This window comes from Corvus cornix, chromosome 5, assembly GCF_000738735.6.
Source record: "Corvus cornix cornix isolate S_Up_H32 chromosome 5, ASM73873v5, whole genome shotgun sequence".
In the NCBI taxonomy this organism is placed as follows: Eukaryota; Metazoa; Chordata; class Aves; order Passeriformes; family Corvidae; genus Corvus; species Corvus cornix.
The window spans coordinates 22,086,385-22,229,753 of NC_046335.1; the positions used below are offsets into that span (position 1 = coordinate 22,086,385).

Consider the following 143,369-nt stretch of genomic DNA (forward strand, 5'->3'; position numbering starts at 1 on the left):
CGACTGTCCCAGGACTGCAACCCATCGCCAATGTAGGGATGGTGCCAAGGGCTGTGCCAGTCTGTCTGATGGGACACAGCAAGGTGCTCTTCCACTCTGGAAACTTTGCTGCTTCTGCCCATTTGTTGGAGTTTGTTTTTATGGGGATCATAGTGGGCAGTCTGGAGGTGGGAATGCGTCCAAGCAGTCTCCTTGCCACTGAAGCCTCTGCAGGAGATCCCCAGGCAGGGTCAAATGCAGCCCACAGGTGGGAAAAGGCTCCAGTGGCAAGGGCTCCCCCTATACAGAATCACAGAATCACCAGGTTTGAAGAGACCTTCAAGATCATCATGCCCTAACCTCAACTAAACCATGGCACCGAGTGCCACATCCAATCTTTTTTAAACACATGCAGGGATCGTGACTCCACCACCTCCCTGGGCAGACAATTCCAGTACTTCACCACTCTTTCCGTAAAAAACTTTTTCCTAATATCCAACCTATATTTCCCCTGGCGCAGCTTAAGACTGTGCCCTCTCGTTCTGTCAGTTGCTGCCTGGAGAGAGACCCACCCCCACCTGATTACAACCACCCTTCAGGAAGCTGTAGAGAGTGATAAGGTCACCTCTGAGTCTCCTTTTCTCCAGACTGAACAACCCCAGCTCCCTCAGTCGTTCCTCATAGGGCTTGTGTTCCAAGTGCCAGGAAAGATGCATGGGGTGACAACGCCAGGCAGCAGCTGGGTGAAGTCATTTTATTCAAGGCACGGTCATAGCAATAAATCACAAGAAGGTACAGGCCTCTGGCACATTCCTACAATGGGGCAGCCAAGGGCAATAAGACCAGCAGCCCGAGCTCCCGAGGACACAGTGCCACTAGCAGGCACTTGCTTCTACCCTCAGAGAGGCCACCAGCATCCCCGTGCCCTGCCTGGGGCTGCCTCTGGAGTGGGCAGTGAGGGGAGCAGCTGAGCTGTGGACAGCTGCAGGGCACCTGGGCAGGAAGCCACAAACCCCCCAGAGAACTTTTTGGGATTGGAAAGGAGCGTCTGAGCTCAAGGCTCCCCCGAGCCAACTGCTTTGTGGCTCGTGTGCTGCAGCCACTGCCCCAGCATGCAGGGGTGTGGGTGGGACGGGGGCCATGGGACTGCCAGCCGGCTGAGCTGAGATCCACCAGCCCCACAGAAATGCCCCAAGGGCCCACTTGATGCTCTCACTGCTGGGCTACCTTTCAGCCTCCCCCCAGCCCAGAGCTGGCACACTGTACCCCTCCTCCCAGTGGCACTACTAATGCTAACCAGCGCCACGGCTGAGCATGTGCCTTCGCACAGCAGCACTCCCAGTGCCAGCCAGCTCTGGTGCTGGCAGAGCTGCACTTTCCTCCCTTCCCTCCTGGCACTGCCCTGGGACGGTGGCAACTCCAGTTGCTCTGAAGCTAGCAGGAGAATCAGGGACAGGAAAATCAGCCCTGAGGCCAAAGCAGGGCAGAGTGAGGAGCCAGCATGCCCAGGTGGGCTATGGTGGGAGAGAAGCTGAGCAGGATGAGGATAAACCCTTGTCCCCAGGGGCCACCACAGCTACTCTGGATGAGCTGGAAAACTGCAGGGATGTTGTATGGGCAGGTAATGGCACATTTACACTAACCACAGCAGGACTCACACTCAAGAGGCAGTGTGGCTACTGGGGGAGCAACCCACAGCTGCAGCTTGTGGACAAGGGCAGGCAGGATGTGGTGGACCAGGAGGACCCGGAAACTGGGTCCTGCCAGACTCCACCTGTTCCACCTGTTCTGTTGCATTAGGACAGAACTATGCTGAGTCCCATGGGCAGCCCCAGTGAGAGCATGAGCATGACGGGGTGCCACCAGGGAAGAGGAGTGACAAGGAGCTGTCCTCAAAGCCATTAAACACACTTGTCTCTTGACCTCCTACTTCTCCCCAAGAGCCCAAGGACACAGGCGTAGTGCGGCAAGATGGGGGGATGGGGTGGGAGGTTGAGGAAGAGCTGGGCTTGCATTTGATGTCTGCCTTGGTGCAGGGCTGCTGGTGCTCATGTAGGGGCTCTGGTGGCCAATGTAGGGACACTCACCTCCTCTACCAAAGCACATGCATGTCAGCAGTCCCTGCTAAAATGGACAAAGCGGGGCAGGCAGCAGCCTGCAGGCCAGCAGCAGGGGAGGCAGCAGGACAGCTGCCTGAGCAATGGGTGGATGGGTTGAGATGCAAGGGTTAGGGGTGGCTGTCCCCTGCCTCTGAGGACCCAGAGGACAGCGTGGTGGCAGGCACATTCATCTGGGCTGTCTGGGCTGCTTCCTCCTCTCAGAGGGGCCAGGGCCTTCCTCCTGCCCCCAAAAGCACAGCCTCTCAGAGAGACCCTCTCCCTATACTGCTGCACCCCCTCTCCCGCATTGTGGGCTGGAAGAGGCAGGTGGGGACAGGGGGACACTAAGGGGCTTAGCCAGTGCAGGCAGCGGGAGGTACCACCAGAGCCTCCTGCCACTGCCCATGCAGTGGTGTCTCCCCCTCACATCAGTCCTGTTGTCTCCTGTCCCATTAGCAAGGTGGCCCCCACCAGTGCAGGGAAGGCTCCTTCCTGCCCCACGGCACGTCCTCCGCTCTCAGCACAGTCTGTTCCCAGCTGGTGCCAGGGATGTTCACTGGTAGCGAGCCTGGCTCTCTATCACGGGGCCGCTCCTGTACTCGCCCTCCACTGTCTCCAGCTCTGTCTCGAAGCTCTGCAGCCCCCCATCTTCCCCATCCTCCGCCGGCTCCAGGTGGTTGCCCATGGTGCCATAGGACTGGTGTGCTGGAGAGGCTGCCGGTGTCAGGCTCAGCTCAGGCTCCTGCAGGACAGTGGCCACAAAGAGCTGCCCCGGGGGGCAGTGGGCCATCAGGACCCATGGGAGCCAGAGCAGGTGGCCACATCAGGGCTGGGGAGGGGTACTCACATTGGAGTTAGGGGTGGAGGAAACACTGCTCCGCTCCACGTCATTGAAGGTGCCCTCAGACTGGTCAGACATCTGAGGAGAAGGAGGCCATGAGGAAATCATGGTCTGGGGGCCCAGCTTTGGCTGGGGACAGCCAGGGGCTATGTCAGACTCCCCATGGTAAGTGAGGAGGGGATGCAGTGGGGTGAAGGAACGATGGGGTGGGTGGCTGCATTCACCTGGTAGCTGGAGGGTTTCCGCGGCTGCAGTTTCTTCAGGCAGAGGCCAAAGAAGGAGAAGATGATGCAGGAGAGGAGGACCACAAAGGTGAAGAGGGTGACAGGCCGGGTGGGACCTAGAGCACAGAGACACTGGGGCAGCACATAAGCTTCCAAAAACCTGCTGCATGTTCAGCTGAGCCCCAGGCTGGTGACTGCTTTGGGTTTTACAAGCTCTCAATCCCCTCCCCAAAATACAAGCTGACACCTCCTTCATCTGCCAGGTCTTCCCAACACCATCCCCCTTACCACCCTCCGTGCCATGCCTAACTCAAGGGTGACACCAGTGGCTCGTCACTCCCAAGCATCAACACGACCCTCAGCAGTGGCAGGGTGCAGCCCCAGGCTCTCCCTACCGAGGCGCAGGACGGAGAAGAAGAGCAGCCAGAACATGCAGAGGATGGGGGCCACCACGACCTGGCTGATGGCAGCGACGTGGAGGCGCTGGTTCAGTTTGGTGGGGATGTACACGTAGTAGATGTTGTACCGGTCAACCATGTGCTTGAGCAGCATGTAGAGCAACCCTGGTGGGACAAGAGGAGCCATTTGGGAGGAGGGCAATGGGAACAGCCAGGATACAAGGATGCAGGGCAGGCACTGGGGATGATGCCCAAGGGTGCCCTCCTGTACCATGCAGGAAGCCCGCACTCCCATGCTGCTGCTGGCGGCTGGGACAGGCTGTTCTTGGCATGGCTGGGACCATGGGCATGGGATCATACTCACCAAAGGGGACGATGATGGGGCAGGTGATGCTGTAGGTCATGACAACAGAGAAGATACAGCAGGTCCAGGCGTACTCTAGTCCAAACTGGAACTGGTAAGCTTGGCTCTGGGGCACAACCAACAGTGTCATTGCTGCCTCCATCACTGCAAAGGCTGCACTTGCCTTTGCACACCAGCCCACAGGAGTGCCTCATCCCCACTAGCCCCCAAGGGGCCTGAAGAAGTCCCCACATGCATCCCCACAAAACCACGACAGCCTGAGTTTCCAGTGGGCGCATCCCTGCTGTGCTGGGGGTCACGTAGGCTCACAGGTGACCAGAGCCACATACCCGCTTGACATGGAGCCGCTCGGGCTCGGACTTGGCAAAGCAGAGGCGAGCAGTGTAGACGAGGAGGCCTGGGATGCGCAGCAGCTCCATGGCCGTGCCAATCAGGCTGGAGGTGACTACGTAGTTGACGAAGAAAGCGCCATTGTCTGGGAGGAAAACACACCTGCCCCAGGGACAGAGAGAGGTGAGACAGTGAGAGGATGCTCAGCAAGAGCTGCTGGCGATGGACAACAGGTGCTCCCGCTTGCCTGGGAAGTTTGGGAGCTTCCTGCTACTCACTGGAACTTGACTTCAGCCTCATCCAGAAAGTGGGTGTCGAAGAGCCAGCGGAAAAACAGGTCCAGGCTGGAGGGGAGAGAAGAGGAGCAGCTCAGAAGGAGGGCGAGCTATGTGAGAGACACCCAGAAGGCATGTGCTTTCCCCTGCCCTGATCAGGCAAGACCCTCTGGACCCAACACTGCCAGAGCAGCCCCCTCTGCCACACAAGATCACCGTGGAGTGTGTGCTTGCCTCCTGGATGGCCAGGATTGCTGTAGGTGGGGCTATGCAGACCCCTGACCAGGTCCTTTTAGGGTCTGCTGAACCCAAGCAGCAGCTGATTACTGCCACCAGCCCCGCTGGGTCAGCTGTGGCAGCCTGGTAAACTGCTCTGCTCCACTCCTCTGCAGGGAAGGTTTCTGTCTGTGACCATCTGTGAGTGGCTCAGCACTGCTAAAGAGTGTTCTCCCCCCCAGAGACTGCTGTGTTTCAGTGGCAGTGGGACCTTAGCCCTTTGGGGCTGGATTGCCAGGGTGAGGGGCCTGCATGTGATCCTGGCAGCTCGTGAGCAGGGAGAGCAGCATGGCAGGGTGGTCTGTACCTGCTCAGACCCAGCGAGGGCAGGATGATAACCATGAACACCAGGAAGAAGAAGCACTTGTGCATGGTGATTTGATTTTCACTTGATCTGCAGAGAGGGAAGACAAGAAAAGAACACTGCATTTTTTTGGGAAAGAGCAGCAGGTGGAGTGAGGGGCTGGGCTGAGTCTCTCTTTTCACCAAGGAGTAACTCCCAGCCACACAAAGCTGTGTGCATTTGATCTGAGCATCCCCTGGGGTCTTGCAAAGCCTCTCCCAGGCCAGGGTGTGTAACCATGAGGAATTTGCTGTAGTGAAAGCTCTCGTACTCCCAGCCTCTCACCTCCTTCATCCTTGCCCTCTCCTACCATCCCTTCTGGTATAGACCCAACAAGAGGCAGATGGATGTCTAGTACAAGTTCATGAACTCCCATTTCCCCCAGAAAAAGGAAGGGAGATGGTGAAAAAGCTCCTACAAGGACTTATCAGACCAGGCACAGGGGCTGAGGCTGATGAAGGGTGAAGACAGAGAGAGCACATTGTAGGAGTTGGGCAGTTCCCTCTACTTTAAGCATTCTGAACCCATACCTCTGCCTTGGAGGGCTGGGAGCATGCCTGGGATGGCCCTGCTGCTGCCAGTCCACCATCACACTGTCCCTCTCACAGACTTCTTCAGATCCATCTTAAAACCACCTGACTTTGTCAGTAGCCTGAAAGTGTTCAGGACTATGGGAAGCAAACAGCTTCTTTCTATGGAGAGAAACACCCAGGGGGCCCTGCTCCACAGTGGGGGTCTGCCATTCCACTGCCTGCCTCCCTGCAGGGTGGGTTCCCCTTCCACTGCGGTTCCTCCCATCTCTGGTAGCCCTGGGGGACTGTGGGGGCCTGCCCCATTACCTCGTCCAGTGAGACTCGAAGAATGCTGAGTAGTAGACAAGGAAGGGCAAGAAGACGGAGAAGGCCCAGAGCAGCAGCGTGGGGAAAAACTGGGTGATGATGGGGTTCTGCAGGAAGAGAGATGCCAGACACCCCCTCAGCAACCCACCAGAGCACAGCCATGCTGGAGGTAGTACATGGTGGTGCAGCAGGTGGGCTGGGGCATCACCTCCCTGAGCAGGGGCATTTGTTTCAGGAGATAAGAACTTGAGGCCAGCCAAAGGCACCACAGCCATGTTCTGAGCCCCAGTGCCCACCCAAAAGCTCACAGGTCAATGAGCAAGAAGGAGATGTGCTGCTGGCAGCTCCTAACATCTCCTGAGCTCTTTCCAGACCTTTCTTCTTGAGTGGACAGCAACCTGCCTGCCTCCATGGACACCAGCACCAAAGCTCAGGTTTGCATAGCTGCCCCAGGGCTCTGCCACTGGAAACACAAGCAGAAGGGGATGGATAGCAAGCACAGGACATGACCTCATCAATGACCTTGTTTCTCATCAACGCTCATCCTAGTGATGGCTCATCTTCTTGGGCCAGTGTAGAGCTGGTACCCTCCCCCTGTCACAGACAAGCCTGGAAATGATGACTTTTTAGTACAATTGGCATGGTTTAGGGTCTACCTTGAGGCTCTCCACAGGGTGTGTGACATTGAACATGTCCATAGTGTTGACAATGATGGCTGGCGTAGTGAGGAAGAACAGGAGGACAAACAGGCAGATATTAAGCAGGAAGAATCGCACCCACCAGGATGTGCCACGGACTGATAAATTCTCCCTGTAAGAGGAAAACATGACTTGGACATGATGAAGAGGAAAAGCCACATGTCCTGGGCCTCCCAGCATAGCTTCATGAAGCTCTGCCTCCAGCTATCTGCACCAACCATCCTGGCAGACATTGTTTTGAGCTCGCCCTCTTCCCCTCCCTGCGCTGCTTTCCTGTCACATGCAGAGCCCCCTGGACCAGAGAACAGCCACAGCAGAGGTCCATACCACCAGGAGGTTTTGGAATCAGGCTGGAGAAATCAGAGTCTGGCAATCACCCCCAATCTCAGCTGGCTGAGCCCTGCCACCCTTGGGGTGATCACCCCAATCACCCCTGCTGACTTCTGCTATGGCAACAGGAGGGATTCTTAGCCCCTGTCACCCTGGGAAAGTGTCCTACAGATACAGACACAGGCTCCCTTCAGCTATACGGGCTCCCTATAGCTATGGGCATAGGCTCCTTATAGCTATGGACATGGGCTCCTCATAGGTATGGACATGGGCTTCCCCACATCTGCTTGTTCCCCCTTCCTCCCTCCCGTCTGCCGTGGGGGTTCACCAGATGATATCGCTGGGTGCAGGGGCATAGCGAACACCCCAGTGGTGTGACTTGACCACGGTGGTGACAGACGACTGCTGGGGGTGCTTGCGGCAGTGGATGTGGCTGTAGTCCTTCAAAATCCTGCAGGAAGAGGGAGCCAGGGGTCAGGTCTCACTTCTTGCGAGACCCTTCCCACAGCTCTAACAGGGCAGCCAACTCTGCAAATGGCAGAGGCATAGAGGAGAGCGACCCGTTGCCTGGCTTTGGCTGGAAAATCTGGCAAGGTGTCCCAGTTCCCCAGCAGTGGTGGCCAACAGGCTGGGGAGCATCCCATGGCCGTTGCATGAGGGGCACTCACACAGCTGTCATCCGCTCGTCCTGGAAGGTGACGAAGGCCATGTCAAGCCTCTTGAGCGTGATTCGGTTGCGCTCCGCATTGAACTCATCTGTGAGTTTCTCCTCCAGCTCCCCGTAGTACTGCTCAGCATCCACCTGCAGGAGCAGCCAGGGCTGTGCCGCACACCAGGCTGGGGCAGGGGCAAGCTGCCACACTCTGCCTTGCCCATGGTGCAGGTGTGCTGCCTGCAGCCCTGCCTGCACCTCCTACCTCATCAAAGCCACAGAAGCGGCAGCAGAAGATGCGGGCACAGGGGTGAGTTTTGATCATGATCTTCCCCTCTTTCTGTGCCTTGGTGGTGAAGTAAAGCCGCCCCTTCATTGCTTTGCGCCTGCCAGGAAGCCGATAGGGGTGAAGGTCATTCGGGGAGCCCCAGGTATACAGACAGAAACCCAGACTGGGTGCCTGGATGTGGTAGGCAGGAGCAGTACACCCATGCACAGAGGCAACACAGACGTGCACCCACTCACCTCTCTGCATCCAGCTTCATCAGCTTGCGCACGTCGAAGCAGAACTGGACATTGGTGACGGTGCAGCTGGGATAAGCCTCGCTGCAAGCACAGGGGCATGGTGGCACCAGGAGCCAGGGGATGGGGACAGTTCCTGCCACCTGCCTGCCACTCACCCAGCAAGGCTGTGGCACATGGCTACTCACTGGAAATGCTTGATGATAAGGGAAGGGTCTGTGATCTCCTTGGGGATGTGGGTAACCATCAGTGTCCGGGCAACCTGGGGGATGAGAAGAGGCAGAGGGATCTGCAGGATGGATCTGCAGGATCTGCAAGATGGGCAGGGATCTGCAGGACATATCGCTGCCACCCTGTTCACCCAGAGGGGAGCTGGAGCACCGACTGCCATCCTGGAGGCTAGTCAGCACAGATCTCCTCAATGCCCAATCCCAAACCCTGGGGGCATAGCCAGACAATGCCATACCCCAGACAGATGGATACAGCAGAGCTTCAGTCTCAAGAGACAAGACAGCAAGAGAGAGATTTGCCTCCAGGCTGTCACTTTATCCAGAAGCTGGTGAAAATCAGCCATACCTCTGCCTGCCAGCCCAGTTCCAGGCTGTTCCTAAAGCCCTCTGTACCTACTGGGACCAGCATTTGTGCAAAGCAAAAAGCTATCCATTAGCACCGACCAAGGCAGGGTTGGAGGAGAGGTGGTTGCTCACCTTCTCATTCTCTCTATATTCCAGGTGGACAGAGTGGTGAGCCATGCAAAGGACGGTGAGGATGAAATAGATGAGGGCAAAGATGCTGTGCAGCCACAGGAGACGGTCTCTGGAAGAGAGGAAGAGGGGATCAATGAGCACTGTGATGAGCATGTGGCATGGGAACCAGCATGGCACTCAGTATCTCACCCATAGCCACCCCTTCCACCCAGCAGGACCTCCCCATGCCAGCTGTCAGACACCCACCCCAGGAACTAGAAGAGCAGCACCCACGGTGTTGACTGAGATACTACAGAAATGAGGCCACGCAGCATCCCCGAGAGCGCTTCTGCCAGCACGGGGGTGCAACGAGCAGGGCCACTGTGTTGGCTGCCCTGACTGTGCTCATGCGTAGAACAGAGAGACGCAGAGCTACTGTGAACGGTGTGCCGCTCACACGGAGCTGTGGTGAGTTCTGTGCCTAGGTGCTCCCAGCAGCGCCCACCACAGCGGCCGCACACACAGCCCCCCTGCCTGTGGGAGCACCTACTGAGTTGGGATGTTGGCGATGGTTGTCCGGCCAAAGTGGGTGGGGTTGTGTCCTGCAGAGGAAGAGGAGAAGCAGAAGATTAAGGGAACCCAGCGCAGTGTGCATGTCCCTATTGCAGTTATCGGCTCTGGTCTTTGCTCCCTTCTTTTCCATCCCCCAGGTCCCCACCAAGTCCCCACTGCCCTGAATTTCCCAGCCTCTTATGTTCCTCTGTCCCACAGCTGATGGTGGACTCCTGCTCACATGGGGGCTTCTGAGAGAGGGGTTTTGTTGCCTTCTGCCCCAGAGGCACAGTGCTTGCCCAAAGGCTTGGAAGCTTGCATGGCACTCCTGAGTCATCCTGTGACTAGGGAAGCACCTACCCAGGAGGTCCCCTGAGAAGTTCACAGGCAGGATGACAGCCACGGAGAGCACGCAAACCAGCATCAGCAGGACCAGGAGGTGCCGCTGGAAGGAGAGGTAGGTGGTGGCATCGATCCCACACTTGCTCTGAATCTCCTCGTCCCTGGAGAGAGGCAGGTGGGGGTGAGTGTGGCTGATTCCTCCCCACCATCTCCCGCCATGGGGACACTGGCTTTCTCCAGTCTCTCACAGCCCACACCAACTCATGACATCCTGACTGTGGCACAAAGGATTTGAGCACAGACAGAATGAGGGACCCAAGCAGCCCTCCAGATGCCATCTCATTACAGGACTGGTTCCTATCAGGAGAGGTTGAAGCCCTTTTCTTTGGGATAGCATCTAGGGGCCAGGAGGAAATGCAGGGGTGAGCTCTCTGCTCTCTCCTCAGAATGCATGTTTTAAGAGGGCTCTTCTCTGCTGCTGGTCCCAGCAGCTCCTGGTGATGAGCTCCCCCAGCGGTGCCCAGAGGTGGTGGGGCATGACCATAATGCCAAGGGCACACACTTACTTCATCTGGTAGATAGAAAGGAGCCAGGAACAGAATCCCTAGAAGGAAAGAGAGTCAGGATGAGACAAGGGCAACCATCCCCACCTCCCTGGTGAGGAGCTGGGGACACATGCAGAGGTGGTGCAGGGGGCCAGGGGGCAAATGGAGGTAGTGCCTATGGCAGCTCAGCAATGCTCAGCCCAGTGGGAAAGGCAGCTGCCTCTGGAGAAGCAAGGAAAACACATCCAAAGAGCTGGTGGGAAGCTGAGCAGGACCTCTCTTCTAGGTGGCAAGAGCCCTGAGGGACCATGCAACCTTGAAAGTGGTGATAAGAGAATTCCTGTGAGGGGGAACAAGGAGTCTGCTAGGGCAGGAGTATAAAGGGACAGGGAAGTCTCTCTACAAACATCAACCAACCTGATGGCTGTCAGGTGCATATTTTTGGCCGCAGAAAGATTTGCAGAGGAAGCTGAGGTGAAGCATTAACCTACTGTTTCAGGGGTGACTTGCTGGACCTCAGCTTCCTCTGAATATTTAGGAGGCTCGCTGTAACAGGCTCCTGTTTCCAGAGCTCCCTCCTCTTCCCCTTCCCTGACAGCCCCTAAAATTCAATGCACTTTTTTGACTACTCTCAGGTGCTGAGGTGGCACTGCTGTAGAGTGCTACAGGACAGCCTAAGTTCTTGTGTACTAGCTTATTCCTTGTCACGGTGTACGCACAGGCGTTTTCTCCCCTATGCATTATTTTACATTGTACTAACACCAGAGATCAAGCAAGTTCAAGGTCCCTCTGCAGTTCTCCAGGTCATGGCTGTGCCAAATAGCACTCATCCATTTGGCCTCTTCACTACTTTCTGGAGGTTATATAGAATAATAGAATCATAAGGTTAGAAAAGACCCCTAAAATCATTAACCATTAACTGAGCAGTGCCGAGTCCACCACTAAATCATGTCCCTAAGTGCCACATCTACATATCCTTTAAATACCTCTAGGAATAGTGATTCTACCACTTCCCTGGGCAGCCTGCCTTTCAGTGAAGAACTTTTTCCTAATACCCAATATATTCCAATAACATGCTCTGCTACAAATGAAGCCATTTAGTCCTGCGTCTTGTTACTTGGGAGAATAGACTGACCCCCACCTCACTATGGCCTCCTTTCAGGTAGTTGTACAGAGAAATAAGGTCTTCCCTGAGCCTCCTTTCCCTCTGGCTGAACAACTCCAGCTCCCTCAGCTGCTCCTCGTAAGGCTTGTGCTCCAGAGCCTTCACCAGCTCTGTTTATGCTGACCTTGGATAGGAGGGACACCAAGCATGGGGGATTCCTTTACTCTGCCCTGTGAGAGCTGGCATTTTCTTCCTCCTCTCCATCCCTTGACTTTATTCATGCCTGGACATTCCCTCCTATCCTACAGCTTAGCTTCATCTGATCAAAAGCCACAGGAGGCTTTGGACATGCAGGCATACCCACATCCCCAACAGCTCCAGAGGGGTCAGACACTCCCTTAGCACAGCCCAGCAGGTTCCCCTCCTATGTCCTACTCCAAGGCTCTGCTCCAGACAGCCATGCCTAAGAGGCTCTGCAGACCCCAAGCTCCCTGGGCTGTAATTTCTTGGGTTGTCCAGAAACCCTCTTGAAAAAACAGCATTTATCAGCTGATTCCACATTCTTAAGGATTCCCACACACAGGAGAGAGGTTGCACACTCCAGTCAGTATCCTGGCTTTTCATCTCAGGGTGAGTGAGAAGTTCTGTGCCTGCTCCTTGGAATTTCTGATGGCAGTGGAAATTTGTCAGGCTTTTATTGCAACTCGTCCTCCAACCTCACTGCTGGAGGGGTGTTTTGGTGCATCCCCACAGAGAAGGGCTCGTGGGCATGAACTGGTCAATCTCCTTACTGGATAAAGGCACCCAAACCTCCTTTAGTTGTCTGGCAGCATTTTTGAGTCCTCCAGTGAATAGTTTCTATCTTCAATATCTAACAGCACTATAAACCCTCTGGCATGTTTCCTGTTCCTGATGTGCAAAGAAAAATCCAGTACTTCTTTGGATCAGTCTTCACTGACAAGACCAGTCCTCTGGGATCTGTGACCCAAGAGATCAGGATAAAGGAATGTTAGACTCTCCCCTGGTAAAGGAGCACTGAGTTAGAAAACACCTAGCCAGACTTGACATCCACCAGTTCACGGGGCCTGATGGGATGCATCCATGACTGCTGAGAGAGCTGGCAGACACCACAGCAAGGCAGCTCATGATCATCTTTGAGAAGTCCTGGTGATCAGGAGAGGTGCCTGAGGAGTGGAAGAAAGCACCATGCACTGGAACAGATTGCCCAGAGAGGTTGTAGAGTCTCCTTCACTGGAGATACTCAAGATACAATCCTGTGCCATGTGCTCTAGGATGACTCTGCTTGAGCAAGGAGGTTGGACCAGATGACCCACTGTGGTCCCTTTCAATTCTACCCATTCTGTGATTTTGTGATTCTGAGCTTTTTATGATCTCTACAAATTTTCCCTCATAACTGCTCTTCACTCCTCTTAGTGTATTTTACATCTAACCTGGCAGAGTTGAGATTTTCCTCATTTGTGAACAGTCTGACTTTTTAAAGGATGTCTTCTTGCTTCTAATAATCTCCTTTAATCTGCTCTTTAGTGTGCTGGCTTTCCCTGTAGTCTTTCTCACTTATTTTTTGATGAGCAATATACATTTGCCTAGAGCATCTGGTACAGAGCCTTTAAACTGGCCTCCTGCCACCTGCAAGGATTTTGTCTCTTTTGGTTCTTTCCTGCCTCAATTTTTAAATAAGTCATGACATTTGTTCATAGTCATACCAGTGACTGATGTTTGAGCTTTTTCTGCCAAAAAAGAAAGGGGCAGCAAAATGTGTCCATCTGTGTTTGTTTCCAGCAAAGCCTAGTGTGGTAGAGAGAAACAGAAGACTACTTTAAAGCCCCACGATGCTGGCAGAGGAGGAAATGTGGTGTGGGAGGCATGCAGCAAGGCTCTGGCCATGCATCCAACTAGATTCCCACAGCTGCAAGGACAGCCGTGCAGCTGTGAGACGGTTGCCCTGACAGGGGCATCCCTCCAAACTGCCATTCAAAATAGATGCCTCAAAGAACCCAGGACAAAAAGCCCTGAATTCCCCACTGCTAAAGGATGTTGAGCACGAGATTTAATTTCTCCCATTTAACTTCTGACCCGGGTTTCTGATGAAGAACAGGACAGGCTAGGCCAGGATGAGCCCAGCCCAGGTTCCCACTGCCACAGCCACTGGCACTCACCACATCCTTGTTGTCGGCATCCAGAGGGCTGCTCTCTGATGGGGACTTCTCCTTCTCACTCTGCTCTCCATAGAAAAGCGACGTCAGGCTTTGCAGTGAGGGGACGAGTGGATGGGTGAGGCAGAAGAGAAGCAGCAGACAGGAGAGCATAAGAACCCTTGGAGAAGTCTCTCCTAGGAGAGCAGCCCAGAAAATGCCTCCCCCCTCCCTGCATCCTACACTGGGCCTGGAACAGTGATTACTGCTGGGCTTGGGACAAAGGGATTGCATCTTGCTGCCTTTGCACCAACAAGTCTCCCTGGCTTCTCTGTGGCCCTGACCCATGATGGGCTCATGGAGGTGTAGCCTTAGGTCCATTACAAGAGACTGTTGAACCAGGTATTTCTATTCCATTGTTTTCAGATGTCTCAAATGGTTTTACAGTAAAAAAGGAAAGTAATCATTCCTTTTAAGGAATTGCATTTTAAGTCTTGATTGCCCTTTGATCTCACTGGTAAAGGGAAACATCACATATTCATTGCCAGACAGCTCCAGAGTCAGAGGCCAAGAGGAGCTGGAGAGCGGAGGAGGCAGGAGAAGGACTTAACAGAGCTTGCTCTTGTGGGCTGCCCAGCCTTGCACTGACCCCTCCTGTGTGCACCTGCCTGGGCAATGAAAGATGCTTTGTTGCCCAAGGTGAGCTGTGCTCTGGCAGACAGGCTGTTCTGGGCAGAACAGCCCACCTGGAAATATGGTCTGGGCTCCCTTTTTACCAGAACACTGCTTATTTTTGTGGAATTCTGCACCTAGCCCAAATGATGGGCCAGGCAAGTTGCTGTGGTGACATGAGGAACAGTCTTATTGCTGTGTGTCTCCCTCTGCCCCCTCCACCAGCCAGTCCTGCTCATCCCAAGAGACTGGCAGGAGAAGAGGCAGTGGCGCAGTCCCCACTCAAAAGCAGCTCTCGGGCCTTTGTCCTTCCCAGAACAGTGCCCTCAATGGCACCAAGAGCACTGTCACCAAATGGTAGAGGGGATGAAAGCTGGCCTGGGCTTTCCCTCTCCCTGCCACAGATGGTGGCTGTGTCTCCATGGGAAAAGGGGGCACCAGGCCATTGCCAGTGGGAAGAACGGATAGCAACACCTGCTGAACTTCTCTGTGTGTCACCCCACAGTGTTGGCCTTCCTTCCAGCCCTCTTGAAGAGAATGGAGCCATCACCTGCAGCAGCTTTGCATCCTCCTCACCTATCATTGTCCATCAGCAGTGCCAGGCGTCCGTAGTCCCAAGCTGCTTTCCGAAGACATGAGAAGACTAGAAGGAGAAGCTGGAAGAAGAAGAAAGAGGAGTATTTTGCTGCAAGGTCTCACCCCATGGGATCTTCTCATATCCCTCCTTTCTGCTTTCTCACTCATGAGCCCAAGCTCATGCAAAACTCTTGCTCCAAACTGTTCCTGCTCCGCAATCTCACCACTGCTGCCCAAGTGTCCTTGGCTGCCCACCATGATGAGAGCAAAGCCCTTGGACTTCTGTACTCATCCCTGTTCCCCAGTCAGCCAGGTGCACCAGTGCACAGGCTGCACTTGCGTGTGGCTGTCAGTGCATGTGGGGGCTGCAGAACCCTTAGAAATGGCACCCTCCTGGCCCTCACCAGCCAGAGGGTGAAGTTGATGGCGAGCACGGTGGGCACACCACCAAATGGCAGCCCCTCCAGGACGGTGCTGCGGGAGCGGGCGCTGAAGCACTGCTCCTCCGTGCTGTTCACTGGAGCATCCAGGAAGATGAGCACATCCAGCGAGGTGAGGCCGGCACCATCAGGTGCTGGCTCCATCGAGTATGTGCTCTCCATCAGTGCCGGCGTGGGGTCTCACCCTGCAACACAGAGGCAGGGGTGTGGATGGAGAAGCCATTGCTTGAAAAGAGGCCATGGCTCTTCCAGGTCTCTTCCATCAAGGTCTGAGGAGCTCACTAAGGGTAGGGAGGGGAGAGGACTGGCTGGTGACCTCAGAGCTTCCCCAGTCCCAGTCTCTCTCAGGGAGAGGTTGTTGGACACAGAGGCGTTGCTGAAGAAATCTCACAGCTACTTCCTGCCCTTTCCCCACCCCATTAAACCCCACGCTATTTGGTTGTCTCTGTCATACCTGAGACAGGTCTCTCACCACCTCTGCTCCTCAGTCCTGGAAGCTGGGTTGAGCCATGGCCACTCTGATGTGCTCAGCAGGCAGGAATGAGAAGCTGAAGCATTTGTTTGAATTTCTGAAAAAAACAGCAATGATGATATTGACAACTGGGCTGCTGGGGCTGCACTCGCTTCTCTCCCCACAGCCAGATATCTACTGCCTATGGAATATCCCTAAGCCTGATGTCTTCCTCCAGCATCAAGATCTGTGTGACTCAGGAGTTAGAGGACTTCCCTTTCATCGTTCCACCTGCTTTCCAATTGCTTTCCAAGATATCTTGATCTCTTCAGAAGAGTCAGCTTCTCAAAACCCTAAATGCCAGGCTTCCCACCACCTTCCCCAGGAGCTGATACCATAGGTTACAGTCCCCACTGGCAGGAGACACTTAAAGGCCATTAATGGCCAAGATTGCGGCTTGTTTCCATAACCTTTCCTACCACCATGCTTTAGATAGGAGTGGATCCTCTCCAAGCCTGCAGTGCCTGGGGCACCTGGGAATTACCACTCTACAGCATGGTTTTTACTCATGGGGATGCCACAGGACAGTGCCAAACAGCTGCTGCACTCACCATACAAAGATGAGGAGAGGGAACCAGCACAGCAAACACTAACTAATATGGGGTGGGAACAAGTGGGCCAGAGTCTCTTGTCCTCATGTACCTGTCCTGCCTCTGAGCCTTGGAGTCACCCTCAACACCTTTAGCCAGCTGCTTCTGGTGCCTGGAGAGCTGCATGGCCTTCAGAGAACAGCTATGTCTGTGGTGAGACCACAGTCTTTGGAGGCCTTGAGCAGCCAAATATAATTTTGAAGCTGGCCTGGCCATGAGCAAGGACCTTTATCAGATGACCTCCAAGGGGGCCCTTCCAACCACATTTATTCTATATCTCTATTCTTAGGAACTTGTGCTCCTGACAAGAACATTTTCAGGCCTGCCTGAAGTTTATAAGACATGATGGGCACAGTATATTGTGGTCAGTATATTGTGACCAGTGCAAAGGCTAGGTGAAAACTCAAGAGTGGTTTATAACATGTACTCCTGTGAGCTTTGCATCCAAGCCACTGGGCATTCATTCTTCTCCTTGCTTTTTATCTACATTCCAGCCACAACTGAGACCCTGCTATGGCCCCTGCAGTCACCCAGCACCAGGTGATCCCTGCTGGAGGACACTCAAAGCCCACATGAACAGGACGGAGGAAGAGAAGCAGGACCCATGGTTTAATTAAGCAGTGGAGGAGAATGCAAACAAAGACAGATGGGACCTCCAGGGATGTGGAGATGCAAAGTGTTTATGGCTGTTTTTGCCACCAAGAACAAACAGGATCACCTCTTCTTCAACACCAAAGGAAACCTAATTGAGAGGTCCTTGGGGAGCACAGAGACATCACACAGAAAATGACTTGGCTTAGAAAGAGGATATTCCTAAGCTCTACACAGATTTGCTTTTGTTAGGAAACATTTACTTGTTCTATGTCAGTGTGACAGATGGGGGACTACAGCAGCACCTAATTTTATATGCATGGCTGTGGCCTCAGCCTCTCTCTCTTAGAGCTTGCAGTTTGCTGCTTGAGGAGTCCTGTCCTAAAGTCACGAGGCGCCCAGACACCCCCATCCCACAGCTGACCAGAATGGGCAGGGCAAGAGTGCTGCTGCAGGAGCTGACATACATTACATGCCTGAGAGACTGACTCTCTTTGACCTCCTCATCCAGGGAAAGAATAAGCTGAAGAGGAGGGAGGTTTTCAAACACAAGAGTTGACAAAAAAAAAAAAAAAAGAAAAACAAAGGAAAAAAAAGAAAAAAATATCTGACAGCCTGGACACTGAGGATTCCCAAGGGATTCTCAACTCAGGCTCTCCAGAGTGTTGAAGAATTTAAGAACTACTCTTGGTGCCTGCAGTTTTCAAATTAAATACACAAAAAAAGATGGTGACTTGCTATTTTCATTTCTGAAGCATAAATTCCATCCCAAAGAAAAATCTTCACTGGAAGCCCAGGAGTGGCTCGGATGATTGGACCAAGGCTATGAGCCCAGAAGAGCCTGAGCCTCACCCCACTGCAGTATTAGGCTGGCATCTGACTACCTGCATAGATGCCTTGAAGGGATGTCAGAAGCTGCTGAGCTACAGGCCCCAGGACATGCAGACACATGGCAGTCCCTCTTCCTGTGCACATGGTGCAACGTCAGCTGAGCCATGGGCTTCCGTGTCTGCTACAGACCTGCCCATGCTGCATCTTCAGTTCTCCTTGGAGGTTCCTATCCATATACACTTCCATCTGTCCAGTCTGTGGTGTCTGGAGACATCACTGCCCAAGCTAGGATGGCTGAACATTAGTGAGACTCTCAAAAGAACTGCCAGGTCACTTGAGATATGCTGATACTTCTCCAAAGGGCATCCCAGTAGACTTGGGGCTGATACTTGCACCTGGGTGTGGAGTGATGGATGGGCTGGCAAAGCATCCCTGTAGTGCCCTCAGTCACAGCCTGCCTCCCAGCCATGGCTGGGAGTCCTGTACTTCAAGGGCCAGCATGGTCCCACCAGGATAATGACCCCTGAAAAGGGACCTCCAGAAGAGACCTGTAAGAAGTGAGGGGGCTACTCTGGCAAGCAGCAGCTGTTTGCCCTGGCTTGCCTGCCTCCTGCTTGCCATCAGGCAACCACCCGGGGCCACTAGGACCTCTAGCCGGGGTCTGCTTTTTGCTATGGAAATGCTCTCAATCTGTTCCCCACCATGTGCATGTCTCCCTCTCTCCCCTCCTCCTGTAAGCAGCAGAGCTATTGCCATCTGGCATTTTCAGCTGCTAAATAATTCACTGCCTTTTTGTTAACAAGGAGAGTGTGTCTCTGACCGAGGGAGCTGTTAGACCATCAGCAAATAAACAAGGAGACTCTTAGCAACCTCCAAGTCCCTTCTCAGTCACCACCACTCCACTACCCAGCAGTAAGATCCTGCAGCTTGTTTCTAGGCACCGGCTTCACGCTCGTAGGAGGAACATCCTGTTGGAGGATGGCAGGGTGAGAGGGATTTTCACAGGGATCTGCACAAGTTGTGTTTCTCTATCAAGTGCTTGTTGCTATCCCCTTCTCTCCCGTATCAGATATTTTGCTCCTGGTGGCCAAAAGCAACGGGTTCCTCCTGGAGATGGTGCTAATATCTCCTGCTCCCAGCTCTCCTGCCCAGAAACCTCCCAAAAGCAAGCCTTCACCCTTTCAGCCCATTTCTCTCCACACAGCACTGCTGATACAATGCCGGACTGCACAGAGAAATTTCAGAGTAGAAGATACTTGAAGACCCAGTCCAACTCTGTCCTCTCTCTCTTAAGCACCTCCAACTCCAAAGGAGTCCAAAGGAGCTGTGATATCATGCTCAGGCCTGTAAACACAGCCTTTGCAGCGTATCACAGCTCCTCTGAACCTGATCTCAAGCCACTTTCCTGCCTTTTCGCTGGTCCTTTCATTGCCAGATAGCCACAGAAACTCACCTCCAAATACCCAAATCACTACTTTTCTAGGCCATTTGTTCCAGCTAGTCTCACCTTTTATGGTGCTGCTCTCAGAAAAGCTTATGCAAATTATATAGCTGCAGTGGTACCATTAAAATAACTAATGGGAGCAACCAGCTAAAAGTAAGTCATGTATATGTTCTAGCAACAGCATGCAGCAGAAGCAGTGGAGGAGATTTCTGCTCATGTGCGCCAAGAACAGCTTAAATGCAGACCTCTAGAACATGTTCAAACTCCCTCTGGTTGGAGAGGCAAGTTTTTTGGCATACAGAATGAGAAATCACAGGGACACTGTAGGTCACACTTAAAGTCATTGTTGAAATGCCCAAGCTAAATTTTCACATCATACAAATGAGAAAATTCAGAATTTTGCAATACTCAGCTGATGGCACTCTGCAGTAGTATCTGAAAGGTTCAACAAAACCCACAGCATCACCAACCCAATTCCTGTTCCCAGCTATGCCACTGCCATTGTGCTTTTCCCAATCTTTAGGGGCCAAAGGAACAAATACTGTTGTGAATAACAGAGCTGGATGGGTACCTTCACCTCCAGAAGGTGTCAGGACAGCTACCCATCAGCTGTGTATGAGGCAGGGCCTCTAGATGCCAGCCACAGGCAGATGTTCCTCAGAGCAGCCACTGTCCAGAGAACTGACAGCAATGCACTAGTCAAGAAACACAAGGGTGGACAGGGCTGCAGGTGGGAAAATGAAGCAATAACATAAAGGCAGAAATTTCAATATATGGTCTATCCATCATAGGTCTTACTTAGAGGAAAGATACTAAAATAGGGTTAGAAAAAAGTCAGAAAACATGTAGGGCAATTCTTTCTCCTCTTTGTGGCCTGTGAATGGACAGTGAATGCATGAGATTTTCCATTGAAACTGATTTGCTGGATAATTTCTATGAAGCATTTTCAGTGCATGTAAGGTTTGCCTTGAATATTCACTGCCCTCTGTTTTGTTGATACATCAGCATATGTTTCTTCTCTCCGGTTGGGTGGGCACTAATCCAGAGAATCAGATTTCCAATTAAAGATAAGGCATGTCTTTTATGCGAATGCAATTTTTCATAATTTCTCTTTCCCTTGAAGCATCCTGCCAGCAAACTCATTTGCTAGGGGATTCACGGACAGCTGGAGTAGCAAAACATCAAAACAGTCTTGGGAGCATTGAGATGACTAAGCTGGGTTTCCCAGCATGCCTACATTCATCCAGCCTTAGCATCCCACTCTGGCACAGGTGGGATTACTGACTTTGGCTGGCTAGAGGGCAACCAGGGCATGGGGCTGCTGATGGAGCAGTCTGTGGCCACACAGAACAGCCAGGCTGAGGACCTAGAGTTAGAAAACAAGCATCTATGCTACTTGACTGCTTCAACATCCTTCTTCCATCACAAAGTCATGGCCAGGCTGTGGAAGGGAAAAACAAGGATGCTGTAACAGGGAGATCAGGTTCATGCCCTGGTGGTGTGCACAGGACCAGGCAGGCAGGCAAACCTCCAGCATCCCACCCTGCAGGACTGCAGTGACTGACTTTGCAGGACTGCAGTGACAGGGAGGGAAGGAAACCTGAGCCACTGCCACTTACTCAGCAGGGCTAACCAAGTACCTCAGGATGGGAAAAGGCTCAGCAGCAGCCTGCACTGAGCTCAACACACCCCCCGGCAGTTTTGGCACCACAGGGCATGGTGACCTCTCCATTCCTGTAACTTGGTGCGTGGGAGAACAGGCACACCATGGGCCACATCTATCCCCAAGGGGTATGAGTACAGAGGGGATGGGACCACAGACACAGCCCTCCAAAACCCCACAGAGGTCCAAGGCACTCCTCCCTGGCTCTCCCTTCAACCTTCCCTCTTAAGATTAACGGCCTCCAGGTCCAAAAAGCAAAGAGAGATTCTGGCTGCTCATGGTCGGTGAGGTGAGCACCTGTGGGGCAGCAGCATCCCTGGGCAGGGCTCATTGACACCGGTGTGAATGCTGTGCCCAGACCCTGTCAGGGTGCGAGACAGACAACCCACCAGCAGAAGACCCCATCCTATCACCAGCAGGATATGGGACATGCACCAGCCTGTTCTGTTAGCCTCTTGCAAATCAGATGCATCTTTCAAACAAGGAGGACCATACCACAAGCAGCAACATGTCTTGTGGGCTATGGAGGATGGCATTAGTAAGGGTTGGAGGCAAAGGACCACTCTGCAGCAACAGATGACTCCTAACAGGTACAAAACACCTGCTCAAATACTACTTTTGTCATTGCCAATGAAGATATGATCACTCGGAGAGGTCAGAAGGACTCATATTTCATTGATTCTACTCCATTTCACACCCACACCCACCACTTAATGAGAAAACAAATGTGAGTGCATGACTGCGTAACATAAACCTGCTTAAAAGTGGATAAACTTCATCTTCCCTACCAGTAAGCTCTGGCACTGCTCTCTCGCTGAGGAGTACGAAGCCAGGCTCACTGCCAGCCAGGGCAGGGAGGCTGGGGAAAGAGCCAACCCATGAGCCCACCCAGGCATGCAAACCCCACAGTGAGGTCCTTCCCCTCAGCGGTGAGTTTGCCTTTGGCACTGCTGCTCCTCCCCCAGTGCTTCATCATTCCCAACCTGCCCTGCCACACTGTTCGTCTAAATAATGTAACCCACTAGGAGGCTGAGACTGACCCCGTTTTGGGGAGCTAAGCAAGTTTTTCTGCACTTAGGATTGGCAGGTTGCCACTACCTTCAGGAAACCCTGTGCAGGGTCATGCTGCCCCAGGGACTCACCTGAAACCAGTACAAACCCCTCCCCTGCTATGTGTTCCTGTGGTGGCTGTCACATCACTCACAGCTCTCTGCCCTCCCCTTCTTCCCCAGAACCACCATGCAGGGTGGGTTTTTGGCACTTGGGCAGACTAAGTTCCATGAAGTTTTTGAACGAGAAGGTATCCCAATCCCCAGCCTCTACTGGGACTCTCTGCAGGACAATGGTTGTGGCCTTCCAAACAGCCACCTGCATAGGCCCCTTCTCCTGCAGGGATGCTGTGGACTGAGCAGGCCAACACTGACTTGCTGCAGTGCTCCTTGGCAGAATAAAGCCAAACCCCAGGCAACCAAGAGCAAACAGTGCTTACAGTGAGACCTACAGCCAGGGAGATTTGTTTGGGCCAGTGTGTGTGGGAGATGCTGTGCACAGAGCAGCTCTTCTCCAGCGCCTCCTCCACACATGTGCGAGCCAGCGGCTGCTGAAGCCAGCGCACTGAGATTGGGAAGGAAGAATCGGAGCGGAATTTATTTATTCCACCCCCAGCCATTTTTGCCACATTTGACTAAGCTGCCAGTGCAGGTTGGCTCTAACCCGTATTTGGTTTGCATTTCACTCTCCTGCTGTGCACACAGCCCGCCACAGAACATTTTGTGTGTGCAATGCACCAAGCAAACATGAGCTAATGGGGCTGCAAGCTCCCCAGAGCATCATGCACCCTTGTCCTCTGATAAAACTTAAATCAACATTCTTCAGCACAAAGGATTACCTGGACCAGACGCAGCCCACACAGAGAGCAGGGCACTGCTGGGCTGCTGGTAGGTGATGGCTGGGAGCAGGGAGATGGGAAAGGGGCCTTATAATAAAGATGGGAACAGACTTTTCAATACACCTCGTAGCGACAGGGTTTCAAACTAAAAGAGGATAGATTCAGACTAGATATAAGAAAGAAATTTTCTAAGTTGAGGATGGTGAAACACTGGCACAAGTTGCCCACATAGGCGGCAGATGCCCCATCCCTGGAAACATTCAAGGTCAGGTTGGACAGTGCTGTGGGCAACCTGGTCAGGTTGAAGATGTTCATGCTTACTGCATGAACATAGGCATTGGACTAGAAGACATTTAAAAGTCCTTTTCAACCCAAACTTTTGTATGATACTATGACAAAGCCAGGGTTGACTTCAGGGAATGGGGAGCTCACACATGGGAAAGGGAAAGGGTATCACGCTGGGGTTCTCAGTTAACCTATACACATGCATACACACGTCCATTCAGAAAAGCAGTATTTCAGGAAAACAGTAAAGAGACATCGTGGTACCACCAGATTCCTGCTCCAAGCTGGGCTGATGCATGCTGTTCACAGTCCCAGAGGAACCCCTGCACTTGCAATTAATTAATGATGATACATGCAGATGAGAACAACTCCCAGCCCCTGCTGCCTGTGTGACTGAGGTACATGGCAGCAGTTGGCCCTAGGGAAGGGCTTGAACTTCCCTGCAAAGGGTATCTCCAGGTTCCTTATCAGCTGCCAGCTCCAAGCCAGCTCCAGCATGTGCCCCCATGCACAGCCTACTTTACAGAGGCAGCTCCCATTTGGCATTGAAGAGCGAGGAAGGCACATCTCAGCAAGGCTGCAATAGTGGTGGGATGTCAGGCAGTTACAAGCAGATTTGTTCCTCTGCCACCCAGGTTACAGTGCTCACAGAGAGGAGGATTTTAAGGCCTTTGTGAAGGAAAAGTGCCACCTCCACTGGGAAAAACACTCCCTTGTGGAAACCTGTACAGAAACCAGGAGTAGCTGTGCCTTGGTCAGGGCCCAGACTGAAGCTGTCACCACAAGTCACAGGCATCTTTCACAATGCCACAAGATGCCAGGTGCATTTTGGTTCCTGGAGATAGGGAACAAGACAGGATGGAAATAGGGAAAAGGCAGCTCTTTCCTCCCCAAGTTCCTTCCACTGTTTGGGGAGTAGGGAGCTGTGGGAGGTAGAAAGGAAGAGTGGGACATTTATCTGATGCCTTTTATAAAGCCACTTGCTGCAGAGACTGCCAGCCATGGGAGCAGCCAGCATGGCTGGGGCCATCACCTGAGGGAACTCCACCCGAGGGCAGAGGGAAGGAGACTGGCAAGGAGTTGGGTTGTGCATGAGAAGGATGCAGACTGGGAAGCCCAATATTGCAGTGGCTGGGCCAGGCAATACTGGTGGCTTTGCACCCCGCTGTCCTGCCTGGCCAGGACAGCATGACACACCTGGGGATGGCAGGGACCTCACTGTTGAGTTGGTGAAGAAAGCAGGCACATTTCAAGCCCTTGTGCAGCTGCTCTCAGCTGCTGAGCTCCAGCCAGCCCGCCTCACGGCTGATGCCCATCAGCCTGCTGCACAATGTGTAGGGAGCCCACCTCGGTGGGCACCGAGGGCCTGGCACTTGTGCTGCTGGGCACAGCTCTGCTCCATTCCAGCCTGCTGCTGCCTGACAGGAAGCTGGGAGCACCCTCCCACCAAGCACCCTCATCCCACAGCTTCCTAGGGGCCACTGGGCAGTGTTACGGTTATCCTGTTGATCCCCTTCGCCTGGGTTCAGACATGGTCCTCCACACTGTTCTGGGGTATGCCTTGGTGCCTGGCTGCCACCAGCCTCTCCACCCTTCACTTCTCCCCATCTTCAAGCAGTCACAACATCCTCCACAGCTGACTCTGCTGCAGAAGCAAAGAAACACTCCTGCCCTGCCCAGCTCCCCTCTCTGCAAGCACAGAAACTTCTTCCTGAGAGCAGTGGATTACAACACTACATACACATACATACACACACACACAAAATATGATTTTAGTGCATGTAAAATCTAGAGCAGAGCCAGAACATTTCTATTGCCTGTGGTTGGTGCCAAGGGCAGAGTGAGGTTTGCGCTGCAGCAGGAGCCCATGAGCACAACCGCTCACCAATCCTGGCCTTGACAAGGCTTTCCTCCCACCTCTGCCCAGCTTCTGAGCAGATTTGGGTAACACCATATGACTGGGATGAATCACACTGCCCTGGGAGCACGGGAGCTGGCAGCTCAGTGAAGGCTCTGGCACTAGTGGGTTGCACAAGTGGGGATGGCCCCAGCAGTCACTGTTCAGTCACATCCAGCCATGCTAGTTACATCCAGCAGTGCCAGAGGGATTAGCACTCTGCACACCGGTTTGAGTCAATAGTGCATCAAAGGGAAGGGAAAGCTTTTGATGGTGCACACCATGCAGGGCAATCTTGGCAATGCTATTCACCAGGGAAGTGGAGGGAGCAGGTAGTCACTCTCCCCCGGTCGCTGAGGCACACATCCAGTTGTCTCTGCAGCCCACACAGCTTTTGGGGGGGATGAGAGGAAAGCTGCTGCTTCATCCAGGAAGGAAGATAGCTCTCCCAGGCACATGTGGAGTTGCAGACAAGTGGCTCTGCAAAGCATGACTGTTTCGACCTCCTTCTAGTGAGACAGGTGCACATGTACGGTGACAAGACTTGTCCCCATCGTTTGCATCATCCCCAGGAATTCCCCTGCCCACAACACCTGAGCACAGCTACAGCCATGTACCTGCTGCAGGGCACAGGAGAGCCAAGCAGAGCAGAGCAGGCAGCCCATCACACCCACCAGCCTGCTCTCATCTCCTCCATGGTAAGGATCTGGAGCACCAGAGATAAGAAGGAAATCATAGGACTTTCGGGACAAGAAGTGGGGTTCATGATCCCCCCAATACACACCTATCACAGGCGGGTGGCCCAGCACAGGGGATGAATGGGACACAGATGGTCAGCAAACAGACTCTTGTGCCAGTGCTGCAGGCTGGCACTGCCTGCACCCACTGCGCTGCTGTCCTGCCCTGCTCTGGCTATACCCACTAGCCAGCAGCTGCCCACACCAGCGCAAGGGGTGTTGGGAGTGATGGATGCGATGGAGAAAAACACAAGAAATGTTTTTCTTCCCTTTAGGCAGAGAAGGAAGTGTCACATCTGGACATGTACAGCAGCCAGGCTGGGAAAGGGACAAGGCATTGGGAGAAGAGAAGCCGTGGGCTGGGAGGCACAGCATCGCCCAGAGGATGTGAGACAGATGGCAGATTTGGCAGTGGGGTGGTCACAGAGCGACCTGCAAACTTTTTCTGCTGCAAGAGCACACAACACAACACTGCACAGAGGCTGCCAGCCCAGCCTGGCATGTTTGCTGGGGGGTTGCATCCTTTCAAACATGCTGCATCCAAAAGGCAGCATCAGAGATGCTTCATGCGCAATTCAGCCTTGGAAAAAGGCTGTCTAGGATCAGGGAGAAAATCAGAGGGAAGGCAGAGAGATTGTCCCTGGCTTCTCTTCACAAGCCTACCTTCCCTACATAAAGGGCCACACAGCCAGGCTGGTGCTCAGGGAAGGGCTGGCAGCCCCTGAGCTGATTTGCCCACTCCGCCAGCAGCACAGGGTCCCCAGGCAGCCACCCCCTGTGCTCCACATAAACACTGCTCACATGGAACAGGTAAGAATGGGAAATTAAACATGAGGCACTGCAGGAGATGGCTGCAAAAGGAACCTCCCCAAGTTCATGACTCCTCGTTCTTCCAGGGTGGTTTGGGCATAGTAGAGCCAGCACTAGGAATATAGCTGGCTGAAGAGATTTGGGGACCCAGTGTCAGCAGGATGGTATATCTCTCTCTGATCCTCCTACCTGGCAGTGATCAGTGTCGCAGCAAGAACCACTGCAAGCATCTCCACAGCCCAGCAGCTATTGAGGCCCTGCCACAATTAGCAGGAATCAGACAGGCTCTATGTCCATTTTGGAAGAGATGTTTGGGGATGCGGCATTGATATGGAGTTGTTTGGGGAGTGGCTGGGTATCCTTGCCGAGTCCCAGACAAGGCTCCTGCTTTATCCCTGGCTTTGGATAGGCTGTTCTCCCTGCCTGCATCCCCACCCAGCATATCCCAACTTGCCACCGTGTACTGTGGCTCTGCACTGAGCACCCCAAGAACCTGATCCCATATTTGACCTCTGCAGCACGAGCAAGGCATTTAGTAAATGAGTGAGGGTCTTCACCTCCTCATCCACTATCTGACTGATGTAAGGGGCAGTTTGGTGCTCACTGTGCAGCACAGCTGCCGTCCCTGCTCTGAGAAGCATCTCTCCACCTGGAAACACTGCCAGCCAGTTTGGGAAAATGCAAGGTACGAATGCATGAGACGTCAGCACAGCTGCCACCTCCCAGACTGACTCCCTGGGGCAACCAGCACTGCCAGTAAAGCATGGACACATCCCGCAGCGAAATACCCCTCAGCTTCACTATTGCCAGTAGCACACCTGCACTCACTAGAGACAAAAATCTGTGCAACCACAGATACTATGGAGGTTCTGGCTCATCCCACCATCCTTGTACCAACCACAGCCCTGGGAGGGTGAGCAGAGCTCTGAACAGGCAGCCCAGAGCGGTGGGCATCAACATTTAAGTCGAATTCCCATTCATGAAGCTGAATTCCCACTGTTGCTTCTTCCCTGGGGATACACTGATACCTGCAGGACACACACAGAGCCTCCAAACTCTGCCCAGCTGCTTTCCATGCTTCTCCTGGCAGCACAGCTGTGTCATGGGGCACATGAATGTCATGCTGGAGGGAGGGGACCAAGCAGTAACAAAAGCCAGGTGTGAAGAGCCACAGGAGGACACTGGAAAGGCTCCTCCTAATGCTCACCATGTCATGGAGAAACCCAGTGCTAAATGAGCTGCAGGACCAGACTGAACCCGAGAGCTCCAACAGTGCTGCTGCTGCTGTGCAGAGCACCAGGCTGGCCACGCACAGGGCATGGCCACAAAACCCAGCTCCCCAGCTTAGCTCTGCTCAGTCAGGGGGAGAGATACCTGCTGACGCAAACACTCTCCCTGCTTTCTACCTCTCAAACAAGGTGAGCTGTGAGGAACCGAGAGCTTTCCCCAGCGTGTTCAGGGAGCACACAACCAGCCTGCAGCACTGAGAGCAGGCCTGGAGCCGAGGGTCGGCAGGGTCCCATCAAATGCCTGTGCAGCTCTTCTCCTGCCCCAGGGGATGGGGAGGACACAGCACTGGCATGGAGGGCTCCCGTGGGCACCTGGGGAGTTAAATGGATACCCTGAGTATTGCTCAAAGCTTGGACTTTTTAAGGCTACACATATAACAGAAATTTATGCTGCCTCCAGGATATTTTCCACAAAACAAAACCAAAAATAAACAACCCCAAAACAACAACAACAAAACAACAAAAAAAACCAAAACAAAACCCCCAAAAATCTCCTCAAAACCCCCCAAAACCAAAATAACCCTCCAAAGCCCCCAAAAAACAAAAAAACAAGGCCCAAAGAAATACGGAGTGAAATCTCTTCTCTGCTGAAACAAACTGCAACATGCCTTTTAAGAGGGCTGGAATTCACCTTCTCATTATGGAGGGAAAGAAACCTCCGAAGTTTACCTCTGTGCAGGGACTGACCAAATAAGCAGCTGGTCCTTCAGATGTAGCTGCCGGGATGAAGGAATCCTGAAACCTGGAGCACACACAAAGCTATAGTCATCACAGTGTATGTATGTACCCAAGACAAGACTTAGGGCATGGTCATAGTTTCTCTAAGTTCAGTTACTAAAATTTTCCACAGCTAGCTTTTTCCAGCCCAATGTGTAGGATATCAGAGGACTGTATTTGCAAAGACATCAATCCTCTGACTCCTGAAATGACTGAACAAAACATGAAAGTCTTTAAAATGCACAATTCTCAGGAGGTTACACAGCCACTACCACAATTATTTCCTTTGTTTAGCCTTTCTTTGTTTTTAAAGAAGGAAAAATTTGATGAAACTTCATGAAAGAAAACATAAGAAATTAAAAACTTGGGTAAAAGAAAATTAAGCTTGATGAAAACCTCCCAACAGAAAAATCAAATGAAACTGCTTGATGAGAAGATTAGCAGCAGTAATATGAAAGGAAAAAGCAATAAAGAGGACTTGGAACCAGAACAAATAAAAGAATTATGATTCTTGGAAACATACACCTGACTGAAAAGCAATCAGATTTTGACTGAACTAAAAACTTTTTAAATTAAAGACAGCAAATTTAAAATTAGAAGTTCTTAAAACCTACATGCTAAGACCCCAGATGTCTCTCATCAGTGAAAAGTAAGTCACTGGAAATTCATGCAGTATGTCCTTGCTGCCAGATCCACTCAGTGGTTGAGCACCTGGAGCTAAAGCCTGATGAACTGCAAAAGTGGCTCTGACAGCAGCAACCTTTTTTGAAAGTAGAGGGGAAAAAATGTTTCCATTAACTTAGTACACTGATTAGTTTAGTAAAAGTTCTGAAAAATTACTGCAGGTTAATGCAGGAAAGCCTGGTTCCCTTTCAAAGCCTAATGAAGATGAACTGTGAGAGGATAATCTCTACTAGTTCTGAATTCTTAAATGTCAGAAATAATCAGGTTATATCACTGGCTGTATTTTGTATCTCCTATAATACAATTCTGTTCCTATGATACAGTATTATAGTAATACAATATAGTATAGCAGTATAGCATTGTTAAATTCATTACATATATAAATAATGTCTTCATACATTTTATGCAGTTTTATTTAACCAACTAGAAACCACTTTAAAATGCTCACACTCTGCATTTTCAATTGGACTTCATTTTCCACTGAAATATAGCTGGACCAAATTTATAATAAATAATTAAGTGATATCTAATAAGAAATGCATCACTCACCATTTTTTAATGCAAGAAATATAGACATTGTCTAAAAAACCATATGTTAGCTATAAACTCACTCACTTAGCATAGTGCAGCCTCCTGCTCAGCCCTAAGCCCTACATCATGCTCATCACTGAGAATCAACTTAACTTTAGGAAAAGAGCAGAAGTGTACACGATTAAAAACAGGTACTTAGGTCATGACTTTATGATCATTAATTTAAGTCCTGACTTTAATCCATCCATTCTATTCAGCAGCAGGTCAAGAGCCAAACAAGGCACAGAACAAGTTTACTCTGAAGTCTTTAAAGTTTGGTTCATTTTTCTGTCCTCTTTGCCATTACACTTCCAGGTAGTTGTGCCCTCCCTGAGAAAAGCAGCCCAGAAACACAGTGAACAGGGCACATCCCCAGCCTGGAGCCTGCAAGCCCTGGCAGTCTCCTAGTCTTGTAGAGACCTTCAGAATGCTGCAGACAAAGGGAAGCTAGGCAAACTTCAGCCTGTCGTCATTTCTCTAATGCTGCCTTGGGGATTACCCCACGGTGACTGAATTTGTCAGACAACAGCACAAATAAGCTCAGAAGCATTGAGGCTGAAGGGCCGCCTCCCTTCTCAAAGTAGGGTCAGCTGGAAGAGGTTCCTCAGGACTGTGTCCCAGAAGGTTTTGAATATCTCAAAGTACGAACACTCTGCTCCAAACCACAGCCATGCCAAGAAGACCATCCCAACCAAATCCTCCAGCCAGGTGTGTCCCAAGCCCCATGTTACTAGAGGCTGTCCCAATGCTGGCTGGGATCCTGGCAGCACAGGTGCCTGTGGTCCATGGCCAGCCACTTCCATGCCTCAAGAGTCAGCCCCAGCTTGCCAGCCCTCACACGATCTCAGCACCTCAGCCTGGTGGGGAAGTGTCACCTTAGCGTGGGTCACCTTGCTGCATGGGTAGCGCAGCGAGAGGATTCCTCTGGCAGGGCCACCTTGGCTTGGACAATGCAGAAGCCCCAGACCTTGCCTGAGGATACCACAGGCTCACTTCGGGCAACAGCTGGGAGCCACTCCCCAGCTACATTTCCAGAACTGTTGTTTGCCCTAACTCCTGCACCCCTAGCTCCTCTGAATTTTGGTCTTCCCTTGACCATTCAACACAGCACATTAAGGGGCTCATTGTCTCAATCTCCATCACCTCCTGCCCCAGCTGTCTCCTACCACCAATTCCCAGCTAATAATAAAGTGTTCTTCAGTGAAGCAGGGCCAGAGCCCTTTCCTATCTCTATTAGAGGAACTCAAAATTACATGATGACACATTTTTCCACCTCTCACAAGCTGCCTTTTAGCACTTGGGGGTGCAGCAGAGCCTGTCTTGTTCAGATCCTGCCTTCCTCTCTGTTCACCCACAAATCTGTGGATGACAAGACACAAGACTTTGGTGCTGGGGAGAGGGGAATCAGGTCACCCAAAGTTTTCACGTGCTCCCACTGAACAGGAGCACCGAATCTCTCTGCTCTGGTACTCCATTTTAAACACATCTTTATTTAAGATCAAACTATGACTGCAAGAAGCCCCTCCTTGGTGAAAATGGTAACCCCAGCTTCTCATGGAGACTCTGCTTGGAACTACACAACTGATTCCAGTGTTGAAATGCTTCTATACAGTGGTATTCATTCTCATCAGAGGCTGGACAACATTATGGTAATTTCAATTAGGAAGCCAATTTCTCAGGCAAAGAGGTTTTCTCTGCAGCCCTCAGCATGGCTGCAGTTCTTAAGCCAACACAGCCATCAACCAAGAGAGGGCCATACCAGCTAGGACAGGTAAAGCAGGACAACACTGGGGCTAAGGTAACCATCAAGACAAGTCATAAAAAGCAAACCTGGTGAGGAGGTGTGAGATCAAGCGACAGCTGAACTGCCTGGGAGGTGAGGATGACACAGGGACCACCGCAGCAGGCTGGGAGAGGCAAGCCCATGGCCCCCTCCAAGCTACTCGGCAGAGAGGCCCAGGGGGACCTGCCGTGCCCTTTCTCACCCATTAGCCAGCAACAATAGCGGCCCGGGGGATGGGAAGGGCTGTGCTCCGCTCTCTGTCTGTCCCATTGTTGCTGTAATAGTGTGAGCAAACTGCTGACATTGTCCCCACCTAATAACAATACGTGATCACAGCCTAATTACTAGCCTCAGACACATTTGAAGCAGTAACTTCAAACAAGCTTTCAAAGGATATTTAGGCACCTTCAAGTGCAGGTAGATGCCAAGTGGGATCTTTTAAAGCTCTAAGTCCTCTTGTGTTTGAGTATGATAGCTGGTTAGGGACTGAATGTGTTCAAGCCACAGCCGAAGGAAATTAGGACTGGAGCTGCTTCTCCAGTCCTGAAATAATCTCAAAACAAACTTGCTTTTGCTCTGAGCACAGTGCATCAGCAATGCAATGTTTTCTTCAAACTTAGGGCTAAGTACACAAAATATATTTACAGCAACTAAAGTAAGAAACACAGGAGTGACAACAGTAGAAGGCTTTGGTGTTTGTAGGACTCGTGGAGGAGCCAGCACTTGCACAGCACACTGATGTTTGCCTAGGAGATTAGGTGATTGATTAGTTTAATATCAATTCAATTCACTTGTGGGTGTTAGAAACGTTTCTCCCTCTTCTTGCTGCTTTTGGAAAGTCCTTGAAGTCTCTTAAGATGAGACTATTTCCTGCAAGAAATATTTTAAAGCAGAAACACTCATCCTTTTACAATTCTGCAGATGCAGGCTCTGAAGCTGTGCTGAAATCTGCCTTATGTTCCCGTGGGCCAGAAGTCTCTGCATGGAAGGAAAACAGTATTTACCTGCGAGGGCCTACGCACACCCCTGATCAGCACCCCCAGCAAGCACCGCTATTTCTGTCCTTCACAGGACCACCCTATGCTTACCATTGTCAGCAGCCACCAAACCAGAGATGAAATAGTTAACCTCAGGGAAAGCTTTGAAGAGGAGAGTAGTTACAAAACGATTCAAACGTTATCTTAAAAAAAAAAAAAAAAGAAGACCTGAAAGGCATTGGAATGGAGTTTCAGGAGCCAGGATGGAGCCATGGGAAGAAGGCAGAGGTTTCAGCTCACAGGGTAGCCAGAAAAGCCCATATGTGCTATGGAGTCAGAGGCCGCAGGGGTGCTGGTGGCCTCCCTGTTTTTATTTATTACTTATTTGTTTGCCAGTGGCTGTTTGCCAGGATACTTTAGACAAATCCTTCCTGAAGGAGCTGCTTCTGCTTCCCTCTCCATCTGTTGCCCAGCCTTGACCACCACTTTGCAGGGCAGCAGGGAAGGCAGCGAGGCCAAGGCTCTGGTCTGGTACCAGAATCACTCTTTCTGCTTCCTATTTTTTCCACTTTCTCCCCTCTCCCCGCTGAACAAATACTGCAAACCACTACAACAGCACCTTTTCTCCCAAATGGCATATTTTGTTGTCTCTCTTCTGCTCAGACAGGCAGCCTGACTGGTTATACAGAACTGTAAATCTCCAACATGGGGCAAAGTGCTTTCTCATACCTTGTTTCCCTACCCAGTTTTCCCTCCACACCCTGCTTTCCCCTGAACTCTCTGAAAGGGGAGAAGGCTGGCATGTACATCAGTCCTGGAGATGGTGGCTAAACAGTTAAAAGGAAAAAGATGTTCATGCAGAAACAACATCTGTCAGCCAGACAAAGGTCTCTCTCTCTCTCATTCTCCTGGGTAACCCTCCTGTTCAGGAGGTTTCTGAATAGCAAACCCACTGTGCAGTACTGCTGCTGCTAGTAAGGATGGGGAAGCAAACAAGGGAGAAGGCAGGGCCTTCATCCATGGACAAATCTGGATGAAGTTGTAAACTGAGGGAGAGCAGCTTGGCCAGAGCATTAGATCACCCTGACCTACCAGCCCTCTCAAAATCATCACTATAACGAAACTGGAGGGAGAAATGGGGAGAAGTTCCCCCTCCTCTCCCCTGCCAGCACAAAGCATATCTAACACCGTCAGGTGTAGCTCCCAGAAGGACGATTCTGTGGCCAGGATGACGTGAGGACTGAGCACAAGCCATGACATGACACAGCGGTGGGGTGACATTTTATCTCGCATCACAGGCCAGTGGCGCAGGCCAGTGCATGTGCACTGGGAGATGATACTGAGGGGCTGGGGCTCACTCCCTGCTTCTGCCACCAACTTGTTCCAGCAGCCCAGGGAAGCCCCTGTGCCTTGCTGGGCCTCAGCCGCCCATCAGACAGGCAGACGCAAGCATTACATACAAACACTTTGGTACATGGTCCAAGATGAAGGCGGGCAAACAGTGTCTAAACAGAGCCAAGTAACCCAGAAATCTCCCACAACACCGACCCAAACCCGTCCCTGCCTCCCGGACCCGCGGGACGGCCCTGGCGAGCTGTCCCGGGGCTGCTCGAGGAGATGCCGGCTTACCCGCCCGGTGAGCATCCCCCGCCGCAGTCGCGCCCGGCAGGCGCAGCTCGGCGTGGGCGCGCCGGGGTCAGTCCCACCCACGCTTCCTCCCCATCCCAACCACCGCACCGCCAGGTCGTGGCCCCGGGTCCGTCCTGCACCCCAGGGGCGCCCCAGTCCCCACTCGCTGGAGCCCCGCTGCCCGCCGGGCCCCCAGCCCGCTGCCGCGCCCGCCAAGCCCCACAGCCCGGACCGCGGCTCCCGTCCCGCACTGACCTGCTGGGGGGTCCGCTCGCTCCGGGCCCTGCTCCCGCCGCCTCCCTCCTCCCCTCCCCGCGGTCGCCTCGGGCTGCCCGGCACCGGCCCGGGCCCGGCACCGGCAGGGGAAGGGGCCGGGGCCGCCGCCGCCCCGCCCCCCGCCCGCCCCGCTGCGGCGGAGAGGCCGCGGTCCGCGGGCTGCGGTGCTCGGGCTGCTCCCCCCGCCTCACCGGTGCTGGGCCCCGGGGCCTGCGCCGCCGGAGCTCCGGGCCCCGCGTGGGGAGCCGCAGCCGCCTCCCGGCCCGAGCCGGGGTCGGGCAGCCCCGCCGCTCTGCCTACCGTGCGCCCCGTGGCATCCGTGCGGGGAGGAGGCGGCGAGGCGGCGGCCCCGGCGCTCGGAGCGGGGAGCGGGCGGGGAGCTGCCGGCAGAACGCCTGGGTGCGGGGTCTGCGCGTCTCAGGCTATTTCTGGGTGTGAGGCTGTGCCCGCCTCATCCGCCGCTCCGAGCAGCTTCCGCGGCGCTCGGGCTCCTCGGGATGGCTGCCCGGCGTGTGCCCCGGGGGCGAGCGGAGCGGGCCTCCGGGGCCATCAGCCGCTGCGGTGGGGCGCGCGGGGTAGGGCAGTGGTAGGGGCAGGGTGGTGGGTACATCTGAGACCTCAACACCGTTTGCAAAAGCTCTCCCCTTAATGAAGCATCGCTCAGCTGCTTGGCAGGGGTGGCAGCAGGGGTGGTAGCTAAGAACGTTCCTACGGGTCTTGTTCCTGCAGAGGGTCTCTGCCTTCGTATGGAATGATCAGCAGGACAGACAGGGACCTGACCCACCAAGTGCAAAGGAGCACTGAGAGCCTCGTTTTCCATGAGCATCCCAGTTTGGTCCCCATTTCTCCTATCCGTGATGATGCAGGCAGTGCACTCTGTGCTGGAGAAACCTCCCACAGCACCCTCAGGGCTGCAGTACTGGGTGTTTCGAACGGCCGGCACCCAACACCCAAGTGATGGTCAGAGACTCACCTGCAAGTGGGCTACTAGGGAACAGTCACCAGAATGTGACTGCAGAGAAGTCTCACTGACATGCCAAGTGCTTCATTGCTCCTGCCTCGTATGTTAGACCTGGGGTCCCACATCTGTGGCTTCTCCAGATGCTGAGTAAATAGTATTGTTCTGCAGCATCCTCTGAAGGCTTGTTTTGGCTCATTTCATCACTTTTGGGCTGAAGAAGCACAGTCCAGTGGTTAAACTCCAACCATTTAAGTAAAAGACCTTCCAGTCTTACAAGCACAGCTATGAAAATCGCCAGGAGAAGCATCAGGGAATGAACATAATATAACAGCTTCATTCATACTGCAAGTGGAAATGGCTGGCACAGCTCACAGACCATGAGGAACCAAGAGGTGAAAGCCAGGTGTACCCCTTAGTGTCTTTCCTTTCTTTTTTTAGGCTCCCCAAGGCTGAGGTAGCCCTCAGCTGACTTCGGGTCTGCTGGAGCATGGTGCAGAGAACAGGCTGGCTACATGATGTCTTTTGATAAAACTTCAGTTTCACGTAAATGAGTCTCATATAAATGAGACCTTTATCTCCAACCAGTGACTTCTAGGAGCTACCATAGCCCAAACAACACATGCCCAAGACTTTAGGGAACAATTGAATAAAAAAATGTTTCAAAATCTCTTTCACTGCTATCTTCCTTAGCCATATGTCTGATGTGTAGAAGCCACAGAGTTTGCCTTCTCATTCCAGACAAGCCAGTGGCAGTCCTACAGCATCACCAAGGTTTGGAGACCTTGCCTGCTGCTGTGCATCAGGGGACACTGCCTACCTCAGGAGAGAGCAGAGATGACCATGCCAGCTTAGTGCAACACGTGCTCTGCAAGCAATGAGTAATGGGAGCTTGTGGGAGAAAAAAATCCATGGGGATTTTCTAAAATGCCTCACGACTGTGATCTGCCACTGGGTCCCCAATATTTGATCCCCTACTTCTCAGCAAGTAAAGACTGTTTTTCATAAGCCATGGCTTCTCTGACCGACTGAACTGGAAGCCAACATGTTCGATGACTTAAATTGGCAAACGCTGCTGGGAAATCTTAACTTCTGAGCAGATCTGGCAACCTTGCTGCTGGTGAGCTGCCCCAGTCCCAAAGGTGGGAACACCCTCTCCCCTTACTTTTACCTGCCAAGACATCAGGGATCACACAAAGCTGGACAAACCTAGCTGGCGTGTAAGTCATTCCCTGGAGATACTTGTTTCTCCTGCCTCTGGCACAGATTGTGCCTAGCTGGAATAGAATAGAATAGAATAGAATAGAATAGAATAATAAACCAAAAAGGAAATACAGAGGAACCCTAAAAGGGAGAAAAACTTCTTCATCTTCTGTTACATACTGGGCCTCACTGGCCATGATTTTGGCCCAAGAAGAGCCTTACAGGTGCGGTCTCACAAGGGCTCCGGCATCCCATGGATTTTAAGTCCTCCACATGCCTGAGAAGCATGAGCGGTGTGTGGCTCAGCTCCAGCTCTGGGTGTGAAGGAACACAATACCTCCTTCCTGCATCGCTCATAACCCTGCAGCAGTGTGGGAGAGACATGGAGCTGCGGCCAGAGGCAGCAGGAGGATGAGGCACAGGGAGCTGCTTGGAAGCTGGGACTGTGGCACTGCATCCTGCTGTGTGAATCTCCCAATTGTAATTCCTCTTTTCCATCATTTATGGCCTTAATATTTACGCTGAATTTCTCCAGGCAGATTGAGGGACTCAGGCTGAATTCGTCTAGACATATTTCAAGCAAGATGGTGCAACTGTTCCTGAGAATGACATCTGTAGAAAAAGGCTATTGCAGCTATGTTTTTTAGAAAGGCTGTTGGTTTATCCTTGGGCAGCACCAGTGTCTCTGAGCTTCAGAGGCAAATAATGGCAAAGGTGTGGCCTTTACCTGGAGATGTGCCTTTGAATACCCCTATGGGGCTGATTCGTGTGAAACCGGAAATCTGTGAATTGCCCTGACCAAGGGCAGACTTGAAGGGTCAGGGAATTAGAACACCTTTTAGTCCCTGATCCCTGCCCCTGGAGCCACCTAGACTGTGTTTGAGTCCCTGGCTGACAGCCCAGCTTGGCATGGCATGGCACTGCCGGGATATCCCCATGTTGGCTGCTCCCCACCAGGATGAGTGGGCCAGCTGGAGTGTGCTGAGCACGGCATGCAAGCCCTTGGCAAATGGTTGCCTGTAGGCAACCATCCCAGAGAGCCCTGACCTCCCTAGTGCAGGGGTGGGAGCTAATGCAGGGCTCCATGGGACTCTGCAGTGTGGGCAGACCTGGATACAGAACCTGAGAAGGGAAGCTTGAAATGGGCAAAAGCACAAAATGGTATAGCACAGCCCTGGATGTGATCCCAGACTTTCTTACCTGCAAACTGCTTCTAGGACAAAATTACTTGTTTCCTTGGAGGGCTGATAGAATCATTGCACTATTTTCATGCTGCAAAAGCAGGAATGAATTTCTTCTCATCCCTGGGCAAGTGGGAGATTAACCCCTGGGAAGAGATGGAAGCTCACGCCTGCGGAGGTCGGAGCTACGCTCACCCCGCGGTGTGGGCGGATTTTCCCTGGCACGGAACTGCAGCCCTTCTGTGCCGACTCCAGTCCCGGCCATGGGCGCCCGGCATTCCTTCGATCTGGGCTCCGGGAAACGGAGCCCGGGCAGTTCAGACACGGTGTACGGGGCTGGTGAAGCCCGGGCACCGCGGAGCTTTCTTTCCCCAGACCTGCCGGCCTTTCCTAGCGCTGCCTGCCTCCTTCCCGAAATATCTCCGGCCTGCCGTAACTAAGGAAACGGAGCTCCTGTCGGCAGCAGCTCCTTGCAGTGCGCACATCGGAGCGCGGGGAGCTGCGGGCACCACCCCGCGCTAAGGCAGCGTCAGCCCCAGCCGCAGCCCGGCCAGGGAACTCCGGGCTGCCCCACAGCCCGCTCCCAGAGCCCGAATGCGGGGCAGTACCTCCCGCACAACCCCCCTGACATCCGGCAGAGACGGCTGCCTCAGAACCGCAGCCCCCTGCACTGGGGAGGGCTCTGTGCCCTCCACTGGGGGCTCCTGGCGGGGACCCCCGGCCCAGGCAAGGTGCTTCTCCCTTCCCACAGGAGACATGGCACTTATGCCGTGCAAAAGGAGAGGCTGGAAGAGCTGCACCAGAGGCTGAGCCACCATCACACCAGCCACCTGTGTTCCGTTAATTAAAAAAGTTAATTTCTTAATTTTCAAGTGCTCACCCCGGATCTTCTCAGGGCTCTTTGAAGGCAGCTTGCCATTGGGAATAGCTGAGAAACTGGGGCCGCAGCTGCTATGCTGGGAAATTGTCTCTCCCCCATGCCGGCTCCCTTGTGGTTTGGCGTCTGCATGCTTATAATTTCAAATCTGCTCCAAAAATCACCCACCACCCAGGCTGCGTGACCACGCACTAATCAGTTGCATTAATATATGCTAATTGGCTCTTCCCAATTGCCAGTCAGGTGGGGCAATGTGGCTCAGTACTTGCAGGCACAAGATTTCTCTGTGACTCTATATCTCTGTTCTTTGGGTAAGCAAGATATTCCCATGGTGCTGCCCAGACACCACCAGCCCTGCTCCAAAAGACACCATAGCTGGGCCCTCAATGCAGGCAGCCCAAGTTGTCCAAGTCCCCAATGCAGCCTAAACCCAACATGTTCATCTTCACAAATACCATCCCCAGCCCTCCTGGCTGTCAGCCACTACTGCCTGCAGCAGTGTCTCTGTAGATGCTCCCATCAGGTCCTGTATCACCACAAGCAAATGGTGCAACCTCTTGCTTGGTGCTTTCCTCTCTTCAGCCCAACTAATCAAATGTTCCTCCACTTTTCCCTACCCTGATACTGCCTTAGCAACATGGAACACTTCACTCACCTCCTTGAAGAAGGACCCAGTGGAGAGCTAGACAGTCAGGCTTGCACTTGATAGCACCAATTGAGCTTTTGTGCATCAAACATCCTTGCATTATTCTGCAAATAGGTAGTGTGCACTTCCCCAGAGGTCAGGCCTGCTGCTCACCTACCCTGTCAATACCAGACATTCTGACCTGGCCCGCTGTGTCTGCTCTCAAAGCCTAGGATGTGCCATGTCACTTCCTTGTGGAGATGGATGCAGAAAGGAACATGGGTTCATTTACTCTGTGTAAAATACATCTCCCCCTCTTAAGCAAATGTGTGTGAGAAAGAAACAAAATAAAAACATGGTTATACGGAACTTGAAATGGAGGTCATGGATCAGAGTGAATTATTTTCTGGAAGTCTCAGGGAAATGATCCCTTGGCTTCAAGAGGTGCAACTGGTAATTCCTGACATAGGAGAAGAAGATTCAGGCTGAGCACTTGACCTTCTGAAGCAGAAAATGGCATTTTTGATGATGTCTAGAGCCATGAAAGACTGATTGCAGATAGACCAGGGAAAAGTGATGGTAGTTTTAATGAGAATGTCAGTGGATTATAGGGAAAAGATGTAAGCTAACAGGCTGAGCCGGGAGAGGCAGTGAGGAAGATGCACATCATGTAATGAACCATAATGTTCCGGCCAAATGCAGGGCTCTGCATGCAGGCTGTGTCTCTGCCCACATGCCAGCCTTCCTGGGAGCAAACGCTCAATGCACTGATGCTCTCCCTGGCTCGAACAGTTGCCAGCAGCGCAGCTAGCTAATGCACAGTGGCGCAGTCCCTTGTGAAAGTCATTAACTCTAAATAGGCTGTCTCATAAACAAAATATTCAACAAAAACTTATTTTCTAAGTAGCTCATTGGCCCTTTTTTATGTAGAGAAAAGCAACAGAATAAAAAAAATACAAAATGGAAAGAAAAAGGAAGGGCTGTTCTAGGTCAGAAAAGAGGTTTGTGTAGGCTATCATTCTGTTTCTGGAAGTGGCTGGCAGCAAACCTCTTGAGAAGAAATTAAGAACAGAGCAGGTGGATGCTGCTCCTTTAGTGTCCTCTCCCATTCACCAGCAAACACATTGCTCTTGAAGGAGATTCAGAAGCATATAAATTGTGGACATCCACAGCACTTTGCAGCAAGATGTTCCCTGGTGAAGCCACACATTGTATGAAGGACACAATGTCTCCTTGTGTCTCTTCTGACCCACTGACAATCTACTTTCATCCATTTCTCTGCCTGGAAGATGTGGTCAACGTTTGAGCCTAATTGACAACAAATAATTATTTATTAACTTCCCTGCTCATGCTGCTGGCTTTACCTATGGTTTTACTGTGTGTATAATTTATCACCTTCAACTTCATTCATCTTCTATGAAGATGGGCTGAGAGAGTTAGGGTTGTTCAGACTGGAGCAGAAAAGGTGCTCCAGGGAGAGCTTATAGCACCTTCCAGTACCTAAACGCAGCCTACAAGAGAGCTGGAGAGGGACACCTACAGGGGCATGTAGTGATAGGACAAGGGGCAGTGGCTTCAAACTGAAAGAGGGTAGGTTTAGATTAGATATTAGGAAGAAATTCTTTACTGTGAGAGTGATGAGGCACCAGACCAAGTTGCTCAGAGAAATTGTGGCTGCCCCTCTCTGAAAATGTTCAAGCCCAAGGCTGGATGGGGCTTTGACCAACCTGTTCTAGTGGAAGGTATCATGGCTAATGGCAGGACATTGGGACTAGATGAGCTAGAAGGTTCCTTCCAACCCAAACCACTCTATGAGTCTATGGTTCTATTTTTTGCACCTCTTTTATCCCTCCCTTCCTTCTCACATGCACTGAAATGAAGGCACCACTCAGATGGAGATAATATGGAGTTTATCAGGCTGGAGTTACACCTGGGAGAATCTGGGAATGCTCAACTGAACTGAAACCAGAAGGGAAATGTGAGTGAATGACAAACAATTTATGGCTAATAATGCCATCCCATGACAAGCAGACTCCTAAAACACTGGTGGTCACTGCTGATCACAGCCCTACATCTGGTCCCTCATCCACCTTCCTGGGTAGCTCTGCAACTGGCAGCTCTGCCACTGCTTCAGCAGACCTCCCAGAGCTGCAGGGAGAGCTCCACCATGCTGAGACAAGGCAGATGCGGCAGCTCTTTTGCTCCCTGTTGGTGACCAATGTAATATGTGGCATAACGAACAAGGAGAAAGCACTACATCTCCCAAGCAAAAGCTTGGAGGACTCCTGGACCATATTTAGCCACGTTGCAAAAGAGCATCCTACTGCAGCGGGTAAAAGACACATCACATCTGATGTATCTTTTATCCTCCTGTACTGAGGACTGCAGTCCTCACCAGGGGCAGTTTGGGGAGCTCTCGGTGGGGGATGCTGCTCTGCAGGTGGGTCCTGCTCGGGAAGAAAGCACTGCCCCCAAAGATTGATCACAGCTGCAGGGCTGGGGGCTCCCCGGCGGAGCTGGAGAGGGAGACAGGGCAGAGACTTCTCTTGGGTAGGGATGGTTGGCTCCCATCCCACGTCCACAAATGTCCCCGCCCTGTGAGACCGCGGGCAGGCCACGCGCTCCTCCCCGGCTCCGCTCACCTCCTTCCTCCGCCCCCTCCTCCCGCAGCTCCCGGCGCGTTCCCAGCGCCACCTGCCGGCCTGGCCCGGCATCCCTGCCACGCCCAGGGCCGTGCCGGGCCGTGCCGTGCCGGGGGGCTGTGTCCCTCCCTGTGCCAGCCTATCCCCAGCACCCCGCTGGTCATTCCTCAGGAGGTGAGAGACTCACCTGTCACGCGTGGACCTGCAGCCCTCCCTTGGTTGCAAACGTGTCTCGGAGAGGGGCCAGCAGCAGCAGCAGCTGGAAAACCGGGCAGGGGGCGGGTGTCCCGGGAGGTTCGACGGGGAGGGTCGGCGCCGGAAGGGTGCCTGGGAAGCCAGTGCCGCCTGACCCTCTCATCCCGGCGAGCACCCCAGCCTCTCTGCTGGCTCTTTCTGACCCCGACCACCCTTGTTCTTTCCAGCTTTCATATCACACTGAAATCCCCTCCATCCCTGCATCTTCATCTCTTCCACTCTTGTTTCCCACCTCCTTTACGTCCTGTCCTCCACATCATGCCAGGATTCCTTCTGCCTGAGCTCTCCACAAGGCTCTTCTTGGCCCTGGTCCCCTTGAACCCCCGAAAGTGACCTTGTCCTTGCTGTCCACTGTGCAGCCGCTGCTCCCTCTGCTCCCAGAGTGGAAGGTGCCTGCTACCCCCGCCAGTTCTATGGGACAGCTCCCTTTCCCAAGCTGTGAGTGAAGCAGATTCTGGCTTCTGCTTCTGGAAGGCATTTTGGAACCCAGCTACTGGCTGTGCTTACCCCAAATCCACCAGACACGAGTCTGAGAGAAGCAAGTGAAGACAAGTCTGGAGAAAGTCCAGTCTCACTGCTATGGAACTTCTCCCTTGTATTTATTCCTCATTTTTCTGTTTCCTTCCCTAGCTCCTCAGTGGGTCTTCAGATGGGTATAATTCCCCTTTCTTCTTGCTGTTTACACTGTGGTCCTCAGTAGTTACCCCCTACAGTCCTCCCCTGAGGAGAACCACTGCTTCTCCAGTGCAGTCCTCTGGTTTTCCTCACTCGGTCACTATCCCTGTAAGGAGGGAGAAATGACTGAAGGTGTTGTCCCCACGGCAGACACTACAGTGGCTCTGTAGTCCCTGGACTATCACTGGCCTTTGGAGGTGCCCAGAAGCTTGGGGATGAGGGAAATTACCATCTGACAGATGCATGCTCTTTCTTCTGGCAGACTCACGTGTAGTTGACCTTGATGAAGTGCCATCAGCTTAACCTTACTCAAAGCAGTGCTAAGATCTTGATTTTTTTGATACCAAATACATCAGGTGGTTCCTGGAAACTGGCAAACAGCTATCCATTATCAAATCGTGTCTTTTTTTTCATACAGCTGAGAAAAGAAAGTAGCATCTCAATTATTTTTCCTTGGCTCATCTAGGGAGACGATATTCCTAGAGCAAGGTTTACCCTTCAGCCTTGCCTAGCCCAGAGGTGGTATTGGCCTCAGGGGCCTGGGATTTGCCCCCAGCATTTGTAGGAATAACTTGCCCAGTCCCACCCGCACCCCCATCCTTATGGCACAAAGAAAGAGTTGCCTCCCCTGAAAGTCCAGGTCACACGGGGGCTGGGAAAAGGTGAGCGTGGGGCTGCCTCCAGCCTCCTGAGAAGAGGACATGGTTCCGCCTCTTCTTCCTGAATGGTACTTTGAATTTCTTCTGTTAAAGCAAGCCAGATTTGCTCCAGGAAAAGATGCTGTTCCTCACCAGTAGGGACAGAGGGCTGCCAAGAGGATGCCCTGGCTGGTGATGGAGCTGAACGGGTGCCTAGCTCACAGTTGCACAGAATGCAACTTGACTCAGGGATCAGTGTGGGAATCGCTTCCATGTGGGCACCTGACTGGCAGAGATAATGGCCCTTCTTCTGCACCAAATCTGGGGCTTAAGCATGTGCTTGGAAAGTGAAGTGCCTGGACTCAAGGTCCTCCTAAATCTGCCATGGTTTGAGCCTAGCGTCTTTCATACCAAAATACTGGATGGGATGGGATAGGATGGGATGGGATAGGACCATCTCCTCAATGGAGCTGGGCAAGCTTATGTATTGCAGGTGGGAACAAAGAAAGGCAAGAAGCAAGATGGTCTGACTCAGCATTGAGTGGCTGAGGGCCTGGTCTCTTCTCCCAGTGCTGTTAGTGCATCTTATGTAAGAGATCATAAATGAAAACTGCAGCCACTGGGATGGGTGGAAATGAAGCAAGCAGAGTCTGGCCCTCCATGTAGCAACACGTAGTAATCAGTTAAAATCATTGCCACCTGCAGTGTGGCTGGGTGGTGGCTGTGTGCAGTACATGTAGTGCACTGGCTGCTAGCTAGCATTTTTGAAGAGCAAAAGTAATTTAGGAACTCCTCTTACAGACCCAATGGAGGGACATCTTGATAGCAGAGGCAGCAGCCATGTGACAGTGGGGGGAGAGATTTCTTCTCCCAGAGCACTGCTGCAGCAGGCAGGAGGATTAATCCAAGCCTATTTTCTGGAATTGATTTAACATTATGTTCGTTTATCTGCAGCTTCTGCTGAAACATTTCATATTTCAGATCTGATTTCAATGTTTCCAAGACTGAAAGGCTTCCTTCTCTAGGGAGCAGCAGTTCTACAAGAGAACAACAAGTAGGAGCCCTAGGGAAGCAGTAGAGGGAAGGAATATTTTATCTTTAGTAACTGGTCATTTCCATTTTGGAGGCAGTGAAAGAAGAACCATCTGGTGTGTGCTGAATATTCACTATGTAAACAATGACTTGGTTATGAATATGTGCATGTGTTATTGTTTATTATTTATAGGATTCCCTAGGTGTGCTTGACACTTCACAACCAGAAAGGAAGATCAGGGCTCCTGCATCTTGATATGCCCAGTATAAATTTGACACAATGCTGAAAGCATCCAACGATGGCAGACGAGGGTTGGGCAGCCAGCTGGGGGTGGGAAGGAAGAAGCCAGACCTGTGAAAAAGGGCAGTGCATGATTTTTGGAGCAGGAGCTGCTTCTTCTGACGGAAGATTGCTTTGGATGCCCATCCTCACATGTTCATGCCTGTTAGTTTGGGGTTTAATCCTCCCTTGCAATAAACACCATTTACATTTATTAGTTTAATTTTCTACTCCTTAAGAGCTCTGTTCCTGCAACGTCCTGCCTGGAAATGATGCAGAATGTCAGGAACCTTGCTCCAATAACTTTCCATGATAGTCACCTGGGAGTGATAGCTCTGCTCAGTTGTCTTGAGCTTTATGGCTCAGGAGCTCCAAATCAGTCAGCTGAGACAAATGTTTTTAGACATGTTTTATTGTGTACTTTACCTGATAGTCAAAGTATCTTGAAAGCAAGGAGAAGAGTCCTACCATGACACTTTGTTGTTAGGATATAACATGTGGTACTGAGGCCTGCTGGGGATGACAGGAACTCAAGCGCACCCAGACACCTGCAGAGGATGCTCAGAGCTTTGCAGGAACAAAATGCCCATAGTACTTCCCCTTTTCTTTTCTTTCTTTTTCTTTTCACTACTGGAGCTTTTCCATAGGGGGTTTTGCTGCAGCATTCAGCTATTCCTCTGGTGTGGAGACAGTATTATGGGCAGTGTTTGATGAAGGGAGCAGCTTTAGGCACTTGAAGGGAAGAATCTTGAGTCTCTTAGGGGAAGAATTCCCACACCATTATGAGGACAGAGCTCAGGAGCATTTGCAGGGCGAGGGGGATGGAGGAGAGAGTGGACCACAGCCACAGAAAACAACCCTGGCCTGAGCTCGGGCCCAAGAGTGCCTTCCTTCCTACAACACTCCCTTCCCACCTAACATCAATATTTTCTCTTCCTGCTGTTATGCTCTGACACACTGAACTTCACTTGACTGCAAAAGTTTGTTTCCTGACACCACCACCAAGCAGAAAATAAGTGAAATGTGATTTTTGCAACAGCTTTCCTGACACGGTGGGGTACACCATAAATTGTGACTTAGAGCCCTTGCTTCACACAGGCCTGTTGCTCCATTGCATGGGCTCGCTAAAATGGACAAGAGCATCATGAACAATGTGATATTCCAGCTCCTTGGAAACATGCTGGCCATTTGGTCTTTCTCCTCTGCTCCCAAAAAATTATTTAGATGTTTATATGGCTCCAAGAGAGTGAGATAGGTTGGGAAGGACAATGAGACATGTAAGGACTTTCACACAAGAAGAGGCAGTATTAGTGGCTGCTCTGATTTTTTGTGGCCAGAGCTCTGTATTCCTGCTGAGTGCCTGTAAACAGCTGGTATCTCATAGTCATGGCACTCCCCTGTTAAGTCACCATCAGCATCAGAGAAATGTAGCCATTGTGGCAGGTCCATGCTTGCAGCAAGAGAAGCAGGCCATGCAGCCAGCACCAACTGAGGCAGAGCGTAGCAAAGCAAAGTAAGCTAATGTTTTGAAGGATGGCTTTGCTTGTGCCTTAGGAATCAAGTCCTGTTTAAAAAGAAATACTGTGAATTGGAAGACCACTAAGACACATTTTACAAACCAGTTAGTTTTTTCCTTGTCTATATATATCCTTGGTGTTCACACTACTGGGAGCACCCAAGTTTTGGACTTTCTGGCAGAAACGACAGCAGCCTGTGGGGAGGCATTGCTATTCAGAAGTTCAAAAGGTGTTTTGTTTGATATGCATAAAACATCTTTTACAGCCTTCTCAACAACTCATTCTTTATTTGGAGGCAATTGACCTTTTGTGAATAAACAGTTCACTCTATCTTCTGAAGTGCTGCCATTCTCTAAAGAACATTGTCACAGGGAAAGGTGGAGAACAAGCTCTTTGGAAGAGTGGGGTTCAAAGTATTTCCCCCAGCCAGATGGGAGATTGGCCAGACAGGAGCTGAAAAAGAGGTTCAGTAGCTGAAGTCATAAATTCAGATCCAGCGTGTGCTTGACAGCATGCTAAAGTCATGACCGTGGGTCACCCATTTAGTTACCATCTCTTCCTTTGGTAATAAACATTCTCCTCATTAAACCCTTCAGCACAACTGAAGCACCACAATGGGCAATCTACATCAACTAAAACCCAGCTGCCAAAAACCATACAGTCTGCCTGATCTCAGTGCTGGATGACCCTCTCAGGCGCTTGTACAACAGGAACAATATCCCAGGACCCTTGCTCTTTCTTTCAGAGGTTTTTGAACACAGACTAAAAGGTAGAATTAAAGGACTTGAATAGCTTAATGTAGAGAAGACATGGTAGCCACTTTCAAGTATGTAAAAGACTGCAGTGAGGAAAAGATTTATCTTTCTCTTAATCCACTGGGGTAAGGACTAAGACCTTAGACTGCTGCAAGGGAGTGCCACGTTATGCATGAAATATTCCGAATGGGTAACAAGCAGCTGAATGGATTGCCTGGAGGTGGTGGAGAATCTCCATCACCTGAGATCTTCAGGACTTGATCAGACTTTTGTCTTCAAAGGACAGGTAAGCTCGGAGCAAGGATATGAAAAATTGGGAAAGATGGTTGAGCTGGCCTCTGAAGGCCATTTCTCACTAAGAATAGAAGCTTAGCACTGGATTTGTGTTTAAGCAAGATCAGGTCCATCCCGACAACCTATGTAGTATAAGCCAGAACTGAATGAGGAAAGGGCTGAGCACCCTTTTGCTCTCAGTAATCATGCCTCCACCTAGGCAGATTTGAAGCTGGTCAGCATAAAGGCATGCAGCTCAGCCATGCTACATTTGTTTTGCTGCTAAACTGAAGACATCTGGCCTCCCCTGATACTTTTTGTGGCCATTCAGCTTTACCTAATCAAACAGGAAACCTCTCCAGACATTGTAGGTGTTCAAATTTTGAAGGCTAACTACCCAGAAAAAGAAAAACCAAACCAAACCAAAACAAAAACCACTTTATAAAACTTGTAGTTAAGTGACAATTTAAATCAAGCAACACCTGGTTTACCACAGAGAGCATTCATTTCTTTACAAATGTAACAGCAAATAGCAGAAGTTAAATGACTCATTTCAGAGAAAAATCACCATCAGATTGTATCTTGAAAAATAAACTAATGGTACGGGCTAAGGCAATGCACATTTTGAGATGAAAGAAATTATACATAATTTGGGATTCAATTTAAAGTGAAACCTTCAAAGATGTTGAGCAGGCTGTATCAGAGCATGGCATCAACTGGAACAGTATTTTATTCTGTTTGAAATCTCTGAGCACAAAGAATTAGGAGATCTGGGGACAAAGCTATGAAAACTGTCATCTGCCAATCATCAAATGTAGCCCAGATGACTGAATGAGAGGTTGGAATCACCAGCTGGCTAGCAACTCTATAGATCATGTCAGTGGCTTCCTACCCTGCTTGCTAAAGGGACATATTGGGAAAGAGTCCATATTAAGGGAAGTCCCTGCACACAATTGGCCAGCAGGGGAGAGTGGAGTGGTGACACTCAGAATCATCAAGGCTGGTGTCGAGAGAGGGACTGGCTGCAGTATACTGTGCTAATTTCTGGAGAATATCTGCATAGTAAGTAATAAGAACAATAAATTGCTCTTACATGTTGTTTCTTATGCCCAGCTGCCAGATTCTTCTGAACAAAGGCAGATAGCATCATCCTTGCCCTACTCAAAAGACAAGGAAATCTTGACACATGAGTGAAGTGATTTTAACTATGGTTGAAAAGCAGAATGGGGAAATACTCCACCTCCTGGGTCAAAACCAGACTCAGAGAAGAGAAAAGGAGATAATATTTCTGAGTGTCAGACCCCCAAGTTGTCTCATGATGTTAATTTCACAGCAGAAAACCCATTTCATGCAGTAAATGTTACTTTTTAATGCTTGCTCCAAATTAACTACTGTTCCCACTTTTTGCTTACTTCCTGTGCTAATCTCCTTATTTACCCATTTCTCTCTTATATACACATGCATATACATAGGCAAATTCATCCCCAGTTGACTTCTCCCTATCCTGCAAACAGCTCATAATATCAGCACAACAGCACTGGAAGAGGACTTTTTTTGCTATATTGTAAAATATGAATCCACTATTTTGACAGAGATAAATCATATGCATCAATGTGCAGGAGCATTTTAATGAGAATGTGGGGAATAATCTGCCTTGCCAATCTTCCATTCCAGTGGAAACCAGTTCTTCCCTTCCCTTCCCTTCCCTTCCCTTCCCTTCCCTTCCCTTCCCTTCCTTCCCTTCCCTTCCCTTCCCTTCCCTTCCTTCCCTTCCCTTCCTTCCCTTCCCTTCCCTTCCTTCCCTTCCCTTCCCTTCCCTTCCCTTCCTTCCTTCCCTTCCCTTCCCTTCCCTTCCCTTCCCTTCCCTTCCCTTCCCTTCCTTCCCTTCCTTCCCTTCCCTTCCCTTCCCTTCCTCCCCTCGCTTTGGCTGCAGCTTTTGATGTTCCCTCCACAGGCAGGCTTAATGTCTTTCATGAGATGCAGTCCCTACAGTCGGGAGTCTTTCATGACATGAAAAGATTTCTCTGTAATTTTTTTATTATTATTTTGATGTAAGCTGTTAAAATATGGAGAAAACACTGTCTGATTATTTAAAGATAAAACCTAGACTGGGTCACGTATCTCTATTGCAAGGCTCAGTCTACTTTAAATTGATGAGTTGATGGAATATTGGAGGATTTTTATTCTCAGTAGTCGTGACAGAAGAATGAGGAAGGTGGGAGTGAAAACTAGATCGGTTCTGAGCAGCTTCCCCTTCAGTTCTGCCAGAGGTGTCTCTTAGCTGTTCATCACTGCAGATCCAGTGCCTACAGGCTTGGTTTGCACTTGCTTGTGTTATTGCCATGGCTTTTCTCAGAAATGGTGAACCAAAAAAGTTATCTGGGAGAAAAGTTATTTCTAATAAAGAACCTTTGAACACTCAGTTGCTGTCATCACCTTCCATGCTAGTGCACGTGCAGGAGATAAGCACAGCCGCTTTCTCCTCCAGTCCTCTCTCCCTAGAAACTGAGACATGAACACACTTTCATTTTGCTCTGAACCTTCAGGCAAGGGGAGAGTCTCTTGTGGAGTAGCACAGCCTGTGCTGAGGGGCTGGCCAGTAAGCCTAGGACCTAAGATTAGGTAAAATGCATTTTTATTTGACTTTTCACCAGTGCAGAGGGGACACAGCTGCAGCCCAATAGCCCTCTTCTCTCCTGTTCTCCTGTCATGGGTGGCTCATCTGTGGAGGGAGACAGGGATGCTATTCATCAGAGCTGGGAGGGTGCAGCACGTAGGTGTGTAGGAGAAGGAGAGGCTGTGCACAGAGCCTGTGTAGACAGTACAAGGATAGCGTGGGTGGGCAGAGGGGGGTGAGGGTGTGTAGCTATCAGAGAGAAAACATGTCTGCAAAACTTCTACCAGCACCAGGCTACTTCTACTGCCCAGGCACCACCTGCCCAGATCAAAGCCTTTCCTGCTTGTGTTAAGGGAGGCTTTGAACCTGCAGAGACTCCCCACCCGCCCCCCACATTTCCCCTTGCCTTTAATGCTGCTTCCAACAGGGGCAGCTTTGGGGCAGCACGGGGACACACAGAAACCTCACCTTGCCTCCCTCACCCACACTGTGGGAAGGAATGGTGTTCTGCGGGCTGAAGCAGCAAAATGCCTCCTCCCACACTTCTGATCTCCCGTGGGACTTGTCAGAATCTCAGAGGCCCAAGAACATCTTTCTCTTCCTCTGGCCCGGGTCGTGCTCGGTGGGAGGTGGCAGGATCTGCAGCAGGTGCGAGTGGTGCTGAAGGGACAGCTACGGTGGGGACGGGCAGGGGCGGGGGCAGGAACACGGGGAGGGTCGGGAAGGGAGAAGACCGGACAAGAACAGGACGTGGGAGGGAGACATAGAGAGGGAGGGAGAAGGAGAAGTCCGGGGTTGAAAAGCACAGGGACGAGGACAAGCACAAGGAGAGACACGGGGCATTGGACGGAGAGAGACAGACACGGGGCAGGGGCAGAGAGAAGAGGGACAGGAAAAGAGCAGGAAGGGAGAGGAAGAGGAAGGGGGAGAGGAAGAACAAGGCAGACTCCGGGCTGCGCTCCGGCTCGGCTGCCGTGGGGTTCTCGGCATAGCCGGCTATAGCAGCGGCTCCGCCGGCGCCAGACACGCCGGTACCGGGCGGCACCCGCCGTGCCTGGGGACAAGGGGACTGCAAGGTGGCAGCGTGAAGCCCGCAGCGCCGCGGGGCCGAGGCGGGTCCGGGGCCGCCGGGGCTCTGCAGACACCGGCGCTGGGGAGTCCTTGGGGCTGCCGGCGTGGGTGTGCTCGGGGTGCCGGGGCAGCCACACCGCCACCCAGCTCGCTGCCCCGCCGCGTGTGGCCCCCCGGGCTATCCTGTGCCCTGACGATGCAGGCTGAGCCCCGGGGCCGGGGTGCCCGCCCGTCCGGCGGGGATGCGTCGTGCCCGGGCAGAGCTGCGGCTGCAGCTGCGGGGCTGCCCCGGCTCGGTAGCCGAGCGCCGCAGGTTGCATCCGGACAGCACTTGACCAGCTGTTTTGTATATTTTCTAATTTCGTGCAGAACAGGGCAGCGGTCATAGAGGTAATCTGTAGATCCGTGGCTTTAAGGGATAAATTAGAGCATTGGATTTGATCCGTATTGCAGTGGATTAGAGCAACCTCTCCCCCCTCCCCTTCTCCTCCTCCCACCCCTCCTTTCCAATTCACTCCCCCCTCCTCCAGCACCACCTTTTTTCCTCTCATGCAATACCAAAACTGACCCTGCCTGGCAGAGAGACTCTGCTGGGCGAACAGAGCAGTGCTCACATCGCCAGCACACCGCGGGAGCCGCCTCTCCCCTTCCAGCCTCTGCAGCCCCTCCGGGGCACCGCTGCTGCAAGTTCCCCAGAGGCTGGCGCCGGGGCCGGGGTGTCTCCTCGGGGGACCGGGGAGCGGTCGCTGCCCACGGGCTGTCCCTTTGTCCCGGCCCGGCCGGGGCCGTGGGGCGGCGGCGAGGGAGAGCGGCCCCCGGAGGGCATTTCCCGAAGGCAGCGGGGCCGGGACCCGGCAGGAAATGGAAGGATGAAGTGTGCAGCCGGAGCGGTGATGTTCCTTCTCTCCTTGCTTTCCCCCGCAGGAACGTAATCCGCAATGCTAGTTCTCAGGTTGCTCAATGTTGTCGCTCCAGCCTACTTCTTGTGCATCTCCCTAGTGACCTTCGTCCTCCAGATCTTTGTCTTCATCCCCAGCATGTTCAGAGACCCTTCCACCACCCCACTTTTCTCGCCTGCTCTGCTGCATGGGGCCCTCTTCCTCTTCCTCTCAGCTAATGCCCTGGGCAACTACATCCTTGTGATCCAGAGCTCCCCCGAGGACTTGGGCAAGGACTTAAACTTGGGCAAAGGAGCCGAAATGGCAGACTGGCTGGATGGAAACAGGTCCCCTGGCTCAGCCTTACCCTGCACTCACTTCTGTAGACTGTGTGCCAGAGTCACCCAGAGGCATGACCACCACTGTTTCTTCACAGGGAATTGCATCGGGAGCAGGAACATGCGAAACTTCATCATGTTCTGCCTCTACACCTCCCTGGCTTGCCTTGACTCCCTGGTGGTAGGCATGGCTTACATTTCTGCTACACTTTCCATGTCCTTTGCGGACCCACTGGCCTTCCTCACTCTTCTGCCTCACTCCATCAGCCAATTCTTCTCAGGTAAGGACTTCTTGCTCAGAGGTGAGGAGCATGTTCCTCCTCCAGGGCTTCTGGGATGGGGGGACCTGATCTTCCTTGGATAGCTGTCTGTGTAGAGGTGTGGTATGGAAATGGGCAAGAGGGGCAATTGGCCTTCTTTGGAGGCTACAGCCAGCCTTCTCAAAAGGCTTCACCTGAAAAAGAAGCTGGGACCCACTCCAGGTTACAGCCATAGCCATATTCCTAATGCATTAGGCTCTAGAAATGCCCCATAACCAACTTGGTGGTGATGGAATAGGACTATCTGTTATGCAGAACATGTGTTGTAATTAGACAGAGGAGACAGATTTCACTGCAGGTATGGGGGATCTTTTGCCTATCCTACAGGTTGAGGTGGGGGGTCTTGTATGTTTTTGTACCCTACAAATCTGCAAGTTCCCCATATCCCAGCAGGTATATCTTCATTCTCTTCAACCAGGTCCACTCACTCCCTTCACTGACACCCACCTCCTGCCTCCTGGCAGTGCAAACTTACTGAGATTTTTTCATCCTTCTAGCACAGGAGAATTGGGGTTCAGACAACAGAAACCAAGAAAGGAGTTAATGTGACACGATTAGGTACCTGTCTTGTGACCCCAGTCTGGGACACAAGTCCACAGAGAACCAGGGGAAATTATCTGCGCTGCTCTTTGCAAAAGCTCCACACCAAAAGCAAATACCTCCTTCTCCTTGCCACCATTCCTCACCCATCTTTCTACTTCTTCCCCTTTCCCCTCTCTCCCTGCCTTTCCGTAAACCTCCACAACCCTTCTCCTTCCCTCTCTTGATTTTGCTCCCATAACTCATCCTCTGCTCTTGAAGAGCAAGAAGCCTTGCCTCTTCACCTTTCAACACACCCTCAAACTCTCCAGCCCCAACCCTTTCTCTGTCCAAATCCAAGAGTTAAACAGATCCTGACCTCAGAGAAGGGATTATGCAGACAGCCTAGACTGTTACTCTGCCCTGAGAGTGACTGCAGAAAATTGCCATTTCCCCCTTTGCAGCTCCTGCCTCACACACTTACATCAGCTTTTACTAGACTAAAATAGGTATCCCATATATTTTAGCTTTCGAGGTTCAGCTGAGCTCAGTAAGAAGGGAGTCTCTTTTGGCTAGTGCACTGTCAACATAAGTGTTGATTAAGATCTGAGTGTGGAGACTCCAGTGCTGGGGATACAGGAGCCAGAGAGGCCCCAGCTTGCTTTTCAGATTCCAGGCTGGGTTTGCAGGGTTGCCATCTGAAAACAAACAAATATCTCTCTACTTGGCAAATTAGCAGATTTGTCATGGTAATCACTGAGAGACAATAAACATGAAATCCTGCCATGACATTTTTATGGAATCATCTTTCCAGCTAGAAGAATTTTTGTAAATAATGTTGCATGAGCTTTACTAGCATTAAAAACACTGGGAATGGTTTTCCCCTGTGCCTAAGCTCTGCTCAGCACAGCAGTCTGGGAGGGGGAGCAGGGATGTGGGAGGAGATTATCAAGGAATGAGTTTTCTATGACTCTGAGGGCTCATGTGCCCAGAGGTGGGTCCTGGCATATATTTGCTGAGACATCGAAGTGCCCCAGCTCTGGTGTCAGCAACTGTGGTGCCAAGACAGCATGTGCGCAGTGTTTGAGCGGGACACAATGGGTCTGGGTGCAGGGCTAAGAGTCAGAACACCCTTGAGAGGGTGCCTTGAGAGGCAGCAGCATCCAGCAGCTCCCACCAAACCTCTAGTTCTGCTAAGAAGAGAACTGCTGCCTCACACAGTAAGATACAGGCATGTGGTGTCTTGATTGCTTGGGAGGAAGGGCCTACTGGTTTCTACCAGCACATTTAACCTCCATTTCAGGAAAGAAAAACACAGTCCTGAACAGTTACCTGGAAGGGTTGCTCACACAGTATTTTTCAGCTAATGTAACTATTACTTAAGGGTTGTTGTATGATCCAAACAGAGAACTGTGATAGCAGGGAAGACACTTTATCTTTCTTCTTCTCCATCATGCCCACTGTACTGCAGAAGTAGTAAAGGAGGATGAAGGGTGAATCTGCTGGTCGGCAGGAAGTGTTCCCTGCTTTCATGCTGGGAAAGTTTTCAGCTGGCTCATTCTTCCCAGACTGTACTCAGGCATGGATTTCAGAATCAGATCCAAAGTCTATAACTGCAGCCTACAATACAGCTTTTCTGGCATGGATAATATATGGCAATATAAGCTTGAGATCACACTGGGTCACTTAGAGCAAAAAAGAATCTGAGACTAAAAGAGACTGTGGGGATGAGGGACAAATGGAGAGCACTATTGTAAACACATCAGATTGGACCCACAAAAGAAATCATAGAAAAAGCTTTATGTAGGTAACCTGAAGAAAAAAATTTTAAAATCACGTGTCTTAACAGGATGGCTCAGAGAGGCTTAATATTTTCAAGGAGAAACAAGGGTAATTACTTCCTGGATGCTGAATTTCAGCAAGTCATATAAATAAAGCTTATAGCTGCCTTGCAAAGGGTCTAAAGAAAATGTCTCTCTCCATATCCCATCTCCAGTATCAGCTGTAGGAAATAACAAATATCTGTCACACTCTGGTCCAGTAAAAGAGGGACGGAGAATCCAATATTTGGCTCTGGGCTTCTTACCTGGTAGATTAAGTTATTCTGACAGAATTGGTATGAGGATTTGTCATTATCCTAAGGGGCTTGTTCTTCTCTTGCTGTGTTGCATACGGAGCCCACTGAGCTGCATGGGATCTAATAAGAAGGGAAAGATGACACTGCATTTAGGAAGAAAATGGAATGATTCCTGCGCCTTTTTCAAGTGAGGACAGTCTCTGAAAGCTTGAGGCTGTAGTCAGTGTCCTTACAAATTATCCTCAGAGGAGCTGGGCCCAATCTCTCACTTACAGCACTGCCAGGTGGAAAAGATGGGATTCACAGATTGCAAAACAGGAAGCAAGAGATGCATATCCAGTGACCCTTGTATCGAACTTAAAACCTGAAGCACCCATGTACGTCTTTTAGGCAGTACACCTCTATTGTCCATGCAATCCCTGCTCTATCACTGTTGCTCTTGTGGGGCCCAAAGTCTGCCAGAGGAACAGAAGCATGTGAGAACTTTTTTATTTCTAAACCTTACAGGAACCAGTGAAAAGATATCAGACATTTGTACCAGTATTGACAAACATTTCATTTCCTTTGTGTAAATATGCCTGTGTGAAAATATGGGTGTTTAATAATATACCAATAGACACAAAATATGTGCATAAACATCATATGGGCACACAGAGAATATTATATTAATGGGTTTAGATCTGCTTACACACTGAAAGGTCACTCAGTGACACCTGCTGTTATACTAATATTTTCCAGAAGGAGTTCTAAAATCATTGTAGAGGAAAGGGCCTACAGAATATTTTTATTCAAATATATATTCATCATAAATATATACTAAAATCCCACCAGTTGAATTAGGAGCTTCAGACATTCCAAGTATTTTGTGTATTCTAGCAGCAGCTAATAAAAGGAATTTGGATTGTATTTCAGAAAGGTTTCTGTTTCTTTCTTGCACTCACATGAAAACTGCCTTGCCCCAAAGGTAGGAAAGTCATTATTGATTTATTTTTCTTTTTTAACATTTATATATATATATATATATATGTATGTATGTGTGTGTATATATATATATATACACACACACATACTCATATAGTAGAGATGGAGAAAAAGAGAGAAATCTCAAATATTTCTGCCTTGTGTTAATACAAACAGTAAAGCTTCTAGAAGGATCTACATGCTGTAGGATCCACTTTTCAAAATCCTAGAAATCTTAGATTCAATGTGATGAGGGGGTAAATCCTTAAATAAATTAATCATGGTTCAAAATAGTGCTGGAGTCTTACAGATATGCTTTACTTCTGGCTGAATTTGTCCCTGTAATCTAGATCCTCACATTAACAGCAAAAGGAGAAGTGTACAGAGACCATTATCATTTTAGTATTTCCCCAGCAGGTCCATTGCATCAGACACTATGAAGGAAATAATTTAATATGGTTAGAGCAACCAGCCTGTCTTGTTCCTACCTCCCCACTTGTGGCCAGAGAAAACAGGTGGTTTGTTGGTTCCTGGGGCTGTGTTACACTGTATGTGAGGTGTGTTGTCTAAGCTCTTTCTTTTATTGTCCTCCCTCCCCACAACTCTTGGTTTGCAGGAGCTCTCCTTAGCTCTGAGATGTTTGTCATCCTCATGCTCTACCTCTGGCTTGGGATTGGACTGGCCTGCGCCGGCTTCTGCTGCCACCAGATGTTGCTGATCCTGCGTGGGCAGACACGCTACCAGGTGCGGAAAGGAATGGTGGTAAGAGCCCGGCCTTGGAGGGAGAACCTGCAAGAAGTCTTTGGCAAGAAGTGGCTGCTAGGACTTCTCATCCCTGTGCTGAACGTGGAGAGTAACTACCGTAGGCAGAAAGAGAAATAAAATCCCCGTGTGTGTGTGTGCATCCCACGCACAAAACACCTTCCCTGTTCTCTCCCACTGTCTCCTGGATCACTACAGAGCTGGGCTACTCCATCTCTCGGGATTGCAGCCGCTGTGGGAGGAAAGGATGGGCTATCAAACAGAATAAATTTAGCATATTAACATGGAAATCACAAACCATGTAGACGAGATACTGCAGCTTAGTAGTCACATCACTGCACCTGCATATGTGGCAACAGTCTTTGAACTAGCAGAAAAATTAGTCAGGCCCTCCTGTGTCTTCCTGTCTGAATCCTCCAGTCCCCAGCCCCATTAGTCACCCTATATAGTCTTAACAAACAGAAGCAGGAGCCTGGGCTGTTGTGGAAGACTGTAAAAATGGTGTCTAGTCCTAAGGAGTGTTTTGTGGGGTGCCTTTTTGGCTCTTACATACTTGAGGTAACTTCACATGGGAGCATCATTCCGGAAGTGTTTGGACAATGATCTCAGGTACATGGTGTGATTCTTGGGATTGTCATGTGTAGGGCAAAGAGCTGGATTTCAATGATCCTTGTAGGTCCTTTCCATCTAAAGATATGATTCTTGATTCACTGAATACTGAGAAGCCCTTAATGACAGAACTGCAATGCAATCAAGCTGTCCTAGGAACAGGCTATGAACATGGTTAATGTATCAGGTAAATCTTCTCTCCACAGGCTAGAAAATCAGGAGGAAAACAAAAAGAAATTGACAATTTCTCATTTCTGTTCTTGATCTGTTCCCTACACAATGATAGGTCAAGACTGTTGCTCTGCCACTTATTTGTAGCAGTCCTTTGTCCAATGACAGAGTCCAGGCAAAGCTGCCCTTCTGACAGGGAGCAGCAAGCAGATAAATCACGATCAGATGGAGGGACAAGGAGAGGAAACCACAAAGGTGAAGGAAAATGCTGTGTTTGAGAAGCCGTGTGATGAGGCAGATTATGCATACCTGTGAGAGAGACAGAAGGAATGTGGCCATACAGCAAACAGTTGGGAGGGTGCCAAGAGCATTGCTGCTGTGTCAGAGCCCTGATGCATCACCCTCTCACAGGGGACACCTGCACCATTAATGCTGTGAAGAGTTCAAAATCCCAGAAGACAGGGAGGTTTTCCAGCCCATCAGGACACTTCATTTTGCACTAAAACAAACAGAAAAATGTTTTTCTCAGACGTCCCTGCCACACTTTAGTTAGAGGCTCTCCAGGGCAATTCCCTCTCGCATTGCTGCAGAGGGGTAAATTTATCCATGCTATACCTCCATTAAGGATGTTAATAGAATTACTACAGGGATTAATCAACTTAATGTGTCAGTTGTTTTTTAGCTGCAGCAACAGCCCATTAGATCAGTGCTGAGATCCTATGCTTATAGATGCCTTAAGAAAGGATACCGTGACATCTCTACCAGGATCATAGCACTGGATTTCCCAGCAGCTGCAATGAGAAGCCTCTGTTTTGGCAAACTGCATCAGCTTATGTGGGCTGAATAGGAATCCATTGCTTCTCTTTAATAGGCTGGGGAGTATGCTGACAAGCCGTGAAAAATGTTATTTCTTCCTCAGAAATGCTCTTGGTGCGTTCCCGGTAGTGGAATGCACCTTGCTTTCATCCTTGCTTTTCTCACAAGGCAGAATGGAGGCACTTGTTCCTACAGGCTTTGTAACCGTCTTTGACCGCTTTACACTTGAATACACATTTGAATCAATAACAAACAAAGTCTATTGTGATGAGCAGAGTAACCTTGAAAATATACTGGAAAAACCCTTAGCTGGATAACTACAAAACATGGAGGATATACATCCTTCCACACTGTGTGTGTTCACATGAACACACCATTGTTTCCCTGTGTAATATGCTGTATTTTCTCTAACAGTAAACAATAAAAGGTGTTCTGATTTTTTACATGAGCTGTAGTGTGCTTTTTGACAGTTAGCTGTCATTAGCTGTCTCTGTACATTTGTTACAGCATACACACAAATGTGTCAAAGGAAGAAATTAGGATTTGTTTATTGGCTTTGCCAATAATTCATCCTGTGATTTTTGACAAGTCCTTTCATCCTCTCTACTTTAATGTAATGACCAATCTAAAAATGCATCTAATAACCAATTTGCAGACCCATTCCAATTTCTATTTATAAATTACACTACCAAATTCATAGCTTGTCAACTCAAAGCTATGGGAAAATTAAGCTATTATCATCACTCACAAACAGCATCTCGACATAAATTATTCCTTCCTGGCAAATGGTGTCAAGGTGAGCAGACAGTCACCTAGACACTGGAATGAGAGCCAGAGTCTCATGCCATACACTTTGCTTTGGAAGGATGGTTCTTATTCCACAGACTTGCTGATCCAGCTTCTCCACTTTTGTAGACTTAAAGACAACAGACTTTCGAAATTTCAGCCAGAAGCTACCTCCCACCAGCAGAAATTATGGTTTGACATCTTTGCCCCCTGCTTTTGGCTTTTGAGGGACACTGCAGTCTCGGGCAGCTCATGGCACTTGGCACCTGCTGCCACAATGCCTTGGACTGTAAAGCTCCTTAGGGCTGCACACTGAGAAGGGCAGAAAACTCAGAGTTTCAATGAGCCACTCTGCAAGGACAGAATTCATCCAGTACAAGTAAACATAAACAACATTAGTTGCCCATGAAGCCTGTTGCCTCTTCCCATCAGGGCTGGATTATGTCTAGATAATGGGTTACAGCTGTCTGCCCTCACCACAAAATTTCAGTCTTTGCAGAAGCACAGATAGATCCCAGTTTGAGTCACTGCAGCACAATCACGCACAACTATTCTTCCTGTCAGACACCTGTGTTCCTGGCTGGAAATTGCTGCATCACCATTTTATGTAGCTAAGTGGTTCATTTGCAGCAAACTACCGGGTTTCAGCAGTTGTGGGGGACTTTCAGATGGATACAGCCTTTATAGTTACAACCCTCTGGGATGGAAAGAGCTATAAAAATGCAACATTAGACTGACCCTGTATATTGGCTTAATTCTCTGCTCTTTCCCAAGTGTGCAGACTGCCCTGTTTGGGGTAGTGGTTCTGCAGGAACAGTTAAGGGTATTTTTTTAGTCAGCTGCCCTGACATCGCTTCCTTGTCATACCTTTCTATACTTACAGAAATCCTTGGCAAGAAAATGTAACAGGGCTCAACAACTGTGAACAGAACCTTTGCTCTTAGCTATGATTTAGTAAATGAAGGCTGAGCTCAATGGCAATGTCACAAATTCTAAATCTGTTCAATGGCTCTAAAGTTTTCTAAGGATAAATAATAAAAGCTTCTCATCTTCTGTGCTTAAAGAGTCATTACTTACTATTTGCATTTCATTACATAGCAGCTGCAATAGCAAATATATTTTGGAACATGATTTCTTGTGGCAATGTCTAAATACTCGCAAAGGTTTTAAAAATAAAGCACTTAGGCTTCTCTGGCTTTGGAAAATCAGATGACCACCAGATTTCTTCTCTGGTAATACTAGTGGCTGAAGTAAAAGCTCCCTGTTGCTAAAGACCTTGCACAGAAACCACAGACTTTTGCTTAGTGGGTTGTCTATTTTAAGTGTGACTATCCGAAAAAATGGTGTCACCTCTAAGGTCTCAGAAGTCTTTACAATGGCAGTATAGAGGAAATTAGCAGATGCAACTCTGAAGTAAACCAGAAGTCTGTTCTTATGTATAGTAAGAATCTCATACAAAGTAAGTAGTAGACGGTGTTCCTCTTCATACTGCACTCCTGGGCAGCCCTGAAGGCCTGCATGCCAAAAGGTCTTCATTAGATATCCTCAGAGGATACAGAGTTAAAACGTAAAAGTCTCAAGTAATAAGGCACAGGGAACATAGGAGAAAAGATGACATGAAATAGCATTTATCTTAAGAAATAGCCAACTCAAGGGAGATGATCACAGTCTAAAAATACTTTCAAGGAGACAGACCAAATGAATGAGAAGACTCATTAACTGTAAGGATATAGCTGGAGGAGGACAAGCAGTCCTGGACTGAAAGAAAAGCTGAGGTCGAGAGCAATCAGAGAAAGTGGCCCCAGTGAGAGCAGAAGTGATTTGATGTGCATAGGCATGAGGAGAGCCATCGGGAAGTATGAGGTATGACAACAGAATTCAAGTTAACTTCATTGATTGTTGGCTGAATGGACACAAAGAAAGTTAACAAAACTCATTGCTAATCACTTTCTGCTCAAAAAATCTCAAAGCCCCAGCAGAGCCAAAAGGGTTTTTTTCTCCTGAACAGCAAATTAATGTTACAAGAAGGACATGCATGGATAGAAACCATAAGCAGCAACAGCAGAGTCCATATAGTTCTCTTTGAGTTATTTAAAGACCAGCCAGAACTATCACAGTTGGAGTAAAGCAATGACCTACTTGTCCAATACAAATATAGGGAGAAGAAAATTTAAACCTATGTGGAGTCTCGGTGTCCTGTTAGATATTTAAATCTATGGAAACGTCAGACAACTTAACAAACAGCAAGATGGTCTCTAATAATGAGATGTCCACATGTGGGATTTTTGCTTTTCCAGCTCTTTTCCAGAAAGCCTGGGGAATAAAGAATCCTTGGAGATTACTCCAAAAGTCAGCAAACATGGACCAAAGAGTGCTTCAGTCCTCTTATGGAGACATCCTGGCAGCAGCTTTGTCTTTATTATACCAAAGAGCTTTTAGCATTGGTTGTCCTATGGCAAGTGATGTCAGAGCTCCAGCACGCCAGTCCCATGTCTCTTAAGGTTTTTAGAGCCAGATTTTCTAGTCTCCCCAGATGTTTACAAATAAAAGTACCACTGTGTAGTGGGTTGATCCTGGCTGGACACCGGGCACCCACCAAAACCCCTCTATTACTCCCCTCTGCATCTGGACAGGGGAGAGAAAATATCACTAAGGAAGGGTTCATGGGTTGAGATAAAGACCGGGAGAGATCACTCACCAAATACCATCTCAGGTAAAAGAGATTTGAATTGGGGATATTAATTGAATTTATTACTAACAATATCAGAGCAGGATAATAAGAAGTAAAATAAATCTTAAAAATACCTTCTCCCCACCCCTCTCTCCTCTCCTTCCTGAAGTCTACCTCTTCTCCCCCAGAGCGGTGCAGGGAGATGGGGAATGGGTGTTATGGTCAGCTCATCAGATTGTTTCTGCTGCCAATCGGGGAGAGGAGTCCCTCCCCTGCTCCAGTGTGGGGTTCCTCTCACGGGATACAATCCTCCACAAACTTCTCCAACATGAGTCCATTCCACGGGCAACAGTCTCCATTAACTGCTGCAACATGGGTCACTCTTCCATGGGGTACAGTCCTTTAGGCACAGTCTGCTACGGCATGGGTCCCCACAGGGTTACAAGTCCTGCCAGCAAACCTGCTCCAGTGTGGGCTCCTCTCTCCATGGGTCTGCAGGTCCCTGCCAGGATCCTGTTCCAGCACAGGCCTCCCATGGGTTCAGAGCCTTCTCTCAGGCATCCAATTGCTCTGGTGTGGGTCTCTGCCACGGGCTGAAGGTGGATCTCTGTACCCCTGTGGTCCTCTATGGGCTGCAGGTTGACAGCTGCCTCACCACAGTCTTCACCACAGGCTACAGGGGAATCTTGACTCCGGCACCTGGAACACTTCCTTCCTCTCCTCCACTCGGTGTCCCGCAGAATTGTTCCTGTCACGTATTTTCACCCCACACTTCTCTGGCTGCAAGTACATCTGCTCAACAACCTTTGTTTTCTTCTTAAATACATTATCACAGAGGTGTTACTATAATTCCTGATTGGCTCAGCCTTGGTCAGCAGCACATCTGTCTTGGAACCACCTGGCATTGACTCTGCTGGACATGGAGGAAGCTTCCGGCAGTTTCTCACAGAAGCCACCCACTAGCCTCCCCACTACCAAAACCTGGCCATGCAGACTCAACATACAGTGTCATACACTGTTTGCATACTGCCTCCTTTAACATGTTGTCAGTCACCTTAATAGAAGTTCCAGAGCTGCTATCAATTAAAAATAAATGGAGCATGTTGATCATTTACTTCACAAGAGGCAAGGCAGGGGATGGCAATAGCAAGCTCTGTGTGCCAAAGTTTCATTTGTCTGCTACAGATTTTACTGTATATCCAACAGCTTAGGGGAATGCACAGCCTCTGGCCTGTATTTCAGCTCTTTTACTCAGTCTGTCTTTACCACTAGTCATTCCAAAATTATTATGCCTAACTGGAAGATTTTCATTAGCTGTCAGGTCAGTCTTTTAGCTGCTTGTGTTGGACAAGAAGAGATGAAGACCTGAACCTGTGTATCATCAGACTCATGAAAGTACAATAGATTGGTTTGTCATCACAATACCCTTAATAATCTTATATATTCACTCGGCAATGGAGTTAACACAGTGGACCCACCCAAGAGTCCATACGAGTTAACAAGCAACTGCTGAATGCAGCCTTGTCACAGAGACTATTATCAAGGAATTATGTTATCATCCAGAACTGCTTGAGACTAGAGAGGAGCTTTATGGTCAGTGACAGGAAAAAAGGAGACAGATCATCTGGAACTCCTAATGGTTTATAACTGCCAGGAGGGAACACTTGACCAGTACAACAGAAGCAATCTTTGTAGGTCTAAACATGAACTGCCAAAGTCAAACAGTCCCACAAAGTCCAGATGCTATGAAAGCTACTTTGAGAAAAAACTTCAGCATAGCATTACCTAAAGGAAAAAGTGATTCACTAATTAAGAATTCCCAAGAACCCAGTGTTAAGATCAATGTTTTGAGTCCTTCGAGACTTGGAGAGCCTGTCCCTCTACTGACAACTTTCAAGAATCAGTTCTTTATTAAAGTCCACTGAGTTTGATACTTAAAGCTGTCACTAGATGTTCTGCCAAAACATCCCATGCTATATTGAGTGGTTTACTCAATACTGAAGACCAACATAGGTCATCCCAGTAGCAGCCATTGATACTATGATTTTCTTCTCCAGGGAACACCTGTAACAGTCAATGGGATGGATTTGTCTGAGAAAACCTTGATTAACCAAGCAATTTATTACACTACAGAAAACTTGACTGAGATTATTATTGTCAAGAGAAATAATTTTTCTCTTCAAGCCACAGTACAGGTATGAAATAAATCTTCTGGACTGATCTATCAGCAGTATGCACTAGAAGTAGTAGTATGCACCAGACTGCAATTTACTGACAGCTCTTGCTGTCTTCCTTTATGCTTCCATTGTCACTAACCATCCAAGGAAATAAGTCAATTTGTGAATATGAAGCTACTGAAGAAGCCTAAGAAAGCAAAATGTGGCAACACAATTCTACCTATGTATCAGCTATACTGTTTATAGAGACTTAAAATCCCTTTTAAAGCTCTGGAAACAAAGCTCCAAAAAACATAATAATTTCATGCTGGGAGAAAAGGTGAAATTTCAAATCAAACTCTGAGACCCAGTTTCTGTCTATCAGAACTGGAGTGTTTTCCAGGTGTGTGGATTCACCCCACAATCACCTCATATCATTCCATTGCTTCAGGATAGACAGGCATGTCAGAAATTTGACTGTATAACCAATGCAGCTGGAGGCACAGCCAGCCTAGGCAGAGCCAATGCCTGCTGCAGGAGATGCCATCAGCTCAGAAAAAACTATCCAGGCTGTCAACAGGGCACTAGAAGCCCCCTAGTTCAGGTAAGTGTTACAGCGGGGATTCTGTAACACAATGCACCAAACCAGGAGTCCCGTGGAAAGGAAATATATATGAACAGATTCTTGCTAGATGTTTCAGAGATGTTTATTTCTCCAGCTGCATGGCCGGGGCTCTGCCCAGGAACTGTTTCAGTCACGGGACCAAGGGTCCTTCTGCCCGCGCAGGGAACACAAACCAACCCATGGGGAATGAGGCTGAGCAGGGGCAGGGAAACCCTGTGCCTCCCCTCAGGGCCCCCCTCCCAGGGCTACATGGCAGGGGGAGGAGACCCCAACAGATAAGGATCTTTCCTGTAGGACAGAAGCTTCCTATCGGATCCAGCTACATCAGTCTGCAGGCCAACACCACATTTCTCCCCTTGACCATCTCTTTTTGACTCTGCATACAGACTACTCCTCATGAACTAATTTGGCCAAAACTTGTCCAGCATCATCCAATCAGCTATTAGCATGTTCTGTGAAAGGATGAATTTCAGCAGGGGCTTATTAGGATATGTATTATATTGATGGGAAAAGAGAAGGATAGTGTGAAATACATGAAGGAGCATGCCAACCCAGCCTGCAAATTATAGCATGAAGGACAAAGTGAGATGAGCCTGCAGAATAAGATGGCAGCATTTTAGACTGCATATGGACTTGAAGCAAAAAATTACAATAAACCTTTTCCATACTTCTGTAATGCAGAATGAAATGGAATATTATATTCAGCTTTGCCTTTATTAGTCAATCAGATGGAGTTCAAAGAAAAGACATAAGTGATTAAGAAGCTGAGAAATGGATTTGTAAGATTTAAAAAATTGTCATATTTATCTAGCTCAGGAAACTACAACTAAAGTGGATGTAAGGAAAATGTGGTAACCACCCATGTATTTTGGAGGGTGGGAAAAATAATTCATGTTGGACAAACAAGCATCAACTGGAAACAGCGTTCAGTTTAAGAAAAGGAAATTATATGTTAACATTTCAGGAAATACTTCCAAACAGTTCTTCCACTGTCAGCTTTTGGAATAAACTTAGGTTGGAGAAGCTGAAATCTTGGAATCTAGGGAGCTACAGAATGAAGAGGGTAAAGAACAGTGAATAGGGAAGTGCCTGCTGTTGCTGGAAAAATAAATAATAATAGTGGGAAAAATAAATCAGAGAAGCTTCCACTTTTTACCTAGACAGTTGTTCAAGCTTAATCCAATAGAAGCTATCCTTTTCTATTCTGCGTTTCACTTCTTACCATCTCGTCTGGGTTCAAAATATTTATTAGCACCAGTGCAAATTTATTTAATAAAAGTAACATGAAACAGAAATAGTTGTGTAAATAGTTATATATAGGTGATATGTGTTGAAAGACGCAAAAACCAGTGTTTTGGTCTTCTTTTCATAAGTATGGTATAGAGCTTGATTCCCACATGGCTTCTGTTTGTAAATGCATCAGCAATGACTGAGAGTAGGCCAACAATATCACAATGTTATATTCCTAAAGTAGGTTTCTAACACTGTCCCTGCCCAGCTCCGTGGGGTCCCGCGTGCCCCCACAGCAGCACGGGTGGGTTCAGTGTTACAGTCGGGAGCAAAGAGCTGAGAAGGGCATTTGCGTGCGTTCCCACAGGAGCATTTATTGCTGCTACACTGTCCAAGGGTGCAGAGGCAAATAGGAACGTGATCCCAAAATTCACAGTTTTATCCGGGGGCGGGGAAAAGGCAGCACCAGGGAACGGGGACCAATGGGGAAGCTCTGGGGGAGTGACGAGGGGCAGAGGCTGACAGGCAACCCGGGAATCCAAACTGGGGTAGATGAACATGACAGACCAATGCAGCCTGGGAGAAGCCTTTCTGGTCACCCGAACGTAAAGTGGTTCTTGTGGCACTAGGGACTTGTCTTACTGAAAACTCTCTGTCCCTTGTCATGTATGTTCACAGGCCACCGCAGTTTTTGTTCGATGATGACTTACGGTGTTATTTCTCAGAATTTCAATAGGACTAAGAGATACCCAAGCTGCTTATGTTTATACCCTTTTTCATACTTTAAGGGACTGTCAGAATGACCTCTCTGTGTCTGTGCAAACTGAAGAAAACGTATTTCTATTTGACTTTTTTTTAACCTTGAAATGAACAGTTAGGTATGTTAACTTCCCATAACACAGCTTTCAGATGGTTTGGAAAAATGCTACCAGCTAAGAACTTTGGTAATGTCAAGACCCTCAAATAGAGCAGCTACATAAACATATGCAAACTGAGATGTCATAAAGGATTTAAGACCACTTTTGAATTCTGACATAATTTGAAGACAGTCTTTCTTTTTCTTCTTTACTCTTGCTCCTTTTCCCCCTCCTTCAAGATAATACATGGAAAGATTTGTGATAAAACACAGCAGGTCATATAGAAAAGACTTACATGGAAGAACTGGGAGACCTTTACAATATGTGGGAAATACCAAAGAGGAGAAAGCAGACATTTCATTAGCTCAGCTATTATTATTTATAAGTCAACTAGAATGACCTTTTATACTTGTTTGATAAAATTTACTTACTGAAACCCCAGTGGAAATGTGTCCAATTCATAATTTAGGTTTCCAGCAAAAGCCTAAAATTAAAGTTCATATTTAAGTGGAAGTGTTAAGAGGTTGTACAGATTTTCACTCCCCACAGGAAGTCCCTGAGGCATAAGAAGCATTTATCTGGTGGTCAGAAGTCTCCAGCACTACATCAGAAAAAGTAATGATTTTGCAGCTAACTAGCCAAATGTCGAGTCTTTTAACAAATGTGACTCAATCATCTGGGTTATATAGGTGCACAAATGGCAAGACTGTGCCCCTGAAGATTCTTCAAGGCATACAAAAATTCCACTCACTAATGCATTGCTATAGATTAGAAGCCATATGACATTACTTCAAAAATTTACACTGTCTCAAAAGTCAGTACTTAAAAGTCCTGATCCTTTTTACCTTGGGTTCTGACAAATCCCAGCATCTCTCCAACAAAATAGTGCAAACTATGTAAACCCATGTGAGCAAGCAGGACAGAAGCTTCATGGATGAAGACAATAATGAAAACACTCAGTCCTACAAGTAGCAGAGAACTGCAGCTCAGTCCAGGAAAAAAGATTTGAGTATATTAGCTTCTAGCATGGACAGAATCCCATGACTGCAGCTGCACTACTCACACCCTTCATTTTACTCATGTGTTTTGCAGGTATGTTGGTTAGACTGCAGTACTCAACGTCTTCCAGGAGTGCACTGAAAGCATTTTTCTGATTTCAAATATTGTGCCTTTTTAGACAGAATAATGTGACATCTCCTAAGTCTCCAGGCTTTTGACCCCAGTTTCATATGTTGCATTATTACAGTTACATGATGAGATTTACATGCTGGAAAGGAAAATTACATGCATGGGCACAAATTAATACATGAGCGGGGCACAACAGATGTCTGTTTACACCACAAGAGGGTTTTTTAGTGTCTGCAACACAGCCAGCTAGCACTCTATCCATTCCTCTAGCCTTATCAACCTTGAGATATTTATAAAAGTTTCCTGGATAGGCATAGCAGTAGAGATTTTAGTCAGCTACATTTTTTCCTTTCAGTTTTCGAAACCATAAGAAAACAGTCCCTATACTCACTTGTGGAATTACATTAGGGAAATTAACCCAGTGAGTATGTAGTTTAATCTATTAACATGAAAGAAAATGTAGGTTAGTATAACCACACAAATGCTCAGCCTTTAGAAAATCTAGCACCAGAACCATGACAGCCCACAGCCATGACTTGTTGTTCCAATTCTTATACAAGAAGCTTGAAGCACTTTATAATAGGGAACAAGTTATGCTTTTCTCATTTTACAGCTGAGAAGATCAAAGTGCCTTCTACAAGGGGAAACAAGAAACTGAGCCTGGGGCCATCTCAATTCCAACCATATGTCATTGTTTGAATTATTTCATGCAGCAGTAGCAATGCCAGTGCCAAGTGCTTTTGAGGTGGGTGTGATTTGTGGGATTAAAGCAACAAATTTAAGCCTACAGCATATTTTTTGGCTGGAGGAGAGGAGGAAACACTCAATGAAAGCAGCAAGTTAGTTCCTCTTCACCACCAAGATACATTTCAGTTTATACATCTAAATCAAATGGTGAAAAAAAAATCTCTCTGTTTAAAAACATTTTTAAAAAGAAACCTGGAAAACTGGTCTACTGTGTGGATAGCTACCTTAAAATCTATTTTCACACATCTGTGAGAAAAATCTTTGGTAACACTGATGTTCAGTGTTCTTTTCCTTTCCTTTGCCTTTGTTCTTTCTCCTTTACTAACAGCTGTCACCTACTTATGGCAATAATTTTGTGGAATTTACTTCATCTTTTTCAATTTTCTTCACGTCAAATTGCCAAGATTTTAGGTGTCAGCCATATGGCAACCAGTCCCTCACTCAAAGTTCTCTTATTTTATCTTCTACCTGATGTGACAATTTAAGACTATAGAAAAGCAATGGAAAATTACAGTGCCTTGACAACAGCATGCGATTTAAAACAAATACTTTCTCATGCCAAGGAAATACTGAACATTAATAGTAATCACTGAAGTAAGACTGAGAGCTGATGCTACACATCATAAATATCACATTTTCATTGAGATGTTTTTTGAATTAATTAGAAAGAGACCATGGCAAATCTCAAAATAAGGAAGAAGTCCAAAAGTATATGTTAGACATGTCAGTGCTAATGGCACTTGTAGGACATTAAGTGTGAACACAATTGCCAGTATCAATTTCATGCTGTTTTGTGTGCTTAGGTTAGAGAAGTTCTCATCTGGAGCTTGGGTGCCATGGAAATGTACGAAGATCCAAGAACTGAGTGCTGCTATACTTGTTCTCATCCCAAACAGAAAACGATCTCAGGCAAATTGGGACTTATTTTTAGTCATATTTATATTTTGAAGGGAGATAAAATGGATACAGTAGCCCATTTACTGAAAAATGATGTGTTAAGGACTGATCTTGCATCAGAACAGGGTGTGATAAAGAAATAACAAAAGCATGCCAAAAGATAAACTAAGCTGTGGAGAACAATGGAGTGTTTTCCTCCCTTCCCCATACTAATATGAGAGGTAGGCAGTGGCTTGTTATTGCTATTGTCATTATATTTTATGAAATAGTGAATCTCTGCATGGCTACTGAGCACTTGGTTGTCACTGAGCTGACTGCCAGAGCAGTGAGATGAAGCAAGAATGTGAGCATTCCTCTGAAGCGTTCTTCTGCAGATAAACAGATGTTATAATCTGGAAACAGAAGTGGTATCAAGGCATCACTTGCCCCCTGGAAGAGAAGGCATCCATCTCCTTCCACTCACCCAACAAAGCCCACTGATATGCACTTCACATCAGATGGCTGTAGTGTCTCAGGCTGGTAGGTGCTGGAGAAGCAGTGGAATTTGAAAAAAAAGCAAGCCTTAGAAACTGCAATTATCCTTCCCATAACTTTGCTGGCTCCAGGATCCAGCAGAGGCCGTGTATCATTCTGTTTCTCCTAACACCACTGTTTTAAGTTTGGCTGTGGAAAAAATTGAATGGGCTAACAATTTTAACATGCAGGCAAGTTTGACCTTTGCATCCCAGCCTTTCAAAGAAATAGAGCCTTTGACTTTGGCCACGAGGTGGGTGTTCAGACCGCCCAGCTTGTTTCTGAACTGCTAGAAGGTAGTCAGGGCCATTGGTTTATCTGTGCACCAATATATCATTCTCAGTGACAACGTCTGTCTTAACTACAGTCTCTCAACGGTCTCTACCCAAACGCTGCTATTGCACAGAACCAGGAGCACTACAGCAACAGACCTCAGTACAGTTACTTGCTCTGCTCTGTCCCAGTTTGGGTTGGCTGCAGCTCCCATTATACATGTGGAGGCGTTCCACTATTTAGATAATTACCATCAAGCTCAAACTTTCATCCTTGCACAATCAGTTGCAATCAAATGTTTTGGATACTTCCTGGCCATTTATCACATAATTAGTCTCAGCAACCCACTTTCAGAATGTTCTCGAAAAGCATTAATGTGTAAGTGTTCTGCAAGCATGGTTAGTGACAGGATGTTGAACAGGGAGAACCAATTTCACTTTGATATAGACTATCCTATTCTGACTCCTGAGCATGTTTGGATATGTATAACATTATCATTTGCATGGGAGACAATACTTAGCAAGAACACAAAACAACAGGCATTGCTAACATTCACCCCGGGTAAAACAGCTTTCCTACTGTCCACTCATATTTCACACTTTGCACACTAAACACTGCCCATTTCACAAAACTGTCACTGCACTGAACTCTGCCTCTGGCAAATGTAGAACGAGACCTATCCAGCACCATGATGTTTTGTGCCAAACAAAACCCGTATTTATTTTTTTTTTAAGTACAATTTTTAGGGTGAAAAAACTGTATTTGTACTCGCTCAGCCAGTGATTTTCTCAGGAGATGCTCTTTCATCCTCACTTGGGATCTCTCTATTGGTCTCCTCTGCCATTGCAAACAACTGAGCAGTTCTGACTGTCTATGTAGGCATCTGCTTCTTCAGCATGAGGTGGTAGAACCACTCATCAAAGTTGGGGTCCTGTTTCTCATACAGGCAACCCAAACCAATCCAGGTGAAGGACATGAAGGTTTACCTCATTTCTTTAGAGAAATAACATCATCTGCCTTTCCCACAGTCCAGACTATTTCCAGAATGCTTGAGATTCACTGAAAAATGAATGCTATGACGAACACTGAAAAACACTTAAACTTTCAGCCAAAAGATTTCTTCATTTTCAAAAAAAACACCTGAGTTTTCCATTGAAAACATATGCATTTTTCAAACAGTCCTGTCTGCTAAAAAACAGTAAGGATTGGTTTTCTGTTATTGGATTTCTTAGTCCTGGCCTAAGTACTTGGCCTAAAAATAAAATCCATACTACTGCTATGGAAAAAAAGTAAGATTGTGTTAAGTGAGCATGGTAAGAAGCATTTCACTTCCAATTAACTAAATTAATTTAATCACAATAAGAACATGAAGAAAACAATTAAGAACTTAATGAAACTCCTCTTTTGGCCCTGGAAAGTCCATTTCCTCCATTTCTTAATATGTATGAGATGCAGAAGAAATCTTTGCTGGCAGAGCTTCAGTTCAAAATAAAAAGTATAATGCTGCAGTGCACAATGGCAAAAGCAATTCAAAAAAATTCCTGTTGAGCGATTAGAAAAAAGATGTATTATGCCTCTCAGATCATAACAGTAGCTTGATTTCCACTTCAAAAAGTAATTCAGAACATTTCAAACAACACTTACTACGAATTTTAAATTCAGCAAGTCTGAATAAGTTGTGACTAAAAATTTCACAGAGTTTATCAAGAAGCTCTCTGGACCACCAATACTATTTAAATGAATTTCACACTACTAGGAAAGATTTCAGAGGACTGAGGTGAGGAAAGAACTAATAGAGCATCAGCTTTTCCTTGAGTAGGTAGACTGATTTAAGTTGACACAGCAGGACAATGGAAAGCAAAATAATGGAATAACCCATAATTTTTGATTATTCCAGGACATAGAAAGCAAAACTAATTGAAATTACTGAAGCTTCTAAGAAATAGAGCTGGTCAGATAAAACTGACTCCTTATATTGATCAGCTAGAATTAAAAATTGGTTGAAGACAAAGCCAACACACATGTAGTATTTATACTACTGAGGGGCATTTAAAAGTGTGCCACATGCAGACTGAAGCTGGATTTATACAAAATTAACTGGTTGGTATGAAATACATTGCAACTATGGTTTCTGAATTGTATACAGACATCCATTAAGCAAAATCTTCTTATTCTTATTTTAAAAATTGGTTCTTTACTATAACATTATTTAATATTATTTTCAGTAATTGAAATACAAGATAAAATTACCTTTAAAATCTCATCTAAAGATGAAAATGTCTCAAAGGACAGAAGCAGAGAAAACTAATGAATACAATTGGCCACTTCCTAAAACCAGATTGCTTTGTTTTCTGGCTGCAAACTGCTTTCAAAGGAATGTGGAAACACACAGGCACAGGGATTCACCAACCACGGAAGCAACAGGCACAGGGATTATTTAGACTTCCAATCGGATGTCATGACCAAGACTCCTATAAAAATGAAGTAGAACAGCAGCAGGGAGAGTGAATATTGTGCAATTCTTTCAGCAGTCCTGTTTTGCTATTAGTGTTCCAATTAAAAATGCATTTATTTTAAAGGATCCAAAAAAGAGTGCCACAGACAAAGAGGATCCAAAAGGCTTGAGTCTATTTACTTATTTTAAAAATGAAAGCTGAAGAGTGACTTGTTCAGTTTGCAAATGCCTACAATGAAAACAGCAATGTCACAGCATGCACTTTAGTTTAGCAGACAACAGACAAAAGATCTGACAGCTGGATACACAAAGATGACAAATTCAGGCTCAATGTAAGAGGCATGTGTTTAACAGTAAGTAATGATATTTCAAACAATTTGGGTGGATTCTTAATCTTAGGAGCTTTCAAATCAATGCAGGATGCTTCTTCTAAGAACAGCTTTAGTTAAACAAGAATTTGAGGAAGTCTTGGAAACTGCTCTGCAAGAGAGCAGACTGAACACATGGTGTTTCCTTCTGCCTTCTGAATCAGATTACACTGGAACTGCTACATTTTTTTTCATGGAAATACTTCAAATGAGGTAGATTTAAAAAGGGAAGAGAAGTGGGCATGAGCATTTTTGACACGTAGGACCATGCAATACTGTTGGGACTATATGGCTGCATTATACTGCCACCTGAAAGAAGCATCACCTAGGTACAGCAAGAGTGTAAAATTGTGTAGGTAGGGAGGGACCCTACATTTTTGTACCAGAAATTATGAAAATGAAAGCAGTAACAGCATGCTATGTTCAATCTAGTGGATGCCAGAAATTTTGCATGCCAGGAGATTGCTCAGCCCAAGCCTGCAACGTTCCTTTCAGAACGTTTTTATCATGAGAAAGAAAACCAAGACAGATGCAACACACTTGAAAGAAGAAATTCACCTGTAGGGCCTCGGTGAAATAAAGGTGAAAAGGCTTGACATGCTGCAGATAGACTTAACCATGTAAAGGAAAAGGTAGTCAGAAGAGACAGAAACCCAAGAATTTCCTGCTTGAATTGTATCCGTACTTTTATGAACATAAAATTTGCAAACACAGAGTCTCCAGTCTCAGGAAATAAAATTATTTCAGTTGATGGCACTCCTTTTTGGATACAAGGCAATAAGATTCAAATTGTCTTGTGTGGTGCCAAGTAAGAGCTTTGACCAGAATCTCTTGTATCTTAGGACAAAATCTCATGCCACGAGGCTGCTGGATGTTTTGGACATGACTGCCTAGTTCTCCCTGCAAGAGTCATGTTTGAACAAAAGAAAGACCATGTCAAGACAGGCACATTTTGAAGAAATGTGTTTTGGTGAAAAGCTGGTATACAGATTTAGTTGGAGAATGTTCTTCAAAAGAGAGTATAAAATTTTTTACTCCAGTAATTCTTTCAGTAGCCAAGATTTTTACTTCACAATTTCAAACTTCTGCATACCCAGCTGACAGGATTAAGACACAGCGTGGGAGTTCACCCTGCACAGACGGTGAGCATAATGTACAGTCATCATGGAGACAACAGTTCAGAGATGGAAAAATCCTTCCAGGTTGTTCATGACAGATCTATGGCAGCGGTCACCCACGACAATGTATTTTTAGAGTTCTGTACAGCCCATTTCTATGCATGCTCCTCCCAGAGACCCTTTAATTCATACATACTGTTAAAGCTCACATGACTGTCTTCAGAGAGATACATCATAGTATCAGTTTTGGATCTGCACTTTCCCACATGGGCAACATGCTGCTGTGGAGCTGTATTTAAAGCATGCTTTGGAACCAGCAACTTTGCAGTTCAACACCACTAAATAACCCACAAACTTTTCAAGTATATACTTTATTTCATTCGTATTTCACAGTCAGTTTCTGTAAAGTTTTAGCAAAAAGGTCGTGTTCTATAACAGAGGCGTTAGGCTACTGTATTCAGAGCTAGCAACGGGCTTTGAAAGTACAGAAAATATTTACATTCCAACCAGAATAGCAGAATTTCAAAAAGACATAGTAAAAGTAATCAAAAATACCAACATTTATTAAAACTTAATATAAAAATCAGTCTGTCTGACCCATCAAGCTACCCCAATTGTAAGTTGTCAGCAACAGCTGAAGCTGCAGCGGGCTATCTGACCAATTAGACCAAGACAGCTGCCTTCAGCTAACTTCTTAATAGCAAGTCTTGCTGCTTCAAAGATCAAAAACCCCTGTGAGTTCATTGCTTACAGTTTCCATACAGAGGCTAACATTTCTGTTCAAATCTACTGGACCACTTCAAGATCCTGCCCAGAATCTGGACATACCCTGGTCCTGATGTAGTCAACTAATTTTCTCAATGCACTTCCAAGCTAACCTATTTTATTACATTGCAGCCAAGAGAGGAAAGCCCTTATTGTTTTAAATATCAGGGCTCCCAGGAATAAAGGCAGCTAAGAAAACTGAACAGAATGGTACCTGATGATATATTTATCACCAGGGACCTTCAACATCCTTTTTTTTAATAGATGTTGAGTTAAGGTTTTCCATTATCTAGGGATATGCTTCCTAAGGGGCCCCAGATTTAAGTATGAGTTCCAGAGTGGATTTTTCTAGTTGAGTAAATACTTTTTAAGTCTGGACTGATGCCCAGGAGGAGATTTCTAACCAGCTGCTGGACTTTATTCACAGATTTATTGAACATATATTTATACAAATTACACCAGCTGAAAGGCCCATTAGCTGTAAGCACACCCACTTCAGCCCACCTTCCGTACTGTCAGGGAAAAAATACATGTGCTACTATAAGGACTAGGAGAGATTTCCATCAGCTAAGTCTCCCTAAGTCAGAGGGCACTGCCCTGCAAGGCAAGTTTTTCATTCTTTTATACTCTATCAGAGCAGTGGAAATAGAATGGAGAAGGTCACCGGTAGACTCATTTTTTCTTGTCTCAGACAGCTACAATTTGACTTCATTTTTTCTGCCTCCCTTTCATCTCCAGGTACCCTGAGCCCATCATCTTGTTTTCTAGGGCAATTGCTTCCTATAAATACATATTCTGAACTTCAAATTCTCCTCTCTATTTAAAAGATAGAATAAGAACTTTAGGAAAAGTAGGAAAAATATCCTACGCACTTTCTCATACCTCTCACCTCTAGGCCTATTACATGTATTTGATCAACGGATCTGCCTCCTCTCCTTGTAAGAAGTTCAGATGAAAACAAAATCTTCTTATTTCATAAATGGCCTGAGGTACCATCACATCTATCCTGCCAAATGTCATTTCGTGCAGATATCACAACTGATAGATTGTGTCTACACTGGACATGTCCTACATTATTACCCTGTACTGTGCTGCCTTCTGGGTTTGCTGGCTAAGTTTCAGTATCACCAGGCTGCAAGTTATGAGACATGGTGGTATCACAACTGTATCAGGTATATTAAAAAAAAAAGAAATGCCAGAACAGTATCTAAGAACACTTTTAAACAATTCCCACATACTGCACCAGTCTTCAGCAGGTAGGCAGGATCCCATGAAAGGCATGGCTACTAGTTTGCTACAGCTCCACTAGGGCAAACCCTGCCACAACATTTACTCTCTAGGCCCATGGCTCGTACAAAGAGGACTCACATGCCTCAACTTGGTAAGACACGTAAAACATTTCATCAGTGTATAAAGGGTAAAATCCCTTACAAGAGAGAAGGCCCTTACAGTTTCTCTAATGCACCTATTTGAGGAAGGACTATAAAAGTATTCTCTACAGACTTCTGCAATACTGACTCCTAGAGGCATCAGAAAACGTAAAGGTCTAGTCACAAATTAGCAAGACATCCACTCTACTTTCAAGTTCCTTTTTTTAACAATCTGAAACAGATGATAAAAGGAATCACAGCATCAAAATACCTAGTCACCTAGATGGCACGAGTTTTTTAAAACATTGTCACACAGAAAGGAACATATCACAGACTATTCGGATTCCTTAACGTTCTGAGACAAAGCTGTTCTCAATTTTCTACACACACTGGCTCTGAAAAATGATCCCTTCAGATTGCAGGGAGTGATGTAGTTAAGTGTCTAGATAAACTGCAATGAAATAAACATCTGTAAAACAGCTTTTTTAACATGACTACTGTGGCTCTCCACTAGCAAGGTCAGTATCTTATGCACACAGTGCTATCAGCAATGTCTCAAGGCAAGCAGCCCAGGAATGCTATCAATCTATATGGAGGAAAAAATGTCTTGGAGTTTGTTTTTTGAAGTTCAAACTTAGGTAGATAAAATTTTTAGAGCGTTTATCCAAGCTGACACACCTCCCACCCTCGCTACATTCATCTGATTTCTCTAAATAAAAAAAAGAAGGAAGGGGGTGGGAGAAGGACTTACTTCACCTCACACCAACTCCCTTCACCTGCTTGGAACTGATGATGGCCCCACAGTGGGGCCTGTTCTGCTGCTGCACTCTCAGAAACAACTATCTGAAGATGGCAATAGGAAGATGCTTGCAGAATACTGCAAATGACTGTCTTCCCTTCAAGAATGGGAACACGCCAGCAGAGCCCATCCAAGCTTCTTCAGTCCAAGGAATTACAAAGAGTTAGCATGAAATTCACTGCAGTACTAAGTACCTATTCTGTCTAGAACCCACCATGCTATTCCAGTCCCAAAGCTGGCTCTGAAGACAAATTGTTAATGGCAATTACAAGTCTTGGACTCAAAAAATGCTCAAGTAAAAGTTTGAGATAGGAAAAAGGAGGCACAGAAATAACTTGACCAACATCTATGCAGATTTCTACTACATGTTGGGATAAGTGGGGTCTTCAAGGTTGCTATCAGCTTTATCAGATCCTGTTAGAGATGCTTCTAGCTCTGCCCATGACTGTGGAGCATTATTCTTTATTGCCTCAATGAAAAGCTGCGTTTGATGCTTCAGCCGGTCCAGCTCGGCCTGAGTCACCTGGTTCTGATGAATGAGCTCCTTGGTTTTTAAAGTGATCTCCAGCAATCCTGACCTGCGTAGCACAACAAGCGTATTCTGAAAGCGTCTGCACTTGCTTTGTTGTTGCAAGAGCAGCTCAGGGGTAGTGCAAATCTCTTCTGGTATCAATGGAGGGCTCCACACTGCAGACGGCATTGTAGTCTGTGATGCACTCTCGCTCTCATGAAGGGTGCACTTTGTTGCCTGCAGAGTTCCAAAGGGCAAAAGGGGAGTCAAACCTGGCACTTTCTGAGTGTCACTGGAAACATGATGACAACCAGGAAGAGCTGACAGTTTTCCACTTGTCATCACAGCTGAAGAACTTTGCTGGTTAGAATCCTGAGGGGTCTTAAAGCTAACTGGTAGGTGGGCAAAAGGACTAGGAGGCAAGCCTGTGCTCATCAGTACAGGAGAAGTCTCCATCTTGGGTGCTTCAGTGCAGAGTCGTTTATGGCAAGTGGTTTCCTGACATTCTTCTAGATCAAAGGAGTGATCTCTTTTGCAGGGCTGTGGTGCTATTTTGGGATAAGAATTCAGGATGGGCAGGTAATTAGTGGAGTCATTTCTCTTTTTCCCAACAGAGTGAGGATTAATGGGAGGTGGGATTGACGGACGAAGGAACACTAGCTGTGGCTGAGCTGGAATCACTTCAAAGGATGGCTGCACAGTCCAAGACTGGAGCTGTGATGAACTCCCCTGAGAAGCACAAACAGGGAAAAACCACAAGTCTTACAAAAGCATTGTAGAAGATGATAAAAAAAAACTTAAATGAAACAGGTAGACTGTGCCATTTTTCCATATTTGATATATACTGTCCAATTAATGTCTTCTGAAGAGTTTTCTATCAAACTCATCCTTTTCTTTCTCTGACAATGGAGCATAACTCTGGAAATAAAGCTGTAATCCATAATCCTTTTACTATACAACAACAGATATATTTTAAAACAATTCAATCTGAATTTATACATGCTTTCCTAAATGAGGATTACAATGAAAGCCTGTATTGTTCAATGTTCATTAAAAAGTTTGACCCAGACTTGGGATCAAACTACAAGTGCACAGGAAAGCTGAAAAATAATTAAGCTTTGTGGTTATGAAATATATTAAGAGTCAAGGAAAGACTGCAAAGACATTTTAGGAACAATTCAGACACCCTCTTTGTTGAAATGCAGCAAGTCAAATCTTCTCAAATCTATTCTTATAGCAAGCTTTTGAAATGGTTATTTAAGATACGCAACAGCTGTTCAGTAAGTCTTGTAATTTGAAGTACAATACACGGTTTCAATCAATTTAAAACTACGAAGCAGAAAAAAAAAGGCTGAATATCAACCAATGCAAGGAGAAAAGCCTGCCAGAAGCCCAAAGGAGTTTAACTTCGTACCTCTGGTGAAATAGTGTGCACTGATAAACCTTAAAAGCATTTTACATCAAGAACAATGCCAAAGTTTTTACTCCCTCCCACAAGCCATACTCTGGAATATAGGGGTAAACATCCATTTTTACAAGACATTACCTTTTTTTCCTCCAGCACCTTACTACAGATCTTCATGAGACCTTCTGGCCAAAAACATGACTGCTTTTCTCCAAAGATATCAAATAGTCTAGTAAGAGACACTAATTCTTTCTAAAGCAAAATCTCACTTCTTAATATATTCAAGCCATCACCACTACAATTATACTAATACATTGTCAGCTGCTTTTTCGATTCCTTACAACTTGGAACACAACTGGCAGGCCTGCTGAAGGCACAGTTTTTAGCTACCACAAATATATCTTATTATTTTTAGTAATCTGAAATCCATATCCTTTCCACCAGCCTCATAAGTTTTAAACTGGCAAACGCTAACATGCTTTGCTAAAGTCCATTCCCCCAGTAAAGGACTTGGAACTTACCAAAAGCAGGTATTACCCACTGATTAGGACACTGAGACTTGGAGATAACATTCAATTACCTACTCTGACACAATGTTTCTTTGGTTCAGTGGGCAAGATGCTTATGGAATAGGGGTACAGAACAGCTACCTGTAAAAATAAATATTACTACCTTAACACAAGAGAAAGAACATTCAAAAGAAAAGTATCTGGAGATGTAAGGAGTGAGGAAGCATATAAATACTGTAGCTATACATACACAGGACAGAACATGTAGCCTTAAGGAGCAAAGCTTTGGAGTCAGAAGTTGCCATTTACTGCACTGAACAGCACCTAGCACAGCAGAGCCCCATAATCATTGAGACCAAAAGAGCTGTTGTAACTGTTTATCTTGCTCTTGGGTTTCTTCCTATCTGTTGTTTCTTCATTTCCTTCTCACATTGCACAGTGTTCTCGTTCTCCTACTCAAAATCTCATTTTCAGTAGAGAAGGACACCTTTATTTTACTAATCCTGCAAATTGTTGTGTGTTTTGTTGCCTTTTTTTAATGAAAGCTATGAAGGCTGATTTCCTGATGTACCAGTGCCACTTGTCGAAAAAGCCTTCCTACTTATTGAAGACTTTCACAAGACTTACAGAAACCTTACCACAACCAGAAGAACTGTGTTTTAGATAATTAATCGCCACTTGATTTTTTTTTTTTTAGTAGCATTATTGTTAGCTGTTTACATTCTGAAATTGGACCAGCAGATAACAGCAGGTAACCATCACTGTGGAGGATCACAGTGGTTCCAAGACAGAAGAATGATGCTGATTGAAACTGGAAGAAATAAACAGCAGTAACTGGATGCTGCTTTTTCTTTTTTTTTTGGTCCAGCAAGTCCAACTGAGCACTGCCTTGAAAAGACCATTTTAAAAAGCTGACCATCTGAGATAACCAGGCATAATGAAAAGAGGCAGAAAGACATTTCATTATTATTCTGATTCAGATTTGTTGCTTTTCTTTATTGTAGTAAATGTTTTTCCATTTAACAGTAATATCTTTAATCATACACAGTTAGACTTAGATATTATGATGCACTGCTCAAGAGAACCAAGTGTGGTCATTTTATCCACCTCCAACTCTTCCTTGCCAAATTTCTTTTTTGCTATACTACCAGGGTTTCTTTTATATATATGTATGTGGTTGGATTTTTTTATATATATATATACATCTCTATATATAAGCTACTTATTATTAACAGCTGCTTTTTATTGCTTGCAACACAACTTGGAGTTTACCACTGGAATCAGTGCAGGTAATGTCTTAATTCTTGAGCTCTGGGCCAAAGGCTATCAGCCTTTGGTGAAGCTTGCCTGTATAAAAACTACATAAAAACGTCAGCATTTGTTTACACAGTGTGTTGTCCACACATCTAGGAACGTGACTATAAAATAAAATTGTTTCTTGTCAAGATAAAGCATGATGCTCAGGGAACAGAACCACCTCCCCCACAAAAGCATAATCTACTAAATACTAACAGTGTATATTACGTCTTGCTTGTTGTCGTAACAGATTCAGTAGAAAAAGAATCAGGATCTAAATTCTTTTTCCGCCTTCCCACTGTATTTTCAGAAGTATTCTAGTAAAAAAAAGCACTGAAGAACTTTTGCTCTGCTCCAAAAATGAGTGAGTATAGAGCAGGAGGTCTACTAATATGACAGTACTTTGGACTTCTCACATCTTCTGTTAAAATGTAAAATTTACACAGAGGGTCTCACAGATGTGCCAGAGGAACTATACATTACAAAAATACTGGAGAATATAAATAGGGAATGTAATTGTTGCAGTGTGAGCCACCACATGCAATTAAGTGAAATAACTATTAAAACAGAAGTACCACAGCTAACTTTGGATAAGATTTAACTTTTCTGGATTAGTGTTTCCCATTGCATATGAAGCACTTCTAGAACCTAAGAGTTAAGCAAACAAACCTATCATCCTACTTCACCATCTTTACTGAATGAAAAAGACAACAGCAGCTTCCAAAAGCAGATCACCCTTTTCTGTTTAATCTTTGGTGCTATTTACATAACATTCTTGCAGATGTATTTTGGGGGGACTCCTTTGAGACAAAGAGGTTTATTAGATGGAGCAGTTTCCCGATTTCACATTCCATCTTAGTGATTCCAGCTGCCTCTCAAAAGAACAGAGAATCACATTAGAACTTCTTAAATTACCAGTTGCTTTCTGGACTGTAGCAACTTTGCAAAATCTTTTTTGAAAGGAAAAACGTTTTTTAAAAAAATTAAGAACATGCAATATTTTTAAAGATATTATTTCTTCCCTACCTGCTTAACCAACACATTTTTCATAACAACCATAGGAGATAGTGCAGGAAAGGAGCTGCTTGTGGTCCTCGGGCATTGCCAAGGTCCATCCTCTGCATTCCAACACAGTGCATTCAGTACGTCCTCCGAGTCCGTCTGCTCCATAGCACTTGGGCACTCTGAACTTCCATCTGCCAGATGTAGAATTCAGCTGTTAGTCGTTTCACATGCAATATGCTTATTACTGCCTTCCAGTCCTACTATTCTGCCTCCTTTCAACGAAGTCACAAAGAACAATAAAATTTACTTCTGTAATATTAACAAAATTAAAGCTGCTGTGACAGCTGTTAGACAGCCCCTAATAAAAGGCTTTGTATTTCAGGTCACAGATATATTCTTACACAGACATTTTCTCCCCCGAAAATCTATTACTTTTTGTTCTTTTGTATTTAGTCTCCAAGGGACTGCATAGTATCATGAAGGTTGCTCTAAAAACTTATACAGGAAAGCACTAGAGGCTCCAGCATTGCCACATCCATAGTTTGTGATGCAGGCATTTTGTGTCTTGAAATTTTCTATCTAAAACCCCAGTAAAGCAGGTATCTTTCATAGAAGTGCTTTTTTTCTCCTTTAAAGGTCATTTTTGCACACTTTTGTTGAGTACTGAAACAGCACACCGTGTCTATTATTTTACTACTGTTATAACCATTACTCTCTGGTTTATCAGGCTCTACTGACAATATGGTCAGATAGTAAGAGACACTGGGCAGCATAATCCAAAAATTCATTAATCACTGCAAAGAACAAAAAGCAATTTTGACAACTCCATTTCTAGACTCTGAAGTCTGAGATTCTTCCATTAATTCTAAATTCCCATGCCATTCAAATTCACAGGATGAACTTTATAACTTGGTCATGTTCCACTTCAAAAGACTTTGGTGGCAGGATGATTACAGGTGAAACCTATCTTGCATAGAAAGGCCCTCCAAGATAGTGAGACACAAACTCTTTTACTTAGATTTTTTAAACATCACCAATAAAAGCACAGCCTCAGCATGGTAACACACAACAAAGGTAACACAGCAGTTTTCTAAACCTGAATATCCGGAGTCTTTGTCAGATTCAGCTGCCGCCATACTGAAGCGATGGTTGAAGCTCTTCATTTCTGTCACTTTGCCCAACAATTCCTCAAGGGTGTCAGTAGATGACTATTTTGTCCAAGTGCTTGCATAGTGCTGCAGGCAGTTTTTAACATATTTTCCATTGAGGAACTACAAAAACAGTTAAAAACAAAGAAGAAAGACTTTATCTGAATCTAAAGAAAGTTCCATCAGTATAACACAGCAACAGTGGGTAGTTGCATATCTCCTTTTATACTGCCAGTGACCTAACTGGGGACTTTAACAAATATATCAAAATGCTGAAAGAATGAAATTTAGATCAAAACCTAATGTATTGGACATGTCTTTCCACTCCAAAAAGTAAAACAAACTAAAAATGAAAGGCAATTCATAAACAACATTTATTTCAAGAATTAAAATTACTTAGGGCATTATTTATCTTACGAAAGCTTTGTTGTCCCAAGGGCTGAATTGCAAAACAAGACAGTTGTGCTGGGTGAAGTTCTTAAAACAAATACAGCTGAACCTGCAAAGCTGTGTTTTTGCTAACACAGTTTGTTTCATTCTCAAGAGTAGAGTAAGTCATGAGAGAAAGAATGAGTGATCAGTCAACACACTGGGGGCTAAAGAAATCCATGCTGCTAAAAGAGCAACACATAGTGCAATACACTCCTAGGGGAGACAGGGCCTTAGAAATGCCCACACCCAGAATGTAAACACTGAAAGGCTGAAACTAAAAGCTATGAAAATCAGAAAAATGTAGTAACATTATGGCCTCCCACACTACATACTTGTCACAACCTTCAGCTGCTTACTGAGGGTAGGCAGCATCTAGTAAGACAAAGTTTCTGCTTCTCTTACAGAAGATATTTGAGAGTTTGGCTAACAGAAAACTGACAGAATGAAGTGCAGAAATTATTTCTACTACTATTTGTTGAACTTATTTTCCCATAAAGTAACCCACTGAAGTTATGTCTCATGTTAAGTTTTATATTTAAATTACAAAAACAGGAACTCAGGAGTCTGCATCAGTCAGGCCAGCAGCACATCAGCAGCAGTATCCAGTACAAGCTGCTTCAAAGGACATTGCAACAGACATTCTGGAATAATCTACCCAAAAATGAAAGTTTCTTCTTCAGGTCCTGCCAACTTTGTTAGACATGTGGTCCAAAATCCTGAGTCTTAGCACCAGTAATGAATTCTGAAATGGGAATATGACTATCTATTACAAGAATGATGGAATAATGGTCAGCAGAAGAAAACTTCCTCAAGTAGCTAGTTGCATCATTTTTACTTTCCATCTTCAGTCACACCTGCCTGCCAGCCAACAGGCATGGCACAAACACGATTACGTAAGTGCAGACTAGATGCTATCCTTGTAATGGAAGAAGTGGTTTAAGTCCTGATTCACACTTTCATTACTTAGCCCCTTCCAAAACAAATGTATTTTTTTAAGAAAGTGATAGGCAGAAATGCTAATCTGAAACAAAACCCCAAAACACCAAAACCACCTCAAACCGAAACAAGAAACAGAAAGAGAGCTAGAAATAAATAAAACAAGAACACCTCATCTGCCAGTTTTGCATCAAGGGAAGATCTGAGAAGGGCTGACACATCATCTTCTCTTATAGAAAAAAAACAAAACACCACAACCACAACGGAAAATAAACAAACCAGAAGTGCCACTCCCCCGAGGCACGGGCGTGAGAACCCTCCTGCTCATCCCCGGGCCATAGCCGTCCCCCGGGCCCGGCGGGCAGGACCTCCGCCGCGCACCGCATTTAGAACCGGGCGCCCACGCCGTCGTGCAGGGCCGTTCCTCCCGCTGATCCCACCCAAGCGCCTCCCGGGCCCACACGCCAGGCTCCTGCGGCACGAGGAGAGCCCGCGCAGGCGGGCCGATCCACCCGGTTGCCGGGCCTGAGCCGCCGCCCCGCCACACGGCGAGGCGCGGCAGGTACAGCACAGTGCCGGAGCCCCAGGGCCGCCACCGCTCCCTCACGGCGGCGGCCGCCGCCTCCCGTCGGGCCGGGCCGGGCCGAGCCAGGCCGCCCCTCACCTGGGCGCGGGGCCGCCACAGCTCAGCCGCGCCGGGCCGCGCATGCGCCACCCCCGCCCCGGGCACGCCCCGCCCCGCGGCCGCCGAGGGGGAGCGCGGCCAGCTGCGCCCCGAGCGCGCATGCGCAGAGCGGGCTGGCGGGAGGGCGGGCCTTGAGCGTGCTCATTGGCGTGCCCGGGCGTGTGGGGAAGCCCGGCAGGGTGAGCTGAGGCAGGAGTTTGGGATGGTGCTGCGCCTCCCGAATACTGTGCAAAAAAGTACGATTCTTCCCCACACAGAAGGTGAGACTTTTGTGCAGCCTCTCTCACTCTATGAATGAGAGATGAAACACAGGCACTTCAAATATGAGGAAAGCAGCATCAAAGAGGTCTCAGAGTTGTCTCAAAGAGGTAAACACGACAAAAAGAGGACTCACAGAATCACAGAATCAGGGTGGAAAAGACGTCAGATCATCGAGTCCAACCTATGACCTAACACCACAATGTCAACTAGACCATGGCACTAAGTGCCACATCCAGTCTTTTCTTAAACAATTTCAGGGACGGTGACTCCAGCACCTCCTCAGGCATCCTGCTTCAATGTCTAATCACCCTTTCTGTGAAGAAATTCCTTCTAATCTCCAAGATGAACCTCCCCTGGCACACCTCGAGACTGTGTCCTCTTGTCCTGTCACCGGTTGCTGGGAGAAAAGGCCAACCCCCACGTGGCTACAGCCTCCTTTCCGCCTCCTTCTGAGAGTCATAATTTCACCCCTGAGCCTCCTTTTTTTCTGGGCTAAACACACCCAGCTGCTCGTCACAGAATTTGTGCTCCAGATCCTTCACCAGCTTCACTGCCCTTCTCTGGACTTGCTCCAGCACCTCAGTGTTCTTTCCTGAATGGAGGGACCCAGAATTGACACAGAACTCGAGGTGTGGTTTTACCTGTGCCAAGTCCAGGGGAAGAATCGCTTCTTCCTGTCATGAGTAAAACCATAAAAACCAACCAACTTTTACATGATTGGAAAGTGTGAAATACACGGATTTGGTTTCCATGAACTGCATGTAAATCAAGGGCAAATAAATAGGAGAAAATGAGTCCCCGGTTCAATGAATGTAACTAGAGTAGCTATTCTTGTTCTGAGAACTGGATAAATGCTACCAGCACCCAGAAATCTGTCAGAATATTTTGCATTTGGACATGAAAGCCATTTCATTAGAGAAAACTGAAAAGGCTGTATGGAAGACCTGAGCAAAGACTCAGTGAATTCCTTAAATAGAAATGGAAAGAAACACTTTCATTGTTATGATAGCCTTTTTAGAGAACCTGAAATACACTGATTAAAGAGATCAACAAGATCTAATAAATTCCTGAATGAAAAAGAGAAGGACCTTTAATCTCAGAATGGTCTCATAAACAGCTTGTCAAATACAACACAAAAATGTCTGAGATTACATGAAATGACATCGTTTTGAAAAATTGGCACTGATGGGTTCCAGTCCTACCAATCTGAAATGCTGTGAGAGAACACTAGTGTCTCTTATTCTTAGGATGTATTTTTGAGCACTGAAATGCCAGAGTTGGCTCTGATTACATCTAAACTGTAGTGTGAGATGTGTGATCTCTAGACTCTGGATTTGGATGCCTTACTGTTCAGGAGTTCTGAGTTCTGAGGAAACGCATGCTAAGAATGCTGTTGTATTGTCTGATTTGCACAGGCTTGGTCCTGGGTTGCCTTATACCCAGAAACAACCCTTACTGTCCTGCACAGAGGCCAGATTTCTCAGGATATGGGAGTATGTGTGGATACTCAGTGAAAACAGCTCACCAGAGGGCAAGTAGCCTGTGTTTGGGACAGACAACCTGCTGTTCAGTTCAAGTGATTCAGAACAGATTTGGAATTTGTGATACCAGGCCTTCATCCAAGGGGCAGCAGGTAGGAGAACTGAAATACTATACTGTTTAATAGAGCAGTTTTCTTGGATAGTCAAGGTAAACCTCTGTTCTAAATAAATTAAATTTTATCACCTGAATTGTCCCTGAATTATGTTGGCTTAAACCTGAGGTTTATATTGAACGTTATAATCTAAATTCTTCCTCCTCCAAATATGCCCTTTTTGTAATTTTGATAATATTTCTGTCACTGCCCCTTCTCTCCCTTTTCCTTTCATTTGATTCTTCATTGATCCCAGGTCTTATTTACTGTGTGAGTTCAGTGATTACAGTCAGTGCCAACCGGATGTTTTCCTTTTTCCTTATGTTATACAGTAGTTGATTTGTTTATCCTAAAGGTGAGTGTTTTGACAAGCAAGTATTAACTTTTTGTTCACTTCCCTGTTTATTCTGGTCATACAACAGGAAAAGAGTGAAAAGAATGTGAGTGAAGTATGACTGCATGTTTATTCAGTGTAGGTGTTTCAACACGTATTAAAAAAAGGTGTTGAATCTCTTCTTTCAGGAGAAGATGCAGAAATCATCTTTCATGGCTTAAGAGGGACAAAGGCAAGTTTTTATCCAATGAGGTGGTTAAATAATAGGTCTTGTGTGCTTACTGAACGATTAATAAAGGTGTTGATGCATGGAGTTCATAAATGCTTATGGGACAAAGAATCTTTTGTCCTAACACAGAAGTAGAAAGAAATGTTTGGCAAACTTTGGAAGTAAAGCATAGCCAGGTCAGAAGAATGTGGTTTCACATTACACTGTCTGAACTGGAAAGGTTAGGTCTGAAAACACCATGTACTCAATCTTTTTTCTTCATATACTCACCGCTTTGTTTTGCTATCACAGACAAAATACAGTTTAACAAGTACTATATTGTATTCAGTTACTCTGCAAGTAAATAGTTTTATTCATCTCACTTCATTGAACCAGTCTAATTTGTATGATATTTCAATACAGGTATCTTTATTCCTTCTGTTACTCGCTTCTGTAATTTTAATACATAAATAGAAGAATATTGTTCAAATGATGCCTCTTAAGTTTTCATTGGTCTCAACAAAAGAACAAATTTATGCAGATAAAGTGTGTTGTTGGACATTAAAACAATATTAAAGCTCAAAATCTCTTTGAAAAGACTTTCCACATATGGATTTTGTAAATAATTAATATCTCATTTAATAAATATCGAAGCAGGAAACATTGTGTGATCGTGTGCTCTGACCTGCAGTCTATCACAGGTTATAGAATTTCACCAGCAGTTGACTTAACAAGATTTTTCTCTAACGAAAGTATTTTAGTAATGGCTCATCTTCTTCTAAATTTCAACTGTAGTTATGTATTCTTTTCAAAGTACACGTTTCATATTGTTATATCCATCTGCAACTTCATCTTTACCATAAATGTATCCAATTTAAGAGAAGGCAGAATGATGTTAATTTAAAAATAACCAATGATTAGCAGAGATGGCAAATCAAAAATAAAGCACTTCTGATGCTCTTACACTCTTCTGTACTGTTCTGTGTTGAAGGAGAACAAAAGTGGATTTAATATCCTCTTTGCAACTCCTAGACTTTTGGGCCAACTGAGGATTTGGGGAAGCTGTGCAAAAGAGCAGTGACTGCTTTTAACCCTTGCAGCATTAGAGCACTGCAGCAGTCCAGAGTACTCTGGAGAGCAGCAAGCCCTTTTGTATTCCCTCACTTCCCCAGCACAGTCATATTCTCTGTCAAGTCTTCAATATAGTGTGTGGAAAGCTACAGGGTGTAGAAGGATAGATTTACTTAATCAGTGCAGTGCTGTCACGGAAATCTCCTCATGATAGTGTTTTTTTTCTGGTGGAAAAACCTACAGGATTTACACTGTTGTCATGGAAGAACTACTGTTTTCTCCAGAGTAGGCTAGATGTCATATTTTCCTGGAGTTCAAAAATTACTTGGGTTGGTATTTCAGGTGTTGGTGGTGGCTTTGCGAGTTTTTTTGTGTCGTAAGTGTTGAGTTTGGTAAGACCATCTCTACAGACTCTTTAATATGGATTGTACCTTGTCCAATGTCTTCATTTTTCTAGTTGCATCTTAATTTTGTGAGCTTGAGAATTGAGATAAGCATCTTCACATTCTACATGGCTTCGGTATGCCTGCGTTATTTCTGGTAACCACTGGGTGTCGTGATTCTCTTTGGATTACAGGATATAGAGGACAAACTTGGTCCAATCAAGGACTGCCTATGGACTTTTTTTTCAGGGTGAAAAGGCTTTTGTCTAATTTACATAGAATTACAATAAGGAGTCCAAAATCTTACTTTCAAGTAATGTTAGGTAACTGTGTGATTCTTGAGGCTGTCCTGTTCAGGGACAGTAGCTGGACTGTGATGATCCTTGTGGGCTCCTTCCAACTCAGAATATTATGTGATTCTGTGATTCTTTCTTTATGTACCAAGGGCAACTAATACGAGATAGGAATGCTAAAAACAACAGCCTAATTCTCTACATGATTTATTCCCATTACCATTTAGCCATTCAACTGAATGACACCTTGTTTGGTAGAAAAACACTAAGATGTCAGTAGGTAATTAAAGAAATCCTGACATCATAAATGTATAATGTATCAGAATTAAGGATGAATTGGTGATCTCAAATATGTATTTTCCTAATTTTTGGGAACTATATTTGACATGGCTGTGTTTGAGATTATGATTTTGGTAAAGATTTTGGCCTGTTATTTTCATCACTTTTGCAAGCAAATGAAAAGGCAATAATTTGTAACTCTATATGCAAGGATAAAAAAACATATTTCATGTGAAAGAGGACTTGAATCTTGAACCTTGGGTACAGACCCGTGCTGCGGAGGACTAAAGACCAACCATATTGGTTGCACATAGAAGGATTACATTTCCTACAGACTAGTCAGTAGGAGATCATATGATGTGGTAACATTGATACAGCCATGTGCTGTGCCTCACAGTATGGATAGATGAGCCAAGCATATAGACTGGACGTCGGCTTTCCGAGAATCTCAGATGCCACTGTGATTCAGTTGCTTTCCCTGTGGGCTTGTTATATTAGGTGGCTGAACTAATCTGGTGTGTGGGGGTTCTCTTAGTAGTGGTTGAAGCTTTGCCTAGCAGTATGATTGTGAAACGTTCAGAATTATTAGAACCATTTGAAAGACAAATATAGAACTGGCTCTTGCTTTGCAGGGCAAAGTATGTTCCCCTATTGTAGGGAACAGTAGTGGGGTATATTTTACCTTTACCTTAGAAACCTGGACTGCACTATCACAGCAAAACACTGAATAGTTTGTGTCCAGTGGTATAGGAATTGTGAGGGCTTATAGGAGCAGATCAAGAAAAATCTGCTAAGTGCTGATTTTTACAGTGGACTGTGTATAATGTAGCCAAATCTGAACAGATTTTTATGACACTAGAAAAAGGCAGTCCCTTGGTGGTAGTACTTCACAGATCTTCAGACCAACTTTTAAAACTTGGTGGGTGTAGCAGCTCTTCTGAAGAAGTCTTGTTAACAGGATGTCAGTATCAATTAAAATGTACTTTTGTTCTGGAGTCATTTATGGGCTTTGCTGAGGTCCTTAATTACTGTTTGCAACCTATGGTCAGGGAGAAGCTAAAAACCAGCGTTTATTTCAAGTGATATAGCAGAATGGACAGAAGATACAAATTGGATTCCTAGTCTACATGCAAGGCTGATTTCCACTGTGCTGGATTCATAAGGAGCTACTGGGGGCTCACCAGTCTTGAAAATGGGACCACTTGTTTGCATGTCTTTGGGAAAATAACAGAGTTTCTATGAAATGTCCTGACAGTAATTGTCTTTCAGATTGTATTGATTTAATACAAGGAAAACCTTTAAGGCAAATCTGTCAATATCGCTGAAAAGTTTATTGAAAAAATACGTAGTTTATTTGTAAATACAATGTTAATCAGTACAGTACAGAATTAAATAAAATACCTATGAAATGTGGTGGTTTTCCTAACTGAAATACAGTCATTGGTTTTGGTCAAAACTTTTGAAATCTTGGACTTTCTTGGAATGTAGAAATACTCTTCTTGTTTTATTAAAATGAATATAGCCGTCTAAATTTCCAGCCTTCCAGAACAGTATTATGTTTATCAGATTTCTCAAGTGTGATTGTTATAGTGGTCAGATAAAATGGCAGATTGCATAGTGGGAATAGGAATGCCTGAAAAATTTATATTTCTGATTCCAAGATAACTTATGTAATTTGATTTGTGATACCCTGCTGTAATATTTTTTTTTCTTTGTAGCATTGCTGCACAGAGAGAAATAGCATTGATATTAAATGCTTGTATGTTCCTGCAGACCAGAGAAAGAAACCTGTAATGGAATATCAGAAATGACAAGCATACCCAGGCTGTCACAATCTTGTGCAGCTCTGCTATGCCAACAAATAAACTGCTTCAATAGGGCAAAAGCAAAATGTACTAAGGTCAGTTGAATATTTACCAGATGTTATGGCATTTGAGGCTCCAGGACTAGCTCTGTGTAGATGGAAGACTGAATTAGATTCTTTCAGTTTTGCCAAGGGCAGGAAAAATCATATCTTGTCAGGGAAGACAGTTTTAATCTTTTTTTTAAGGAAATTCTCCACATGATGGCAGTAAAAAACCTCTGGAATTCAGAGGTAGTTTGTTTCACCTTCAAAAGCCACAGGGAAAAAAAAACCAACCCAAGATGAAGAACTGAGTATGTGACTGAGCTTTTAGATTTCCCATTTTTCTCCTGGTAGTTCTTAAATTCCCCAGATAGTTTTCCAGACAGCAAGACTACATGCAGCCTGGAACAAGGAGAATAGGTCACCTGTCACATTATGCTAGGGCACAGTGTCACTCACAGGCATGCCTTCAAAAGATATTTTTGGTTTCTTATGCTGTGTATTAATGTGCAGAAGGAGAAGGTAAGGAAAAAAAGAGGTTGTGTTTAATCCCTATCCACAAACTTGTCTCTGCCCAAAGAACTTGGAGACTGTAGCTCATCACTTCAAGGCACATAACAGAGAGCCCTTGGATAAGCACCCAGTTTGCCCCAACTGGGCATTTGACCAACTTGGTTTGATTGCTGTAACAATGCCAGACAGGGATTAGTTGTGGAATGAGTTTGCAGTTGAGACTCAGCCTGTCTAGAGTGCTTGGATATCTTGGTGTATGGAAGCACTTAGAGAGGAGTGTATTTAAAGAACCCAGAAGCAGCTGTGTGGCTAAAATTAAAATGCGTTTTTCTTGTATTGTTTTTGCTTGGTTTCCTGTTGCACACTCTGGACCTGTCTTACGAGAGCAAATGGGCAAAGGAAAGGGATGAGTCAAAGGGATGAAAATCAATCCTAGAAATTCCTGCTTTGCTTTTTACAGCCTGGATACACCAGATATTTGACATGAAAAGGCCTGTGGCTAAAACAGTCTTTGAAAGTCTGCTCTTTATATTCATATGCCTTTCATTCCATTCTTCAGTCATTTAGCCCATAGATTTCCTTTCTCTGTGTGTGCAAGGATTGCTGCTCCATTCCTTTCTCCCCATCTTTCCTTCCCAGAACATAGGAGGTCTAATTCTACAGTACCTAGCACCAGAAGTGCTGTAGCTGATCAAAATGTTTTTGAAAATATCAAATATATGTGGCAGAAAAATACTGCTGTGTAAGTGAAAGCGTAAGGTACAACATACAGAAGTATCAGAACAAGATCTCTGATAAAGCAAAGTTAAAAATATAAACAAGGTTAGTTTATAATCTGTAGAACAACTGCTCCTTTAGCAGAGAGGTAATTTTCTTTGAAAAAGTGTATTACTTAGAAGTCTTAGTGTAAAAGACATTTAGCAATGAATTTCTATTCAGATACTTCTGACATGGGGAATTATTACCCCAGAATACTGTACAGGGACTTAGGAAATAGTTTTAAAAACTTGGTCAAAGTGATGTAGGAAGTCTGTGGCAGAGTCAACAAAACATGAGAATAGTAAGGGCAGTTCCTGTTCCCTCTCTGATCATGTGCCTTACAGAGATTGTATAGCCTTGCTGTCAGACCAAAAACTTGCTCAGTTTGATGCCCTAAAAGCTGCTTTGAAGCTAAACACAAAACTCTTAGGCTATGGGCAGCTTGGGATATGATTCCATATGATCTCTTAGCAAAGCAAAAGGACATGTTTATCTGTCATAGTGAACGTAAAGGAGCTATTCAGAGAAGCACAACTACACTCCACACCAACAAATCTACTCATTCCATCTGCTTAAAATGCCCTGAAAATATTTTCTAGTAGATTAAAAAAAAAAAAAATACAAATATATGTTAAGCCATGCAGCTTTCCTAAAGAGTAGAAATACTATTAAGGAGTGACATAAAATGACCAGCCCACCTTGCCACTGATAAATGGGAAAGTAGAAGTCAGGGGTGTTAACTCCCCAGGTTTTGAAACCATAGACTGGTCAGAAGTAAGAAACAGGATTCCGTGTGGTTCATCTATATTTTTTTAAGGGGATTACATTCTTTGTGTACATGCAATTTTTCTGTTCATGACAAGGAGAGTTGCATATTGTAGCCTGAACCTCCAGGTAAGCAGCATCGAAAGGCTCACATTTGCAATTTGAACTGTCAGGGTCTACTCTACAAAAAATGAAACCTAAAAACTAGGGGGTGGTTAACAGAGTCTGAATAAAACAACAAAACTGAAACTGTTACTTGTCTATATCAATCTTATTCAATCAGCAATCATTTTGGCCAATGTTTCGCGTATTATGCCAAAATCTCTCAGGGTGAAAGATTCAGGAACAGTAGCCCCATTAAATGCTGCTACAGACTGTGGCTTTCACAAGTACCAACTTCTTTTTTTTTTTTTTGGTCGTACAGATAATGCATCTCTGGTAACCTCGTACATTTTCTGCAAGAAGAAAAGATGGTGATTACATTTTCTGGTTTGTTTTTCCTCTTCAGAAACAGCTCAGTTGTGAATGACCCTGTGTGATGAGTAAGAGAAATTCAGTATGCAGTTTTGGTGCTACAAAAGGGCCCACTGGCAATTTCAATGCATATTTCCCAAGTCCTCGGAAAGGTCATTGAGGGTCTCCATTACACGCAGTCTAGAGCCTGCTACAATTTTCTCATACAATTTAATCTGCTGCCTGGATGGCCTCCAGTGTACAAGCAACTGACAATCTACAGTCTTTGGAATTGATTTCCTGGAATTGTGGAAGGCCTGCTTGGCCTCCAGATGACAGATGTGTGCTGGAGCTCTCAATGCTGCTGCTCTACAGAGATGGGAGAAAATTTGCCTCATTTCAGCATTTTCTGTAAGCTTTTAAATCTTCTTTTAGTGATTTTAAGGATGAAGTTATCACTAAGATATAAGCATCATTCCAAGAGGGCATCTTTAATAATAATCCTTTGCTTTCTGTACCATTTATAATCTAGGAACCTTTTTGGTCTTATAAATATTCTCTAAGACAAACACCTCATGAATTTGATAACTTGTCGTAGTCATTTTGCATTTTGGGATCCAAAAATTAAAGAATAGATAAATGAATTGCCAAAGTTCACACACCAGGGCACTGTCACCACCAGAAAAGTTTTTAATCTTAAGAGTTTACTTCAGTTAATGTGAATTCATGCTATAGCTCTCTTGTCTTCACTAGGATTATGCCTGTACTTTATTTAAAGCACATGAAAAGTACATGTTCTTCTTAGTAAACACAATATCTGCACAAGTAGGAGAGTGAGAAAATAACTTGAGATTTCCAACCTATTTTCCAACTTTAAGACCAAATATTCCTCCCATTTTTCTTCTGTAAATAGCAAATGTTCCTAAATCTGGAGTATAGGTGCCATTCTCTTCATCTTACAGTAGATAAAAGCAAACTCCAAATCACAGACTGAGAGTCAGCAGAAAAACACCCAAGTGGTGAATGCACATTGGGAAACGTTTGGGGTTTTCATTGGAAAAAACTGATGTAAACAGTTCCATGAGAACAGGTGTTTTTCCCTTGATGACAGTCTAAGCAGGCAATCTGAAGCCTGAGTGATCTGCTCTCCTTTCAAATCTGGAAATGTTTCTTCAAACACAGAAATTCGGAATAGAAAATAGTAGCAGAAAAGCTGGGATTCTTAATATGAAACTCCAACTCAACTAACATAGTAATGGATTGTTAAAATGGCTCATTTGATGGAAATACAAGGGCACACATGGTGGCTTGTCCAGAAAGAGGATACATACACCTGGTGAGAAAACAGGGAGATTTCCATTGCAATCCCAAGATTTCCATTGCAATCCCAAGCAATACCTGTTGTATAATGCTTGAGTTCAGTTTTGGCTTTTGTGGGGTGGCACTTTTTGGGGGTGTTTTTGCTTTCTTTGAGAAACTAGCCAAATGCTTTAGGGCATGAAACTTCATAAAAACAGGGAAAAAAGTTTATGTAGACTTCAGCTGGAAAGGAATATAACAGCTTACAGTGAGAGAGCAAAAAAAAAAAAATTTGTGAGGGTCTTGATACAGAAAGTAGAGGAAGCAACTGGAGAGGTTAGAATAGCAGGCTTGTGCTAAATAGGATGTGGATGAGAACATGAGAGTGAAAGAGAAACTTGTGTGAACATGAAATGAAAGTATCCATGATACTTTTGAAGGAAGGGAGGGAGAACAGCAAAGTAGAAGAAAAAGGATTTCAAGAAAGCAGACTTCAGCAAATTCAGGATACTGGGAGATCACATGTCATGTAAGAGAAATTTAAGGGAATAAAGGAATTAAGCACTTCCTCATGAAAAACATGCTCTTTGGAATTTAATGATCCCAATGCAAGGAAAGAATAGTAAGTATATAGCAAGAAATCATCTGGTTAAATCATATACATTGACCTCAAACATGTGAGTCATACAGGAAATGAAAATTATGTGGGATTACTAGGATTAGTATAAAGGAATGCATAAGTATGTAGGGACATCAAAAAGAAATCAAAATCAAAAATCAAAAAGAAATCAAAAAGAACAAGGCACAGAAGAAGCTATAATTAGGAGGAGCAAGAAACCTTTTATAAGTGACCAGCTTAAAAAATCTGGTTTTATGAAGGGCATCACAGTTTATGTCTATGAAGTTTGTACTTGAATTCTGTAAGGGATAAGAGAAAGACTGAGAAGCTATTCAATACTAAGCTGAGAGACAAAGCTAGTAATGTCTTAGATCAATTAAATGCCTTTTTTATTTCAGTATTCACCACAGAAGTCTGCTGTAATCATGTGGCTAATATAATTATTATGAAAAACTAAGGACCATGATCTTGCAGACTAATAAAATGGACTCTAGCTTATTTGGAGCACTGGCCAAAACTATTTAAAGCTGTCAGCAGGCATCTCTGATAACATAGGGGATGCTTGCTAAGGCTCTAAGAGATTGAAAAAGGAAAAATGTAATGCTTAAAGGAAAAAAAAAGAAGAAGCCATGGAATTTTTCATCAGCCACTTTAACTGCAAGTCCTAAAAAAATGCTAGAACAAATAAAATGGACAAATAATCAAATGAATTATATGTAAGCATCTGGAAGATAGCAAAGAAATGTCTAACAGACAGAATGGATCTGTTGAGAGCAGCCCACATCAAATCAATCTGTTTTCCTTCTGCTTTGGGCTAATAGATCTGTGAACAGAGGGGCAATAATAGATGTTGTATATCTTGACTTCAGCAGGTTTTCTAACCATCTTTACATGTCATATATAGGCCACATTTTCCTAAGCAAAGCAGGAAAACTTGTAAGAACATCATGATGGTAAGATTAGTACTGAATTATTCAGAAAGCATACTCAAAACAATCATTATCAGTAGCAGTAGTAGCAAAACAACAAAAGTAATCAGCACTGTCAAATTGGAGGGCTATATCAATTGGGTTGAATGGGCATCTCTCCTGTGTCTCATACTATTTGGTATTTTCAGTAGTGTCTTGGGGAGTACAAAGTATGTTTATTCCATTTACAGATGGCAGTAGGCTGACCACAGCAAGCTGAAGGACGGAATTCAAATTTAAAATGGTCTTGTCTGGTTGGAGAAGCTGTCTGGAAAACTGGATGCAGTTCAATATGGAGAAATTAGAAGTTTCATATTTGGGTGGGATTAAACAGCTTTAATAGCTTGGATTATGACTGGTTAGTCCTTTAAAAAAGGATCTGGGGGATGGAGTACCTCTCCCTTTTATGCAAAACTAGAAATGTAGCCTGTAAGATACAGGAAATTATAATACTCAGCATCAGTAAAGTCTCACCTAGAATATTTTAGTTAGCATTTATCATTACACTTCACAGAGCAGGTGGGTTAACTGGAATGAGTCCAAAGGAGAACAATGAGAGTGCTCACGATTTATGAGGAAAGTTTGAAGAACTGACGGTGTTTAGTCTATGAGAAAAGTCTGAGGTGAAACATGTCTTCAGATAAGGCTTCTAAGCTACCCCAGAAAGAAGGATAATAATTTTTTTCCATGTTCAGCATGGATAGGACAAGAAGCAATGAGAGTTTTAAAATGCAGCTAGAGAAATTCAGGTTAGATATTGGGAGGAATAAGTAGAAATTATGAAGCACAGGCATGTGTTGGGAAGAGATGATGTCAAATCTCTGTTACTGGAGTTTGTTATGTTCACATTACCTGTGCTCAGAAATGGTACTGATACTTTTCCCCTGCATCAGGATTGTAGATAGATGAGATGAGCTTTCAAGGTATTTTCCAGTGGCATCGTATGTCAGAAATTTGCCCTTCTCTAACCTTGGCTGTCCCAGTCTTGTGCCTATGTCAAACACTTTTTAGACAACGGTGATGGCAACCAAGCACTTTTCACCATTCACTTTCAACATTCACTTCAATAACATTTTGTAAAAAGGAAAGAGGTATTCTGATTTTTGTAATACAAACATCAGAAAGAGCTTCTCTGTATCCGTATAAAATTGGGGGCAGAAACTATTAGACTTATATGCAGTTGATACTTAAACCAAAAATAACTCTGATGTTTTCAGTGCAAAACTCACCCACCAATTATAAGCCATCTTTTTTCCTTTTCCAATGTTTTTCCTCCACAAGCTTTTTAAAATACTGTATTGGGAGCTTCAGATTGACTTCTAATTTAGTTAGAAATTTTTGGCTTCATCTAACAAAATTCTGAAAGTCATATCTGTAGTTCAGGTAAAAATTTTGATGTCTGTGTAAAGTACCATCTCACCAAGGACATCACAAGGCCTTATCACTGCTCTACTTACAAGACAAGAACTTAGAGCATTATTGTTATTGCCCAGTAACATGGTAAGTCACAGAGCAGTGTGTGAACTGTTTAATAGAAAACAAGTTTCAGACGTACAGCGACTTGAAAAAAATAAGGATTCTTAAAAAAAGAAAGAACCAAATAATATACTTTTACAGAAATTAGGCCTTGTTTTGCTTTTATTCCTGTCTCCATTTTTGTCTGTTAAATCTTTGTCAAATAAATATTATAAAACTAAAAAAATATTTCTTTGTACTAAGCATAGTTACAGAACTGGAAGCCTTATGGGTGGAATTTATTATGTTCTTAGTCACAGGAGAACAGAGATGGAGCTAAATGTTAGATATAGTGAAGGAGAAAATTGGTAAGAGTATCATGTAATCAAGGATGGATTTGATCTGCTGGAAATTAATGGAAGATAAATCATTGAAGGTCATGATTAGCAAATCTTTTTTCCATTCTTTACAGTGTTAACTTCAAGAAGTGGTTATTTTTATTTTATTTTTAGTAAATGGGATAGGTTTTTATTAATACAACAAATAGGTAACTTAGAAGTAGTTATTACAAAAATTCCATGTATATTAACCTGGGCTGAAAAAGGGAATACTAAAAGACTTAGTGGGAAAAAGTGATCGGAAAGACTGAAGTTATGAGAACAGCTCATTTTTCTGAAGTGAAATGTAAGCATCGTCAAGAGCTGTTAAATCACAAGATAAAAAGAATTCACACTTATTTCAAAATGAAAATTAGTTTCTTCAGAGTTTCTACATCAAATGAATGAAGATTTGTCTGTTGAAGAGGAAAACATGGGTTTGATGATCTTCCAAGTGAGATATCTTCAGTGTCATTGAAAGTTAGCCACAATGAAAATGTAATTCCCTACTCTAGGTCTTCCTGCAGCTCTTCAACTGCAAACTCCTTTCAGGGCATTCTCAGTTCATCTTTGAAAACCACAATATGACAGATCAATTGGTGACTGCACTTAAAAAAAAAAAAAAAGGAAGAAAAGAAAGAAATGAAGTCAAAGACTTGAACTTGAGAGAAAGTTGCAACCTTCTTTTCTTCTAAAAACATCATCTTCGGTGTAGCACAAAATGAGCAATTTGAAAGTGATTGAAGCACTTTGTCCTGAATACTCTCATTCAGACAGATTTAAATTTGTGGTTTCATATTAGATACTACAAGTGAAGAGACAGAAGAAAAAATTAAAGGAACAACTAAAAGAATCAACTTTGACATTAAAGCAGATGGTTCGTTGCACATGAGAAATGATCCAATAATGGATACGAGTATCCAGAGAGAAAAAGGGGTTCCTACTTAATGCTATCGATTTTGTGTCTGAAAAGAAAAGCAAAGAATATTGTGTCCAGGGTGGTATAGATGTTGCCTACTAGTTCAAAAGAAAACCAGAGAAGAGATATTTTCATTTGTTCTAATGATGGAAATAAAGAGAATAAAGTTATTTACATTAAAAATCACTTGAAACATTTCTGTAGCAGGTGTTCAGTATACATTGAAAGTATAGTTGTGATATAATGTAGCATTTGACACCATCATATGGCATATTTTGGGAGTTCAAAAATTTTCCTGCAACCATCTATCTCATATTTGTTTGATTAAAAGAAGAGGGTTGATGCTGCACCTTCTCAACGACATTCAGAGGAACTCGGTGCAAAATTTTTGACCTGATTTTCATTTACAGAAAGATAATGACTTGCAGCATAGAGTGACCTAAACTAATCTGTAATTCCATTTTACTGCATCCAAGCAGTATTATGTCATTTTTTGGTCAAAGGAAATCAGATCTAAAACATCTCTATACTTTCATAGGAAATAACACAGGCTTTCAAATTTGTGTTGAGCCCAAAGTGTGGTTAAAACACAACAGACTGTTGGTTTTTTTTTTTTACAGAGATGTTACATTTACAAAAACCAGTACAATGTGAGTTTGGCAGATAGAAATTTTATGGACATGCAAGTCTACAGCCATGGTCACGGTGAAAAAAATGGCACATCTAATTAACAGCTAGAACCACACAGGGAGAAAAAAATATTCTTTGATTATTACTAGAATTTTTATAATTAGAAATGTCATCTAGCCAGCATTATTGATTATTCATACAATTGCTGCATTTTTGTCTAAATTAGGAAAAAGTAGCAGAAATGTGGAATATAGACTCTAAGCCTACTTTTCTTCCTTCTTTTAACACTAACAGGCTTTGTACATGACATGTATGGGAAGAAGTGATGCCACAATTTATGTCAAAAGAGTGAAATTTGGGAGATGAATCACAGTGAATAGATACTCAGATTCTGACAGATGTCAGTTTTGCAAAATATATACAGTTCTGTTCAGCAAGCTCAGTATGTGTCTCTGGTGATTCAGATTTATTTGAACAGTTAATCTCTGAAAAACAGTTTTTAAAATATTCTGGAGTGGCTTGTTGGAATCCAGCTGCCAAATACCCTGAGCATTCTCTGTCTCTACTCATCTTCCTTCCTCCTGATGGATCCCCTTTATAAAGGGAGCGCAAATGGTCCATTTCCAAGAACTCTCTGAACGAACTAGCATGGACCATCACCTTTCCAGACACTGTTATTCTGGAGTGCCATGGTACCAGAAAGAAAACCGGTAAAACCTTTTTCCTTGCATCCTAAAGCTGCTTCCTCTTGATAAGAGTGGGAATAGAGTAGATAAAGCAAGCTATCTGACTTAGAAAAGAATGAGGAAGAAGAATAGTCATGGGTCAGGTAGGGGTACAATATTTGTCAGGACATAAGAAGCACAGCACCAGCTAGGTTTGGTAAACAGAAAAGGAGGGAAAGAAGTTCTTTAATTAACAAAACATATAATTAAACCTGACTCCTGGTGTTCTTTTGCTATCATAAAATGTATCTGATATCTACTAACAAAGTGCATCTTATTCACTTCTATGCTGTGACCTATATTGCATTTATACTGGTGATTTTATTAGCGCTGTCTGACTCCAACAGCAGCATGTACTATGACTTTAAAGATTAGAACCATATTATTATAGAGATCAACATAGCTCTATATGATGAAATTTGCATTCACCCCTAATTAATTATTTATTCCATGACACTGGGAGAGCAATAAGGTTATGCTTACATTCCAGAAGGTAAGCAGCCTGTCCCAAGTAACTATAGATCTGTTACCCTGGCATCAACCCATGCCAATACAATGGAAAGTTATTAAGAATTTGTTTTTAAAAAAAGAATTAAATAATTGAAATATAATGAATGCCAGTCAAAGTCGATTTACAGAAAATCAGTCTAGTCAGTCTGATTAACATTTATATGTTTACTGATTTATAGAGAACATACATACAGATTCTTATAAGGCAGTTGAACTGGGACTAAAAAACCACCCTAATTCAAGAATGAACCTTATACAGTATTAACAAGGCACATGCTGCTCTGGTTGAAGAATGTGGAAGACAAAAATATAGTTGTTAGTAGGGAGTCATCATGAATGGAGTTACCTTGCACAAGGATTAACACGTTATTAGTAGGCTAGTGGATGGCTAATGCTAATCCATATTTTCCCCATTATTTTAAGAAATAAATGGTACTAAGTGCATTTGGTAACATTTGCGGGTAATATAAAAATAGGAGAAATAGTGAATACTGAGTGAAGCCAGGGCAGTCTTATGGGACCACTTGGACTGGTTGAGTAAGTTATGGTCATTCAAAAGAAGTTGTATTGTAACACTGACAAAAGCAAGATCATATATTTATGAGCAGAAAACATGCTGTCTGTTCTTCTGTAGGAAGAGGAGTTGTTTCCTGGAAAACAGTGATTCAGAAAAGTTTTCAAGGTCACAGTGGATAAATGACTCCACACGGGTTCCTACTGTAATGAATTGGCAAAAATAAGTAAATTGAATTGGAAATGGACCACTTGAGAAGTCATTTAAATTTTGCATATGGAATTGGTGCTGGAATCCTGACTAACGATGAGACTTGAATTTTAAAGAGACTGGTGAGCACTTTGAGTAGGTAGAGAGCCACAGAAATAATTGTGGAGAATTACTTTGTAGTTTGAAAACTGAAGAGCCCAGTCTGCCTCTTTCACTTTTTTTTTAAAGAGAGGGAGAGAGAAATTATTCAGAAGTGATTTGATTACAATGTATAAATACTTTCCTGTAGAGAAAACCGACATTCTAAGGAGCTATTCATTTTAGGGAGGATAGGCATACTACAGTAGCATCCTTTTGTTCTGGAACCTGGATTCAAATAAATTCACACTAGGAACAAAACTCAGAATTTTTTAACAGTGATGGAATAAACTACAGAGGAAGATGGAGATTCTTTAACCCCTAAGATGAAGATTTGAAAGTTTCTCTAAAGAAATATGAATAACCTTCAAAACAGGACTGGGGGTTATTTTCTTGCCTTTGTGAAAAATAAGTTAGTAGCCTTAGTATGAAATAAAATTTAATAGACTGTGATACGCCAGAGATCCCACTAAAGGATTTTAAAGTCTTTTCTGACCTATGAACTTAGATTTAAAAAAATGCATTTTACTAACAAAAATACCTCAAAGGAATTTTAAAGTTCGAAGTATGCATTCAAAAGGGGCAAAAACAGAATATAGGCTTCCTGGGCAATTTTTCTCCAAACTGTTTTATCTGTGCACTATGAAATAAGTCCAATTGCATGTTCTTAGATGTTTGAAGTCATGTGGAAAATGGATAATGTGTAAAAGGCACTGCCTGGATAGAGCAGTGGAATAGTACCATGGAAATACTCTATGAACATGCAATTATAAACTTATTCTAATGAATATACATGAATAAAATTACTACTGTCATTTACAAGCTTGTGAATGCTTGTATCTGCAACATCTGTGACCCTTTATGGGAACAGTGAGATCGAAGGGAATGAGAAAGAGGCCAAGGCAGTTAAATAGGAAGAGAGTATCCTGAATGCAGATCTCTCTGAGATGGCTATAGAGTGCTTTAAAAATATTGTGGAAGGCAAATACCTCTTTTAGGGTCTGTTTCTGCATTCAAAAGAATTATTTAGACCTAGTTCCTCATTTCCTTTGTTCTGTTTTAGGTTAACTTGGAAGAAATCCTAAAGGCTGTTATGTTTAACTAATTGTCAAATTGATCGGTTACCTTGTTTGTCCAAGCATACTAAGTTGGCTGAGCAGAGCTTGATGGGAGTCTGGAGATGCTGGAATGAAAGAAAAGAGATGCCATTTCTCCAAATCTTGTACATCGTTCTCCAGTCTCATGGATGATTGAAAACTATGATTGAAGAGCTGTGAGAACTCTACATTTTATTTCACATTTCTGTGGGCTGAAAAGGCAGATAGAAGAAATGTCATAACTCTCTGAATAAAAAGAGAGTAAGAACTTAATTTTAGTGATTTCTCCTTTTTCCTAGATGCATATAATGGCATAGGGATGTCTCTTTTCTGACATATGCTGCCTCAGGAAGAACTTAAATGGGCTTTTCTCATGGGATAGTAATAGCAAAAAGAAAGCAATACCAAATAAGAAGCGAATATAACAAACCAGTGAATCCATGTGCTCTTCTGTTTACAGTCTATAAACTTACATTTTACAAAGTATACACTTTTTTGTTTGATAAAATTTCATGGCATAAAACTTAGATGTAATTTCCCCTTGCAACATCTTTCACCTCATCCTCTGTTCATGAAATAAGGAATGAAAGCAATGTAATAACATTTTCTCCACACTAAATGGAAAGATTGCAACAATCTTGGTGCCTCTAGTAAGAAGCAGTGGTGGAGATTATACCTTCTTGTGAATGTTTTCCTGATTTCAGTGATAGTCTTCTAGTATCATTGAGCCAAATTATGTTAATGGAGTTTCCTTTATACTCTTTTATACTGCGTTGACTATTTCTTATATCACATTAACCATAGTGCTAATATAAGACATGTACTTCTGTTGTTTTGGTGACCTACTGTATTTAAATATGAAAAGAGGTTTTATAAGGTGCAAGTGTGGTCTTCATGATTTGAGAATTAGATAGAGAATAAAGATAATTACATTCAGAGGATGAGGATAACATACCCAATGGGAATAATGTTAGGGTAATAGGAATGACTATCACCAGTGTATAAGAATATAAAAAGTTTAGAGTTCTAACCTGAGAAAACAAGAAATCTGTATTATGTGCCAGAAAGAACAGGCACTTGAAATTGCAACTCTACTAGCAAGGATTTTTAATTAATCTTTCAGTTCTGGGGTGGTACAATGGGATTGGCTATATCAAAATTTGTTTTTAAGAAGAGAGAGAAAAGCTACAGGATTCCTGTTTTGACCTTGATGTTGTGCAAGGTCTTAGAAAATGTTTGAAAAGAAGGAGCAATCAAGATCATGGAAGTAGAGGTAAATAGAGAATGGGATATAATGTGAGACGGTTTTAACAAAAGTAGATCATGTCAGACAAACCTCATCTTTCTCTGATAGGATAAGGGTTTTCTTCAAAAAGTACAGTGTAGTGGAGCCAATATATCTGTATTTAAGCAAAACATTTAAAACTGTGTTCATGGAAATCTTTATTTAAGCAGAAGAGGACAGGATTTGGAATTAAAAACTACCTGAAGACTTACAGTGATGTTATTTTGAAAGAGAGGTTGTAAAAACGAAGGGAATTTATTTATGGTATTTTTCAAAGATTCATCTTGTGACTGATTCTCTTTACTGTTTCACATTAGTGACCCTAATTCAAAACCCAGTTTGTGCTCATGAAATTTGCAGATAATGGAGAGTTAGGATTAGTAATATTGAGGAGAATCTGCCTATGAGGTAGGAAGAATGACATGACAGTCAGCAGGAATCATCAGGAGAAAAAAAATTAATACGGCGAAGTCATGCATTTAGGACCTTCTGCTGTGAGCTGGAGGCTCATTGGTCAGCAGGGATGCAGGAAGTTAAACCTCTGTGTTTAATATAATAAATGCACTGATAGTATATTTTAGCAATGAAGAAGGCTCTGTAAATGTCAAGCCCAGATTTCTCCTTGGATATTGGAAAATATTGATACAATTAAGACAAAATACTGTTATATCTCATCTGGATTACTGGTATCAGACTGACTTTCTTTACTGGAAAAAAATAGTGAATTTAAACTGGAATAAACCCAGGAAAGGTCTTCAAGGACCTTTAATGGAATGGTAAAAAAGTCTTTTGAGGGGAGATTACAAGAACATGGCTCGGTTTGGCTGACCAAGACGAAGATTCAAAGAGGATATGATTACTTTCTAGAAATACATTTGGGAGTAAATAGCAAGGAGGGAGAAGAATGATTAAAGTTAAAAGATAAGATCAGATGAATATGAATTAATGCATTTAGACAGGAAGTTGAAAGAAGTTCTCAAGCCATCAGAAAAATGAACTTCTGGAACTGTCTCTCAGACACAGTAATGGGTGAAAGAAATCTTAATGGCTTACAAGGTGTAGCTTTGTAAATTTAGGGCAGGCTAGGGACGGTCATGAAGTTGAAAAGCAAAGCTTGTGAAATGAGGCTTTGTGCATTTGGTTTTCTGTCTTTCCTGTAAGAGCACTAAAGGAAGATTTGCTCTCCATGTACAGCTGTGTCAGGAAGTGTTTGGTGGCACAAGCTTTGTTGTAAAATTATTAAGTAAAAGAGAAGAGGGCCAGAAAAGTTGGTGATGAGATACAATGGCATGGACAAAAGGAAAAGCTAAGTACTGGCGTGATTTCTGTCCTGTGGATATCAGACACGTTCAGGAAAGCAAAGCAACTGTCTGTTCAAGGCCAGGTTTCAGTATGGGCTCCAGTGACTTCTATGGCTGATGTGTGCAAGGACAGAGGATTGAGCCTACTGATACCCACTTATTAGATAACGTTCTTTATCTCTTGCTGGATCATGAGCTTTTGGTAGTAATTGTTTTTAATTGTTGTATTTAATTAATATATCACCTGCTTCTGAGTTTCCATTCATTGCCTGAGGAAGAGGAGAAAAAATTTATTGTTTTCTTCTCTCCTTTTTGGTAGTGTAATTTCATTTTTGAAGTATTTTTCACTCTCCCAAATTTCTCTGATGAGATTGGCCATGAGATGAGCTTTGATGGGATTTTAGTTTTGATGCACTAATTTCAAGTCAGAATGAAAATTGTTTTAGTGGTCAAGTTGGCAAGGATCTTCTTGAGGGAGCAGAATGGGATGGAGGGGTGCCTTTCTTGTATGTAGAGTGTTTCACTTTAGTGTCATTTGAGTTCAACCTAACAAAACCCCTGTCATTATAGGGGCCTCAGGAGTGACTTCTGGAAGATGGAAACTGTGCATGTTCTTGTGCCTGTAGTGTAGTTCTCTGTTCTGTGTTACAGGATTGAACTGACACATGATATTGATGTGATTCAGAAACTACTGTTTTATTGATGAAGTATAAACTCAAGTTCTTGTTGATTTTATTAAAGTTTGTTAGCATCTTTCTCAAGAATTGAATTTCTAATTACAGCTTTGTGATGAGTTACCAGCTGACTGACTGCATTCCCTCTAAAGTTTGAACTAGGCATGATATAGTTCATCACTTCCTGAACTGCTGTTTCGTACTGCTATATGCTTTTCTGCATTTGAGACTTTGGATGCATTTAAATTATGGGACAGATAAATTTATAATCCTTATCACGGTGTCTTGCAGAGAGCAGCTTCTAAGACACATTGTGCTGAGACATTAACATTTATCATCTTAGATTTTTATTAAATTATTATGACTTTACTATGAAATATGATATGGAGTATAAAAGCATATCCTACCTTAAAAGGGGTTATAATGATTAAACTCCAAACCAGACAAATAGTAAAGGAAAACATTAAGTGAAGTAGTTCACATTGTAATTTAAGACAAATTAGTATTTTTACCACCAGAAAAAAAAAATGCAGCCCAAATTCCAGGTGTAAGGAAGAATTTAAAAGACATATGAGCAGTTCTAATGGGACAAAAATATTACCTTCTCCCACTTTCTAGGTTTTACAGAGTTCTTGAAGTAACTGGGCTACTAATAAAATATTCAGTCTACTTTTAAAAATCTGAAATAAGTTTCCACAATATTCCAAACATTTGCACAGAGGTAAGTGTTGTACCTATTTAAAAATGCTGCTGGGAAGCATACTGAATTTACAGTCTAAATGCAGTGAAACCAATTTATTTATCAGATAGCCGCACTAGAGACTGGTATTTAGAAGAAACCTTCCTTATGGAAGAAAGAAATTTGTAAAATTATAAGTTATTTAAAAAAAAAAAATTATTAAGGGTAGGTTCCTGACATTTTGACCTTTCTCAATATGGCAAATGCATTCCCAGTGTCGGTCGTTCCAGGATACAGAAACTGGCTTTATGCCTTTAAAAACTGTTAATGGGATATGGTGTTGAAAACCTTTCCCTAAGGGATCCAGAATACATTGTATTCAGGGAGACAGTTCTTAACTTAAGAACTTTGTCTTTCAAGCCTCTCCGCTTAAACCTAGAAAAATAGGACATCTCCTAAAAGATCATGTAGGTGTGGCCAATACAGTGCTTTTCATGAAATCTTTCAAAGGAGCAATTCTCTTATAAAGTGAGACTTGAAGAAGCTATAGGGAAGCCATGGCTGCCTCCTTGGCCTATAGGTTTTTATTTTTTAGTTTCATCCTCCCTTCCCTGGGAGGAATGTACTCCTTCTCCCCTCTACCCTGATTTGCTATTTTATAGCCTCCCCTACTAAGAAGGGAGTTTTCATCTCTTCTTTCTAGTAGTCTAACAAGTCACAGCTGTTAGTTCAAGCAGCAAGAAGTAGCTACTTTCCTGTTTTCACACAGCGGGAGAATTTAAATGCAAAGTGAACCAGGAAGGGGTTTATGTGTGTTATCCCTGACACTGAACTGTTAAGGGGTTTCCAGTGGCAGAAGTTTTGATTTTGTCAGAAGAAATGAAAGAAAGCAACTCCTGTAATATGAGCAAAGAAAGGAAGAGAAGGTGCTCCAACAGTGTATTGAATCTGTTGATCTGTTTAGTCAACAACCTTGGATCCTATCTCAGGGACAAAAGCTTCTTGCATCTAGACTGACTGGATCATTCATCTCTAGCAATGTGTCCCTTAACCGTGCCTGGCCAAGACACCATCAGCTGATGTTTTTGGAGGTACTTATGAAGGAAATGTCAAATAATCAGTTACTGCTGCCTTATCATCTCTAGGAAGCATTTTGTCTGGACTAAATAGGAGTCCAGGAAAATTACTACTTTGTGTAAGGGAAGTCAAAGTTTAAAGACAACTTTAGGTCACCAAATTTCTGAAACCCATAGATCCCATCTTGCTGTCTGTCATAAACCCCTCAGAGTTGAGGGTCTAGCTTTTGAAACGCCACTTAATAAAAGTCATATTTAAGCAAGAGAACACCTTTGAAGCCATTGCTGATAGTTCAGGTAGCTCTAGAGTTCACCTTCTGACTTCAGTTTTCTTCCAGTCATTCTGTAGCATGAGCTATTGGTGCTAAGATTCTACTTGTCTATTACCCATTCCTCTGGCAGGAAACTTTGGTTCTACACCTGTCAGTGTGTAGGAATTCAGGCATTATCCTCTTTCAGGGGAGTATTTCTGCAGATGATTTTCAGACTGGCTTGTGACATGCCTTGCAATTGTATTTATAACCAGGTATACTCACCAGCAAGTGATCAATTAAAACCTTTTCATTTTTCCTTAGATAAAGAAAGAGGGGGAACAAGTTTTGACATGGGGAAAAAAAGAAGCAAAGCAAGGTCTTTATTTTGTCCACCAGGTGTGTACAGTTAAGTTTAATCATTCTATATAAAGCTTTAAAAGGTGGTATTAAGTGTGCCTTCAGAAAACAAAAAAGTGGACAAGTAGAAAGAATTAGCCAGATGGAATTGACTTGCTGGCACCAGATGCCTTGGGTTGGTTTGTTCATTGGTTTACTTTACCAATTTAAAAAAATGAGGATTGGTGGGAAAGAAAAAAAATAGCATAGAGGATGAGTGTGACTTTCATTTGTGTCACAGCGCCTAGAGTAATTTTTGGAAAGTGGCAGATCCAGCATTCTTCTTAGACAGACTTTTCCTAGTTTTGATTTGTTTAAGGCACCACTTTCTGGTCGCTGGTTCACAGAGCATTGTGCAAATTGAGGATTGTTGTGGCTGCCTGCGTCAAACCTTCTTTAGACAGAAAGCAAACATAAGGAAGATAGGAAAGACGAGAAAAGAATTTGTGGAAGAACTAGGCACACCACTACTTTGGGGAAGAAAATGGTAATAGGAATCTTAGTTCATATTCTAAATATTAAAGATTCATTAAAGATTTCGTTCATTAAAGATTCACCTAAATGTGGTGGCACAGATATCCAGTACTGCCTCCTCACCCAACCATTTGTGTAGCTTTTTCAAAGACAATTTTAAAGAAGCCCTAAAGGAGAGATAATAGATATTAAACTGGGTGGGAGAAGATGGGCAGGAATGCATAGCAATTCCAATTATGAAATATGTTCCTTTCCCTGTGTCCTGAGTTGTTCAGTCTAACAACTTTCCGGTCCACAAACCTAAAAGTGTTGCCAAATAGCTGCAGAAAAATAATTTCCAGAAAAGGGTGGCATCTGATTTATTTCCTGCATCCTATCCTGTCTTCTTGTGGTTTTGGCTGCAAGATTGCAAGTCTAAAACTGAGTGTCATCAGCCTCTAGAGACAATGTCTAAACAATTGAACGTGTTTGGAGGAAAGGTTTATTCTTTGGCTCTCTCAATACTTGTAGCTGCCAATTATTGAGTAGTTATGGCCAGACAGACTCAGTGTGGTTCATGGCTGGCTCTCAGGTTCAGAAGTATCTGGAATTTTTCAAGGAAATCTAGGGAAGTGTCCAAACTTTCCCTCAATGTTCCTTTGATATTTTGTGCTGCTGATGGCCTTTAGACATGATGTGTTCTCTCAGAAGACATTTCTGGCTCATATCTCAGAGACTGGGCTAGTATAGGAACTTAAATAGCGAAATGAGAATTCCTTTTCGGTTCATTTGAGAAACTGAATTCACTGAGATTGCTTCAGCCCAAGGAAAGCAAGTTTTAGGAAGACCTGAAAGCCACTGAGTTCACAGCCTGTTTTCAGGGCTTGAATGAAACTTGGCTTTTGCAGGAAATCTGTCCAGTTCTGGGATTAACAGCAGTTAGCAGTTCTCTTTTAGGAACTGGCTACTTTCAAAGACAACAGGAATCTGTCTGACCTAATCAAGAGAGAATGCAAAAACCAACACCCCTCTTGCCATTCTCCCTCTTCTTGCCTCTTCTAAAATAAATCAAAATTGCCCCTGATAGCCAAAGTTAAAGTTGAATATAAATATATTTGTATTTATGATTATGAGTGAGAGATCTAAAGCAAGAGAGGAGATGGTTTTATTTCTCTCATAATGATCCTTTGTCTTGCCTTTTCTTTGGGCCATTTGGTTTGAAAGGTTCAAAAGAGTAAGGATTCTGACTTGTCCCCTTCTTCTTCTGGTATCTTTTTCATGAAACCCCTGAGATTAGCTCAGTTGATTAGAACATGGTGCTAATAATGCCAGTGTTGTGGGTTTGATCCCTGTAGGGGCCTTTTGTGTAAGAGTTGGGTTCAATTATCCTCGTCCTTTCCAATTCAGAATAATCTGTGAGGAACCGCCTTTATCTGTGAAAAAACCCTTAAAGAGTAATACATGGCCCTTTTGAAAATGCGAATCATAGAACACATTGCCGGGAGGAAGAGTTTCAATTTCTGTATTCTTTTCCCAAATGCACACACAAAATATATATCTACTGGATTTAAATTTCTGCAATTAGGGCAAATACGTCAGTAAAAGGAAATTCTGCATGCTTTACTAGAGAGCAGTAATGCATCCTTTCAATATTCAGGATGAATTTGGATTTCTAGGCTTCTGAATCATTTCCACCTATTTCTCAGTAAGACAAGAAAGTACATCATGTTCTTGGTGGGCTGTGACCATTGCCTTTCAAGTTGCAATCCTTCAGATCTTCATTACTCCTTAGGCTATCATTAAATGCTTGGCAATGGTTTTATCTTATCTTTGTTGTTAATGTCTGCAGGTGCATTAGTTATCTAGAGAACTTGCTTATTAGAGATCATTTTACAGTAGGATAGTTCATGCCTTCTGGGAAACATCACTTTCAGAATCTCTGTCAAAATAAGACTTTTTTTGCCCCATTTCAGGTTCTTCCTTTGACAGTGGCCACTTGGGATCTCAAAACGGCTCTAGTTTACTTGTGCTTGGACAGCTTCTAAAATTTAGTGTACACAGAAGATCAATCCATGTCCACAACAGAATACACAGGTTACATTACTTTGTTAATTTTATACTGAAGAGTGATACGCACTTTGGATATGATCTATACCAGAGAAAGAGAGTTTAAAGTACAAAACAAGCATTTGAAGTTTGGACTTGGTACATTTTCCATCCACACATGAAAGACTTGATCCAATACTGACCAAATATACTTTGATGAGCGTGTTCTTCTTTTAGCCTGCTCCAGAAGTCATGATTGGTTTCCATTCAAAAAAACCAGAGCAACTCTTAAAAAATAGAATCATAGAATACCAAGTTGGAAGGGGACCTTGAGGATCATCTGGCCCAACCTTTTTTTGGCAAAAGTATGGTCTAGACAAGATGGCCCAGCACTCTGTTTACCTGAATCTTAAACTGTCCAACACTGGCAAATCCACAACTTCCCTGGGGAGATTATTCCAATGGTTGATAGTTCACATTGTGAAAACTTTGCTCTTGTGTTTTACAGTAATCTCGCCAGGATTAATTTCTACCCATTAATCCTCATCTTTTCCACGGAACTCCTTGTAAGAAAAGGAGTCTCCATCTTCTTTGTATCCACCCTCTAAATATTGGAACATGGTGATAAGGTCTCTTCTAAGCCTTCTTTTCTCATGCTGAAAAACCCAACTCTCTAAGCCTTTCCTCACACAGAATGCTTCCCAGTCCTTTGATCATCTTTATGGCCGTTCTCCCAGTCCTTTGATCATCTTTGTGGCCCTTCTCTTGACCCTCTCCAGCTTGTCCACGTCTTTATTTTGAACAGCAGGGACCAAAACTGAATACAGTATTCCAGGTGTGTCATGGCAACCCCTGAGTAGAGTGGGATAATGACTTCTTTATCTCTGATGCTGATGCTGTTTTTGATGCAACCCAGCATCCTGTTGGCTTGCTTTGCTGTAGCAGCACACTGTTCTTTCAGATTGAGCTGCTTGTCCACCAGGACCCCCAGGTCCCCTTCAACAGAGCTGCTCCCCAGCCCAGTAGATACCAGCCTGTGCTGCACTCCTGGATTATGTTTTCCAAGTGCAAGACCTTACACTTGTCCTTGTTGAACTTCCTAAGGTTCTTGTTAACCCACTTTTCCAACCCATCCAGATCTTCCTGCAGGGTTGGCTCTCCTTCTGAAGAGTCCACTTCCCCGATCAGTTTGGTATCATGGGCAAACTTTGTCAGAGTACACTTGATCCCATCTTTCAGATCACTTATGGAGATATTAAACAGTGTTGGGCCTAATATCAATCCCAGGGGAACCCCATTTGTGACAGGTTGCCGGTTTGAAAGGGAGCTAATCACCACCACCCTCTGGGTCAGCCAGTTCCCCACCCACCACACAGATCACATCAGTTTCTCTAGGAGGAGGCTGTGGGAAACCATTTCAAAAGCCTTGGAAAAATCCAGGTAGACAATGTCCACCACTCACCCCACAACAGCTGAACAGGTTACTTTGTCATTGAACTTGATCAGGTTTGTCAAGTATGACTTGCCCTCGGTGAATCCATTATGGCTTTTCCCAATCACATGTTTCATTGGACTTGTGACAGCCCCCTCAATAATTTGTTTCATAACTTTCCCAGGGACTGAAGTAAGACTGATGGGCCTATAACTTCCTGGCTCCTCCTTTAAGCCCTTCTTGTAGATGAGGGTGACATTAGCTTTTTTCCAGTCTTCTGGGATGCCCCCTGGTTTCCATGACTTCTCAAAGATTATGGAGAACAGCCTTGCAATGATATCAGCCAGCTCTCTTACCCTTGGGTGATTATTGTCAGGGTGCATCAATTCGTAGGGATCAAGCTCTTGTAACAGCTGACGTACCAACTCTTTCTTTACTGATGGTAGGTTTGTGTTTGCATCAACCTGGATTTTTGTTCCCAAGGCATGCACACCAACAGTGCTGGTAAACATAGATGTGAAGAAAGCGTTGAGAACCTCTTCCTTTTCAGTGTTGTTGGTGACTGATTCACCTCTCCTGTTTAACAACGTGCCAGTATTTTCCTTCTGTTTCTGGTTCATGTTTATGTACCTGAAGAACACTTTGTGGTTTTTTGACATTTCTGGGTAATTTCAATTCAAGCTAAGATTTTGCTCTCCTAACTGCACCTCTGCACACCCTGGAAATGCTTTTGTAGTTCTCAATGGGTATTTGTCTGCTTTTCCATCTCTTGATATGTTTCTCTTTTGGTTTTGAGCACACTGAGAAGCTCTCAGATAAGCCAAGGGGGGTATTGCACTGCCTAGTTACCCTACCTTTACAGGGTAATGAACTGTTTTTGAACTTGCATGTTTCTCAGGAGAAAAATGCCAACATTGAGAAAACTTTGCAGTCAGTACGCTATGGCTGCCATTTACATAAACCAGCTCCCTTTTCTGTCAGCCAGGCTACAGTGCTTCTCTATGCACCAGGAAGATCTTATTGCATCAGTTACATGGTAAAATGTGCTCATTCTCACGGAGTTTTTCCCCTTAAAGAAAAAAATTGAAGACATCCACTCCCGGACTTTAGGAATCAAACATCATCAGAATAGGCTTATTGAGATGGTATCTCTGGTTCTAGGGCAGTCCACTTGCCAGATTTATGCCCGGAAGAGTCTCTAGAAATGGTGACATCCACAGCATCTTTCCACAACAAAGGTGGGAGGAGGTTTCTACCCAAGCTCTGGTTTGCCAACAGCTCATCAAAAGAGATTTGTCTTCTGGATCTGTGGTAAACATGCACATTAACAGAGCTCTTCCACATTCCTTGCTGGAAGGAAAAAATGTCATCTTCTTTTTCTTCAAGAGAATACTTGAACCCCAAGCTGCTTCTGCTTGCAAAACAGAGAAGCTAGAGCTTATTTTCCTGGAACAAGAGACAGACACAACTGAAACAAAATGTAAATAGCCAAAATCTCTCACTCCTTCTAAGATTCTGAACAAGGAAGCAAACTCAGTCTTCCATAACTAAGTTATACAATATTTGAGAGCAGTGCCTTACCTCTCCCTGGTTGCCTTCTCCACCCAGCTCAACCATCAGCTTTAACTTCGCCTAGTCTGAGCTTCTTTGCACAGAAATTGCATTGGAAACTCCTAGCTGCCTGATGTTTTCAGTCTTCCCATTGGATCTCTGCAGGTTCAGGGTAGGAAGGGATATTATAGAGCAAAGGAGTTATACCTTCACTAATCATTAGTCTCACAGGCAAAGCTTCAGTCTAAGTTATGAAGGTTATTAAAATCACAGCTATGAGGTAATACTTTTATGAATTAGATGCAGATTAAAAGGCAGAACTGTTAGATTTTCCACATGACAAAAGGTTAATAGCGGAGAGCCACAAGGTACGGTACTAACTACTCCTATTGTGTGTAATATATTGAGCAGTTACTTATAAAAGGGGGAGTGAACAATGAGATGGCAGATATTGCAGGTGACATGAAAGCATATCAGTAGCTGGAATTCAGATCCATACCCAGCTCTCTTAAGAAATCTCCCTGATCCATTGCATTTTTTATCACAGCAGATTCTTTTAGTCCTTTTCACTGTATTCATGAATGTAACTTGCACGATACAACATCCCAGCAACGTTATGCTTTCCATTCTGCTGAGTGAGGTTTATGGCTTTTCATTTTCATTTTCAGCCTTGGGCTGACTTGTAAGACTGAATCCATGTCCCAGCCTGCAGACTGGAAGCACTTAATTAGTATGCAGGGCAGGTACTGAGGGAGGCTGTCTCTATGCGACAGCTCTCAATCCACTCCTCTGATTATTATGGCTCATAGAAAATATGAGGAAAATGGAAAAGGAAAATGGAAAAAAAAAAGTGAAAGAAAAAATCACTGCATTTTCAAATTTAAAAAGTGGTATAAATTATCTGGTAATATCAAGTAAGAGAATACATCTGGCTCTGTATTAGTTGCCAGTCATTCCTCTGGTTAATTTAAAAGCAAATGTCTGTTAAAGATGGTCACAAGGGAAGAAGCCAAACCTCAAATACAAATTACCTGTTGAGTTTATTATGGACTCTTTTAAGGGAGAGCTTATGACTTTAATATTAAAAGCATCACAGCACCAAGTAAAAATCCACTCTGCTGAGAATTTTCTTGTTTTCTTGTTAGGCAGATGGCTTCCTATCAAGATAGCAAAGCTCAGCCCATTGTAAATATCTGCATTTGCTCATAGGGGAAAGAACAAGGAGGTTAGGGAAAGGTATTATTATGATTTACCTGTTTTGTTTAGGCAGCATATGAAACTATGGGTAAAAAATACCACCTTTGGCTGTTGTCATTCATCCTGGTGACAGAAAAATATTTCATAAATAGTCAGATCCTCTCCCCTTTTTCCAGTTACATACATCCCAGGTGGCTGTTTATTCATGGCTAAAATACTGCCACTTCTGGGTAGGAATACTGCAACTGTTTAACAATGGATTTTTATACTATACAATAGTTCCAGGACTGAAAACTACAAAAGGAATCATAATTAATTTCTTCTTCAAATGAGATTGTAGGGTGTAACCACCTTTGATATGGTAGTTACCTTACCGTGTGCTAGAGCTTTTGTCTTACCCTCTAAGCCAGTGGTTTGCTTAAGAAGGCTCAATTATGTCATCATCTTCCTCCCTGGGAGCCTACCCTAATAGTTAACAAACTGGTTGAGGTAGGGGCAGCGGTTTTCTTCCTGTTGACTCTACGCCTTTGTGCTGAAAGGAGCACAAGATTTATGGTTCCAGAAAAATGGCAGACAAGAAGGAGCAAGACTTGCTAACTCTGAGTTCTCACCTTTAAGATGCAAGTCTGGGGTTCAAGAGCATTTCACAGTTCTCTCCCGTTATGCATCTTTGTGCAGCTCACCCCCAATAATTTTTGAGATTCTGACTGGGGTATTTAATTTTCTGCTGGCACAGTACAAAAAGCTAAGGTAGCTAATCCTTGAGGGTTAGGCAGATAAAAAGAGCTGTTTCAATATGTACATTCTTTTATTGGAAGACAGTGGGTTATTTCAAAGTGTGCCTATTTTATCAGAAGAAGAACTCAGGATTTTTGTCTTGGAAATTTACTGTGATAATCTATGAACAGCTAGTCTTGTTCAATAGTGAGTAAGATGAAAACAACATTAAAGAAATTACAGAGTCAAACTTCAGATGACCAATTCAAGATCAATTGTAATGTCACTAAGAGAGAAACATTTCCAAGGTTCAGGAGGTGCTGGGTTTTAATGTTCATCAATCATGTATAAGCTAGAATTATCAGTTTAATTATTTGCATGCAGACTTATGTAAAATCAATAATCACCACTGTAAGTGAAAGCTATAATTCCATCAAGGAGAAGTCACACCAAGAATGGTGGAAATGAAGCCCAAGTCACTGCATGTTAGAGCTGAAATTTCCAGGGTTTAAGCTGCTGTGCATGCAGTGTATGTATAACCTAGCATCTTTTTTCTGTTGTGAATTTGCAGTTCATTTCACAGTCCAACTTCTATTTAGGGATGAAGCTGATTGTTTACATAGCACAATAATTATAATTTATTAATAATTTTGAAGTGACTAAAACACTGTCACACACTAAGGGGACAGACAGATTCTTTTAGGGACCCTTGGCAGAGTGATGACGGCACTAAACTGTAGTTACAATTAAAACTTTTCTCAACGTGATATTATGACTAGTATGCCACAGAATTTATTATTAGAATTGCACAGGATTTCTACAAGCAGAATCAATGTAGTACAATTTAGAAATAGCTTAATACAGAATTTATAATAGAATTTACGATTTCAAATCACCTAGACCCTAACTTAACTTATGGTTTCTAATCACCTAGACCCTCTGCAGATCACACCAGATCTTCATACACATTTTGTTGTCTCAATATAACCAGTATAATCTAGACTCAAAAATCGTATAAAGAATCCAAGTCATTTCATCCTTGGAGGCAGCAAATGACCATGGAGACATCTTTGGCCATGGGAAGCTTGCAGGTCTCACTGTCTATCAGCAATTCGTGTCCAAGTTCCCCACTTAGGACTTGCAACTGCTTGATTTTGTAGACAGTTCTCTGTGTGCTGTTAGGCTTCCCTGTCCTGTGACAACATCAGGGACCTTCCAGGCCAGTAAGGAGGGAAGTAATCAGCCTGGTGCCCAGGAATCTTGATACTGGCAAAGAGGGGAAAAAGAAATCTGTTTGCTTTGTGTACTTGGTTCACAGGACCTTCAGGGCCTGATAATGAGGGGAAAGGGTACTCATACATGACTCACTCTGTCACAGAGAACGGCTTAGTCTCATAAAATGGTGCTAGGTATGCTAACCATATTATCAGAAGTCTTGAGCAGGGTATACCAGTCACACACTCCTAGAGACATGAGATCATTTTCTATCTCTTTGAGATAAACACAGGCAAACAAAAGCCCTAAATTCATGCATCACGAAGCCCTTTTGATGATGAGAAGATTTGCATCACTCATGAAACTAGGTTTTATTTTTCAAAATATTTGCATGGTACATGAATGGCTGATAAAAAATTGATATAATTGTCCTTATTTTTAGGCTGCATAGTCCTCTTCAGCGCAGCTATTAAGTAAGCATCCTCTGCCAAGGATGATTTCCTGGGATCCCAGGAATCTTGACCATGTTGCTCATCTTGTGCTCTATGTGAACAACAGGAAGAGAATTAATTAAGATTTCATGGCAATGTGAATTTTAGTATTTTAAATTTTGAAGTGTTTGACTTTGCAGCCGTAATATTCTTTTAGTATAATCTCTCTATGTGTAATTTCCTGTGTTAATTCCATCATGTGGAACCACAGTAAGTTTCATATGGATCATTAGTAGAGCTGGAGCTTAGCTATGCTTGTGCAGACCTTTACCATTTGAGCTAACTGACCTTAACAACAGGCAGCTATCCTTTATTACAACCAACCTCTAAAGGCAAAATGAGACAACCACTTTGCAAAGGGATTTCATGGCTATTTGCTGACATCTGAGGAATGTTGTAACTCGGGAAGCCGTGTCCTGGTGCTGTAAGTGCCTAATGGCTACAGAACCTCTGCTCTAATTCTCTGAAGTCTGTCTCCTGTATTTGGAAAGGAATTCCCCATCAGCCCGGCTCAGCCTTTAGTAGGATGTGCTCAGTATGGATGAAATGATCAACAAATTTATGTACTAATCTCTAATATGTACTGAGTATACACAGCTAGCCACTGTAGACTTTATTATGTCAGGTTATTTTCCACCTTACCTGCAAAAATTACCTAGGGAACGTAAAAAAACTTTCTCTCTACCAGGGCTACTCTAGCATTTGGTGTACAGTTCTGAAGCATCAGGGTACTGAACCTTCTGCAAACAAGTGTAAGAATTTTTTAGCATTGACAAAACAATATCATTGTCTGTAAGTTATTAATCAGAAAATACAGAGACATCTATGCTGACATTGTAAAATGTATCAGCCTGAGGCACAATGGCACAGAAAATTTAAATTCAAATGACTAGTTTGGTAATTACAAGTAGCTAAACCAAGGCCTCATGACATCAAGTGTCGGGAACTAACTATCTGTTCAACCAGCTCTTGACAAATGCAAAACTTTCCCAGTAAGATCTGGGACTGTAATAGGGAGGATACATGTACATAGATACACAGGACTCAGAAAGCACAACTGATTAAAACCAACCCTGACACAAATCAACTTTGTTTCACTGCCAGTATTTAGGGAACTCGATAAACAAACTAAGCAGACTAATTGTTGCAAAATAATATTTTAAAGGGCTTTTGGTTTCAATATAATAGATTTTGTTAGCAAGGGCATTCAAAACAGAAAAATTTATCTTGATAATCTCCTTTCAGCATTTTTAGTCACTATAAACTGTGACATTTCTGAAGACCTTTGTATGAAACATACTCTCATAACAAAGCAAGTTACTTATTTTGGTAGTTGGCTGGAAACAAACCCACATATGGCAAATGTAAAATGGAATCATTATATCTTGCTATTTCTATTTCTATCGGTTTCTATCTTCTGTAGTTCACTAGCATTTATGTATTGCTGTTGATCATTAAGTGTTTTATTGTCAATTTATTCAAAGACCCTAAAATAACTGAATTTTAAAAATAGATATAGTGGCAGCTCCTTTTTTTTATATAAAAAGCTAATTGGAATCTCTGTTGCAGTATATAGTATTATTACCCATATTAGGTGAGATTTTCATAAGTTCTAAGTTTTGAACAAAATACTAACTTGTGTTCTGTCTTAGATCAGAAGTTCTAATTTAATATGGTTACCATATATCCCCACTAATTAGAAGTATAATTAATTTTCTAGCTCTATCAACACTGGCATGGTACATCAGAAATGGATGATCTACCAGTTAATGGGATAGTTGTTTGAAGAGGAAGATGTGGACATTTACTGATATTTTTGAGAAGCACTAGGCTTAATCTGGGACATTATAGTTTATAATGACCCAGGCAAGAGCACAGTTTACCAGACTATGCTAAAATTAGAGATGCCCTGGTCTATTTTGTGTGTATCTGTATACCATGAACCCCTGTTTCATGCTGATCTCCCTATCCCTCACCCATCTTTACAAACTTAATTTATACCAAGGTTTTCTACTAAAGGGGAAACTAGTAGGCCTTGGGGCAGGAAAAACTTGCTTTGATTTATAGGCAAACAGTAAAGATTAAACCTGTGCTAGGCATTATCAAGTGTCAGGTCTCCAGACATATTCTGACAAGCATTCTGGCCTTGCAAGTGCAGATGCTTCCCTCCAAAACTTGGTGTCTTGTTGGTGGACAGTGAGAAGCAGGAATTGATGGGAGAAGAGATAGCAACATGTAAAGGTATTTCTGTCCCTTTTTGTCATGTTCTACGTCACTCTACATGACTCCCAAACCTTCTGCTATATCCTTATTAGTGCCCAAATCCTCAATTACTTTGTTTGCTGAGGATAAATAGTTTATTGCTCTCTTTGGGCTTTTTTGCAAAGTAATGAGCTAGTTGTAAAATGAATACTGCACTACAATAATGTCGCCTCTTATGTTTTTCAGAATTTTTAGGTGCTGACACTTTCTTTATGTTATGTTCCCCTCACCTTCCTGCACTTTGTGTTTGTGCCAATATGGGCATCTTGTGTAGAGGGAGAAACTCCTTACAGTGCCCAGAGGGACGCTGCATTGACAGGAGAAAAGCTTTTCTAGCATAGTAGGAGAAAGCTCCCACCAAATGCACATAACATAATGACTGGAAAATCTCACTTATTAGCCTTTGGCTTCCTTTTAGGGGCTGAAGCCCATGCACATTCCTGGGGAATAAGACATCACTCATGAGAGGCTGAAGGGCTGGGTCATGAGGGAAATCAAGGAGTGAAAAGAGTGGCTACAAAAAACGGTGAAGAGAAATGACCACTGGTAGTGGCCCTTTACCCACATATTTGCACTTTCTGAGCATGCTGTGAGTTCTGTTGCAAAATAAACTCTGACTTGTCTCCCCATCAAGAAGTTAGACTCGCTGCCTACCCTGGTGCTTTTAAGATGTTGCTAGAGAGGAGTCTATTTGCAGCATCCATTCTGAATGGAAAGGCTCTCATACTCATGGAAAGGCTCTTCTATACTGGGCCCCAGTACAGAAGTTTTGGAGGACATGGTAACCTTGATGACTTGACTGAAAGCTCATTTATTCTCTGCCCTTCAGGAGTTTAGTGCTTGATGAAATACTCATGTTTGCCTCCCTGTCTGGTAGGACAGCATGACCAGGAGAGCACAAGATAGATAGCACTGATCAAACTGTAATCAATATCCTAATGCAGAAAATACAGCAATCTATGTTCAGTGCTTACATTGTGTCATGATGTCCTTGTATTCTTCCTTGTACTCAGCAAGGTTCTATAGGTCAGGAAGTGAAATCTCTTCTGAATAACTTTGTTGAAGGCCCTCTGCACCAGGTACAATTAGCTAATCCCTTGGCCCCTTTCCCTCTGAGCATACTTTCTGGGAAACTGTCTTATGATCTTGTGTTGGTTTTGCACCACCTGTCTTTTGGTAGCAGGAGGTGGCCCACAGAGGTGGCTTCTGTGAGAAGTTTCTAGAAGCTTCCACCATTGGCAGAGCCAATCCCTGATGGCTCTAAAGATGGACATGCCGGTGGCCAAGGCTGGGCCAATTAGAGATGATGGTAACACCTCTGTGATTACATATTTAAGAAGAAATCAAAAGTAGTGGTGCAGTTTTAATTCCAGCCAGACAAGAGGAGAAGGTGTGAACATGTGAGGGAAAACAACATGGAGACACCAAGGTCAGTGCAGAAGGAGGGGCAGGAGGTGCTCCAGGCGCCGGAGCCGAGGTTCCTCTGCAGGCCGTGGTGCAGACCATGGTGCAGCAGCTGTGCCCCTGCAGCCCGTGGGGATCCACGGGGGATGCAGAGATCCACCCACAGCCCGTGGGGATCCACGGGGGATGCAGAGATCCACCCGCAGCCCGTGGGGATCCACGGGGGATGCAGAGATCCACCCGCAGCCCGTGGGGATCCACGGGGGATGCAGAGATCCACCTGCAGCCCGTGGGGGAGGTGCCCGTGCCGGAGCGGGTGGATGCCTGGAGGAGGCTGTGATCCAGTGGGAGACCCGCTGGAGAGAGAGGGCCCTGCTGCCAGGCTGGAGCAGCCTGTCCTTGGAGCACTGCACCCCGAGGAAGGAGAGAGCCCCGGTGCAGCAGTCTGGGAGGACTGTTTGCCCGTGGGGGAAATTCATGTTGCAGCAGTTTGGGAAGGACTGCTGCTCCTGAGATTGGGCCCATGTTGGAGAGGTTAGCAGAGAACTGTCTCCTGTGGGAGGGACCCCATGGTGTAGCAGGGGAAAGACTCCTCTCCCTGAGCAGTGGAAGCAAACCTTGGGTGACGAAGTGACCAAGACCTGCACCCCCTCTCTCCCTGCACTGTTGGTGGGAAGAAGGGAGGGGTTGTGGGAAGAAAAGGTGTTTTTTAAGGGCTTGTTTTACTTCTCATTATCCTCCTCTGATTTTGTTAGTAATAAACTCACTTTGTATCTCTAAGTTGAGCCTGTTTTGCCCTTGGAATGTTTTGTCCCGGTCCTTATCTCAACTCATGAACCCTTCATTAAATTTTTCTATCCTCTATCCAGCTGTAGCAGGGGAGGGTGAGTGAGTGGCTTTCGTGGGTGCCTGGCATTTGGCCAGTGTCAAACCATGACAGAACTCAGGGCAACATTGGTTCGCACCATTTGGGTGTGGTGGACTGAGCACATCTGAGTTGGCCAGCTGACAATTAGTTTTTGTGTCACTGCAAAGCTGCTTGCAGGAGTCAGGAATGTCCAGGACTTCTGAGCAGATCTCAGTGCTTATGGACATGAGGATAAAGCCCATCATCATGCTGGGCAAGCTCCAATTGTTTGCACAGAGTGACTCCTTTTCTAAAGTGGTGGAGTCACTGTCCATCCTCTCTCTGTAGAATGTGAAGCAGTCCTCCTCTTGCATGCTCATCTTCTCCCATCCTCTGTTTGCTTGAGAGATGTGTATTTGATAGGCTCTGCTATAAGAGTAAGCTAGATGATATGTAGCAGAGTTGTTCTGTTCTAACCAGAACAGTCTCCCTTTGTCTAGGGTCAGAGAGAGTCCTGCAGCCCCAAACTCTAGTCATTGAGAACCCTTGTGTCTCATCCTACCGTGTCTAAGTTAGTTCCTCAAAGTCTGATCCCATCCAAACTGATAGCAGCAGAAGTAGAAGTTGCAGCAAGAGGCATCATGTATATGTATCAAAGTTGCAAAGCAGAAGATGATGGACAGTGCTGGCTGAAGTCCTGTTTGTATACACATAGGCTGTGTGAGGCCAATGAGTCAGAGTGGAACACATGCTGCAGGGACTGGTGCTACTGGGAGGCAGAGCCAGAGCATAGCTCTCATGCTGTTGTTCTTGCCTGCTTATTCACTGTATGCTCAGAGAGTGTGGGCACATATTGCCTTCTCAAAAGGTCCTCAGATTGGAATAGTGTGTGCAGCCCATGTCACATGACCAGGTATATAGAATGACATGCCTAACAAAGATGCAATTAGAATATGTGTTTTCCCAGTGTAGCCATTGTTACAATAAAGACTCATAAATACAAGTGGTAAGAATATATTACTGCATATGTGTGTCTCCGTGTGTTTGCTTGTGAGAGACAAACTGAGTGGTATTCAACACCTAAATTACTCAAAATCTTTAATGCCATAATAAGATACAGCAGCAGGAATTTGTGGGAATTGGGAAAAAAGAACACATACTAAGGATGTAATCTTAGCTGACAATCTTTTAGGATGTAATCTTGGCTGACACAGAATAGGTGACATTCATTTTTCTCCCCTGTTGTGGGCTAGAGATTTTCTGCTGGTAAAGGGAAGTCTTTTAAAGGAGGTCCTCCTTTATCATAGCCAAAACTGATCATCCTTAATGCGTAACATTGAGAACCCCACGTTTGTATGGCAAAAAAATACAAAAGCAAAAATTACAGCAAACCCTAAAGTAAAAGCACATATTTCACAAGTCTTAAATACTCTACATTTAAATAGGAAAAAGAAGGAATTGGTGTAGAATGTTTATGGAGCTATTAGAAAAATATGACTAGTTCTTAATTGTTTAAGGTATGCACAAATGTTCCCAATCCATAATTTTATGAAACTTTTCATCTTTAAATACATCTTACTTAGGCTCATATTCAGCAAAACATTTAAATACAGATATGAAGTTATTTATATTCTAACTGCCTGTGATTCAATTGGGTCATAGAGGAGCAAAATGCTCACCAAAGACACTATTTATGGAAAGGACTTGGGAAACCATAACTTCCTGCATTGCATAAACTTCCTGAGTCAAAAAGCTAGAAACTGAGATAGGTTTGGCTCATGTTCCTTCAGTATACAAGGTCTGCTAATGCACAGCAGTTGGCACAGAAAAGCTGACTGAAATGAAGGCACAGGAAGGGGCCATCATAACTGCATCCCATGTAAGTGCAGGAGCTGGAGAGATGATGGGGTAGCCCTGGAAATAGCACCTGCACTACTAAGACTCCTGGCTGGTTGCAGCACAGAGACAGCCTGGGACTGACTGGCTGTCATTATCTGAGCAGCAAGTGTTGCTTTGGCCAGAAGAAGAGCCATCCATTTTCTGGAAAGTTCCCTTCCTCCTGTTCTATGAGCTCTGTGGAGTTTTGCCAGCAGCAGCTGTGCTGTGCAGACTGAGAAATTCCTCCTCTTTTTCTTTTGTTTAGACATAGTAGGAATTAAAGTAGGTTCAAAGTGGATCAACCTGCAAAACCGTCAAATCCATGTGAAACTGACAACCTGGCAGGCAACTGGCCATAGCTGTAGTTACAGTAGATCCCAAGGTATGCTGATGGAAGTCAGGTTTTTAATTCTTACTGTCTTGGACAAAATGCAACATGCTTTATTTTCTGCTTCCTTCAAGCTCTTCCCTGCACTTCCAATAACAAGTTGAAGTAGCCTTCTTCCTCTCCTAGCCTAAGCTTGTGCACTGTTGCTTGCATGATGCCCCAGGAGATGGTAAACAATGTGATTCATATGTACATCCCTGTGGGTAAGACCCCTCTGAGGTCCTGCACAGTGCTTAAATACAACTGCTGTACTTTTGCTCAAGAAAAGCAGGAGCTGAAGAAGATTAAAGCTGACATGGTATTAACGAGTCCTCATAGAGTGGACAGAAAAGGATACTGTGCAAGCAGAATTTTCTTCTGACTCAGCCTACAGAGTTGATCTAGCTCACAAAAAAACATGCATTACGACATTTTAAGAAGTACAGCAAATCCCATTTCTGCATTCTTGGGTGCTTCTGCTAAGTCCAAAGGGCAAAGTTGCTTCAGCAAGTCCATTGTTTGCTTTGGAATCTCAAAGATTAAAGATGTCTATAAGTGTTGGTAATTCTCATGGTAATTGTTAAATATTTCCTTTTATTATCTGTATCATAGCAGCTACAGTTTACAAAAGAAAAAAAAAAGGTGAGTTCTCAAGTGCACCCTCACTGTTTCCTGTCTCTGAGCACAGGAATGTTCTGTGCGTGAGGAGACTCCGACTCACACGTCCCAGGAGAGCAGCCTGACCACCAGATTGCAAGCTGTTTTGGAGGCAAGCACTCTCCACCCTTCCTATTGAAACTGTGCTGTGCTGCAGAAAATAATTTAAGTTCATTGGTCCAGAGAAAGGGAAGGGGGGTCACAGGGAGTAGAGAAAGCATAAGAGAAAGCATGACTGTACTGATTAAGGCACCCATCTGACAGAGAAAGCCTTAGATTCCCTTCCCGGCCTGCTTCTTAAATATTTCATATAAACAGTCACTGGATAAACTGCAGAAACAGATGTTTTGGATACTGTACTCAGAGGTGCCTGATTTTTCCCATGCTCTGCATAGGAAATCTAGACACAGAACAAGAAGTTCTGAACTTCCCTCTAGGAACTCAGTACCTTTCACTTTGGCACTGTGGGGTTGAAGTTCTGGGTAACTAATTCCCATACTGAACCTGATCCTCAGGCTATCACCTCAAAAGTCTGTTTCAGAGATTCAGAGTCTCCATCATATTTCCCTTCCCACTGTATTTATCACTGATTTTTTTTTGTATTCCGTATTACAAGTGCTCCATTATTCCTTTGGCTCTTCTGGATTGCTTTAAAATTAAAAGCTACAAAAAACAGGTCAGACTTTATCTTTGACTAGGGTATATTTTTGTTTTGACCTGTTAGAGAATGCAGCCATTTTCCCATTACAGAAACTTGACTATGCCTATTTTCAGATAACAAACTAGATTGGAGTTGTTTTTCTAATCAAAAATGTTTGTGATACAGTTTGGTGTTTTATGCATTTCCCCCAAAGACTGCCTGGATTGGAATAAACACACACCCTTCCAGATGAAGTTTTGGATTATATTTGGAGAAAAACTGACTTTGAAAAATGTTTGAGGAAATCACAGGAATCTTTCCCCCCTCCACCCATTCTCCCCCCATCCCCCGCTTCCCCTAGAACATTTGCAATATGATTGGCTTTTTGGGAGTTCAGTTTCTCACCTAAACTTCTACAGTTTTGCAGTAATTTCCTTAAACCTGACTGGTTTGGCATTCTGAAAGGGAGCGCTAGGAAAGGATATATGCTCAGTTCTTCATGACCAGGGGTGTCTCACTGCTGTGAAGGACATTTGGAAGTGGGCTATGGTGGTGACATGAGGTGCTGGACAGTGAAGGGCCAGAAGTGGCAAACTGATTTTCAAATACAGTGTCTTATTTAAGAAATGAGGTTTTATTTCTAACAAATTGAGGAATGGGTGAAATTTTTTTTTTAAGTATTTATAACTTGGACTGTGAGTCAGTATTGTTGAATTGTATGCTTAGAGGTCAGCCTCTCTCAGATCTGAAATACCTTAACGGTCCTGTTTTTAACAGAGGAAAACCAGTGTGGGCTACTGTTGTGAGTTACCCATTTTGTTGGTTACATCTGCTTCCTGGTGGACAGCTGTGTGTATCTGGCACCTTTGTAGGCAAGAAGGCTTCTAGGTGAGATTAGAAAATGGGAACAGACAACAAGACCAAATGGTTCAACTTACAGGGATGTTTAATAGGAATTTCAATATAACGCCAAAACTTTTGGACATCATTTTCTCAGGAAGCTTTAGGAAAGAGCATTCAGTGCCCTTCAGAATCACCATGCTTAATAAAGTGGTCTGAATGTGTGCTGCCAGCCTTGAGCAGGGTTATTGGCCCAGTGCTGGAAGGTGCCTCATCACACTCTTTGTTTGAATGTTTCCAGTGGTGGTGACAGATGTTTCATCTAGTAGTAGAAAGTGAGTTTGGACCAGTGCTTCAGGGAGGATTTTTGAGGTGGTGAGAAGAGCTACTAGCACAGGAAAAATTGGCTATAGAAGAGTTTTCTGTAGTGCCAGAGCAGTCTCTCTTTTGGCCAGGCCACAGCATCTCATCTGATCACTGGGCTTGCCAAGACACAGAGGAAAGAATTTGACTTCAGTGGTTCACAAATTACACAGGTGCCAGTATGTCCTTTCCAGTCCCTGTTCTGGAAGCAACTCCTTCATCTCCAGTTACACATGAGCACTCTAACATGCTTTATTACTTTCTCAAGCTGCAGCTTATTTCCCAGGTTCATTTGTATCATTTTCCTGGATTGAACCCCGTTCCAAACATAATAGTATGCTGGCTTTAGCCCCATTCAGCATTCAGCTTGAGAAGAAATTATAGGCATGGGCAGTGGAAGAGGACAGGATGGGGCCTTGTTTTGGTTACAAGATCTAGGCAAACAACTGAGTAGTTTTTTTGACAATTGTACAATAAAAAGCATGACTAGGGAAAGGTAACTCACAACAGATGTGGTTCCAGAGGTCTGAAATCCTGTCATAGGGAAGGAAGGAAAGAAAAAAGAGAGATATGTTTCCAGATGCATTTCAAAGCTTCCATTGTCACACAGGGATGGTGAAACTCTAATTGGAGGTTTAAAGATACCTGGGGTCAGGAATAAATGGCACTCAGAATATTTTTGTTTTCCACTATATACAGGGATGCAAGAGAAGCATTATTTACAGCTGTAGCAGGTAGACAGAGTTTTATGTTGTTTCATCCCAAAATACAAAAACAAATCATGATCTGAAGAAACACAGCCACTCTGGAGGAGGAGGCAGTAGCTGTTTCACTGCACAAGAGATTAACACAATAAAACAGGACAGACACAAAAACCTCCCCTTATCCTGCATAAACACGAACAGTTTAAGAACAGAGTATAGTTAACTAGCTTTGAATTTTAGAGATATACTAAATTCAATACTTCCAGATTTATGGGAAATGTGCTGGGAATATTAAAAAGGTCACACGTCAGATTGGTTAATTTTATTTCTCATTTTAAGGGTTCCACATCCAACAGCATGGGCACAACTTTAAGATGAAGTGATGAATTTTAACAAGCCTTTCTGGATTCCAAGTTTGCCTTAGTCTTTTATCAAAGGGCTGAGCAGAGTTTATGCTACTTAGCTGTGAACCGTAATAGTAGCAAATGAAGAAGATAGTGAGGATTTATATAGCTTTATATTTAATATGGGGAGTTTCTAGAAGGAGTCTGTAAGTAGGGACTGTTGCCCAGGCTCCAAGCTTTGGCCAAGCAGTTCTTGGCAGGCTTCAGAGAGGGTGGTGAAAATCCAGCTTTAAGCCGTCCTTGCATCATCCTAGGGCTGTCTCTCTGCCAGCATGGTTCCTTGTGTAAACCGTAACACCATCAGAGCTACTGAATTTTGCAGGGGCTACCATTGTACCCAAGAAACTACTCTGGTAACTAGGAATCCATGAGAAATAGGCTTGGCCCAGCCATTTTTAAACTGCATGCCTTTCACAAGGACTCAGGAAAGGAAGAGCCATTGCAGTCCCTGCAGTGGCTGCAAACCGGCTGAGGCTTTGTCATAGCTGCACTGGCTGATGCGCAAGTAGCTGGCTGAGCTGCCTCGCAGACTCCATTGCATTGATAATGTGGCAAAAAAACAGCTTTCAGTGTCTGGAGGACCTGGCCTGTACGCCTGTGTGTGCATATGCAGATGCATGTGATGTCAGTGAATGTCCCCCCTGCTCTCTGCAAAGGTCACTTTGTCTGAGATTTTTCATTTGCTTCAGAATAAAGCAGCCTCGAGAATGTAATGAAGGAAATGAGGTCTGAAATTTGTTTCCTAACATCCATGAATTGCAGCACCGAGCTAGGGGGAAAGTATTCAAATCCCTCTCTGCCCTCTTGGATAGAATTCTGTTTGTAACTCTGTAATAATCAGCAGACATCAGTGTCTGCTACAACTGAGTATTTTTGGTATCTAATTGGCACTTAGATACTAATGTGATAGGAGCTTTAGAAATAGCTGAAGCAGACAAATATTTCTTCTTTCCCTGTGTGTATGTCTGTATCGTCTGTGTGAAGCTGTGTATTAATGTGAAAAATTCCCTGTTGATTTTAATGGAATGCATCTCTCTGCAGAGAATTTGCTTCATTCAAAGCTGCAGTAATGTATAGAAGGGATAATTTTTTTGTGTGTGCTGTGAACATCTAGAACAAATTCCCGAAGTATTATTTGTGCAGAAACTGTGAATGCTCCCAGCTTGTAAATGAAGTCAAACCCCTGTTAATGTTTACAGTAAAACAGCTGTTCTCAGCATTTCTCTCTGAGCTTCAGCCTCTTTAGCTCTACCATACTCAGCCTTACATCATAGCAGCTGCAATAATAAGAGGCTGAAAGAGGTCAGAAGCAGCCAGCCCTGCTAAACCACACCTTTGTTTAAAAGAGATTTTGGACTGTAAAATATCTCAATTGCTAAATTTTTCAGCCTGACTGGACTCCATGCATGGGCTGGGTCTTCAAAGACCTAGCTCACCAAAAGCACATAGGCACTGCAGAGTAAAGCAGAACACAGGCTCTTTATACATTTTCCTGGGAAACTTTCTGTAGATCCAGACTGGGAAATGTTCCAAGGCTTCACAGAACTAAAGATAACAGTAATAAAAAATTGGACTGGAGCACACTGACTTTTAAATGAAATAGCTGAGCCTAGTACAGTTGCATAGCAAAGCCTTGATAATTTGTGCAGTAAGACTTTACTAATTTACACAAATAAAAGTAAGATCACTACAGATTACTGAATGTTAACAATTAGCAGGTATGTAAACAAGCAACATTCTAGGAAAAGAAAAAAAGCATCAGCATGTAGGTTGCTTTCAAGACTATAATTTCTTTGTAAATATTTATGATTGCTTGAATAATAAATACTACTGGATATGTTTCATAAAAATAATTAGGTGTTAGCAGAATGTAAAATATTCTGCTAACAGAAGAAGAAGAAGATTCTGCTAAAGAAGACTGAGCATTGCCCTGCTCAGTCTTCTTTTCAGAAAACAGAGGGCATAATTTTTGTGCCAAGTATGAAGTGTAAGGTCTATTGAGTTTCTGCAGTGTCTACATTGTAGAAATACATGAATAAATAGGTATCTAAAGTAAATTTAAGAACATTTTAACATTAGATGTCCTACAGGTGATTTACTGAAACCTTTTATTCTGAGTAGTGGAGATATGCAATTTTTAGCACATATGAGAAAATGTGTTCATTGCTGCTTTATTGCACTACATAGGAATTGGATAAAATATGTCATTTTTATTTTACTGACAATGAAAATTTGAAAATCAAAGCAAGAAGAAGACAAGATTTGTACAGTTGAAAAAAATTCCAAATAAATCCATATGTACAAGGGCTTATTTTAGCAGCATTTTCAGAGTTAAAATCGAGTGTGAACATTGCACTCACATGACAAATACTACCTGTGACACCAACAGCAACCTTTACTAGTCTTGTGATTCACAGGGTGATGTCACAGACTGTCAGATGATGTCACTGATGTCCTAGATTATGGCAATAGATTGGGACAGAGGGACTGTCACAGCTGGACTGCTTACTGAGTTTAGCAGATTCCACAGCATGTTGCTATCAAAAGGATTTAGTAAGAAATCCCAACTGTGCTTTACAGTACAAAGAGAAGAGGAAGTAAGCAAAAGAGGCCACACAGAAGAATTTGTAGATTTCATTGATAAAGGTACTTTTAGTTGATACAGATACTTTTAATTCAGAGGGATTGCAGATTCCATTGATACATTGCAGAGACAGTGTATAGTGGAAATTACTGGGACAAAATTGTAATAAATTGGACCATAGTTTCAGTTATGACTCATAATGATGGTGAATTACTTGCCTTGAAATAATTCTTTGAGATTCTTACGATTTCAGGGTGTAGTTGTATGAGGTATTGACCAGCACAATAAAATACATACCCTTTCTTGAAGAGTGTAGAGGCTAAATGTACAAGGACTATGAACAGTAGTAACATGAGAAGTAATATTCAAGCAAATTATTTAAAGTAACCATAGGTACAAATGATAGCTCCGTACTTTTATCACAAAATCATGTACTGTCTGGGGAAGAACCAAAGAATCCCTGCCCCCAGAAAAGCAATTTTATGTACCTTCACACATATATATTACGTATACATCTATAACATGTACATATATATTTTGTATACATAATTTAATTCTGAGTGCTTTTAAAATATACACATATCAATAACATAAACCTTTTGTAACTACACCCGAGCTAAATATTACTGAGCAGTGTGCATCTTTCTTTGAGTTTCACTGGTGCATTCAAAGCATGATCAGTTTATTTCTTTTGGCATAAATTGCCACCTGAACCCCGGAATAAAAATATTGCTTCTACTTTGTCATATAGAGAGAATATATTCTGACTCTCTTGCTCTAGGTACAAATGTGTCTGTCACATTTGAAAAGGCAACAGTTAAATACATGTTTCTGCTGTCAGAAATGGAACAGTTAAACCCTAAATAATATCTATATGATTAAGATCCAAGTGCTTTACAAGAAATCTATATGCAGTTCTTTTCACATTTCCTCTCTATCCCCTATCATAGACTATGGAAGATAATTTAAAAAGAGCTCTAGTATGTATGCTTATCTCATTATCTCCATTTTCAGGTAAGTGGAGCAAACAATTTCTCCCAAGCAGATTTGTAGCAAAATAGTACAAATTCCTCTATGCTAAAGGAATGAAAAAAGCAGGATTGAGCCCAGAATGGGGGCAGAGGGAGAGAGACTGGAGGGTTTTAAAAAAGAGTTTTCTGAATAATCAGGAAATCCAGTGAGACAAACAGAATGTGTAGAAAGCAAGCCAGAATTATCAAATTACCATGACAACCATAGGCAAGAACCCAGAGAGAATCAGGTAAAGATATTACAGTAGAATTACAGTTAACTTCACGTTTATTTATTTAAAAAAAATAATAATAATCCAAGCAATCAGGAAGAAATATTTCCTTTGGCCTAGCTCATTGTTGTGCAAAGCTTGTGAAATACAGCCTTGTTTGTAATTTTGAAATTTCTTCGTAAATGTATGCAGGTAGCTTTTATCTTGATTTGAATATGCTGATTGTTTTAACCAGAAGGATTTGATGTCAGATACAAAACTCAGAATCGCATATGATTTAATTAGTTTGAAAGCATAAGCTAAAAGAGAATTCAGAAAAGATAAAGGGGGTGTGTGGGTATGTGTGTGTACACACACTTATAGTGTGTATTTCTCTGTTACTCCTAAAAAATTCTCTCGTATGTTTTTCAAATGACTACTTTCTTCATTCAAACCTTTGATTAACACATTCACAATCAAAAAGCTTTAAAACCGAATACACTACAAAAATAAGTAAAACCAAAGTGGAGTGAAACTCCAATAGGTAAGAGTGGTGGTGTTTATTTAAAAAAGCTACAGGTTAACCAGCAGGTTGTTAACCAGGTTATCTGTTGAATATGGCTTGAAATTCTGTTTATTCAGTTTTAATGTTTCATTTCATATAATACTGCTCACATATATTGGAAAGATACTAGTATACAGTTCTGAAAGGCAGAGACCCATATTTAGAGAAGGAAGGGAGGATTTGTTCACATGGCGGGTGGTTGATCTTTTTTTTCCCCAGTTTTGAACAAAGCTCTCAGGCTGCTAACACTTGAGTATATAAACAAAATTCCCCCAGTGCTTTGTCTTTGCTGTCTTATGCCACTGTCTGAATGCATATTGCATTTTACATGTGCCTCTAAACACAGATACATGCCCATATTGATCTTTTTAAATGCTGCCCTGAAGTTTGCTGCGTGGTCAGGGAGAGCAGTGATGCACTCCATTGTTCCCTGCTATGACGTCATGCTCAGGCTTCGCCTTGGTTAAACAGAATTCAGTTTACTGGACTGCAGCAAAATGTCTTTAGGGAAGACAAATCTACTGCTGTAGCAGAGAAGGAAAGAAATAACGTGGGGGAAAAAAAGACAACGTAGGGGAAAGAGTATAAATCCTGACTGAAATATTTGCTGCCTTTATTTTTCTCTACACCTTTACAGAAGTAGATATGCACACTCATCTATACACACACTCAAACTGTGCATAGCTCAAGGGTGTGTTTATTTTAATCTTGGGAACTAGGATGAGCCGAGATTCACTCTCAGGACTTGCATCATCACTAAGATTGCTCTTAAACATGCAGTCTTATATCATACTGTTCATTCTTTTCACTCACATTAACCACACATGGAGTCCACATAATGGGTCTAATCCTGCTAGCTGTCCACTGGTGTTAATGAGAGCTAAAGACATCGGGCATGTTACAACATCCAGTGGTAAATTAATTCATTTCCACAGCATCTGAAAACTGTATGTGGCAATAGTGAGGGGAATAAAGAGGATGGCCTTTTAATTATGTTGGGAGATCCTGAGCTAGAAGAGAAATCTAAAGGGACTGAGTAGGGAGAAGGAGGTCTTTCCTTCTCCCTTCTTCCCTCCCTCCCTCCCTCCCTCCTGGCCTTCAGGAAAAAAAGAAAAAAAACAACCCTGGAGCCATTCCTTCCGAACAGGGACAGTTGGCAGGTATGTGTTAATCTTGTTCCCAGCACTTCGGAGGAGCCACGCACAGAGGCTCACCCTGTCTTTTCAAATCAGTGCTTCCTGTCCTTCAAGAGTTAACCTTCTCTAGAACATTTATTTCACCATCTCAGAGAGAGAAAAAACCACACACACACACACACACAAAAAAAAAAAAAAACAAAACCAAAAAAACCCACCAAAACCCAAAAAACCCCTAAACCCAAACCTGCAGAGCTGAGAGGCTGCAGATCACAAGGCCATTCTGATAGCCTCCCGTCCCCATGGCAACAGCAACGGCATTTATCAGTTCCTTATGAGAGCAGGCACAGCAAATCTGCATTGCACATGGCAGCCTTCCAGCCTTTCAAATGAAAGAGCACTTTGAACTGCTGCCAAGTGTGGAAGGAGCAGAGCTGTCAGGACTGCTTAATGCTGGCAGTTCGTACTTGGGAGCCTTTCAGTTCCCAGAATCCTTCAGCCATGGCAGCCTGCCAGGTACTTAGCGGAAGCTAAAAACTAACCCCCAGACCATTCACTGCAGTGCACTCAAAATTTTCCACATGTACCATGTCACAAGTGCAGACTGTACAATGAAAGCAAACGCCTTCTGCTTGGGATTCTAATTTTATTAATAATCTAGGAAAAAGCAATCAGAGATTAGCTGGCTGACAGCACTATGGTATAGCCACCGTTTATAACTCGGGGTGTGTGTGTCAAATGTGTATTTCATCCCTTAGAAATAGAATTAGCTCAGACAACAGGGGCTGCACAGCCCTAAATCTACATGCAGTACCTGAATGTAGGGAGATTGATGTCAGCAGAAGGGAGAGGGTGGTTATTTACGGTGGAGTATTTTTTAGCAGTCATTATCAAATGCCCAGCAGTGAGATGTGAAACAGAAAAATAAGATAGTATTGCTGGCTGGTAACTATTTTTTGCCCTTACCCTCTGCATTTTGATGACATTGTGAGAATCTCGGAAACTGACTGATGAGTGTAGCAGAGATACATGGCTCTTGATGGGTTTCCTTTCAATGGAGAGTTTTCATGTGAAGTTTTTATTGTTTTGCATTACCCAAAGCACAAGGGCTTCTATTGGCAGAGGAAACAAATTGGCACAGTTTTGCTTTTTTTTTTTTTTTTTAATCTGCACTGAGATCAAGGGCAAGGGCTTCATTTTCCAGCACTAGTCATAAGCCTTTAGCACAAATAGAATGAAAATTGTCTGTCGCTCAGGCAGTTGGACAGAGTTCAGGAAAACTATGTCTGGCACTAATTCCAAAGGGAGGAAGGTTTGGTTCAATCCAGCATCATTAATTTCAGTAAACTGTTTTCACTAGTCTATATCCCACTGTTCAAGAGTTGTTTATTATCTTTACTAAATAATGTCATTTGGAGAACAGAGTAATGAAAAATACCTGATATTACTTACATACATATGTATACTCTCACATGTATGTATACATATAAATAGATATGGTATACATGGATGTATTCTCATTTTTTTATTTTTCTGTTTTTCTGAACAATTACTTGTTTCTTACCTTGCCTTCCCATTACAAAACACATTTATAATGCCAAATATAAAATAGTAAAAATAGCCCAGAAGGCAAAAGAGAGAGAGAGATGAAAAAAAACCCCTGGAGCAAAGACAATATCCACAAATTTGTGAGTTTCACCAAAAAAACAAGGAAATGTAGTGCCTCTTTTTCAGCTTGCAGCTATCTTTGGCTGCAGCTTGAAGATTTGACTTAATTCACCCAGGCAGTAGTGTCTAAAAGTAATACACCAAGACAGTTAATTTTGGCACTTACTCTCCCTTAGGAATTTTACCAACAGTCTTTGTAAAGAAAGTAAATGATCTTTTTTTTCCTCCTGGTTTCTCCCCATAGCTCATCTTGATATGTGCTAATAAAAGAAGTGGCCCCCACCCCCCCTTCTATTCTCACCATTATCCTCTGTCCATATCATCCTTCTTTCAATAACAATATTAATCAGCATTTGTAACATGGTCTTGGAGAAAAAGTGGGTTTGGTCTTTTCAGATGGCCTAGTTACAGAGGAAAAGGAGGTTATGCCATGTGAAATAACTTAAGATAGTGTCAAGGTTCTTTCTTTCTTTTCTTTCTTTCTTTCTTTCTTTCTTTCTTTCTTTCTTTCTTTCTTTCTTTCTTTCTTTCTTTCTTTCTTTCTTTCTTTCTTTCTTTCCTTCCTTCTTTATTTCCTTCTTTCCTTCTTTCCTTCTCTTTTTCTTTCTTTCTCTTTTTCTTCCCCCCTTTCCCACTTCCCTCATGTTTTGGAAAACACAGTAAAGTTTTGTTCAGTTCTCAAGTGTTATTAATCACTGGTGGAGGCCAAAAGCAGGGATATTTTTCTTGGCAGCACGTTTTGATAAACAATCTGTGTATGGGGTGAAGGGAGGGAGGAGCCTGTCTTGCTGGTAACTAAGCTAATGTTTGGCAGATTCTTAACTGTCACGAAAGTGCAAGTGGCTCTCAGTGGGAATAGCCTTAAAAAATGTACCGATTCAGTTGATTCATTGTTGTTGATTGTTTACTACGTCCACAGGAAGTAAGATGAAAACAGTCCGGGGAAAAAGTAAAAATAACAACAGCGGGGGCCCCAGCTCTGCATATTCCAGCCTAAAACACTCTGCCCAGTTGCTAGTCCCTTGCAGAGTGAGCAGAATTAATTTTAGGTGTCTTATTTTGCACTGTAAGATTTGGCAAAGGTTAACGTGCGGAAAACTAGGCTCCCAGGCAGGTTTTCAAACCTTAAAGACAGCTCTAGGAAAATCGGTGTGGGTCTCAAAGAGGGACCCCTCAGTTCTTGCCGGGGCAGAAGCGAGAGGCTGGTGTGTCGGGGCACTTGGAGAGCTGCCGCGGCTGCACACGTGGGGCGGCGGCCCGGCTGCGGGCAGGGCAGCTCCCGCCCGGCTGTGCCCTCGGCTCCGCGCTCCAGCACCCACGGGCAGATGGGACCGGGAAAAGCGGAGGAAACGAGAGGCAACGTCCGTTAAGGAATGTGTCTTAAGATGAGTTCCTAGGTGGGAAAGCAATAAGCTCTGTATGTCAGCAAGGCTCACAACCTGAAAAATGGTAGGAAAAAACCAGAATTATAATGAGACGAGAACTGAAACGATAAACAGATACACGTAATTACTCCTATTCTTTGTAACTGAGTGTTTTGACACTTCCTGGCAGCTTCTAGTAGAAGAAAATGTTGTTTAACTTTTAATTTGACAAAATTACGCAACTTCTTCCTGAAGTGTTTGTGTTTTGATTTGCTGAACACACTCCCTTTACCACCAAGTGCTCTGTTCACTGCTAATCTCTGCATTGTTTTGAAGCCAGTCATCTGATTGTGACGGATTTTATTTGCTATTCTGAGGTAAATCCATGTAAATTACACTTTCGGGAGTGCGCTACCCTTCTCATTCTTGTATTTTTTTTTCCAACTGTAGCTCCTGTTTTGATCAGTAAAGAAAGAGCCATTTCTGTAGGTGAGTGCCTGCTGAAGAGCCAGCTGCTGTGACTGCTGCAGTGATCAGTGCCAAACTTTGTAAAGCGAGCAGGAAAGAGTTAAATATCTTCCCAGGCTGTGAGCATTTAGAGCCAGGCCAGACTGTTCATTCTCAAACTGCTGAGATCATGGGCTCCTAATTATTATTGCTTGCAAAGTTTGGGGCTGTCCTATATTCTGCATAAATAACACTGGACTGCTGATCGACAATCCACAGTACTCCTCTCTCATCCAGTTCAACAGTAACCCCCGTGTTTTGGGAGCTCATGTCTGGGAGTGGCACGGAGTAGTGACTGGGGTGCAGCCGGGCCACCTGGGTTTTGTTGCTTTGTCCTTCATGGTGTGTTGCACCTTCTACTTCCCGTACCTGCTGGTGGCACTAGGAAAGGTACTGGCCGGCTCCTGCACATTGTATTCTGTATGATCATCTTGATTCTTTCATTTAAATTGATGCTTCACCTGCCGTTTTATTGTTACACACACCCATATGTGCATGTGTGTACTTTCAAATAAGGATAGTAATAGGAATAAAGGGAAAGGGATTATCGGATGGCAGTATTTATCCTAGGACTGAAAGGAAGGAATTAGTAGATTTCGTTTCTGCTTGTGAAAATTATAGTCCTTGTCCCTTGGGACTACTGGCAGGTCGTAAACTTTGGGCAATCTCTGCAGAATCCCTAACGCTGCATCCACAGTGCTGACTTGTGTTCCTGCACAAAAAGCAGTTGCTGGGTAGCAATTGTTTGCAGCCGCAGCTCCATTCCTCCTTTCACTCCCCTCCATCTCATCAAACAAGCTACTGTTTGGGGGGTTCTTACGCTATTTTTTGTTTGCTCGCTTCTTTCTTTCAGTTAGCCAGATTAGACACCTGAATGGATTCATTGTTTGGGCTTCCTCTTTGCCTCCTCCAAAAGTAATATTAATTCCTGGATTATTTCAGAGCTAAATAAACACCAGATGTGTTTACTATAAATCCAGCAAAACCGATCTGGATTGCTTCTGTCCCACTACTCACATGGCAAAGAGAAAAGGCAGAAGGTGAGCAGGAAAGCTTGCTGCTACCCTTGCAAGGACAGTGCTGCCGTAGATGGGAGGCTTGTTACATTGCCACCGTTCAATCTATTTTTCCCTACCCAGATTAGATTGATACTGACAACTTGTTCCCTGTGAAGGTGCCACGACGTGGCATTTATTTGCATTTACATTGCAGTTCTCTTCATCAATCAGCTTTGCAGAGATCACTGCTGCTGCTGGCCATATTGTTGCTATGCTGACACTTCATCCTTAAGTGCTGCTTGCGTAATGGCACAGTACGTGCCCATGACCAAAGTTTAAATCAAAGTTTAATCATTACGGAAAGACAAACATATTTCCGCAACTGTGTATCCTGCAAGTAAGAGTAAAGGCAGTTTGGTCGGGTCACAGATGCTAATCTCTCCTCCTTTTCTATTCTATAAAGGGAGTTGACAGCACCTGTAAATGTTTTTTCTGAGGCTAGATTATATCTAAGGTGATTATTATTTACACCCACTATAAAGACTTTTCTTGTGAGCCAAGAAGTCTGTTCCTGTGAGGTGAGTTTACCAAAAAAGGGTTTTCTTGCAGGAGGATTCAGAGGAGCGAGGATCCGGGGTGAGGGGCAGTTCAAGCACATGGAGTGCCTTGTCATGTGTTGGGTTTGTATAACCCGGGGACTGAAATACAGTCAGGATATGCTGCAGTTCTGTATTCCCAGACACGCGGGATGAAGGGAAAGCTTCAGCTCTCTCAACCCGAGTTTTTTAAGCAGAAGCTGACCTTTTACCACAGCCCAGTTCTGCTCCTCATACGAAGATCAACATGGGGCAGTAAAAGGATAGGAAAGGAGCTGACATTCCAGTATGAATCAGAGGGAACACATGCTTGTTTAGTCAAGTAAAGGCATACTAATGTAGAAATCCTGCAGCCATCACTAAATCACTGTGGCTGGAAGCAAAGACTTTTACTTTGACCATCTTTCATCTGCCATACTTCTGTGAAGCTTCTGTAATGTCCACAATTTAGGTGTGAAATTTCTAAGTGTGAAATCCACTCCCCTTTAGCGCATCTTCTTCAGCCAATTTGCATACAGGAGACTCGCATAATTCAAAGACTTTTGTATTGCTACTTACTGCTTCTATAAGCTTCCCCTGAAAAACAGTCACTTTTTCACAATTGATTTTCTAACTGTATTTTATCTGGTCCTACCATTTCTCTAACTTCAACGTGTGCATTTCATTAAGCCTTCCCTATAAAATAATTCCACTCACATACATAATCAAACTCATTTGCCAGCTTTATAGATTAGAACCAGACACATATAAAATGCTTTAGACAACTAAAAATGGAAATGAGACGTATTGGTGATATGAAATGAAATATTTAAAGGAAGGGGTTTTTTTGTCGTGTGAGTTACAAAACGTTATTAACCGAATAGAAGGTATTTTTCCCGTTCGGTGCTGCATGGCTGCTGAGCGTGCCTGTGTAAGGGAGCCGTGGCACCTCGCCATAGAAACACTAAGTCCTTTTAAAGCACAGAGGGAAACCTGTAATGGACGGGGGTTTCGGCGTTTCTAGCAACAAAGGAATCAGGAAGAGGTACTGAAAGAAAGAAATCCATCCAACACAGCCCAGCTGGGAGAGGTTCCGCGTTCGCCGAGCGTGCGAGCGCTTCCCGCCCCCCCCCCCCTCCCCCGCTGCGCGCTGTCTCCGCGGGCACCGTGCGCCCGGCTGCGCGCCAGTGACGCGATGCCCGTGGCCGCCCGCAGCGCACCGCGCCGGGTCCTGGCCGAACCGCGTTCCCGTGGTGACAGTTTATTATTCTTTGGACGCGGGCAGCGATGTCGATGTTTGCAAAAACAGCTGCCGACTGCAATGAGAGCAAAAACGGGTTCTGCAGAGCCCCTCCTGGCCACCATGGGCACCGGCGTGGCCGCGGGGCCGGGCGGAGACCGGGCAACTTCGGGGATGGCGGGCGGGAGAATGCAAGCTTGGGGGGTTTTGTTTTCCTCCCAGTGTAATGAATTCTCGGCTTATATGCACGAACCGAGGTTGTTTTGAGTAATTTGCCTGTTAACAGTGTTATGCAAATGTTAGCTAGCTATTTAAAGGGGAAAATAGAAGAAGAAGAAAAAATAAGTCGTGCGTTCTCACAGCGCCGGGGAAATCCTATGTCCCTTTACATTAGCGAGATGAGATCACAGCAATTACTCACCTGCCTGGCCTCTCCTACACCCTTGAGCAATGCACAGCACTATCTTTCCCAGCCCAACCTTAAACACTTGGCAAACATGGCTGGTTTAAACAAATCAAAAGTGGAAGAGCTTCTGATGCAGTCACAGGCTTACAAAAACTGTGTCATTCTGTCACTGGGATCACTGAACGAGAAACACGAAATCGGATATTAAGGCGGGATCCCCCCATTTGCCTCAGCAGCCGGAGCGCACGGGAATCCCACCGACAGTCGCGGTGGCAGAACGCCGCGCAGCCGTCACGGAAGCAAAGCGGGGCGAACCGCGGGTTTACAAAATCCCGAAAGCGAGACATCTGAACTTAGAAAGCGCAGTCAGGGAAAAAAACCAACCAACCAACCAACAAAAAAAAAACCCCACCACCCACCACCACGGTGACGACGACTGTGCATGCGCGCCCTGGCCGCGGTGCCGCGGCGGGGGGCCGGCAGCGCGGCCGGGGAGGAGGGTGAGGGCGCGATCTGGCGTTCAAGTTTCCAAACATAGCCGGCAGCGCAGGCTGCCCGCGCCCCGCCGCGCTCCAGCTGCGGCCGCGCCGGGGAGGGCGCGGGCAGCGCGCCGGGCATGCGCGCCCCGCGCAACAAGTGGGCTCTGCGCCGGCGGCCGGGGGGAGGGGAGCGGGGCGCGGGCGCTCGGCGGTGACGCGGGGCCCCGCCCGGGTGCAGCCGAGCCGGGAGCGTGGCGCGGAGAAGGGGAGGGGCGTCGCGGCGCGGGGGGGAGCTCGGCGCGGCGGAGGGGGCGCGCAGCCACACGCGGCGGCGCGCAGCACCCCGCGCTCGGACTGCGAGCAGCGGCGAGGATGTGAGTGAGGAGCAGGCGGCGTCGCTCGCCACGCTGCTGCCGCCGCCGCCGCTGCTGCTCCCGGGCTGCCACAGCTCCACCGGCGTTCGGGGAAGCCGCCGCTGCCGAGACCGAACAGCTCCGTGCGGGTGCCCCTGTCTTGCTCACGGCGGTGGATCAGCACGTACCGAACTGCAAGCTCACGAGGCAGCCGTGGCGGGGGGAAGGTGACCCCCCCATCTTCCTCCGTGCACCTCCGCCTCCTCCCGGAGGAGGAGCAGCAGCAAGCGGAGAGCTAGAGAGCGCAGGGAAACAGAATCGGCTAGAAGGCGACCCCCACCCAGCCAGCCCCCCGGAGGAGTAGTGCAAGCGTTTCCCACCCCACCGGGGCAGCAGCGGCAGGACCAGGTAGAAGACGGCATCTCCGGCAGCAGGAGCGAGCTAAAAGCAGACGATCCCCCTTGCTGGAAGGGGCAACAGGATCAGGTACGGAGAGCCACCCCCTCTGCAGCCGGGGGGGAAGACTGAGCCAGCCCCTATCCCGGCGGGTAGCGGCAGCGGCAGCAGCTCCCCAGCCAGCAGCACCATGTCCGCCGCGCAGGTGTCCTCGTCGCGGAGGCAGTCATGCTACCTATGCGATCTGCCCCGCATGCCCTGGGCCATGATCTGGGACTTCACGGAGCCCGTCTGCCGGGGCTGCGTTAATTACGAGGGGGCCGACCGCATCGAGTTCGTGATCGAGACGGCCCGGCAGTTGAAGCGGGCGCACGGCTGCTTCCAAGACGGTCGCTCCCCGGGCCCCCCGCCGCCGGTCGGAGTGAAGGCAGTGACGCTCTCCGCCAAGGAAGCGGCGGCGGCGGCGGCCCAGCAGCAGCTCAACCATGTGGATGCCACCTCCAAGGCAGCCTCGGCGGGGCTGACCCAGTCGAGCCTGGACCGCTACGGGCTCAGCGCCGCCGCGGCGGAGCAGCGCAGCCGCTTCGAGTACCCGCCGCCGCCGGGCAGCCTGGGCAGCAGCCATGGCGCCCGCCTGCCCAATGGACTGGGGGGGCCCAATGGCTTCCCCAAGCCGCCTGAGGACGGGCCGCCGGAGCTGAACCGGCAGAGCCCTAACTCCTCCTCCTCCTCTTCCTCCTCCCGTCGCGGGGCGCACGGGGGGCTCGTGTCTGGCCTGCCCCCGGGGGCCGCCGGCGCTCAGATGAACGTGCCCCCCAACCTGCTGCCGCAGACGCTGCTGAACGGCCCCGCCGCCTCCGGCGTGGCGCTGCCTCCGCCGCACGGGGGCCTGAGCGGCCGCGGCGGCGGGGGTCCCCCCGCTCCCTCCGCCTCTTCCCAAGGGGGCACCTGCGGCGGCGGTGCCGGGGGAGGCGGCGGCTCGTCCTCCGAGGCCTGCGGCAAGCGGCCGGGCTCGGTATCCAGCAGTGACCAAGAGCGGGAGCTGAAGGAGAAGCAGCGCAACGCGGAGGCGCTGGCCGAGCTCAGTGAGAGTTTGCGGAATCGGGCCGAGGAGTGGGCCAGCAAGCCCAAGATCGTGCGGGACACGCTGCTCACTCTGGCCGGCTGTACGCCCTACGAGGTGCGCTTCAAGAAGGATCACGCCCTGCTGGGCCGCGTCTTTGCCTTCGACGCCGTCTCCAAGCCGGGCATGGACTATGAGCTGAAGCTCTTCATCGAGTACCCCAGCGGCTCCGGCACCGTCTTTTCCAGCGCCTCCGGCGTGGCCAAGCAGATGT

At 44.9% G+C, this 143,369-nt stretch overlaps 4 protein-coding genes across 9 annotated transcripts in view; 2 read left to right on the plus strand and 2 right to left on the minus strand.

Annotated features, from left to right (window-relative positions):
• Nucleotides 1–719: 719 nt before the first annotated feature.
• On the minus strand, nt 720–34,860 carry TMEM63C (transmembrane protein 63C). Of its 4 annotated transcripts, XM_010393211.4 has the most exons (25): nt 29,109–29,255; nt 28,447–28,519; nt 15,696–15,810; nt 15,206–15,426; nt 14,802–14,881; nt 13,578–13,665; nt 10,317–10,354; nt 9,769–9,911; nt 9,407–9,458; nt 8,878–8,986; nt 8,359–8,432; nt 8,174–8,254; nt 7,914–8,034; nt 7,665–7,798; nt 7,325–7,447; nt 6,625–6,778; nt 5,969–6,075; nt 5,094–5,180; nt 4,514–4,579; nt 4,235–4,397; nt 3,906–4,011; nt 3,539–3,706; nt 3,144–3,259; nt 2,926–2,997; nt 720–2,844 (listed from the first exon to the last, which is right to left on the minus strand). In XM_010393211.4, exons 4-25 carry the CDS (start codon nt 15,401–15,403, stop codon nt 2,632–2,634), a joined length of 2,493 nt encoding a protein of 830 aa, XP_010391513.3. In that variant the 5' UTR covers nt 15,404–15,426; nt 15,696–15,810; nt 28,447–28,519; nt 29,109–29,255; the 3' UTR covers nt 720–2,631. The 4 variants fall into 4 exon arrangements, with proteins under 4 accessions (XP_010391513.3, XP_039409182.1, XP_039409183.1 ...); XM_039553248.1 differs by lacking the exons at nt 28,447–28,519; nt 29,109–29,255 and adding an exon at nt 34,714–34,860; XM_039553249.1 differs by lacking the exons at nt 28,447–28,519; nt 29,109–29,255 and adding an exon at nt 34,393–34,491.
• A 15,879-nt stretch (nt 34,861–50,739) lies between these two features.
• On the plus strand, nt 50,740–58,905 carry ZDHHC22 (zinc finger DHHC-type palmitoyltransferase 22). Its single transcript, XM_010393200.3, has 2 exons — nt 50,740–52,509; nt 56,721–58,905. Exons 1-2 carry the CDS (start codon nt 51,951–51,953, stop codon nt 56,984–56,986), a joined length of 825 nt encoding a protein of 274 aa, XP_010391502.1. The 5' UTR covers nt 50,740–51,950; the 3' UTR covers nt 56,987–58,905.
• A 15,733-nt stretch (nt 58,906–74,638) lies between these two features.
• Nucleotides 74,639–85,197, minus strand: CIPC (CLOCK interacting pacemaker). 3 transcript variants are annotated; one of them, XR_005601946.1, is made up of 5 exons: nt 85,127–85,197; nt 83,043–83,217; nt 81,968–82,137; nt 79,658–79,786; nt 78,082–78,460 (listed from the first exon to the last, which is right to left on the minus strand). XR_005601946.1 is itself a non-coding variant. In XM_010393187.3 (4 exons), the coding sequence occupies exons 2-4, from the start codon at nt 83,107–83,109 to the stop codon at nt 77,582–77,584; spliced, it is 1,116 nt and encodes a 371-aa protein (XP_010391489.2). In that variant the 5' UTR covers nt 83,110–83,217; nt 85,127–85,197; the 3' UTR covers nt 74,639–77,581. The 3 variants fall into 3 exon arrangements, 2 of the variants coding, with proteins under 2 accessions (XP_010391489.2, XP_019138676.2); XM_010393187.3 differs by lacking the exon at nt 79,658–79,786 and having other exon boundaries at nt 74,639–78,460; XM_019283131.3 differs by lacking the exons at nt 79,658–79,786; nt 85,127–85,197 and adding an exon at nt 84,742–85,064 and having other exon boundaries at nt 74,639–78,460.
• Nucleotides 85,198–141,609: 56,412 nt separating this feature from the next.
• The window catches only part of IRF2BPL (interferon regulatory factor 2 binding protein like), a 5,911-nt gene continuing 4,151 nt past the window's right edge, over nt 141,610–143,369 (plus strand). The window contains exon 1 of the mRNA XM_039552651.1: nt 141,610–143,369. This exon is cut by the window's right edge and continues 4,151 nt beyond it. Within this exon, the coding sequence (XP_039408585.1) occupies nt 142,223–143,369 (1,147 nt within the window). The 5' untranslated portion in view covers nt 141,610–142,222.

Excerpts from the sequence above, each read along its gene's own strand:
- TMEM63C (XM_039553248.1), bottom strand. The coding sequence starts at position 15,403 with ATGGAGAGCACATACTCGATGGAGCCAGCACCTGATGGTGCCGGCCTC. Across the intron at positions 7,799-7,913 it reads GCTTCTGTGGCTTTGATGAG|GTGGATGCTGAGCAGTACTA; the intron begins GTAGGAGGTGCA and ends CTGCTCCTGCAG. Across the intron at positions 2,845-2,925 it reads CCTCCACCCCTAACTCCAAT|CTCTTTGTGGCCACTGTCCT; the intron begins GTGAGTACCCCT and ends CCCCCGGGGCAG.
- ZDHHC22 (XM_010393200.3), top strand. The coding sequence starts at position 51,951 with ATGCTAGTTCTCAGGTTGCTCAATGTTGTCGCTCCAGCCTACTTCTTG. Across the intron at positions 52,510-56,720 it reads CATCAGCCAATTCTTCTCAG|GAGCTCTCCTTAGCTCTGAG; the intron begins GTAAGGACTTCT and ends CTTGGTTTGCAG.
- CIPC (XM_010393187.3), bottom strand. The coding sequence starts at position 83,109 with ATGAAGAGCTTCAACCATCGCTTCAGTATGGCGGCAGCTGAATCTGAC. Across the intron at positions 82,138-83,042 it reads CAAAGACTCCGGATATTCAG|ATGGAAGTTCAGAGTGCCCA; the intron begins GTTTAGAAAACT and ends TACATCTGGCAG. Across the intron at positions 78,461-81,967 it reads AAAATGTGTTGGTTAAGCAG|GGGAGTTCATCACAGCTCCA; the intron begins GTAGGGAAGAAA and ends TGTGCTTCTCAG.